This window comes from Schistocerca gregaria, chromosome 1 (assembly GCF_023897955.1).
Source record: "Schistocerca gregaria isolate iqSchGreg1 chromosome 1, iqSchGreg1.2, whole genome shotgun sequence".
NCBI lineage: Eukaryota > Metazoa > Arthropoda > Insecta > Orthoptera > Acrididae > Schistocerca > Schistocerca gregaria.
This window is the reverse complement of record NC_064920.1, coordinates 507,949,604-508,093,782: the sequence shown is the minus strand read 5'-3', so window position 1 is coordinate 508,093,782 and position 144,179 is coordinate 507,949,604. Positions and strand designations below refer to the sequence as shown.

General features: G+C 41.6%; 1 protein-coding gene across 3 annotated transcripts; it reads left to right on the top strand.

The window, feature by feature from the left end:
* Positions 1-73,662: 73,662 nt before the first annotated feature.
* Positions 73,663-139,518, top strand: LOC126354467 (E3 ubiquitin-protein ligase RNF185-like). 3 transcript variants are annotated; one of them, XM_050004177.1, is made up of 7 exons: positions 73,663-73,764; positions 73,891-73,990; positions 74,174-74,386; positions 75,914-76,045; positions 96,918-96,972; positions 122,097-122,211; positions 138,763-139,518. In XM_050004177.1, exons 3-7 carry the CDS (start codon positions 74,208-74,210, stop codon positions 138,858-138,860), a joined length of 579 nt encoding a protein of 192 aa, XP_049860134.1. In that variant the 5' UTR covers positions 73,663-73,764; positions 73,891-73,990; positions 74,174-74,207; the 3' UTR covers positions 138,861-139,518. The 3 variants fall into 3 exon arrangements, with proteins under 3 accessions (XP_049860134.1, XP_049860126.1, XP_049860143.1); XM_050004186.1 differs by having other exon boundaries at positions 73,711-73,807; XM_050004169.1 differs by having other exon boundaries at positions 73,702-73,990.
* Positions 139,519-144,179: the final 4,661 nt, after the last annotated feature.

The window sequence follows — 144,179 nt, the reverse complement described above, 5'->3', positions numbered from 1 at the left end:
CCCTGTGGTAAAGCAGCACCTGTTTGGCAACGGTTTGTGGAGAATAATATTCCCGAAATTGAACAGAGTCCAGACCTGAACCAAATGGAACACCATCGGGACGAGTTAGAGCGTTGACTCGCTCCAGACTCCACCATCAAATACCACTACCTTCTCTGGTTACGACTCTCGAGGAAGAATGCGCTGCCATTCCTCCACAAGCATTCAGAAAGCTCCTTGAAAGTGTCCCTAGCAGAGTTCAAGCCGTCATAAAGGCGCTAAATGCTGCGTATTGCGGTAGGACAACTTTTTCAGTATTTTTCAAATAAAATTTTATGTTGCGAAAATAACGGTCAGCTCAGTCAATACTTGCCTTATGAAGAAACTACAAACTGTAGTTTAAGAGGACGAGCTGAAACCATATTAATCGTGGTGACGAACACATTTCTCCCAACAAGAGACCATTTTGTTGATAACCTAACTACAGAATGTTTGACTTTGTTGACGGAGCGATAACTTCATCTTCGCTTGCACCACTTCTTTGCTGTCAAAGTGAAGTCCTCGAAGGTGTTCTTTAAGTTTAGGAACCAGATAAAAATCGGATGGAGCGACGTCGGCATTGTATGGAGGATTATCGATGACAGTTAACACAAGGCGTCGATTTGTTACCCCCTGCCGTGCACCTCACGGTCGTTTGCAGGGTGTAGATGGAGAGGGATGGAATACCCCACAATAATGTCCACTAACAGATGTCCGGGTACTTATGATCAGAGTCTTGGTGCTGGCCGGCGTAGACCTTGCGAGACAACTAACGCCTGCAAGTGAGAGTGCTTAAACTCCGGAATACATCTGATTTATATTATCATAATAAACCTTTCAGTGAACATAGCAGCAATGGCGTCTGACACATTAGCCTATAAAAGTATCAGAACGCTTACTTCTTAGAATTATGTGCATTTACTGTGATGATGATGAGGTCCCATACTCCGAGGAGCGTAGGAGACGATGCGGGAGACCCGCACCGCCGACTAGGAAAGGTCATTGCCTTCCTCTGGCATTTACTGTATTTGTCGTAAAATGTACGCTTCTGACAAGGATATGTTACAATTATTAAATTTGTTTGAGCTATTGTGACGTAGTCGAATGGATTTTCTTGATAAAAAGTTTTCATACCCATCTGTAGATTAAATTTGTCACGGTTGAGCAACCTCCCGGGGATTTCTTTTCAGCTCGCTGGAACAAGCCGTCTTCAGAGATTTAAAACAGCACACTTGTATTAAATCGCAACGTAATATCACGTATAGTCTGTCCCCATAAAAGTGTTATATGAGGTGTGGAGAAAAGGAGGCAGATCGTGGCAGCCGCGGGGTAAGGAGGGGGAGAGGGGAGGAATGTTTTTCTCTTTGTCTCGTGTTGTTACCAACTCAGGCGCCAAGCACCGATCAGCTCCTACAGTACAAATGGCACACGGAATTAACGTTCCGCTAAGACGTATTATAAGGACGTTGCAGTTCAAATGTGTTGCTTATTTGCACAAGGGCGTGCTGAAAAGTAATGCCTCCAGAATTTTTATTTTCTTCCCAATATCAGTTCAAGTATTAAAAGTTAAACTTACTTATCGGTCAACTTTCCCGCTTCGTCGAAGCAAGTGATAACCCTTTGTCGCTAGAGCAAACTTAGCGGTGTGCAATATGACTATGGTGATGCGTGAGAAATAGAGTGCTGTAATCGGATTTCTGACCACAGAAAACTTCTTCCACACATGAAGTGGCCTCTCCGTCAGCATTAAAATGCCAAACCACCCACTAGAGTTGCGACACCTGCAACAATCCGACGCCTTGGGTTCACTGTCAGTGACCATCATCCTCCATGCAGTCCCGACCTGGCCTCATCCAATATTCATCTGTTTAAAACTAAAAGAACACCTTCGAGGACTTCACTTTGATAGTGATGAATCAGTGCGAGCAGAGGTGCTGTTGTGTCTCCGTCAATAAAGTCAGGCATTCTAACGTGACTGTGTCAACAAACTGGTCCCTCGTTGGGGAAATACGCTCGTCGCTAGGGTGAGAATGATGAGAAATAAAAGTGTAGACTTGAAGGCTAAAGGTGTAGAATGTTAATAAAGTTTGTTTCAGCTAAAAAGTTTTAAGAACTTGCACATGAAAAATTCGAAGACGTTACTTTTCAGCATATCCTCGCAGTAAGCAACATGTACTTAAATCAATGTAGCTGTAATACAGTCCAATGAGTAGAAGGCAAAAGGCTTTTAAAACATTTACTAAACATCTAACTCCGTGTCTCACGTCACATCGTCTTATCCTGTTATGCTTCTCCTAACTTTTCGGGAATCGGAATTGTAGCTCACCCCAATGGGCCAATCAATACTGAACACACATTCACCGAGCAGCTACGATGCAACTGCTTGAACCTTGCGGCTGGCAGCAGTTGAAAACATGACGTCATAGTTACGAATACAACCGATTTGTACCGATATGTATCGAGCATAACTGCGGAGCAAAGCGACACTGCTTCGGGGACAGACGATAGTACCTGTTATTTATATTAAATATCGTGTTATTTTGTTTTGATTATAAGAAATTATGTTTTAGAAACCTGAATTTCAGGCCAGTATTTTGTAAAAAATGATTTCTCATTGCTTGTTTTATCATAAGTTTCCAAAAATTGAACTTGTGCTTTTTGCAGTTGAGGGGAGGGTGAGGGCACGAGGGGTTTGTATGATTGAAGAGGTGCGTTGTGCCACCTAAAATTTTATAAATTAAGAAGCAATGTTGTTAGATAACAACGACAGCCTTCGATATTTGAATTTCAAAAAGAGGTGACGTCATTCTCGGCGCAGTTGCGTCTCGTTACAACGATACAAAATTTTACTTCAATCAGCAACGAACCAACGTATGCAGAGGCTCAAAGCCGTGGCCCCCCGCCCCCATCCCTGTCACCCGTCTCTGAAGATATCCTCCACCAGGTAGGAGAAAATTCGGGTTTTTCATGATTACCCATTCGACAACTGCGTAAAAGTCGGAAATTTTTAATAATTGTTGCTTTTTTGTACTTAACATCAGAAAGTATCACAACACAATCTGTAATTTCGTGCTCACGTTCTTCTTAGAAGAATGATTTCTCTGTGGATAAGCTTCACAGTTACAATATCTGTCTCTAGAATTGTTTTGTGGGTCTGTCGCAGTTACCTCAGCACAAACCGGGTTTGTGTCGCCATTGCGTCCTGAAACCAATGTTTCACATAAGACCTATATAGAAGCGTGTTTCAACGATGAAGTTTTCTATTCGTGTACTGCCTTTGGCGTTGAGAGTAAAATAGGATAAGGATGACCTCTATCTAAAACACCACTGGAGGACAAGCAAAGAATGACAAATGTTGTTGCTGCCGACTTCTTCCCAATGAAATCAGTGTTCCTTTTTTAGAATTTAATTTGCGAACTAAAGTTTGCAATCCTACTGGATTAGCTGTTGAGATAGCCACATCACTTCTCTAATTAAAGCTTACGTTCATATTCAATCTCCATATTATCCTGCAATGGCTGTAATAAACTGCTTGATCTACTTTTTATCTGCTAACGATGGCATCAGTGTCCTCATTTGTTATCAGACCAGCTGATCATAAGGCAATCTCTGGGCAGAATGAAGATTTTCATTACATGTTGATACATTAAAAATATTACCTTAATACACGTTCAAAATATATCCCATTGGATTTATATTCACTGCTGGTAACATATTGACAAGATATGTAAAAATGTGCAACAAAACAACTTCCCAATATGGAAACGGCAATTTCATAAAAAAGGATCCAATATGAAAAGAATGCATTTATAATTAAACTGAAATTGTATTTAACAAATACTTAGTTTTTGTCCCATGCATGCGCAAAAATGCTTCAAAGAGCCATGATGCACTGACACGAGTTCCACAGTCAGCCCCATAATAATTACATAAAAACCATGAATATATTATTACTAAAAGCTCCCTTTAAAGACTTGGTATTAACAGAACATCTTCAGTCTTCCAAATACGTATGAGAACTTTTAAATTAAAAGTAGTTTAGTGCTATGGGCGTGGTAGCACATTACAAACAAAAATGCCAAACACACCAAAGTTTTAGCAACAGATTTTTGTTAATTTGACTGTATTTGTACCCGAAGTGCTTGTTATACAAAACAGCAATAAACTGCAAAATATGTTATGAAATAATAATAGATTACCACCTTCAGTACAAATATAACGCATGAGATCGAGCAGCAGATGTCACTGAGGAATCTGTCTAGCAGGACAGCTGACACGATTTATCGACTGACAACATAGAAATGGTTTAGTAGATTCATAGCTTCGATAACCCATGCACCCAAAGCTGGTCTGCTTACCTTGCGTTCTTACTGCCGCCAACTCGCATTCATTTGTCCTCCAACCAAATGTTGATCTTCCCTTCGTTTCTGGTATGAATCCGTCTTTGGCTTTATATGTTCTTTATATCAGATGAATGGAATGGACAGTGTCTTCAAAGGATGACAATTATTGAACTATATGAAATAAAATCGTCGTAACTTCTGAACGGTTTGCGTTACGACGTTCAAACTCACGATTGGCCGCGGGGCATGATAGGAATTGGTATGTGCAAGCTCCCTTGTGGTTGTAAGCCATTTGTACTTGTAAAAGTCACGACTGAGCGTATAGCGCCTGTGAAGGCCAACTATGCGAGCAATGACAGCCCAAATGACGGCTCAAATGAAGTTTACGACCGAGTTCAAGCTGAAGACAACAGATCCAAGTGTGCTAACAGTCAAATATTTGATTCGCAAGTTTGAGAGAACGGGTAGTGTTCGTGATGACACAGTTGGCAATGGCGGTCGCCCAAAAAGTGAAAACACCTGAAAACATAGGGAAGACACTAGATGTGTTTCAAACCAGCCCTAGGAAATCGATCAGACGAGCTGCGCAACAGGGAATCAACTGGGAGACACAGAGACAAAGTATTGCTGAACGCCTGCATCTCTTCCCATAAAAAAATCAAACCCAAAAGCAATTAAGCCCCTGGGCCATGGAATAGCAGTTCAGCATCGCCAACACAGAACTCATGAACAGGACTTTGATGTCAATGTGGATTGGTTTAGCAACAAAGCCCACATTCCTTTCGATTGGTTTGTCTATAAGCAAAACTGGCGCATTTGGGGCACTGTGAATCCGCATTTCGAGATCGAGAAGTCTATTCGCCCTCAACGGGTGAACGAGTGGTGTGCAATGTCCAGTCACGGAATAATCGGTGCGATATTCCTCGATGGTACAGTGGATCCTGAACGGTACGTAGGTTCATGCAAGACGGATATCGACCCAATCGAAGCAGGAGATTGATGTCTTGGAGGAGCAGTTTGGGGAGCATTCTGGCTCTTGGTTATCCAGAGGCCACTGGCGTGGCCCTCGATGGGCCGGCATATTCTCCAGATCTGAAACCATAGACTCCTTTTTGTCGGGTTATGTTAAAGACAAGGTGTACAGCAATAACACGGAAACCATTACTGAGCTGAAAACAGCCATTCAGTGGGTCATTGACAGCAACGATGTTTCGACACTTCAGCGGGTCATCTAGAATTTCGCTACTCGTCTGCGCCACATCATCGTCAATGATGGCAGGCATACCGAACATGTCATAACCTAAATCCGAATCTCTGTAGTGACGTTCACATGATTAATAAAGTGTAAGCACGCCTTAGTTTGTAACTAATGTATGTTTTTCTTCATGTAGTTCAATAATTGTCATCCTGGAAGATGAACATCAACAAAAGCAAAACAAGGTTAATGGAATGCACTCGAATTAAATCATGTGATGCTGAGGGAATTAGATTAGGAAATGAAACATTTGAAGTTGTAAAAGAGTCCGTCATTTGGGCAGCAAAATAACTGTTGATGACCGAAGGAGAGAGGATATAAGATGTAAACTGGCAATGGGAAGAAAAGCGTCTCTGAAGAAGACAGATTTGTTAGCAGCCAATATAAATATGTTAGGAAGTCTTTTCTGGAAGTACTGTATTTGTATGGAGCGTAGCCATGTATGACAGTGAAACATGGACGATAAACCCCAAGACAAGAAGAGAACAGAAGCTTTTGAAGTGTGGTGCTACAGAAGAATGCTGAAGATTAGGTGGGTAGATCACGTAATTAACAAGGAGGTTCTAAATGTAACTGGAGAGAAAAGAATCTGACTAGAAGAAGAGATCGGTTAATAGGACACATTCTAAGACAGGAAGAAATCTCCAATTTACTATTTGAGGAAAGTGGCCGGGAGGGGGGAGGGGGGGGGGCAAAAATTGTGGAGGTAGACCAAGAGATGAATACAGTAAGCAGATTCAGAGGGATGTACGTTGCAGTAGTTATTTGTGGATTGACAGGCGTGCACAAGACAGTGCAGCATGGATAGCTGCATCAAACCAGTCATCGGACTGAAGACCACAACAACAACATTCTTTATACTCCAACGCACTAATAATTCTTTGTATACCTAAACTACTAGACACATTTCTTTCGCCTGTGCTCCATACGCTGAGTTCAGTCATACAAAATCACTCCAGGAAAGCCATTTTGTTCGTTTTTTTTTGTTTCCTGCATGTAAAATTACTTCTTCTATTATGTGTTTATAATTGGTTTCACACTCAGATAGGGTAAAATCTTGGTCTTATTCTAAATGACGAAACACGTTTTAATTCTTCTCGAGTAATGGTTTCTCTTAAGACTCAAGCCTATAGACCATTTTAAACTCAGTTGTAAAATTATTGTTAGATCTTTAATCTTGTAGCAATGTTTCATAAGCTGTTGCATTAATTGCACGTTGTTAACATTATAATCACAACTTCGGTTACTATATGTTTCCTTCTGTACATACCAGAGTGCTGCAAGCAGTCTTTGGTTGTGATGCTATAGTACTAGAAAATGAGCGAACACCCCGAATATTACGTAGTATAAAATACGTTTTTGTGGAACAATATCCAGAAAACGTATGCGTTGCTATGATAATTCCATTGTTTCACCAAGATAAGTAATGTGTATGAAAATAGTGTATGAATAGTTTAAACTGAAACGATCACATAGATAATATTGTGGGGACAGAAAAACAAAGACTACGATTTATTGGCAGTACCCCTAGAAAGTGCAACAGGTCTACTGAAGGCATTACTTAAGCCACGCTCGTCCGTCCTCGTCTTGAGTATCGCTGCGCGGTGTCGGATCCGAATCAGATGGGACTGACGAGGGACTCAAAAAAGTACAAAGAAGGTTACCTCGTTTTGTATTATTGTGGAACAGGGGAGACATTGTCACGGACTGATACGTGAATTTGGGTAGCTATCATTAAAAATAATTGAGGTTTGCTGGTGACATTGTACTTCTGTCAGAGACAGCAAAGGATCTGGAAGGGCAGCTGAACAGAATGAACAGTATCTTCAAAGGAGGATATAAGATGAACATCAACAAAAGTAAAACGAGGATAATGGAGTGTAGTCTAATTAATTCAGGCGATGCTGAGGGAATCAGATTCGGAAACGAGACGCTTAATGTAGTAGATGAGTTTTGATAGTTGAGGAGCAAAATAACTGATGATCGTCGAAGCAGAGAGGATATAAAATGTAGACTGGCAATCGCAACAGAAGCATTTCTGAAGAAGACAAATTTGTTAACATCGAGTATAGATTTAAATTTCACGAAGTCTTTTCTGAAAGTATATGTATGGAGCGTAGCCGTGTATGGAAGTGAAACATGAGCGATAAATAGTTTAGACAAGAAGAGAATAGAAGCTTTCGAAATGTGGTGCTACAGAAGAATCCTGAAGATTAGATGGGCAGATCATGTAACTAATGAGGAGGTACTGAATAGAATTGATGAGAAGAGAAATTTGTGGCACAACTTGACTAGAAGACGGGCTTGGTTGGTAGGACACGTTCTGAGGCATCAAAAGATCAACAGTTTAGTACTGGAGAGCAGTGTGGAGGGTAAAAGTCGTAGAGGGAGACCAAGAGATGAATACACAAAGCAGATTCAGAAGGATGTAGCCTGCAGTAGTTATTCGGAGATGAAGAAGCTTGCGCAGGATAGAGTAGCATGGAGAGTTGCATCAAACAAGCTTCTGGACTGAAGACAATATCAACAACAACATTTTTAAAAGAAGGAGGGGGGAGGGGGCGTTTTTCGTGCGGTAGTATCTCCTCGTGAAATTTCAGTCACCAATTTTCTCCTCCGATTGCGAAAATATTTAGTTGGAGGGAAGTGATCACCATAACAAAATCAAATAAATCGGAGCTCGCATAGAAAGATTTATTTGTTCGCTTTCCCCGAGTGCCGTTCGAGAGTGGAGGCACGTGTGGATTGTGGCATTCACTTTGCAAACATTTATAAAGCATATGTTGCCGCTTTGATGTTTATTATTAAGATCAGGCACTGCAATGCAGTCTCAGGACGCCATACTTGAAAATGAACCTGTAAGGCTCGAAACTAGTCACCTAAAATAAATACTGCAACTATCGATAGAAACGTTAATAAACGGTTTAAGAAATAGCTTGATACTGGTTCGATGAACCCTCTGCCAGGAACTTAATTGTAAATTGCAGAGTAATCACATAGATGTGGATGAAATACGCTAAATTGCTACAGAAAATGAAAGGCAACAAATACATCGGGTACGAATAAAGAAATGTCCTCTGCGTCGTTTCAATGTTACTTATTATGCGCAGTGACTATGAAGTGCATGTCAGTCCAGGTAGCTATCGGCCAGTTTGTGAGACACGGGACGCTCTGCACTGCATGGAGTGCCGTATGCATTTCCCGCTGCGCAAATTCATGCTGACTGCACAATCGCTAGACACCTGTCGGTTTCGCGTAGCGCAGCTGACAGTACATTAGATAAGCGGACGACGTCAGCACTTGGCGTCACGCTATGTCAGCTGCAGTGTTGAGATCGGTCGTGTATCAAAGCTGCGTGCTGCGTAACTCGAACAGCGAAGCTCTCGATTCGCCACAAACTGTCTCAAAAAACAAATTGTCAATTCTGAATCACGGTTTACGGGATTTCACTACTAGTATCGATTAACATAATTCAAGACAACAATAATAAACTAACAAAAAGAACTAAAAGCGGAAGCTGTGTAAACACACTTGATTCGGTTATCCAGTCTGCGACTTAGTTTCTAAGTTATCAATACTTCCTACCTGCTGAGCCGCGTCCCTTTTCAAATTGTCACCACAAATTTGATTGAATCTAGTCCAAAGTTTCTAAGAATTTTTTTAATGATTCCATCCCACGTACACTGTCAGTATTTGGTTTGCTTTCTCGGCCATCGCACAATTATGGCCTTAGGCCATTTTCAAATACCTCAATACATTTGTTGACTCTAAGATCATCAGTATCTGCGCTGCCAAAAGATGCTCGACTGGTCTGTTGCGCATCATGTATATGTTTCCTCTGTGCGCTGTTTAAAGTGATGTACAGTTAGACAGAATATGTCCTTACACTGCAGTATACAAGGCACGTCGGAAAGCTCAAATAAACGAGGTGCGGTCTGCCACAGATATCGACATGGAATAAACAAACCCCTGATGACTTATAACAGTACATCAAGGAAGATTGTCGTTCCATAACGCCACCTGTTTTGTGTCTCTTCTGCAAGTCATTCAGAAGGCACTTTGCATTGTGCATTCAGGAAAATGGACACTCGTTGAAGACCTCACTTAAATAAGCACTTTGCAACTACAGCTTTCATCTGAATACAGACAAGTAAGTATGGCATGTTGCATCCATCTCTAAACTTTGAACTTTTCTAGCTACCTAATTAAAATTGATAGAAATTTGACTTCAACTAGTTTGTACACAGTTGATTTCAGTGCATTAGCTGGTGAGAGAAAAAAGAATGTTCTCTTTAAAAAATATAACTCCTTGTTTTAAATGTTTGAAAATAACTAAACAAATGAAACTAAACAAATTATGTTCCTAACTCCACAGAAAGAGTAGCTGACATCCTAGCTTGTTTGCAGATGATGCTGTCGTTTATCGACTAATAAAATCATCAAAGATCAAAAAATTGCAAAACGATTTAGACAAAATATCTAAATGGTAAAAATAATCAGTTGATCCTAAATAACGAAAAGTGTGAGGTCATCCACATGAGCGCTAAAAGGAATCCGTTAAACTTCGGTTACACGATAAATCAGTCAAATCTAAAGGCCGTAAATTCAGCTAAATACCTGGAATTACAACTACGAACAACTTAAATTGGAAGGAACACATAGAAAATGCTGTGGGCAAGGCAAACAAAGGACTGCGTTTTATTGCCTGGACGCTTAGAAAACGTAACAGATCTGCTAAGGATACTGCCTACACTACGCCTGTCCGTCCTCTTTAAGAATACTGCTGCGCGGTGTGGGATCCTTACCAGATAGAATTGATGGAGTACATCGAAAATGTTCAAATAAGAGCAGCACGTTTTGTATTATCGCGAAATGTGGGAGGGAGTGTCACTGAAATGATACAGGATTTGGGATGGACATCATTAAAACAAAGGCGTTTTTCGTTTCGATGGAATCTTCTCACGAAATTCCAGTCACCAACTTTCCCCTCCGAATCTGAAAATATTTTGTTGACACCGACCTACATAGGGAGAAACGGTCACGACGATAAAATAAGGGAAATCAGAGCTCGTACGCAAAGATAGAGGTGTTCGTTCTTTCAGAGATTGGAATAAAAGAGAATTGTGAAGGTGTTACGACGAACCCTCTGCCAGGCACTTAAACGTGATTTGCAGAGTATCCATGTACATGTACATGTAGCCATATTAATAAATATTCTTTTCGATCATTGTTTCATCTGTTACAGAGAATGACACGTTATCTGAAACACCATGTATACAGTTGTACGATATTTGATGTGTTCACTGCGATTGAAATTTAATAATTTCAGTCGTTAGCGAAGCTAACCAACCGACTTTTGAGGTTGTTGTTGTTGTTGTTTGATAATGGTGGTCGTCAGTCTGAAGGTTGTCTTGATGCAGTTCTCCACGCTACTGTGCCCTACGCAAGCCTCTTATTTTCTAAATAACTGCTGCAACCTAAATCCATTTGAACCTACATACTGTTTTCACCGTTAACTATTTTTACCCCTCACTCTTTTCTCCAATATTAAAGCCGTGATTTCTTGACGTCTCAGAATTTTTCCTATCAACCGAACCCTTCTTTTAGTCAAGCTGAGTCACAATTTTCGGTCCTGCCCCATTCTGTTCAGTACCTCTTCATTATTTACGCGCTCTGCCCATGTAACCTTCAGCATTATTCTGTACCACCACGTTTCAACAGCTTCTATTCTCTTCTTGTCTGAACTGTTAATCATTCAAGTTTCACTCACGTAAAAGGGTATACTCCACACAAATACCTTCAGAAAAGTCCTCCTAACGCATAAAATTATATTTTATGTTAATAAATTCCTCACTTTCAGACATGCTTTCCTTGCCATAAACAAGTCTACATTTTATACCCTTTCTGCTTCGACTATCATCAATTATTTTGTTTCCCAAATAGTAAAACTCATGTATTACATTTATTGCTTCATTTTCTAAATTTACATCTACATCTACATTCATACTCCGCAATCCACCCAAACAGAACGAGGGAAAAATGACTGTCTATATGCCTCTGTACGAGCCCTAATCTCTCTTATCTTATCTTTGTGGTATTTCCGCGAAATGTCAGTTGGCGGCAGTAAAATTGTAATGCAGTCAGCCTCAAATTCTGGTTCTCTAAATTTCCTCAGTAGCGATTCACGAAAAGAACGCCTCCTTTCCTCTAGAGACTCCCACCCGAGTTCCTGAAGCATTTCCGTAACTCTCACGTGATGATCAAATCTACCACCAACAAATCTAGCAGCCCGCCTCTGAATTGCTTCTATGTACTCCCTCAGTCAGACCTGATAGGGATCCCAAACGCTCGAGCAGTACTCAAGAATAGGTCGTATTAGTGTTTTATAAGCGGTCTCCTTTACAGATGAACCACATCTTCCCAAAATTCTACCAATGAACCGAACACGACTATCCGCCTTCCCCACAACTGCCATTACATGCTTGTCCAACTTCATATCGCTCTGCAATGTTACGCCCAAATATTTAATCGACATGACTGTGTCAAGCGCTACACTACTAACGGAGTATTCAAACATTACAGGATTCTTTTTTCTATTCATCTGCATTAATTTACATTTATCTATACTTAGAGTTAGCTGCCATTCTTTACACCAATCACAAATCCTGTCCAAGTCATCTTGTATCCTCTTACAGTCACTCAACGACGACACCTTCCCGTACACCACAGCATCATCAGCAAACAGCCGCAGATTGCTATCTATCGTATCCAAAAGATCATTTATGGAGATAGAAAACAACAGCGGACTTACCACACTTCCCTGGGGCACTCCAGATGATACCCTCACCTCCGATGAACACTTACCATCGAGGACAACGTACTGTGTTCTATTACTTAAGAGTTCGGACTACATTACACTATTCTTCTTTCGCTTTTGTTGATATTCATCTTGTATGCTTCTTTTAAGACAGTGTCCATTCCGTTCAACTGCTCTTCCAAGTCTTTTGCTGTCCCAGATGGAATGAGAATGTCATCGGCAAACCTCAAAGTTTTTATTTCTTCTTCCTGAACTTTAATTCATTTCCAAAATTTTTCTTTGTTTCCCTTTAGTGCCTACACACTGTACAGACTGAATAACATTGTAGGTAGGCACAGCCCTATGTCACTCACTTCTCAGCCACGGCTTTCCTTTAATGCCCTTCGACTGTTATAAGTGAAGTCTGGTTTCTGTACAGGTCATAAATAACTTTTTCGATCCTATATTTTACTCCTGCTACCTTCGCTACCTTCAGAATTGCAGAGAGTTTAGTCCAGTCAACATTGTCAAAAGCTTTCTATAAGTCTATAAGTGCTATCAACGTAGGTTTTCCTTTTTTAGCCTATCGTCTAAATTAAGTCGTAGGATCAGTATAGCCACGAGTGTTCCTACATTTCTTATGAACACAAGCTAATCTTCCCCGAGGTCGGCTTGTACCACTTTTTCCTTTCGTCTGTGAATAATTCGTGTTATACAACTCTGTAACCATGACTTATGAAGCTGATAGTTGGGCAATATTTACACCTGTCAGCATCTGTTAACTTTGGAATTTAATTATTACATTCTTCTTGAAGTCTGAGGGTATTTCACCTGTCTCATGCAACTAGCACACCATGCGAAATATTGTCATGGCTGACCCTCGTAAGAATATCAATAGTTCTGAGGAAATGTCGTCTACTCCCTGGGTATTGTTTCGACTTTGGTCTTTCTTTGCTTAATCAAACTCTTTTCGTAGTATCGTATCTCCCATCTCATCTTTATCTGCTTCCTTTCTCTTTCTATAATACTGCCTCCGAATTCGTTCCTCTTGTATTGCTCTCTATATATTCCTTCCACCTATCACCTTTCCCTTCTTTGCTTATAACTGTTGTCCATCTGAGCTCTTAATATTCTTACACCTGCTTCTTTTTTTCTAAAAGAACAAGTTTCTATAGCCTTTCGTTTGTCCTCTAATCATTCCTACTTAGCAATTTTGCACTTTCTGTCAATCTCTTTCTTTAGACATCTGCAGTCCCTTTCTCTGATTTCATCTTCTGCAGTTTTATATTTTTCCTTTCATCAATTAAATCCAGTGTCTCATGTGATATCGAAGGATTTCTACTTGATCTCGTCTTCTCACCTATGCGATCCTCTGCTCTCCTCACTATTTGATATCTCGAAGCTACCTATTCGTCTTGTAACGTATAATTTTTCCTGTTTCAGTCAATCGTTAGCTAATGCACCCTTTGAAACTCTCAGCAACCTCTACTTATTTCAACCAATAGAGTCCGTCTCTCTTGAGTTTCCTATCTTTTTTGCAATTTCTGCAGCTTAATCTACAGTTCATAACCAATAAAATATGCTCATAAACCAAATCTACCCCTGGAAAGTCTCAGGGTTTAAAATTTGGTTCCGAAATCTCTGCCTTACCATTATTTAACCAATCTTAAAACCTACGAGCGCCTCCTGGTCTCTTCCACTACACATTCTTTTTTCATGATTCTTAAACCAAGTGTTAGCGATGGCTTCCTTGGATTCCTTACCCGCCCCATCTACATTCCCCTATTTTTTCTTCTCTTTCTTTTCCTGCTTTTCTATTTCAGTTCTTCAATTCTACATCACAATTAAATTGTCCTCCCCTTAACCGTCTAAGTAATTTCTTTTATCCCATTACACATTCTTTCAATCTCTTCATTATCTACGGAGTTGACTGACATATAAACCTGTGCTGCTGTGATGGGTGTTGGCTTGGTGTGTATATTGGCTGCGATAATGCGCTCAATATGTTTATCATTGTAGTTTATCCACACTCCTACTTTCTTATTCATTATTAGACCTAATCATGCGTTATCACTATTGGATTTTGTATTTATAACGTCCCACTCACCTAACCAGAAGTCCTACTGACTCTGCCACCGAACTTCACTAATATCAACTATATTAGCTTCAACCTGTCCATTCCCGTTTTAAAATTCTCGTATCTACCTACCCTATTAAGAGAGCTGGTGACGATATTCGCCTGAATAGCCCCCCCTCCCGCGTAGTTTACCTCCAGAATATTTTTCCCAACAGAGTGCCATCATCATAAGAACTGTGTGAGAAAAGTAGCCAGACTGACAACAGTGTGAGAAGCCTGGAAATGCTGTGTTACTGTGTTATTCTACTTGTGCAGACCTGTGCGTTCATTCCTTCAGGATGCTCAGCCCGAGATTCAGCTCCGTACAGCCATCACGTGGTTTTTGAGAACGCTGTATTTTTGTTGTGTGTTAGGAAAAATGTGTAATTTAGAACATTATGTCACCAAGTTTTGATAGCACTGACACGTCTACACAAACGCCACTGTTTTCGGTCATTAAATGAATACCGTCGGCCGCTGCGTTGTCCGTGGTGAGAGGTAATGCCTGAAATTTGGTATTGTCGGCACACTCATGACACTTAGGGTATCGAAATATTGAATCCTCTAACGATTTCCGAAAAGGAAAGGCCCATGCGTCTAGCTCCAACTACCATTATTTCGCCTCAAAGTCTGTTAATTCCCGTCTGCGAACATAATCACATCGGAAACCTTTTCAAGTAAGTCACCTGAGTACAAATGACGGCTCCTCCAATGCACTGCCCTTTTACACTTGTGCACGAGATTCTACCGCCATTTGTATATGTTCTTATAGCTATCCCATGACTTGTCACCTCATTATAAGTAAATGCTAAGTAGAAAGCGTTGGATGCTCTTTAAGTCTCTTCGCAAAAGACGTGGTTGTGTGTAAGTAAGTAGCATCGCCAGAAGGTAGTATCGATTTGCAGAACGACCTGCAGAGGACTGATGAATGGCTCAGGCTCTGCCAGTTGACCGTAAACGGTAATAAATGTAACACATTGCACGTACATAGGGAAATAAATCAATACTGTACAGCTACCACATATGGTGACATACTGCTGGAAACAATATCTACAGTAAAACATCCAGAGCGACCTTAATAAAAAGAGAACATAAAACAAAAAGTGAGAAAATCAGATGTCAGACTGAGATTTAGGAATAATCTTAAGGATATGTAACTCATCCACAAAGGAAGTGACTTATAAGGCACTTACTCGACCGGTTCTTAAGTATTGTGTATGACTGAGACAACAGATAAAGAAGACACAACGAAGAGCGGCGCATTTCATCACGGGATCGTTTAGTCGGCGCGAGAGCGTTACCGCCGATGCTCAACAAACCCCGTTGACAGACGTTGCAAGAGAGGAATTTGGCGTCACAAAGTGGTTTACTACTGAATTTTCGAGCAGGTCTCTGTGGCCGAGCGGTTCTAGGCGCTGGATCCTCGCGACCGCTACGGTCTCAGGTTCGAATCCTGGCTCGGACATGGATGTGTTTGATTTCCTTAGGTTACTTCGGTTTAAGCAGTTCTGAGTTCTAGGGGACTGATGACCTCAAATGTCAAGTCCTATAGTACTCAAATCCATTTGAAATTTCGAAAGAGCACTTTCCGGGAAGAATCGAATAACATATGACTTTCCCCCACATACATCTCGCGTAATGGCCACGAGGAGAAAATTCGGAAACTTAGAACCAATACAGAGGATTCCCGGCAATCATTCTTGCCATGCGTCATTCGCGAGTGGAACAGTGCAGCAGGGACCAGTTATGAGTAACAGATGTACCGTCCGCCACACACCATTAGGTGGCTTGCGGACTTTGATGTAAATGTGGAACGATGTATAAAACAAACATACAGGCGTCAACATAGCAACGTCATCAAAATACAAAGCTACCTGTATTACAGACTATAAGATTAAATACCCTTTTTTAGCACGCTGCACTGTAAACCTCCACAAAATAGTGCTACCGTTGTTGGAATGATTAAATAGCTACATTATGCATTCCTCACAGATATTCTAAATCTGTGTCAAAACTGCATGTGAATGAACATTCTGATTGCTTCACTTGAAATCTGCACCTAAAAACTACACCAGAAAACTAGCCACCTTTAAGAAAAAATTGCATTGTGAGCCAGTGTTGTTTGTCCGGTGAGGTTATTTTTACAATATACGGCTCTGAGATCACGCCTCTATAGGAAGAACTTTCAGAATGCGTATTTCACGCTGAAACGGGATCCTGCAGCGAAGGTTTCGTTCGCACTCACGCCGTCAATCGCGCAACAGGGAAGCAGTAGCGGGTGGAACTCGCGAGCAGACCGGGTTCCGTGATTAAGGCGACCCCGAGGGTGCCATCGGAAAGCCGGCCGAGTGCTCCTTTCTGCGCTAATGTGATGGCGCCGCGAGCAGGGGCAGCGCAGCCCACCCGCCGGGCGCTCCATTAGCAGGCTGCCAGAACGAGGGCAGCTCACAGTATGTGGCTGGGGCGCAGCCACGGATCAGAAGCTACAGAGAAGGAGCCTCGTTTTCCGCATTTATCACAACAGGAGTGTCACACTAACGATTCACTAACGTCTCTGAATACACCTTATGCTTTTGCGAGTACGAACCATGTTCGCCAGACAAGAAGTTAGTTACGGACAGAGAAATCATTACAAGCATCATTTAATACCGTGTAATTCCGCCACTGAGAAAATATAAAAATGCAGAAAATGCACCAGAAGACAGGGAATACAAAAGTCTAAGAAATGTGATTGAAAGGCAGAGTAAATTGGCTAAGCAGGAATGGTTAGAGGAGAAATGTAAGAATTTCGAAGCATACGTCACTAGGGGAAAAACAGATACCGTCTACACGAAAATTAAAGAGAGTTTTAGAGAAAAGAGAAGCAGCTGTAGGAAAACCAAGAGCTCAGCTGGAAAATCAGTACTGAGACAACAAAGGGTAAGATGAAAGGTGGAAGCAGTAGATAGAGAGTCTGTACAAGGCAGATATTCCTGAAAGCACTGTCATAAAAATGGAAGGGGACATAGATGAAAATAATATGGGAGACATAGTGCTGCGAGAATAATTTGACAGAGCAGTGAAAGACATAAGTCGAAACAATGCCCCAGAGAGCAGACATCATGCCGTCAGAACTACTGATAGCCTTGGGAGCCAGCCATGACAAAACTTTTACACGTGGTGTGCAAGATGCATCAGACTAGTGAAATATCCTCAGACTTCAAGAAGAATGCAATAATTAAATTCCAAAAAAAAGCAGGTACTGACAGGTGTGAATATTACAGGACTATCAGTTTAATAACTCATGACTGCAAAATACTAACACGAATTCTTTAAAGAAGAATGGAAATACTGGTAGAAGCCGACCACGGAGGAGATCAGTTTGGTTCCCACGGAAATGTAGAAATACGCGAGGCAATACTAGTCCTACACTTTAGAAGAAAGATTAAGGAAAGCCAAACCAACGTTTATGGCATTTGTAGACATTAAATTTTTGACAATGTTGGATGCAATATTCTTTTTGAAATTCTGATGCCAGCAATGGTAAAATACAGGGAGCAAAAAGCGATTTACAACTTGAACAGAAACAAGATGCCAGTTATAAGACTCGATGTGTGTGAAAGGGAAACAGTGGTTGAAAAGGGAGTGAGACAGGGTTGCAGCCTATTCCTGATGTTACTCAACCTGTACAATGGGTAAGTTGTGAAAAAAAGCAAAGATAAATTTGGGTAGGAATTAATGGTCAGGGAGAAAAAATAAAAGCCTTGAGGTTTACCGATGACACCGTAATTCTGTCAAAGACAGCAAAAGACTTGGAAGAGCAGTTGAAAGAAATGGACAATGTTTTGAAAGGAGGATATAAGATGAACATGAAAAGAAGAAAAACAAGGATAATGGATGTAGTCGAATTATATCATGTGATGCTGAGGGAAGTAGCTTAGGAAACGAGACACTTAAAATAGCAGCTAAGTTTTGATATATGGGCACGATATAAAATTTAGACTGCGAATGGCACGGAAAGCGTTTCTGAAAACAAAAAATTATTTACTTCGAATATAGACTTCAGTGTTATGATGTCTTTTATGAAAGCAATTTGATGGAGTGTAGACATATATGAAAGTGAAACATGAACGATGAAAAATTTAGACAAGAAGAGAACAGTAGCTTTTGAAATCTGGTGCTACACAAAAATGCTGAAGATTAGATGGGTAGAACGAGCAAGTAATGAGGTACTGAAAGATACACTCCTGGAAATGGAAAAAAGAACACATTGACACCGGTGTGTTAGACCCACCATACTTGCTCCGGACACTGCGAGAGGGCTGTACAAGCAACGATCACACGCACGGCACAGCGGACACACCAGGAACCGCGGTGTTGGCCGTCGAATGGCGCTAGCTGCGCAGCATTTGTGCACCGTCGCCGTCAGTGTCAGCCAGTTTGCCGTGGCATACGGAGCTCCATCGCAGTCTTTAACACTGGTAGCATGCCGCGACAGCGTGGACGTGAACCGTATGTGCAGTTGACGGACTTTGAGCGAGGGCGTATAGTGGGCATGCGGGAGGCCGGGTGGACGTACCGCCGAATTGCTCAACACGTGGGGCGTGAGGTCTCCACAGTACATCGATGTTGTCGCCAGTGGTCGGCGGAAGGTGCACGTGCCCGTCGACCTGGGACCGGACCGCAGCGACGCCAAGACTGTAGGATCCTACGCAGTGCCGTAGGGGACCGCACCGCCACTTCCCAGCAAATTAGGGACACTGTTGCTCCTGGGGTATCGGCGAGGATCATTCGCAACCGTCTCCATGAAGCTGGGCTACGGTCCCGCACACCGTTAGGCCGTCTTCCGCTCACGCCCCAACATCGTGCCGCCCGCCTCCAGTGGTGTCGCGACAGGCGTGAATGGAGGGACGAATGGAGACGTGTCGTCTTCAGCGATGAGAGTCGCTTCTGCCTTGGTGCCAATGATGGTCGTATGCGTGTTTGGCGCCGTGCAGGTGAGCGCCACAATCAGGACTGCATACGACCGAGGCACACAGGGCCAACACCTGGCATCATGGTGTGGGGAGCGATCTCCTACACTGGCCGTACACCTCTGGTGATCGTCGAGGGGACACTGAATAGTGCACGGTACATCCAAACCATCATCGAACCCATCGTTCTACCATTCCTAGACCGGCAAGGGAACTTGCTGTTCCAACAGGACAATGCACGTCCGCATGTATCCCGTGCCACCCAACGTGCTCTAGAAGGTGTAAGTTAACTACCCTGGCCAGCAAGATCTCCGGATCTGTCCCCCATTGAGCATGTTTGGGACTGGATGGAGCGTCGTCTCACGCGGTCTGCACGTCCAGCACGAACGCTGGTCCAACTGAGGCGCCAGGTGGAAATGGCATGGCAAGCCGTTCCACAGGACTACATCCAGCATCTCTACGATCGTCTCCATGGGAGAATAGCAGCCTGCATTGCTGCGAAAGGTGGATATACACTGTAGTAGTGCCGACATTGTGCATGCTCTGTTGCCTGTGTCTATGTGCCTGTGGTTCTGTCAGTGTGATCATGTGATGTATCTGACCCCAGGAATGTGTCAATAAAGTTTCCCCTTCCTGGGACAATGAATTCACGGTGTTCTTATTTCAATTTCCAGGAGTATATTTGGAGAAACAAGAAATTTATTGCACAACTTGTATAAAAGAAGGGCAGATTCTGGGACATCAAGGGATCACCAATGTAGTACTGGAGGAAAGTACGTGTGCGGGAGGAGGGGCGAGTATAAACTGTAGAGGGAGACTAAGAGATGAATACGGTAAGCAGATTCAGAACGAAGTTGTTCGCAGTAGTTATTCGGAGATGAAGAGGCTGGCACGGGATAGAGTAGCTTAGATAGCTGCATCAAACCAGTCTTTGGACTGAAGGACGACAATATCAACAACAATACCGCCCCCTGGACTTGATAATCTCCTGGATTTGGCTTGGAAGTGTGTGCACAAGATTATGCAGGTACGTCGCATGCAGGTTAAGCCAGTCGCTGAAGATCTGATCTCGCAATTCAGCCAAATTGTGGCGTTTTACCTACTGTTCCAATAAGTCCCAGATATTTTCTGTGGGATTCAGGTCAGGTGGTTTTGCAGGTCAATCGATGTGCAATAGGATATAGGCGGTGCTCAGGAAACCAGTCACATATTCTCCCAGCCCGACGAACTCTGCTGTTGTCGTCTTGAAAAATTGGGGTATCAATAGCACGCTCATCATGCGAAAGTTGACTGAATGGCAACACTCGGTCTTTTGGAATCTTCAGATAAACAGCCCCCCCCCCCATGAACCATGGACCTTGCCGTTGGTGGGGAGGCTTGCATGCCTCAGCGATACAGATGACCGTACCGTAGGTACAACCACAACGGAGGGTACCTGTTGAGAGGCCAGACAAACGTGTGGTTCCTGAAGAGGGGCCTTTTCAGTAGTTTCAGGGGCAACAGTCTGGATGATTGACTGATCTGGCCTTGTAACACTAATCAAAACGGCCTTGCTGTTTTGGTACTGCGAACGGCTGAAAGCAAGGGGAAACTACAGCCGTAATTTTTCCCGAGGGCATGTAGCTTTACTGTATGATTAAATGATGATGACGTCCTCTTGGGTAAAATATTCCGGAGGTAAAATAGTCCCCCATTCGGATCTCCGGGCGGGGACTACTCAAGAGGACGTCGCTATCAGGAGAAAGAAAACTGGCGTTCTACGGATCGGAGCGTGGAATGTCAGATCCCTTAATCGGGCAGGTAGGTTAGAAAATTTAAAAAGGGAAATGGGTAGGTTAAAGTTAGATATAGTGGGAATTAGTGAATTTCGGTGGCAGGAGGAACGAGACTTTTGGTCAGGTGAATACAGGGTTATAAATACAAAATCAAATAGGGGTAATGCAGGAGTAGGTTTAATAATGAATTAAAAAATAGGAGTGCGGGTAAGCTACTACAAACAGCATGGTGAACGCATTATTGTGGCCAAGATAGATACGAAGCCCCGCCTACTACAGTAGTACACGTTTATATGCCAACTAGCTCTGCAGATGACGAAGAACTTGAAGAAATGATGATGAAGAAATAGATGTAATGTATGATGAGATAAAAGAAATTATTCAGGTAGTGAAGGGAGACGAAAATTTAATAGTCATGGGTGACTGGAATTAGTCAGTAGGTAAAGGGAGAGAAGGAAACATAGTAGGTGAATATGGATTGGGGGAAAGAAATGAAAGAGGAAGCCGTCTGGTAGAATTTTGAACAGAGCATAACTTAATCATAGGTAACACTTGGTTCAAGAATCAATAAAAAAAAAAGGTTGTATACATGGAAGAATCCTGGAGATATTAAAAGGTATCAGATAGATTATATAATGGTAAGACAGAGATTTAGGAACCAGGTCTTAAATTGTAAGACATTTCCAGGGGCAGATGTTGACTCTGACCACAATCTATTGGTTATGAACTGTAGATTAAAACTGAAGAAACTACAAAAAGGTGCTAATTTAAGGAGATGGGACCTGGATAAACTGTCTAAACCAGAGGTTGTAGAGAGTTTCAGGGAGAGCATAAGGGAACAATTGACAAGAATGGGGGAAAGAAATGCAGTAGAAGAAGAATGGGTAGCTTTGAGGGATGAAGTAGTGAAGGCAGCAGACCATAAAGTAAGTAAAAAGAGGAGGGCTAATAGAAATCCTTGGGTAACAGAAAAAATATTGAATTTAATTGATGAAAGGAGAAAATATAAAAATGCAGTAAATGCAGGCAAAAAGGAATACAAACGTCTCAAAAATGAGATCGACAGGAAGTGCAAAATGGCTAAGCAGGGATGGTTAGAAGACAAATGTAAGGATGTAGAGGCTTATCTCACTAGGGGTAAGATAGATACTGCTTACAGGAAAATTAAAGAGACCTTTGGAGAGAAGAGAACCACTTGTATGAATATCAAGAGCTCAGATGGAAACCCAGTTCTAAGCAAAGAAGAGAAGGCAGAAAGGTGGAAGGAGTATATAGAGGGTTTATACAAGGGCTATGTACTTGAGGACAATATTATGGAAATGGAAGAGGATGTAGATGAAGACGAAATGGGAGATAAGATACTGCGTGAAAAGTTTGACAGAGCACTGAAAGACCTGAGTCAAAACAAGGCCCCAGGAGTAGACAACATTCCTTTAGAACTACTGACAGCCTTGGGAGAGCCAGTCATGACAAAACTCTACCATCTGGTGAGCAAGATGTATGAGACAGGCGAAATACCCTCAGACTTCAAGAAGAATATAATAATTCCAATCCCAAAGAAAGCAGGTGTTGACAGATGTGAAAATTACCGAACTATCAGTCTAATAAGTCACAGCTGCAAAATACTAACGCGAATTCTTTACAGACGAATGGAAAAACTGGTAGGAGCGGACGTCGGGGTAGACCAGTTTGGATTCCGTAGAATTGTTGGAACACGTGAGGCAATAATGACCCTACGACTTATCCTAGAAGAAAGATTAAGGAAAGGCAAACCTATATTTCTAGCATTTGTAGACTTAGAGAAAGCATTTGACAATGTTGATTGGAATACCCTCTTTCAAATTCTGAAGGTGGCAGGGGCAAAATACAGGGAGCGAAAGGCTATTTACAATTTATACAGAAACCAGATGGCAGTTATAAGAGTCGAGGGGCATGAAAGGGAAGCAGTGGTTGGAAAGGGAGTGAGACAAGGTTGTAGCCTCTCCCCGATGTTATTCAATCTGTATATTGAGCAAGCAGTAAAGGAAACAAAAGAAAAATTCGGAGTAGGTATTAAAATTCATGGAGAAGGAATAAAAACTTTGAGGTTCGCCGATGACATTGTAATTCTGTCAGAGACAGCAAAGGACTTGGAAGGGCAGTTGAACGGAATGGACAGTGTCTTGAAAGGAGGATATAAGATGAAACTTCCTGGCAGATTAAAACTGGAAACATCCCCCAGGCTGTGGCTAAGCCATGTCTCCGCAGTATCCTTTCTTTCAGGAGTGCTAGTTCTGCAAGGTTCGCAGAAGAGCTTCTGTAAAGTTTGGAAGGTAGGAGACGGATACTGGCAGAAGTAAGGCTGTGAGTACCGGGCGTGAGTCGTGCTTCGGTAGCTCAGTTGGTAGAGCACTTGCCCGCGAAAGGCAAAGGTCCCGAGTTCGAGTCTCGGTCGGGCACACAGTTTTAATCTGCCAGGAAGTTTCATATCAGCGCACACTCCGCTGCAGAATGAAAATCTCATTCAGGATATAAGATGAATATCAACAAAAGCAAAACGAGGATAATGGAATGTAGTCGAATTAAGTCGGGTGATGCTGAGGGAATTAGATTAGGAAATGAGACACTTAAAGTAGTAAAGGAGTTTCGCTATTTGGGGAGTAAAATAACTGATGATGGTCGAAGTAGAGAGGATATAAAATGTAGACTGGCAATGGCAAGGAAAGCGTTTCTGAAGAAGAGAAATTTGTTAACATCGAGTATAGATTTAAGTGTCAGGAAGTCGTTTATGAAAGTATTTGTATGGAGTGTAGCCATGTATGGAAGTGAAACATGGACGATAAATAGTTTGGACAAGAAGAGAATAGAAGCTTTAGAAATGTGGTGCTACAGAAGAATGCTTAACATTAGATGGGTAGATCACATAACTAATGAGGAGGTATTGAATAGAATTGGGCAGAAGAGGAGTTTGTGGCACAACTTGACAAAAAGAAGGGACCGGTTGGTAGGACATGTTCTGAGGCATCAAGAGATCACATATTTAGCATTGGAGGGCAGCGTATAGGGTAAAAATTGTAGAGGGAGACCAAGAGATGAATACACTAAGCAGATTCAGAAAGATGTAGGTTGTAGTAAGTACTGGGAGATGAACAAGCTTGCACAGGATAGAGTAGCATGGAGAGCTGTATCAAACCAGTCTCAGGACTGAAGACCACAACAACAACAGATAAACGTGTTCATTCATGCTAGTCGCCACACCAGTGGATGGGCTCGATTCATGATAAGAAAAACACTCCAAAACATCCCAGGTCGACCCTCGGCCTTAACCTGACATTGCACACATTCAAAATGAAATGCTTCATTTGGCCTTCGGTGCCATAGGCGACGTCCGTATTTGAGTATAGGAAAAACCATGATTCGTCAGACCACATTACGTTCTGCCAGCCAGCGGCTGTCCACGTTCGAAAATTTCTAGACCATTGAAGAGGCGCAGTTTTATGTTTCTGTGTGAGCAATGGCCTCTTGCGAAGTGATCGACTCCAAATGTTCATCGCATGAAGTTCCCGTCACAATGTTCTCTCGATAACGGACGGGATCGGACCCTCCTTCACTGCATGCAGCAATTCCCGTGAGTTTGATGCACAATCCGTGAAACGCACGTCCAAACCCCTCCCCGATGGCATCTTTTTCCGGACCACAATTCTGACGTCTTTTTTCGAGACCGCGTGTGTTACAACATAGCTCATAGACACATTGAACAGTACGCCGCAAAACACCAATCAATCCAACAACTTCACACACCGTGTGGTCCTGGACTTGGGCAAACACGATTGCCTGTTTTTGCCACTCTGTCACATCCTTACATTTACCCATGTTTGCATAGAATGTCCACTTGAAACCTAAATGTCCCAGTGATCGCTAGTACCTTACGCTCACGTAGAGGCAGAGCTCGCAGGATTGAGCACGTGGCTCTATCACTGTGCGATCTGTAAAGACATAACGATTCATCTGCGCGTGCGCACTGGAATGTCTAATATTTTGTCAAGTGAGCTTACTTCTCTGAGTTATCAGTGTGCCCGAATCGTTTTTGTGCGCACTGTTTATTTATTTATCGTGTGATGACAGGATAAAATACTAGACAAGTACTTACAATTACGAATTTCATTTCTACACACAATCTCTAGGTCATAATGGGCTGATAGCGCTAAGTCCAGATCTGAAATACAGTCAGAAGCCACTGCAGACAAATTAGGGATGTCTTCCATTGTCCCTGAATACTATGAGGGTACATTGAAATTTCATGTGATGTACTATTTGCTGGTCTTCGCCGCTGTCATATTTAAGGGAGGACTTCCATCCCCATTGGCGCTGCAAAGCTCTCCATCAGTCCCAGTCAGTTCTGATCGGCTTCAGAGTGCGCCACTGTCGTCGAGGTGGGTGAAAACATACTGGTCGCTACAATGAGTTTTAATTAGTTGCTGATGCTTCAAGAAAGTTATTCCTGCCATTGGTTGTTCTAGGCATCTTGCTTGTTCAAATGGCTGTCATGCAGGCTGATTGCCGTGCGCCAAAATGGTTTTCCAACCCTCAGTCGCTGGGGTTTTCATAATGAAGCTTGAAAATGAGCCGGCAATTCTGGGCTGTTTTTTATTCTTGTCCATACGTTCAGCAATGAGTGCGATCTTCTTATGAATGGTGGCGAAATGTTACTAAGAACCCATAACCAATGCACCCTGTGTCACCCTGATGCGCATTGCTTGATAGAGCTGCGTGCCAATTATTGTTGTGTGATGGTTGTTTCGGCAAATGTAGCAGCAGTATTCTGCGACTGAGTATGTAAGAGCTGAGAGCTGCTGCTGTGGCACCCCGGGCATTTCTGTTAACTTCTACAGTGTAATTTTCCATCACATTCCTGAGATGGACTTTATATGTCAAAGACATGTATAGGGTCGCATCTAGATATTTTGAGCGCGTGGGAGAGTCTGATCTGTAAATGTGATACTAGGTTTGTAGTTTCCTTGTTTATTCCAGTGGTGTAAAGTTGATACAACGGTCTTTTGAGGATTCAGCTTACCTAAAGCTTTGATCCTGAGCGATAAGCCTAAATAAATTTCCTGGACTTTGTTTATAAAAGATCGAATGTACACAAAATAAAAAGGAGTGGGGTCGAAATAGTCGATTAGGGGCTACGCAGGAAAGATACAAAAAGATGTACTTTTCAAGTCCGTAAGACCGGACCATCAGTGTCAGTTTACCAACTGAACATGGAAGGAATAAGGAGAGTGGAGTCTATTATATGCACATGACTCTGTGTAAAAAGAAATTGCTTATATCACTTTAACAACACTTTCTGAATAAATTGACTTTCCGAACATGAGAACGACCATCGTTTTGTCCAAATGACAATTACTTTTTTAAAATACCTATGATATCCTTATTTTTGAAAGACCCAGCATAAAAAGCTTTTCATGGATTTACTTCAATAAACTCTCATCAGATACATCCTAGTGTCGTGTTATTTAATAGTTTTATCTCCACTTCCTTTGCTATTACCGTAGTTTATCATAGATAATTTCAGTTCAAAATTTGTTCCACTGTTTTCTAGACTGTTCGAAACTGATTGTAAGTTTTTTGTCGTGTTTTCTTTACTGATCATATAGAAGAATGGCTACTGGAAGTAATAAATTATCAATTGACTCCTTTTGTTATGTCTGTGGGTATTAAATTGGTCTTAAACAAGATAAACAGAAGATTCTGTTACGTACAAACTTTTGTGATGCATATGAAGCTTACTTTGCAATGCCAGTTGGAGATCTGGGTGTTTCTTTGGCTCCTCATGTATTATGTGGAAACTGTAGATTTACTTATTGACCGGAGACTCCATAAAGTCCATAGAGTTAGGATAATAACTTGACACCAGTGCCTATGAATTAAATTGTACACCACAGCATAGAAGATGATCACTATGTGATTGAAAATCGATTTTGCTGTCAATAAACCATCAATATTGCGGCCAACGCTGACCTTCCTTCTAATTTCTGTAGATCTACATTCGAAGGATGGGTCTGTGGGACTTTAAAGAGTCCTTAGAGTTTTGAAGGAGCCCACAAACCATCATGATGTTTGCTGATTTTGTACTGTGGACATACCAGACTACAGAAGAACAAAGAAAAGGACAAATTTCGTTTACCCTACTATAGCTCATATATTGCTCCGGGGCCGTAGTGCGGGAGTTGCCTGTTCCATTACCACCAAGCCACTTACCACATGAACAGTAACCAGATACTGATAGTGACTCTGATTTCAGCGACTGTGACGAAGACTCAGCACTGGAACCATATTTTCCGAAAAAGGAAATTTTGGATGACTTCATAAGCGATTTGCAACTAACGAAAGCAAAGGTGAACTTTCATTTCTTTTAAAAGATACTTCGTGTAGGACATGTGGTAAACACTGATAAGGAGAAGCGATAGGATGATTGGACATCTGTTACGACATCTGGGAATGACTTCCATGGTATTAGACGGAGCTGTAGAGAAAGACAGAGATTGGAATACATCCAGCAAATAGTTGCAAGTGCTACCTAAATGAAGAGGTTGGCACAGGACTGGGAATCACGGTGAGCAACATCAAACCAGTCAGAAGACTGATAACGGAAGAAAAAACTCCACAGCATTGGCCCCTTACTTAGCTTATATTTATCCTGAATTTCTCGCACAGCGTAGAGTTCCAAGCCACTTGAAAACAGCACAGGTGACTCCTGTATATAACAGGGGTAGAAGAATGGACCCACAAAATTACAGACCAATATCTCTAATGTCGGTTTGCTGCAGAATTCTTGACCATATTCTCATTCCAATATAACAAGTTTCCTAGAGACGGAAAAGCTTATATCCACGAATCATCACGTTTTTAGAAAGCATCGCTCATGCGAAACGCAATTTGCCCGTTTCTCACGTGATACAATGCGAACTATGGACGAAGGGCAAGAGGCAGATTTGATATTTCTAAATTTCTGAAAAGCCTTTGCAGTGATGCCTCACTGTAAGCTATTACCGATTATATTGGCATACGGAATAGGTTTCCAAATATGCGAGTGGTTCTACGACTTCTTAAGTAATAGAACCCATACGTTGTCCTCGATGCTGAGAGTTCATCAGAGACAGGGGCATTGCCAGGAATGATGTAGGGAAGGACCCTTTTATTCTCTCTACAGAGCGATTCTTATTAACGTTAAAAAAAAAAAAAGCATCGTAGATGGCGCTGAATCGAGTAATTTAGTATGAGACACACGGCACCGCAAATATCGAGAAACACCTCAAAAGTGGATGACAAATGCTGAACATGTGACTTTACCAGATGACAGACCTCGCCGCAAGTGCAGCTATCGGTATTGTCGATACTACTTTCGCCGATAGGGAACAGTGCTACACATCGCTGGGCTAGGCTACTCCGTTTTCGAAAATGTAAACCGATTCATCGCAAGCTTGTATTACCACTGCCGCAAGCGCTACTGCATCACATCTGACAGCGCAACAATGAAAACAGAGTGCCCAAGCGGATCTATGGGCAGCACTGCCCCTACCGTCGAGAGTGGGATCGACAAGCCCAGCAGCTGCACCTGCGGCGAGGGACATCGTACAGTAATGTCACACGTTCAGTATTTCTCATCCACTTTTATGCTGATTCCCGACATTTGCGACCGCTTGCGTCTTGTATTACATTATACATTATATACTACGGCTGTGGCTGCCCGGGGTACTGCCCACATTGAGGCTTACCACTCAGGTCGAATGGTTCAAATGGCTCTGAGCACTATGGGACTCAACTGCTGAGGTCATAAGTCCCCTAGAACTTAGAACTACTTAAACCTAACTAACCTAAGGACAACACATACGTCCATGCTCGAGGCAGGATTCGAACCTGCGACCGTAGCGGTCGCGCGGTTCCAGACTGTAGCGCCAGAACCGCGCGGCCACGAGCGGCCGGCCCTCAGGTCGTCTCGAGGTGTGGCAGGGGGCGAAAGGCATTCCGGCGGGCTGAACGGGAGGCCTCTCCAGTTTGTCTGACGAACCGGTTTCAGGCTCTGCCTCCGGCTGATACTGATCTTCGGCCGGACATGTCTGCTTGTCCTGTTACAGAGGTTGCCCCTCGGCCTGCAAGATCTGGGTGCTCGCAGAGGGTGGGCTTACTGGTAGTTAGGAGCTCCAACGTCAGGCGCATAATGGGGCCCCTTAGGGATATGGCAGCAAGTGAGGGTAAGAAAATCAATGTGCACTCCGTGTGCATACCGGGGGGACTCATTCCAGATGTGGAAAGGGTCCTTCCGGTTGCCATGAAGGTACAGGGTGCTCCCATGGTCGCTCCTGTCGGCACCAATGATGTGTGTCGCTATGGACCGGAGGAAATCCTCTCTGGCTTCCGGCGGCTATCTGATTTGGTGAAGACTGCCAGTTTCTCTAGTGGGATGAAAGCAGAGCTCACCATCTGCAGCATCATCGACAGGACTGTCTGCGGACCTTTGGTACAGAGCCGAGTGGAGTGTCTGAATCAGAGGCTGAGACGGTTCTGCGACTGTGTTGGCTACAGATTCCTCGACTTGCGCCATAGGGTGGTGGGGTTTCGGGTTCCGCTGGATAAGTCAGGAGTCCACTACACACAGCAGGCGGCTACACGGGTAGCAGGGGTTGTGTGGCGTGGACTGCGCGGTTTTTTAGGTTAGATGGCCTTGGGCAAGAACAGAAAGGGCAACAGCCTCAAAGGGTACGGGGCAAAGTCAGGACATGCGGGGACCAAGCAGCAATCGGTATTGTAATTGTAAACTGTCGAAGCTGAAATTGTTATAGGTACAGAAAGCTGGCTGAAGCCAGAGATAAATTCTGCCGAAATTTTTACAAAGGCACAGGCGGTGTTATAAAAGGATAGATTGCATGCAACCGGTGGTGGCGTGTTTGTCGCTGTTAGTAGTAGTTTATCCTGTAGTGAAGTAGAAGTGGACAGTTCCTGTGAATTATTATGCGTGGAAGTTACACTCAACAACCGAGCTAGGTTAATAATAGGCTCCTTTTACCGACCTCCCGACTCAGCAGCATTAGTGACAGAACAACTGAGAGAAAATCTGGAATATATTTCACATAAATTTTCTTAGCATATTATAGTTTTAGGTGCAGATTTAAATTTACCAGATACAGGCTGGGACACTCAGATGTTTAGGACGGGTGGTAGGGACAGAGCATTGTGTGACATTATACTGAGTGCACTATCCGAAAATTACCTCGAGCAATTAAACAGAGAACCGACTCGTGGAGATAACATCTTGGACCTATTGATAACAAACAGACCCGAACTTTTCGACTCTGTAAGCGCAGAACAAGGAATCAGTGATCATAAAGCCGTTGCAGCATCCCTGAATGTGGAAGTAAATAGGGATATAAAAAAGGGAGGAAGGTTTATCTGTTCAGCAACAGTAATAGACTACCTAACAGATTAAAATGAAAATTTCTGTTCCGACACTGGTAATGTTGAGTGATTATGGAAAAAGTTCAAGGCAATCGTAAAATGCGTTTAGACAGGTACATGCCGAGTAAAACTGTGAGGGACGTGAAAAACCCACCGTGGTTCAACAACAAAGTCAGGAAACTACTGCGAAAGCAAAGAGAGCTTCACTGCAAGTTTTAAACACAGCCAAAACCTCTCAGACAAACAGAAGCTAAACGATGTCAAAGTTAGCGTAAGGAGGGCTATGCGTGAAGCGTTCAGTGAATTCGAAAGTAAAATTCTATGTACCGACTTGACAGAAAATCCTAGGAAGTTCTGGTCTTACATTAAATCAGTAATTGGCTCGAAACAGCATATACAGACACTCTGGGATGATGATGGAATTGAAACAGAGGATGACACGCGTAAAGCTGAAATACTAAACACCTTTTTCCAAAGCTGTTTCACAGAGGAAGACCGCACTGCAGTTCCTTCTCTACATCCTCGCGCAAACGAAAAAATGGCTGACATCGAAATAAGTGTCCAAGGAATAGAAAAGCAACTGAAATCACTCAACAGAGGAAAGCCCACTGGACCTGACGGGATACCAAATCGATTCTACACAGAGTACGCGAAAGAACTAGCCCACCTTCTAACAGGCGTGTACCGCAAGTCTATAGAGGAACGGAAGGTTCCAAATGATTGGAAAAGAGCACAGGTAGTCCCAGTCTTCAAGAAGGGTTGTCGAGCAGATGCGCAAAACTATAGACCTATATCTCTGACGTCGATCTGTTGTAGAATTTTAGAACAAGTTTTTCGCTCGCGTATCATGATATTTCTGGAAACCCAGAATCTACTCTGTAGGAATCAACATGGATTCCGGAAACAACAATCGTGTGAGACCCAACTCGCTTTATTTGTTCATGAGACTCAGAAAATATTAGATACAGGCTCCCAGGTAGATGCCACTTTCCTTGACTTCCGGAAGGCGTTCGATACAGTTCCGCACTGTCGCCTGATAAACAAAGTAAGAGCCTGCGGAATATCAGACCAGCTGTGTGGCTGGATTGAAGAGTTTTTAGCAAACAGAACACAGCACGTTATTATCAATGGAGAGACGTCTACAGACTTTGAAGTAACCACTGGCGTGCCACAGAGGAGTGTTATGGGACCATTGCCCTTCACAATATATATAAATGCGCTAGTAGACAGTGTCGGAAGTTCCATGCGGCTTTTAGCGAATGATGCTGTAGTATACAGAGAAGTTGCACCATTAGAAAATTGCAGCGAAATGCAGGAAGGTCTGCAGCGGATAGGCACTTGGTGCAGCGAGTGGCAACTGACCCTTAACATAGACAAATGTAATGTATTGTGAATACATAGAAAGAGGGATCCTTTATTGTCTGATTATATGATAGTGGAACAAACACTGGTAGCAGTTACTTCTGTAAGTAACTGTCTGGGAGTATGCGTGCGGAACGATTTGAAGTGGAATTATCATATAAAATTAATTGTTGGTAAGGCGGGTGCCAGGTTCAGATTCATTGGGAGAGTCCTTAGAAAATGTTGTCCATCAACAAAGAAAGTGGCTTACAAAACACTCGTTCCACCTATACTTGAGTATTGATCATCAGTGTGGTATCCGTACCAGGTCGGGTCGACAGAGGAGATAGAAAAACTCCAAAGAAGATTGGCGTGTTTCGTCACAGGATTATTTGGTAAGCGTGATAGCGTTACGGAGATGTTTAGCAAACTCAAGTGGCAGGCTCTGCAAGAGAGGCGCTCTACATCACGGTGTAGCTTGCTGTCCAGGTTTCGAGAGGGTGCGTTTCTGGATGAAGTATCGAATATATTGCTTCCCCCTAATTATACCTCCCGAGGAGATCACGAATGCAAAATTAGAGAGATTCGAGTGCGAACGGAGGCTTTCTGGCAGTCGTTCTTCCCCCGAACCATACGCGACTGGAACAGGAAAAGGAGGTAATGACAGTGGCACGTAAAGTGCCCTCCGCCACACACCGTTGGGTGGCTTGCGGAGTATAAATGTATGTAGATGTAGATTTGTCTCAGCGTCATCTACACTACCGTCCATTAAAATTGCTACAGCAGAAGAAATGCAGATGATAAACGGATATTCATTGGACATATATATATTAAACTAGAACTGATATGTTATTACATTTTCACGCAATTTGGGTGCATAGATCCAGAGAAATCAGTACGCAGAACAACCACCTCTGGCCGTAATAACGGCCTTGATACGCCTGGGCAATGAGTCAAACAGAGCTTGGGTGGCGTGTACAGGTACAGCTACCCATGCAGCTTCAACACGATACCACAGTTCATCAAGAGTACTGACTGGCGTACTGTGACGAGCCAGTTGCTCGTCCACCATTTACCAATTGGTGAGAGATTTGGAGAATGTGCTTGCCAGGGCAGCAGTCGAACATTTTCTGTATCCAGAAAGGCCCGTACATGACCAGCAATGCTGAAAAGTAGGTTTTCGCAGGGATCGATTGAAGGGTAGAGCCACAGGTCGTAACACATCTGAAATGTAACGTCCACTGTTCAAAGAGCCGTCAATGCGAACAAGAGGTGGCCGAAAAGTGTAACCAATGGCACCCCATACCATCACGCCGGGTGATACGCCAGTATGGCGATGACGAATAGACGCTTCCAATGTGCGTTCACCGCGATGTCGCCAAACACGGATGCGACCATCATGATGCTGCAAACAGAACCTGGATTCATCCGAAAAAATGACGTTCGTCGTTGAGCACACCATCGTAGGCGCTCCTGTCTGCGATGGAGCGTCAAGGATAACCGCAGCCATGGTCTCCGAGCTGATAGTCCATGTTGCTGCAAACGTCGTCGAACTGTTCGTGCAAGTGGTTGTTGTCTTGCAAATGTCCCCATCTGTTGACTCAGGGATCGAGACGTGGCTGCACGATCCGTTACAGCCGTGCGGATAAGATGCCTGTCATCTCGACTGCTAGTTATACTAGGCCGCTGGGATCCAGCACGGCGTTCCGTATTACCCTCCTGAACCCACCGATTCCATATTCTGCTAACAGTCATTGGATCTCGACCAACGGGAGCAGCAATGTCGCTATACGATAAACCGTAATCGCGGTAGGCTTCCTCCCGACCTTCATCAAAGTCGGAAACGTGATGGTACGCATTTCTCCTCCTTACACGAGGCATCACGACAACGTTTCACCAGGCAACGCCGGTCAACTGCTGCTTGTCTATGAGAAATCGGTTGGAAACTTTCCTCATGTCAGTACGCTGTAGGTGTCGCCACCGTTGCCAACCTTTTGTGAATGCTCTCAAAAGCTAATCATTTGCATATCACAGCATCTTCTTCCTGTCGGTTAAATTTCGCGTCTGTAGCACGTCATCTTCGTGGTGTAGCAATTTTAATGGCCATTAGTGTACATCGCTTAGGCGATTTTAAATGTTAATAAGAATCACCCTGTACACATAATACACGAAAATGATCTGTCGGACGTGTGAGTAGACTGTTTTTTGATGATGTCGTAGTATACAGACAGGTGTGATTGAAAAGTGACTGTAGGAGGATACAAGACGACTTAGATAGAATTTCCGTTGGGTGTGATGAACGTCAGCCAGCTCTACATGTAGAAAAATGTAAGACAAAGCAGGTGAGTATAGGAACAACAATCCGGTAAAGTTCAAATAATGTATTAATAATGTGCTGTTTGACACAGCCAAGTCGATTAAACATCCAAACGTAAAGTTGTGTAGGGACGCCGAATGGTCGACTTCGGTATATTGGAAGACTTTAAGGAAAATAGGGTCACTTGTAAAGGAGACCGGTTATAGACTTCCAGTGTGGCACATTCTTGAGTACTGCTCTATTGTTTTGATGCACAGCAAGTCGAATAAAAGGAAAAATCATAACAATTCAGAAACAGGCTGTTAGGTTTGTTACCGTTAGGTTCGATAACACGTAAATATTAGGGAGACGCTTATTGAATTCAAATGGAAATGCCTGAAGGGAAGACGACGTTCTTTTCGCGAAACACTACTGAGAAAATTTAGACAAGCGGCATTTGATGGTGACTGAAAAATAATTGTTGTACCGCCAACATACATTTCGCATAAGGACCACGAAGATAAAGTAAGAGAAAGCAAGGCTCGTACGGTGGCATATGGACAATCGTTTATCCCTACCCTATTTGTCTGTGGAACAGGAAAGGAAATGACTAGTCGTGGTATTAGGTATCCTCTGCCACTCAGCATATGGTGGCTTGCGGAGTACGTATGTAGATGTAGATTTAGGAATACAGTCACACTAACGTTGACTGGCGAGTTTACTAGCTTCAATGATTTAGAGATCAGTAGGGCCAGACAACATTATGCCTCCCCACACTGTAAGACCTGGACAACTAAACCGACACTGCTCGATTTGCTGGGCGTACCCTCATATGGTGAGAGGTGGAAACACATATTGAACGCAGTGCCACAGAAAAGTGAGAACAACATACATACTGCACCAGGTATTTTCAGCGAACAAATTACTCGTATATCCTCTTGCAAGTAGACACAGACCCACTATAGGTTTATGATGAAATGCCAGTAGTACGATTACAGAACAAAACTGTACTCACTTGACGTGTCGAAGCTGATAGTATATACAGATGGCTGTATGCGCCATGTGGGTCTTGCAACAGGTGACAAATGTTTGGGAAGTGTAGGCCAGTGCTTAGAGTGTCCATGAAGATGATGTACCGAAGTACCTGACCCATTCGTCGTATATAGCATCGGACGATTGTTTGGGTCCCAAAAACTGATTCCGGTAGCTGATTCACTATGCATGCAACCAGCAAGTTGCTTTAAAGCCGTGTGTTTGGGGAATTTACGACGGTGTATTTGTTTTTATAGTGTTCAAGTGTTTAATCCGATTAAGCAATGTTTTGTGAGATTTCTCTGTATGTTCAGTCATGTCTTATCTGCAACGCACATAACTCTCAAGGCCATGAGTGACGCAAACAATGGAGTGCCACGGTTCTCCGACTAGAACGCTACCCAGAGGCTCGCTTTCCCGGGCTCGCTTTTCCCCGTAACGAACGCCATACCTCGAAAGAACTGAGATATTCAAGATCTGGATGATTCAAAATTAGTGTTGTAACCATACAAGGGCGATGTAAAAAAGAAAATGAGTAATAAAATATGCCGTTCGACATCATCTGGACTTAAATAAAGCTAATTATGAACACTAATTACTCAGCCACTTCCAAGTCTTCTCTCCTTAACCAAACAGTAGAAAGGTGTGACTTCTACACATTATCCGCTCCCTTTTACCCATACTTTAACCTAAAGTAATATTCAAGTCTTTACCCGCAATGAAACATTTTTATGGCACCCTTATAATACTTACTATCAGCCACTTCCAAGTCTTCTCTCCTTAACCAAACAGTAGAAAGGTGTGACTTCTACACATTATCCGCTCCCTTTTACCCATACTTTAACCTAAAGTAATATTCAAGTCTTTACCCGCAATGAAACATTTTTTATGGCACCCTTATAATACTTACTATCACTTTACACTCTCCGCCGAATTAACAATTCCCTTCCAAGGCCTGAGGCAATTTCATCATTGACCACCTTACATATATCCCTGTCTGGGGGCAACCTTCTGCTACCTTCCTGTCGAACGTTTTACCTCACCTATCTAACTAAAAGCATTATAATTTACATCTGCCTTAATCATCCTACACATGTCCTCACCCGTACTGACTATATTTCCGTCTATTTTATTATTTAGAACTCTTGACAGATATAACTGTTACTGTGCTAAACTTGCATGGTGGCCTCTATTTACTCGTATGTTACAAGGTAATCTTGTTCTGTTGTGTAATCGTGAATCGCTGATGTGAATACAGGTCCATTCCACACATCACACCTACTTTAGAAAAGCCCCTTCCACAGACCACTGCATATGTCTTCATCCCAACTGATCACAGCTCCTTCATCCTTCTTACCATCTCCTACCACATTCCCCGCAGGTAAGCACCTGCAGCATCCCCCCTGAACTCGTGCGGTACTGTACAGAGTTATTCGTAAGTACTTCTGGGATTGTAGAAGACGACTGCACAAAAACTCCAACAAAAATGAAGTATATCAGAGGCTAGAGCATAGCTCCAACTTTCGGTTCGTAATAAGCGCCGTGGAGTAGTTTTACCAGTAGACCGGTGTGAGAGAATATGTGGAAAAATCATCTACGCACTCTCGCATCAAATTAGCTCTCGCCTGCAGATAGGCAACGAAATGAATAAATTCCAAAAGCGGGCTGCCCTCGTGCCATCCCCGACAATTCAATGCATTGCAGGCACTTATTAGCATTTGCTGCATCACAAACGGAGCCCAGTTGAGGTTTTGTAATGTGAGTTAAAAACTTGGAGAGATGCCCTGTCCACTGATGTGAGTCTTTCTCCGTATGATTTGTACTTTTCTTGCAGTCGACTTCTGAAACCCTGGAGGTACTAATAAATAACCCCCCACCCCAATTACAGAGCAGCGGAATTGACTACTGGAAGCAGTACATCACTGTACCAACGCTTCAGCTTCCCTTTATTTGTAATTTTATTTGGCCCTAAATTATGTTTTTCGGGGACTGGGCTTCGACCTAGTGCGGTTTGGTCCTTGTGTGTATGTGCACACTGTTGCCACAGTATCATTTCTGCCACAAGTGCTGTTCTGGTACCATTGTAAGAAGCAACAACTGTCAAACAAGCACATGTCGCGAATAGGGTTTATATGGCAACATTACGTTTCATTCACACTCACCATGGCTTTGCAACGTTGTTGCTACGCATCACCAGCATTATGCTTTCGATACATTAAAGTGTTGGACGTTGGCGAAAAGAGCTGTGATTTTCATCATATTTGTACTGTGAATATGCTATTCGCGGCACATCTTGTTTTATACCCCCCTGCTCCTGCCAACCAGCCACAGTGGAGCTTGGATAGGAGTGCGGTCGGCGGACCAGTGTTCCTGGCACCGTTCCGAGCCTGAATGGAGCAGTGTAATATGAGACAGGGAACCTCGGGCTGGCCAACGTCAGAGCACTGGACTGACCAGTGAGCGAACCAGAGGGAGAAGTCGGGCCTTGGACTGCGAGCGACGGTGCATTCTGAGTGTCGAACGGAACTGCCACGTTGAGTTGTCTAGTGGACGGCGGGAACTACACTCCTGGAAATGGAAAAAAGAACACATTGACACCGGTGTGTCAGACCCACCATACTTGCTCCGGACACTGCGAGAGGGCTGTACAAGCAATGATCACACGCACGGCACAGCGGACACACCAGGAACCGCGGTGTTGGCCGTCGAATGGCGCTACCTGCGCAGCATTTGTGCACCGTCGCCATCAGTGTCAGCCAGTTTGCCGTGGCATACGGAGCTCCATCGCAGTCTTTAACACTGGTAGCATGCCGCGACAGCGTGGACGTGAACCGTATGTGCAGTTGACGGACTTTGAGCGAGGGCGTATAGTGGGAATGCGGGAGGCCGGGTGGACGTACCGCCGAATTGCTCAACACGTGGGGCGTGAGGTCTCCACAGTACATCGATGTTGTCGCCAGTGGTCGGCGGAAGGTGCACGTGCCCGTCGACCTGGGACCGGGCCGCAGCGACGCACGGATGCACGCCAAGACCGTAGGATCCTACGCAGTGCCGCAGGGGACCGCACCGCCACTTCCCAGCAAATTTGGGACACTGTTGCTCCTGGGGTATCGGCGAGGACCATTCGCAACCGTCTCCATGAAGCTGGGCTACGGTCCCGCACACCGTTAGGCCGTCTTCCGCTCACGCCCCAACATCGTGCCGCCCGCCTCCAGTGGTGTCGCGACAGGCGTGAATGGAGGGACGAATGGAGACGTGTCGTCTTCAGCGATGAGAGTCGCTTCTGCCTTGGTGCCAATGATGGTCGTATGAGTGTTTGGCGCCGTGCAGATGAGCGCCACAATCAGGACTGCATACGACCGAGGCACACAGAGCCAACACCCAGCATCATGGTGTGGGGAGCGATCTCCTACACTGGCCGTACACCTCTGGTGATCGTCGAGGGGACACTGAATAGTGTACGGTACATCCAAACCGTCATCGAACCCATCGTTGTACCATTCCTAGACCGGCAAGGGAACTTGCTGTTCCAACAGGACAATGCACGTCGGCATGTATCCCGTGCCACCCAACGTGCTCTAGAAGGTGTAAGTCAACTACCCTGGCCAGCAAGATCTCCGGATCTGTCCCCCATTGAGCATGTTTGGGACTGGATGAAGCGTCGTCTCACGCGGTCTGCACGTCCAGCACGAACGCTGGTCCAACTGAGGCGCCAGGTGGAAATGGCATGGCAAGCCGTTCCACAGGACTACATCCAGCATCTCTATGATCGTCTCCATGGGAGAATAGCCGCCTGCATTGCTGCGAAAGGTGGATATTAACTGTACTAGTGCCGACATTGTGCATGCTCTGTTGCCTGTGACTATGTGCCTGTGGTTCTGTCAGTGTGATCATGTGATGTATCTGACCCCCGGAATGTTCAATAAAGTTTCCCCTTCCTGGGACAATGAATTCACGGTGTTCTTATTTCAATTTCCAGGAGTGTATTCCTGTTACCATACGTACCTTAAACAGGGCTGACTATGTGGTTCACAAGTTGCGCAGTAAGCTGATGGAGGCAGTCAGTTAGTGGAGAGCCATGAAAAGGAAGTCCTCTCCAAGCTGGTACGCCAAGGAGACCATTGTGTACACAAGAAACCTAGTGGGATGCTTGCTGTCTATCCTTGGCGAGAGGAGAGCGATTCCAGGGAAGATGCAGACAGGGTCTTCAAGATTACAAGAGGAGCACTGGCTGGGTGCGTTAGTGACTGACGTCACTATTTCAGTCGGTTGATTGACGTAATTTTGTTATGGTGAAGAGTACACACTGTGTGTGTCAAGTGATCAGTAATAGTTCATACAGGAGATACGTGGCTACACACAGCATTTTGTGGTTGTTGTGTGGTGGTATGCTGGGCATCCAGATGTTTCTCTAAAACTGAGAATCATATTGATTTGTGTGTGTGTGTGTGTGTGTGTGTGTGTGTGTGTGTGTGTGTGCGTGCGTGTGTGCCTGTGTGCTGTGAGCATAATTGATTTGGTATGTACCGATGAAAAGGTTGTGGTCTTGTGATTATTACACTGAGAGCATGACTGATTGTTTTACGCCAATATATTGAAAATTAACTTGTTATTTTATCCTGTCTCAGTGATCTATTTTGTATGTCAAATTGTACAGGAGAGTGTGTTAAAATTTTGCACAGTTAGTCCTAGAGGTGACTGATAGCAGCTTTGCTTTAACGAATAATTGGTGATGGGAGTGGGTATAGATCTATACCAAATTGAGTGCTAATGTAAACAGCCTTAATTAAACCAGAAAGTTATCTACTAGTTGGTTTTCCTGTTGTTAATTGCAGTAGTTAAATTGTATTTTTTTCTGCTTGTGACCAGGGGCCATATACTGTAAAAAGTTATTGTAAAGTATTCTTGGCCAAATTCTATATTCTGGGGTGAAGTTTGTTTGACTTGTTTCCATCTATATCTACATGGATACTACCAATCACACTTAAGTGCCTGGCGGAAGGTCCATCGAACCACTTTCGCAATAATTCTCTGTTATTCCGATCTCAAACAGTGCGCGGAAAAAACTAACACCTATATCTTTCTGTGTGAGCTCTGGTTTCCCTTATTTTATTATGATGATCGTTTCTTTCTTTGTAGGTCGACGTCAACAAAATATTTTCGCATTCAGAGGAGAAAGTTTGTAATTGAAATCTCGTGAGAATATCTTGTGCATCATATATTTTATGTTGCTATTCTCATGTTGAGCCCTGCCTCCAACAACTACATTGCACTATAAATTTTGTTATCATTTCTCTGCTGTCAAGAAGAATACTTTACGCTGAATAAAAAATGTTCAAATCAGTTGGAATTCCTAAGGGACTAAACTGCTGAGGTCATCGGTCCCTAGATTTACATACTACTTAAACTAACTTATGCTAAGAACAACACACAAACCTATGCCCGAGGGAGGACTCGAACCTCCGGCGGAAGGGGCGGCGCAAACCATGACATGGCGCCTGGAACATCGCGGCCACTCCGTGCGGCTATGCTCAATAGATTCTTTGTAAAAGGAGACCTCAGCTGCACAACCCACAGCCCAAGCCGCAGTCTACCAAAATCTTACACAGCAGTTGGTAACAGAGTGTGGTTGTGCGTTGAGCCAGAATGGGGTGCGCAGCAAGGTAGCATTAGGGTCTGTGTCTTGCCTTCCCCCGTGCTGTCACAGATATGGCTACCACGGATGTGCGGAACGTGAGTTGGCCGTGCAAGAAGGAGCTCTCGTATAAGATGGCGGTATGGGGAGAGCCCCTGCGAGCACAGTGGCACAGCTATCCCAGCACCTTCAGCAGGTCTTGGGTGAGCCTGTGGAGTTGACAGCTGGAGAGCACAAGAACATGATTAGTGAGAGTAACAGTACTTCACTGGTCATCCTTGATGACCCATCCAGACAGTCACGTGATAGCTTGCTGATTCCGGGATTTTGGACGGCATGCCAGCCCCACATCCTCAATCTGTCTGGCAGATTAACAATGGCGGCCAGCGTGCCAGCTAGCCTTGACGTGGTATTTAGGCGGTTTCCCACATCTAGCTTTATAGGACCATTACTTTTCACAGTAAATATAAAATGACGAACCAGATTACGTCAGGAGCTCCATGAGGCTTTACTTGGGTGATGCTGTAGTATACAGAGAAGCTGCGACACTAGAAAACTGTAACGAAATGCAGGAAGACGTGCAGAGAGGGATACCGACGTCCTGCCTCAGTTACACGATTTACAAACAATTAACAAATGTTTTCACAATTTCACATGGATAACACTAGTTGCAGATAGTTGCAGTACACAAATTCCACTGAGGGGTAATGGCGTGGTGACAGAAAGGGCATCTGGCCAGCCTCTTCATCAACAATGCCAATTCCAATAATTAACATTCTGACCTTGTGTACGTATGGCATAAAGACCAAAGGAAAAATTGTCAAATATCCCTGAGTTTCAGTTACTACACCTGTTCCAGGAGGTGAGTCACTTCCGTGAGACAAATGTATGGGTTTTTAGACAGGACCACACATTATGTGGACGATATTGTTGATGTATTGACAGTTGATGACAGGGAAACTGGGTTTGTGTTGCTTGTGTTACTGGAGGTGAACTAGAATAGCAGTTTTAATTAGTGATATGTTAACTGTTCTTCCAGGTAGCGCACTGAGAGCTACTTTACTAGATTGCCAGTTTTGTTAGGGTTTGTTCCACACTTCGTGGTGCTGTTTTTCTGAGCCATTTTGCCTGGTTTCAGGTCACGTGCTTCCTTACGATTTTGCGTGGCGTAATGTGTTGCCAAATCATAAGAAAGGGAAAGCAGGACCATCTTTGGTGATGTACTTCGTGAAGTGGCTATTTTTTGGCATGGCATGTTCTGATCTAGCAGTATATTTTTTGTTGTACTTGGTATTTTCATGTGGGTTTAAACTGCAATATAAGTCTGTGTGTCACCCATGTCGCTGGGGGACTGGAGACACGTTGTGTGAGTCACTTTATGAAACGTCCTCTTTGAAAAATTAAGCATGACAGTGCTGGAAAAACTCTTACGGTATCTGATCCAGAAACAGCTGAGTAAAACTCAACGTGCTCAGACAGTTTTCTCTTTACTTATTCTGATCATCACTAAACTGACCCACAATATTTTTAGCGCAACGCAATCTGACTTTCAATAATCCCTACTAAAGAATGGTCCTGACTAACAATAACCTATACCTTTCGTGAATCACTTATCTGCCGGCCGCGGTTGTCTCGCGGTTCTAGGTGCGCAGTCCGAAACCGCGCGACTGCTACGGTCGCAGGTTCGAATCCTGCCTCGGGCGTGGATGTGTGTGATGTCCTTAGGTTAGTTAGGTTTAAGTAGTTCTAAGTTCTAGGGGACTGATGACCATAGATGTTAAGTCCCATAGTGCTCAGAGCCATTTGAACCATTTGATTCACTTACCTCAAAAAAACCTTCGTTCCTCGAACTACTGCAATACAGCGAGCGCCAATACTGCCAGCTAAATAAAAGTTTCTAACTACTGAAGGCACCAACTACTGACAGGCATAATTAGCAGATGAAAGATTTTGATAGAGAACAAACAATGTATTCACCTTAATAGCGCTCAAAAGTCTTAATATACACTCCTGGAAATGGAAAAAAGAACACATTGACACCGGTGTGTCAGACCCACCATACTTGCTCCGGACACTGCGAGAGGGCTGTACAAGCAATGATCACACGCACGGCACAGCGGACACACCAGGAACCGCGGTGTTGGCCGTCGAATGGCGCTACCTGCGCAGCATTTGTGCACCGTCGCCATCAGTGTCAGCCAGTTTGCCGTGGCATACGGAGCTCCATCGCAGTCTTTAACACTGGTAGCATGCCGCGACAGCGTGGACGTGAACCGTATGTGCAGTTGACGGACTTTGAGCGAGGGCGTATAGTGGGAATGCGGGAGGCCGGGTGGACGTACCGCCGAATTGCTCAACACGTGGGGCGTGAGGTCTCCACAGTACATCGATGTTGTCGCCAGTGGTCGGCAGAAGGTGCACGTGCCCGTCGACCTGGGATCGGACCGCAGCGACGCACGGATGCACGCCAAGACCGTAGGATCCTACGCAGTGCCGCAGGGGACCGCACCGCCACTTCCCAGCAAATTTGGGACACTGTTGCTCCTGGGGTATCGGCGAGGACCATTCGCAACCGTCTCCATGAAGCTGGGCTACGGTCCCGCACACCGTTAGGCCGTCTTCCGCTCACGCCCCAACATCGTGTAGCCCGCCTCCAGTGATGTCGCGACAGGCGTGAATGGGGGGACGAATGGAGACGTGTCGTCTTCAGCGATGAGAGTCGCTTCTGCCTTGGTGCCAATGATGGTCGTATGAGTGTTTGGCGCCGTGCAGGTGAGCGCCACAATCAGGACTGCATACGACCGAGGCACACAGGGCCAACACCTGGCATCATGGTGTGGGGAGCGATCTCCTACACTGGCCGTACACCTCTGGTGATCGTCGAGGGGACACTGAATAGTGCACGGTACATCCAAACCGTCATCGAACCCATCGTTCTACCATTCCTAGACCGGCAAGGGAACTTGCTGTTCCAACAGGACAATGCACGTCCGCATGTATCCCGTGCCACCCAACGTGCTCTAGAAGGTGTAAGTCAACTACCCTGGCCAGCAAGATCTCCGGATCTGTCCCCCATTGAGCATGTTTGGGACTGGATGAAGCGTCGTCTCACGCGGTCTGCACGTCCAGCACGAACGCTGGTCCAACTGAGGCGCCAGGTGGAAATGGCATGGCAAGCCGTTCCACAGGACTACATCCAGCATCTCTACAATCGTCTCCATGGGAGAATAGCAGCCTGCATTGCTGCGAAAGGTGGATATACACTGTACTAGTGCCGACATTGTGCATGCTCTGTTGCCTGTGTCTATGTGCCTGTGGTTCTGTCAGTGTGATCATGTGATGTATCTGACCCCAGGAATGTGTCAATAAAGTTTCCCCTTCCTGGGACAATGAATTCACGGTGTTCTTATTTCAATTTCCAGGAGTGTATATACAAATAATTTTCTGACATCCAATTAAACAAATTTTCTTTTTCTGACGGACACACCTCCAGATCGTCCGCTCTCAAAACTCTGGCATCTCTCTCCCCACATCCACCACTGTTGACGGCTCACCTCTCCAACTGCACAACGCTACGCGCTGTTCACATCTAACTGCCCCGCTTCAGGCAAATGCCGGGATGGTTCCTTTGAAAGGGCACCTCCGATTTCTTTCCCCATCCTTCCCTCACCCGAGCTTGCGCTCCGTCTCTAATGACCTCGTTGTCGACGGGACGTTAAACACTAATCTCCTCCTCCATCTAACTGCCCAACACTACACAAGCGAATATTCCAGCAATGAGTTCAACCAGCCACAGACTGCACACAGCGCAGTCAGCGATTTTCATACTCAGCTCTACATGGCATTACCAACATAAAAAGCTAACCAGCCTAATTACAAGTTGTATTATTGCAACTCTCTTGCTAGTGCTTGGATAGGGAGGATGGTCGGCAGCGTTTGTGGCGCCGCTCTGAGACTGAATGGGGCAGTAAGAGACAGGAGAGAGGTTCTGAGCTGACCAGCACTCAAGCTGAAGTAATGGATTGGCTAGTGGGTTAGCTTGAGAGAGAGGTTAGGCCCTGGACTGCGAGCAGCAGCCCATGGGGCTCTTTCTGGTGCCACGCGTGCTGTCCAACGATTTCCTTCAGAGCAGTTGAAGGCAGTCACCTGGTGTAAAGACAATAACAGGAAGCACTCTCCAAGATGGTATACCAAGGAGCTGTCTACAGGACGCCACTGAAGGTCATCGAGTGGTAGCGAAAGGACAACGATTCCAGTGGAGATGCAGACAGGGGCTTCCATATAACAAGAGGAGCACTATCTGTTTGCTTTAGCGACTGACAACAATATTTTGGTCGGTCGAGTGATGCAACATGGTGTACAGTGAAGAGTGTAGGCTGTGCATTGAGTGTATCAGATGATAAGTAATATTACATGCAGAAGGTTCATGAGTAAAGTTTGGCGTGTTGAGGTTGTGTGGTGGCAAGCTGAACGTGTGTATAATTCTCTAAAAGGAAGGGCCATATTGATTTTGTTACTTATACGCCGTGAGCGTGATTGATGTTGTACAGAAGGTCATCTTGTCATTATTACGCTGTGAGCTTAAACGATTTTGTTTAAGCCGTTTTATCGAAAATTATCTTGCTATTTTACCCTGTGTGACTGACCTTTTGTGTGTCATATTGTACAGCAAATTCTATTAAGAAATTGGCTTAGGTTGTCCTCTAGGTGGTTGATAGTAGCTTTGCGTTAGTGACCAGTTGAGGATGGGGGTGGTAGTACATCTATATTTAGTTACGTGCTAATGTAAATAACTTTAATTCAATCAGAGAGTTGTATTCTAGTTGGTTGTCCTGCGGTTAATTGAGGAAGTTAAACTGATTGTTATTTTTCTCCCTGTGGCTAGGGGTCACATATTGTAAATTATGATGGTCTGATTCTACGTGCTGTGGCGAAGTCTATTCGAATTTTGTTTTCATGGAATTAAAGGCATTCTATGTCTTTATTCTCTCGTTGAACCCAGCCTCCATGAACTGAACTGGGTGAAAAGTATTATTATCATTTTTCTGTTATCAAGAAGAATATTATACGTTTAGTAAATTCTTTGTAAAACTGTCTCCCTGCCTGCACGAACCCCACTCCACCCAGGTCCTACGCTACGACGTGTTATGGCTGTTCCATCGTGTACTTCTGTTATTCTTGCTAGCGAGTTAAGATTACTAAGTTAAAAGACACACTGAGACAAACAGAGGGACTCATGTACAAAGTATAGGAATTTCTTCACGACCTTAAAGACAATGTTAAAAGAGACGAAATTTTATCATCGACGTAGACTGCAAGAGCAAAGGCGTTTGGTATTTTACTCCGAACATTACACAACCACAGGGAATGGAAACCTGTCGCCAAGAAAGAAGTTCCAATCTCCGAGGAAAGGTATTATTTACGATTTCCATTTTCACGTTGTTCAGGCAACTTTTCTGAGAAAAATGCACAACATCACAAAAGAAAATCATCGTCGCTTTGTTACTCTTTATCTTGATGAGGCCTAGCACATTTACAATCTCGTCAGGGCGCACATCTGACAAGATTCGAGGAACAATAGCTGTTTAAAAGTGCCCACTGGCAAAAGAAAGAGCCTTTGTTCTGTTATACAGCATCACCTGAATATGTATTTATGAAAGGTATAAGGTTAATATTTAGATCAGTTACTAACACTGAGGAATGAATCGGAATGTATTTAAACAATAGTTTATTATATTCGTGTCCATTTTCACAGCTGTGTAATCAGCATGGCCGCCTGGCATGCGGAGGACTCGGGTTCAATTCCTGGTAACACCAGGGATTTTCCCATGGTGGGAACACTTGAGTGCCGTCCACTTAACCTCGTGATGCCAGCTGAGAACTAACTTAAATGAGAAGTAGCGGCTCCAAGGTCTACAAACGCAGCAAGACCCGAGCCCCTCTGTGCTGTATTCGAGTGACGCAATTGGCTGAACTCGACACGGAGGCCTTATCACTGCCACTTAAACCTGACAGGAAATGTACAGGCGTAACTGAAGAGAAATTTTTCACCATAGCACATTCGTAATGAAACATGTGTGGAATTTATAAGATGAAGACATTGCTGATGTGGTAGAATACTGGACTAGGTATCTTCGTTGATCCATTATGGACCGTGGGACAGGGGCTGGCATGTATTTCTTGATGCAATAATTTACCAACAGTCGTATGTATTCTAGAAATTTATTTTTTAAACTTCTTATGTGCTACCAGTTTCGGCATTACATTGATGCCATCTTCAGACCCCACACGTCATAATCGTAAAATCGCTGTTCACGGAAGGAGCCATATAACTGGATCCGTGAATCAAATCAAAAATACCAAACAGTGGGGTAAATGATAGAGTTTCAAGAAGACATCAACACACTACGTTTTACGGTCGGCATACCGTTATCAAGCTGGCAACAATGTAATGCCGAAACTGGTAGCACATAAGAAGTTTATAAAATAAATTTCTACAACACATACGGCTGTTGGTAAATTATTGCATCAAGAAATGGACTAGGTATGTACGAGAAAACTGCTTACTAAATAAAGGCACCTGAGTAAATTTAGATGAAAACATTGTCATTGCTTCAAATGACTTATTGGATAGTGAGTTTTTGAATGCTCTTCGTTCTTAAGGACAGAACAATTAAATAACAATACATTCCATTAAATTTTAATTCCTATTTCTGCCCCCCGCCACCCCCCCCCCCTTCCTTCCTTTCCCTGCCTCCTCCTCCAATACTGTAAACGCTGTTCCTTCTCTCCGCTCCCTTTCCAGTCGTCTTCCCTTTTACTCATTTACTCTCTTCTGATTAATACTATGCAGTGCAGCCGCCCGGCTCACGCAGCCTGTCGCGGTAGTATGTTGGTGATAGATATGTGGAACAAAAGACATGTGTCTCTACTTTCTTACCGTGTTTAAAACTAACATTCCGCAGCTCGTGGTTGTGCGATAGCGTTCTCACTTCCCGCGCCTGGGTTCCCGGGTTCGATTCCCGGCGGGGTCAGGGATTTTCTCTGCCTTGTGATGACTGGGTGTTGTGTGATGTCCTTAGGTTAGTTAGATTTAAGTAGTTCTAAGTTCTAGGGGACAGATGACCATAGATGTTAAGTCACATAGTTCTCAGAGCCATAAAACTAACACGTAAAGCTAGGAAATACTTAAATGTTCAAATAATCGAAACTAGCGTTATAATTCAACAGATGAGCAGCAATAGTGTAGTTTACTACAATATCCCTCATAAATCTTGCGAGAAAAATTAATATGGAGAGGCTGCTATTTCACTACTTTATTTTTTAAACATTTTCTTGGAGTACCTTGACGTCCGGAAGGCATTCGATAGAGTTCCGACCTGCCACCTAATGGCAAAAATACGACAGTAAGGAATATCAGATGAACTGTGTGTTTGGACTGAAGAGTTTCGAGCAAACAGAATAAAAAAGCCTGTCATTCTAAATGGAGAGAAGTCTTCGGGTGTAAAATTAACTGTGGGCATGCTCCAGCAGAGTGTTATAGGACCATTACTTTTCACAGTAAATATAAAATGACGAAGCAGATTACGTCGGAAGTTCCAAGAGGCTTTACGCGGATGATGCTGTTGTATACAAAGAAGTTGCGACGCTAGAAATCTGTACCGAAATGCAGGGAGACGTGCAGAGGGCCGATGCTTCGTGCAGGGATTGGTAATAGATCCTCAATATTAACAAATGTATTGCTAATACAAAGACAGGAAGACCCTTCATTGTATGATTACAAAATTGCAGAACAAACACTGGAAGCAATTACATTCGTAACATATCTATCAGTATGCGTACGGAGTGATTTGATGTGGAACGACCACAGAAAATTAATCACGATTAAGGTAGATGCTGGAATGAGATCCATTGGAGGAATCCTCAGGAACTTTTGTCCATCAACAAAGCAAGTAGCTTACAAAATTCTCTTTCGAGCAATACTTGAATATGGCTCATCAGTATGGGGTCCGTACAAAATGGCACTGACAGAGGAAATAGAAAAGATGCAGAGAAGAACAGCACGTTTCGTTGCAGGTTCATTTAGTAAGCGAGAGAGCGTGTCAAAGATGCTCAGCTAACTCCAGTGGCAGACGCTACAAGAGAGGCGTTCTGCATCACATGATGGTCTGCTGTCAAAGTTTCAAGAGCGTACGTTCGTAGAAGACTCAACCAATATAATGCTTTACGTGAAAAGACCATCGAGATAACTTAGAGAAATTCGAGCCCACATGGAGGCTTACCAGCTCTCGTTCTTCCCACGAATCGCACTTCACAAGACACTGGACACTGGTATACAAAGTCTCTCCGCCACACACCTATCATAGATGTAGGAGCAGGTGTATGGTTTCGCAGCTATAAAAAATTCTTTAAAATAATTCATTATCCGATTCTGGTTAAAAAATCTTTCTTGCAATCTGCTATCTGCCGATTTCGGTTTTCGTATAGTGTCAGGTGAACGTCTTGTGTATACGTGTGCCAGACGGCATTGATTGATGGCACTGTTGCCGGGTCTGTCTCGACATGCACAAGTACTCAGGCAGAAAGATTCCGATTCGTTAAGACAGGCGTTCGACGAGAACACTAGTAACGGAAGCATGTAGAAAAGGAAGAAGAGATATGTTTCATACTTCTCCTTCCTAAAGCCCATTTCGCTACTCCGCGGCATAGTCCCACATCAACAACGATGCCTATCAAGACTGTATCCATGTCGAGATCGATAATGACTTGATCACCAGTCAATACCCTGCTGACATTCTACCCACGAAAAGCTTCAGGCAAGAAACTTTGCTTGAACTTGTAATGACGCAAATTCCTACCGGCCGAATTTACTATCAACGGTCCATGGCCCCCTCCTCCCACCACCACCCTCCACCCCTACTTAAAACTGGTTTATAACCCCTGTTTTGCCATCGTCTTAACAACATTTGTACATTTGTAACATTAGCACATCTGCATTCAGTGTTCAAGTCCAACAGTTTATACGATCAAGAGTTAGTGTACGTTTTTACTGACCCTCAAATTCCCCACATTTGAATACTTACAGATAACGGCGATTGGGGGGGGGGGGGGGGGGGGGGGAGCACGTGGAACATGAGGCCAAATGCCAAGGGTGATTATCAGTCAGTCTACCTGACCTGCATAAATCGTTATCTATGTCTGCTAGATCTGGAAACCAGAGTCGTCTTCCCATTCTGAATAAAAGCTGCTATGAACACTTATGGAGGTGACACGCTTTGCAGGAGGAAACAATATCTTTTTTTGTGTACTGTATGGTCACATGATGAGTGAGATCATTACAGATGTTGCATTAACTCAGTTTGATGAAAGTGAAAAAGTTAAGATTTTATCACCAATTTGACGCACAGCATAGGTACATTTGCATCTATACCTAGTACACACTGCACAAGCCACCGTACGGTGACTCTACGCCTGCGCATGTATCTTATCTTCAAGGTCCTTAGGCGAAGTTTATTTTTTCTGCATCAGCTTCCATTGCAGGTTCCCTGTATTTTCTCAGTAGTATGCCTCGAAAACAATGTCGCCTTTCCTCCAGGGATTCCCACTGATTAATTTCAGACCACATTAGTGCAAACATTTTTATAGGTCATACTTTTCAGTGAGGCTAAATAATTAATACAGCCAGAGTGGAAACACTAGAAATATTAATTTATATAATTCAGCATAAGAAAATAAAAATGGGCAGAATGGTGCCATTGTTGCCTATACCACTGTTCATTAATCATCAGCCTCCTGGCAAGTGAGATGCAGTCCACCATGAATTCCTGTCCAGTGCCAACCACCTCATATCAGAGTAGCACTTACATCACACGTCCTCAATTATTTGTTAAATACATTAAAATGTCTCTTACGTTCACAATTATTTTTAGATGCATTCCAATCTTCCCCTAGCGTTTTTATCCTCTACAGCTCGACCCATTACCGCTGAAGTTATTCCCTGATATCTTAACACCTGTCTTACTACCATGCCCCTTCTTCTTGTACCTGTTTTCCATATGTTCCATTCTTCGACGATTTGGCCGATAACCTCCTCATTTCTTATCTTATCAGTCCACCTAATTTTGAAACATCCTCCTGGTGCACCATATCTCAAATGCTTCGATTCTCTTCTTTTTCTATTTTCCCAAAGTCCGTGATTCACTACCATAGTAAACTGTGCTCTGAATGTACGATCTCAGGAATTTCTTCCTCAAATTAGACCTGAGTTTCGTATTAGTGGATTTTTTTTACTCAGTACTGGCCTACTATTTATGCCCTCCTGACTTCGTCTGTTGTGTCTTAACTACGTCTATTGTGTGGTCACCAGTTTTGATGTTAGGCTTATAGCTAATCTCATTTCTGCTACTCCTCATTACTTTCGCTTTTCTTTGCTTTATTTTCAATCCATATTCTATAGTCATTAGACCGTTCGTTCGTTTCCACAGGTCATTCAGTTCTTCGTCACTTTCACTGAATATAGCAATGTCATCTGTGTATCATATAACTGATATCTTTTCAATCTGAATTTTAACCGCACTTTTGAAGCTTCCTTTTATTTCCATCATTGCTTCTTCGATGTTTAGACTGACAGTACGGCTGAAATACTGCATATCTGCCTTACGTTCTTTTTAATCCGAGCACTTCGTTCTTGGTTTTCCATTCTTAATTCCCCCCTCTCTTATTTATATTGTATATTATCCGTCTTTTTCTAGAGCTTATTCCTACATTTCTAGGAATTTCGAACATTTGCACCATTTTACGCTGTCGAACCCTTTTTCCTGGTCGGGAAGTCATATGAACGTTTCTTGATCTTTCTTAATTCTTGCTTTCATTATCAGTCGCAATGTTAACACTATTGTGAATTAACTGACAGAGTTAATAAAATCAAAATTGTCGAAAATTCTTAGGGGTATCTTCCTCCTCCCCAAATCTCTCTCCCTCTCTGTTTCAGAATTACCACAACTGTCGACATTTCTTACCGGTATATTCCTCCTTACTTCCTCCCACCTCTCCCTGTGGCTCTGTCCCTCTCTTCCTCCCTCTCCCTCTCTCTCTCTCTCTCTCTCTCTCTCTCTCAAAATGGTTCAAATGGCTCTGAGCACTATGGGAGTTAACATCTATGGACATCAGTCCCCTAGAACTTAGAACTACTTAAATCTAACTACACCACACAACACAACACAACACAACACCCAGCCATCACGAGGCAGAGAAAATCCCTGACCCCGCCGGGAATCGAACCCGGGAACTCGGGCGTGGGAAGCGAGAACGCTACCGCACGACCACGAGCTGCGGGCTCTCTATTTTTCTTTTAATTTTCCCTTTATGTGATTAACAATATACAACTGAGAAGGCCGTGTAATTTCTTATGAAAAATTATGTACTGTCTCTGAGCTAGTTCTTGTCTATATTTTCACTTATTTTGTATTACGTTATACAGAGTTTGGAAACAACAGAGTAATTTAGTCATAAACTGAGATAAACTCGTATTAATAAACTGCCAGACAAAAAAGTGGAGTACCCAGAATTGGAGGAAGAAACGAAATGAAACTTCACGGTTTGAGATGGTATATGACATTATTTCGGTCATGAGAAAATCGAATCAAATGTAAAAAGAACTTAGCAATATCAACATTTATATCCGTATGATGTTGCACTCCTCTGGCCTGAATATATGAGCTGATTCAGTTGCAAAGAGTGTCATAATGCTGTTGTATCCTGTCTTCAAGCAATCTCGCCCAAAAGTGTCAGAACTGGTCCTTGATATCGCTGATACTGGCACTGAGACAGAGTTGACGTCCGAGCTGGTCCCACAGACCTGGGATCTTGCTGGTCGCAGGAGCACCTCAGCATCATGCAGACAGTTCACAGAAACACATCCCGTTTGCACATCCTGTCTAAAAGTAGCACCATGATAACGTAATAGTTAGCACATGACCATGCAGTATGTTCATGATCTATCGTTGTGCCATCAGAGTTCCATTCATGCCCTGAAATCATACTCAATGGCTCCCCACACCATGCTACCAAGAGTAACATCGTTGTACCTCTCCGAACGTTGGAAGAATGTGTCCTCTCTCCAACTTACTGCCATAGTCGCCGACGATGGTCGTCTGGTAGTGCAGAACCGTGGTACAACGCAGGACATAATGTGGCATCATTCATGAGCTGTCTACGCTCCCTGGTCACGGCACAACTCATAACACAGCCGTTTGTGTTGTGGTTTTGACGGCAGCCTACGCGCGGGATGTTAATTTCCTGTTCTGGCTGCTGCTACTCTCCGGTCAATAATGCAAGACGGCAAAAATGTGGTAGGGAGTCTACTACTTGTTCTTGCGCTGCAGAACTGATGTGAAGTGGTTACAATGTGATTGGTGCATAATATGGAGATCCTTTCTTTTGGCGGTCAGATCTGATGACAAATATGTGTGCTCACACGTTTCCATGAAGTCCAAGATCGGGGCATTCTCGCATCCAAATGCCCCACAAATTTCGATTCGACCATCTGCTCAAATGAGGAACGACAATGAGGCTCCTTTCAAGCTCCATCAGGTGCTGATAACGCTGTCTCATACCGGTACGCGACATATCCATCTCCTTCACTGTGATCACTCCATATCTGACACTGTTCAATCCCCATGTGTACCCTACCAGGCCTGGTAATATCACCAAACGTGAACAACATTAATTCATTGTGTTAGCTGTTTTACCTGTCACAGAAGTTGTAGCTCTAGTCATTTACATACCACCAATGGTATATATATATATATATATACACGACGTTACATTGATATGCAATCGTGTCTTCTGGATGATTCACATTCTGGTCAGGCAGTGTATATTACAAAAATATATAGCATTCTTCACAAATTACTCAATTTATTTAAATCAGATCTTTCGCAAACTTTATCCAGTGCTGTGAAATGCATATAGTGCCTTATGCTTTATGGTAGAAAATATGTTTGAACTTCACTCAACATAATCTGTTACTAATTGTAGTAACCTCTTTTTTAGAGTTTCATAATATTTTACAAACAGTTTTATGGTGCATTTAAAATAAGCTTAGACTTTTGACAGTTCAGTATTGAGCAGTTGTAGGGAAGCATAGTCGCTAGCGTGTGCTGAACATGCCAACAGACAGCAATAACACTACACCTACCTTAGATCATGGCTGCCAGCCAGCCGCCAGGTAAACATTCCCTGGCGGCAAAGAAACGACATTACTTAACAAAGCAGTTGCACCAGTGAATCTTTTATATATACTCACAGAATTAGTGTAAGTGGAGTCATCCCAATAGAAGATTCGTCACTGTCCTCTTTCTTGGAACTGGTACTGGAACCAACTGAAATGACCATCTCTTCAACCTGTTCTTCCAGCAGCCCTTCACGAATCCATGACTTTTCAACCAAGAGGGGCAATTAAATGAAAACCAAATACCCACTATAGCAGGACCATTGTGTGCTTCCATTCAAATGTAATCACCACATACTTAAAGACATTTATCCCCCTATCAGATGAGATGATCGATTCCTGTTTCATATAGCCTGGTCGGCTGTTGACGGATCCACAACTGCACACACTCTGGCACTTCTCCATTTGACTGAAAGGGACGTCTACCCATGTCTACCTTCAGGTCTCCAAAGATGTGAAAATTACACAGGGAAAGAACCGGGCTGTGTGAAGGATACTGCTATGTTTCCCAACCAACCACCAAAGCATAGGCTTCAGCCAGTTGGTAGTATGGGTGTGGGCATTATTTGAAAAAGTATATTGCACCTGACAGCTCTCCGACTGCCCTCTGGCAACAGTACCAAATAAATCCGAAGCTCTGGATACAAGTTCTTCTTCGATTGCAGGGGCCCTCTGTTCTTCCAATTCCTTGAGCATGGAACTACAATCAATGCATACTGCTATTAAGACGCTTTAGAGAAACTGTGACATGCCTTAAAGTCAGAACATCCAGAAATGCTGTCAGGCAGAATAATCCTGTTGCACTATAACGGCCACCCGCATGCTGTTAATCAGATGAAGGCTACACTTCAGCATCTTGGGTGGGAATCACTGCAACATCCTCCACACAACCTGGATCTTTCACCATGTGATTTTCACGTCTTTGGCGACCTGAAGGAAGACTTGTGGACATCAGTTTCAGTCAGAGGAGGAAGTGCTATAGTGTATATGGTTATGGAGCCATCAGCAGCCGACTGTGTTCTACAAAACAGGAAATGTCTTAATTCCATTCCATGGTCCCATTGTGGTATGTGCTCGAGTTTCATTTGATTGTCCTTACACCATCTTATTATGGTTGTCAATTCGAGACCAGTCCTGTGGGGTGTCACTTGCAATGGCTTCTGTTGTTAGCATTTCAAACTCACTGGGCTTATACTTCTTGTTGTTTTTTATCATATTAACCTTTCACCTGAAATTGATTTAAATGAATATGACATTGAAGATGCCAAATGACACTATGCCCTCTAACATTCACCAGTTCGGCTGTGGTAGCATGGAGGTTTTGTTTTGTACAGTGCCACAAGTTCTATTAACTCCACCTTATTCATCCCAGTTTCAACTTCATCTGATTGAACATTTTTTGTGCCCAGGGAAAAATGTCTGTTTTCCTCCACTGGATTATTGGAGCTTCATCCATCACAAACAAGTAATGTGGCGCATTGACCATTACGATTGTCGATCGGGAGGAATATTTTGCAGCAGAACATTAGAAAAACACTACGTGAAAATGTTGATGTTCATTTCCTCTTGATAGTCTCCCTGCTCCCTGAAATGGGGCAGCAATAAACGGTCTGGAATGAAGCTGCAAGCAGAGGCAGCGTGAAGGACGATTGTCCTGCTACTGCTGTCTAACGGTGCTTGTGCTGTGTAATGCGTCCACCCATTTGTCCATGTATGACACAGATTAACCCACGTTTCTTCCAGCCACACAATGTCTTCGAACGAAACGCTCCTCAAGGCATTCAGATATTAGTTTCTCCAAACCACTATGTTGCTTCTCTTGATGATACATGTCCACTACGAAAACTTTACGTGCTGGAAACCAAGCTTGTGGGAACAATTTCGAAGTGACGACCTATCCCAACTGAACAGATCTGCTTGTTTGAGGCTAAAAAGATGTTTATTTAAAGTAGGATATTTCTGGCATTGATAATAAATATACACATGTCTGTGCACTGTGATCAACTGGAATGCATCCATCTTGATTACCATGTTTTCTTTTCTTGCCCGGAGTCTGTAGTAAAGAAAAAGCAGGTGTTGCTTCTTCGTTCACACCTTGCTCTCTTTCCTTCTCCTTCCCAATTCTCAGCACCATACATTGCTGAATTCCACCACTTTTGTTACATCTAAAATCGTATCGCTACTATTACATTCGAGTTCAAAATAACGGCACACTGAGCACACCAATTCACAGCCTTTCCTACAGGTCGGAATTCCCATTCCAACATTCGATATCTACACGGCCGGTGAACGTGTCCTTGGATGACCTCTTTTTATTGTGAATCTCATGTTCATAAAACAGTCGTTCTCAACAGTTGATGACTGCAGAGCACTTCAACACCAAAAAATACCACTTCACAACGAGAGTTCAAGAACATAATGCATCTAATGCACGATACCATTTGTTACTGTTCATCCATGGTGTAGTAACAGAGGTGGTTTGCCAACAAAACTGCTGATTACGCGGTGGGGGAAGACGGCTTGTCACTGGTGTTACGCGGACAATGGCATCACGTCTGCTCTAGAGAGCCAAACTCAAAAGTCGAAACTAATTTTAAACGCACTATAATGCACAATGTTGTCTTGGAGGACCAACACTGAATGTATGATTATTTTTGAATCATCAGTCTTATGACTGATTTCATGTGGCCCACAACGAATTCCTATCCTGTGCCAACCTCTTCATCCCCGAGCAGTATTTTCAACCTATGTCCTCAATTATTTGCTGGAAATATTACCATATCTGTCTTCTACACGGCTTTTACCCTCTACATCTCCCTCTAGTACCATGAAAGTTACTCCCTGATGTCTTAACAGATGTCCTACCTTCCTGTTCCTTCTTCTTGTCAATGCTTCCCTCACCGATTCTCTAGAGAACCTCCTCATTCCATATCTCATCAGTCCACCGAATTTTCAACATTCTTCTGTAACATCACGTCTCAAATTTTTAGATTCTCTTCTTTTCCACTTTTCCAACAGTCCTTGTTTCACTTCCATACAATGCTGTGCTCGAAACGCACATTCTTTGCAATTCCTTCCTCAGATTAAGGCCTATGTTTTACACTAGTAGACTTATCTTGGCCAGGAATCCCCTTTTTGCCAGTGCTAGTCTGCTTTTGATGTCACCCTTGCTCCATCCATCAGTGGGTTATTTTGTTGTGTAAGTAGCAGAATTCCTTAACTTCTTCTGCTTTGTGAACAACCCCAATGTTAAGTTTCTTTCTGTTCTCATTTAAGCTAGTTCTCAGTATTTTCATCTTTCTTCGATTTAGTCACAAGCTGTATTCTGTACTCATTAGACTGTTCATTCCATTATGCAGAGACTGTAATTCTTCTCCACTGTCACTGAGGATAGCAACTTAATCAGCAGATCTTATCACTGATATCCTTTTACTATGAATTATAATTCCGCTCTTGAATCTTTCTTTCATGTACTTCCTCAATGGATAGATTGAACAGTAGGGGCAAATGACTACATTCCTCTCTTGCAGCTGTTTTAATCCAAACACTTAGTTCTTGGTCTTCCACTCTTCTTGTTACTTCTTAGTTCTTGTACATATTGTGTATTAGCAGTCTTTCCGTACAGCTTACACCTGCCTTTCTCAGAATTTCGAACGTCTATCACGTATGAAGTAGCAATTGATAAAAGCTTCAGAATATGGTAGCCAGGATGGGTGATTGCAGTGGTGGGTGGTGAGGCTGGCAGTCATACTTCAAGATGTCCACAAATTACCTCCTTGGGCAAGGCTGCAGTAGCGCATTGGTAGGTGTGAGGTGGCTGTCCAACGGTGATGAAAATAGGGTTTCAGCTAATCTCTTTACTTCATAACAAACTACAGAGTGACGAGGATACTTGAAGTTGATGAAAGATGGACTCGGCTCGCAAAAGTGTACTGTTTGCCAGTAATGGACAGTGCGATGGCTGCAGTTGGTGAAGGCATGCTGCTGTCAGCATGGTAGCCATAGTGCTAATGTAGGTCAGGATGGTACATGAAGGACAATGCACAGAGCCTGCGGCAACTGGGCTCCTTCCTGCTGTTCAGCATGAAGTGTGCTGGGGCAGGCAGAACCAAACTGAGGTCCAGAGCGTGGATGAAGACAGCCCACAACGGTAAAATATGCCTGCATAGGGTGATGAACAGCAATAGTTTTTGCCCATTCAGGGTGAGGATGGCTCGGTATTTAAAGGAGAAAGGCTCATACCACGTCTTATGAGGGTGGACTGTCAATGACAAATGAGTCACCCAACAGGTGACCTACTGTTTGGAAGTTACTAAATCAGCAGCATTCCTGCAGCACAGAGGGTGGTGACCTGCAGCTAGTGAAGAAAGATTTTGGTAGTGTCAGCTTCTTGATTCATCTCAGTTCTAGCATGGATCTCCCCTTGTGGCTAGTGTCTGTTGATGCCTGAAAGTGAGTGTGTAAATTTGACAGCGTACATGCAAACATGGTCAACAAATATTTCTGAAATGGTAGCACTTTCGTCCTTTAAATCATAACAGGATTGAGACACTAGGCCCAAACATTTAGTAACCATGACATCATTGCTCCAGCTTTCTCATCACATCAGCAAATTCACAGCCCTGGCAGTGTGGTAATGGTATCACAACTTCTCCTTTCACAAGCCCCAGCTGATGACTTCCACAGTGTCAATGTACAGAGCACATCTTCTTGCACAATAATACCTACTATGGATTTTTTGCACAATCCTTTCTATGGTGTCTTTTGATATGAAAGTCACAGCTGCTGCTTCACTAGACTGAGTCATGGTGCAACACAAATATCAATTTCATATTTTGCTTTCCTATTTTACTGGAAATTCTGTTTTTCATTTGTTCTCTCCTGTTAAGTAGAAACAGTCCAGTCCATTGTGAAAGTTCTTTGATCACTATTAGTGGCTGTTATGTATTACATAATTTCCTTCAAGGCTTCATTTTAAATCTGTGGTAGATTCTTTTATGAATTTATCTATTTTTTGTTTGTCTGTTGTCGATGTATTATGCTCGCAGTGAAAAGGTCATAACAATGTGATGAAATTGTCTCTGATAGTGCTGTTAAAAGAATTACTGTTTCTTGTGCATGTGAAGAGTCTTAGGAGAGACAGCTGGATATTTTTAGCAACTATTCGTACATGACATTGCATGTTCAAGTGCTGTTGTCCACGTGTTTCCCGTACACATTGCATTCAATCCGAAACAATTCTGCTATTTCAATACTTCCACAAATACTAATTAAGGTCGTGATGCTCACCTTTGTTCTCATGAAGTAATAACGGTTTATTGTGTCTCTTGTACAATTCTCCACATAACATCAAAAGAAACGAACAGAAAACTCTAGTTACCCTTAGTTACAAGTAAACCACAGACAGAGTAATATTTCGAGTCAGCGATATGATTATCATAGACTCTCTCAGATAACGTCTTTGCCACTTAGCTTTCTCACAGTTTATTCAGTACATTACATATTTATTGCACTACAAAGCCAGCGAATCTCACTACTAGTTAAACAGAATTTGATTAGGGTTTGGCAGATTCCACATACTGGCTCTTGTATACAATTTGTGATTAAATGTTGATCTTGTTACATCTTTCTCTTAAATGTGTTGTTTTTTCCTTGTTATGCAATACTGGTTGTAGCAGTACTCAAATATACATAATGATCAATATTGTAGACATATGTCTTAATTTTGAGGATATTGACACATTTGATGTTTGTGATAGCATATAAAATGTTCCCTGTATTGAAAGCAAAAATTTTCCTTGCTGTACACAAATACAATAAATTTTGAAGACTAAATTACAAACCATATTTCAATTTTAATTCATAGTAACAAAGAAAAATTTATTTCCCTATAATTTGATTACCTGTGATTTTTGTGAGTTCTGATGGAATGCAGCGATTACTGTTGAAATATAAGTTAATTCATGGCATTAACAATGATTTTATCTCGACTTTAATAACATAACTACTTTTTCACATTGAGCAGGAATTCCAAAGCATAGAAGTCAGACTCAAGTGACCGAAATAGAGTAAAAACAAGTAATCAATATTATCAGTGCTATCGAAATATAATCCTCCAATTCTATAGACATGTTTTGCAACTTAAAATTCTGACAGTTAACAATTATTTCTTAATACAGAAAACATACAAATTCTCAGCTTATAATGTTACACAAAGTAAGAGAATTTTAAAAAATTGTATGATAATTTAAATCATTGTCTTTGAGGTCTCCCACTTAGCATATTTTTTAAAAAATTATATATATATATATATATATATATATATATATATATATTTTCAAGCACATCACATTTAATCGCCAGAAGCTATTGAATGAATAATACTGCATTTGCTATTAGCTTCAATGAACACGATTATCGTCAGCTTATGTAAACTTCTGTACATAATTACTGTCTCCTTCAGATACATACAAGCTGAGGAACAAAACATGCATAAAATATTCTGGTTTGCATATTGTTGAAGTGTGCTTACCATTTATACAGTAGGGCAAAATTCCAGATATATCAATATTATTTGCAAATCCTATTCTCAGGTTTCAAATACGTAACATTGATATCCTTTACTGCCTATCTCTCATATAATGCAAAGGTACACTTTTTATGTACATATCACCAGAGCACAAGAAAGTTTTGACAGCCTTCAAATTATGAAATATTGTTAGCAGTCTTACATCCACAACCAATTTCACCTGGTGCACACCTTACCTTTATGGATGGTGCCAAGTGCAGGATTATTCTCTTAGTGCCTATGCTATATCTATGGAGCAAGAAACAACTCGCCTTGACAACTTTTTTATTAAGGAAACTACAATAAACTACCAACAGTAAAACTCTCTTCAAAACCAACAAAACAATAAGGATCCCTTCTGCAGATCAAGCAAATAACAACTAATTCCTATAATCAGAGATCCCTTCGACTCTATACCCATACAACCGTTTTATGTCGAAGTTGGCTGTTAGCAGCTGGTAGATAGCCTAACACAATGGAAGTGACGACTCATAATCGTTACAGAAGAGAGGATTGTCGAGATGGCATACCACTGGACTGGCCAATCGTCTCTGCACTCGGCAAGTCAGGAACTGCCTGCTCAATGCCTAGTTGCCACTTATCTAGCCCCAGGTGGAGGGATATTTCTGGGACTATTTGCATACACGTGATCTCCAGGAAATATCGTCGCGCCCCTTTCTCTGCTGCTGGCTGATGCCCTCTGAAAGACATTGGCCATACCTATGTGTTTCTTGTCAACTGTGGTAATTGCTTGTTAAAACTCCTGTGTTGTCCAGACTTCACAGTGGAGTCAGCAACCTGCATCGCTGGTCTGTCTGCAGAGTTGCCGCTGCAGTAGGCGTCTGTGGGGGATGCAGCAACCCACATTTTTACAGATATGAAACCCAGTCCCTACATCTACTCTCACAACTGATGATAGACAAATATATATGCTATTTTGTACAAATAATTTGCAACAGCAAAAATCTATAGTCTGAGAGAGCCACACCTCTTTTCCAAATCACTTATCCAAGGAAACATGATCCAATAAAGTCATGGAGTAGTTGAAGGTATGAGCCATAGCAGTTTCCCACTCATATTCACATGTAATGCTCACAAACTGTTCTAGCACCTGTATGTAGTGTTTGCTGTGCACTGTGCCATGACTGCAAGCAATATAGTCACGTAAACGATTGTGCACTTGGAAATCATACTTTTTGTGTATACAGAACGGACTTGAGAAGCTGGCATGAGTTTTTCATAGCCCAAATGCAATAATTCTGTGCACTGACATATCAATCCAAGTGGAACCAAGCCTTGTCAGATCAAAACCAGTCACCGGGGTCCTCTGCTTCTGACATTGAAGATAACATGAATCCCTGACAGACAGTTGTACAAACCGTAGGTTATCAGTTGCTAGAGATAAATGATATTATACATTTCTAAAACTTTTCACTTTATAAAAATTTTTAGTTGTCTTCATCACAAAACTACATTGCATTACAATTAATTACTAATTTCACTTGCTAAACAACCACCTTCAGTTCACTAATGGTAAACACTGTGTCTACATACAATGCAAGCCAGAGCACCAGCTTCTGAGAGTATATCTTGGAACATGCTCATTAATAGCCAGATTTCAGTACACTGTTGGTTTTACCAAGGAATTTTCAGAGTATAGTTCTGAACTACGTTTATAAAGAAGCGTAACTGAGTATAAAATTTACATATCCTTAGTACAAAATGTAGCCTACAGTATAAGCAACCACAGCGCCTTTACCACAAATGTTCCAAAGATGGTTAGCTAGCAATCGAAACTAGTAATCAATTGTAATGTAATGCATGTTTGTGATCAAGAAAATTCAAGGATTACATAATTTTTTAAAAGTTTTAGAGACAGTTGCAACATTTTATTCCCCTCAGGAGACCACTCATGAAATGCATGAATTCAGCATATTTGTATCATCAACCACTTGTAAAATGCCATCTGGACACTAGCAGTGGAAAGACAAGAATGGATAGAGAGTCTCACACGAACTTCATGGAAAGCAAAGAAATGCAGCTTGTACATCGATCAGTGTTTATAGTGTTAGAACTTTTAGTCATTCGCTTTTGTTGCAGTGGTTTCTGTAATTTCTATGGTGGATCTGTTTTCTCCATCCATAGATACTGTACTATGAAGGCATTCAGAGTTTCTACGTAATATCATTGAACAGGTAATTAATTAACATACTGTCAGCTGTACCAAAGTATTTTGGTACTCACAATTTGCTAATTAAATATTTTGCAAAAGGTAGTCTCACTTCACTTTATGTCCACTCGCTAGGGAATGGTTCAATAATACATTCGAAAACCACCTGAAATTTTTTACACAGGAAGAAGACTACTAAAGAAATGCACTGTCAAAACTTTAGCTGCTAAAAGGCAGTGCAAGTATTAAAACAAAAAGCTGAAAGTTGCCAAATTCGTAGCGTGCCAGGCTGCGGTAGAAATGTACAACCCTACTGGCGCTGTGCAACTGTGCATGCACAGCTAGGCGTGCACACACACACACACACACACACACACACACACACACACACACACACACACACACACAAGAAGTCAGGAGGACATATGTAAACAGGAAACACGACACAGCCCGATCGTAATTTGTAAAGGACGTTTCTGGTTACCATTTGTTGATAATTCCTCTGACACTACAGTACATAGTTACTATTCTCTCGAATTAGCCACTAAAGTAACATCTGTTTCAAGTTATGAGTTGATTTTTGCAGTATTGATAATTACTGACAATGCAGATAAAGCTGAATTAATATTTATTGTGCTTTTGTAAGGCATGCCTGTTAATAGTACGATACCCTTTGTTTTTTTCCTTCCTGTTTCAGAGCAATGTGAAATCCAGTTAACATTCTTACTTTAGCAATGATGGAATATGAAGAATGTGCTTTCCAGCGACATCACGTACTACTCTTGAGGACATACATATGTGTCATTTCCAGTTGATTTCCTTCACATTTATTCGAATGATATCGCCATTTCGTTTGAAACTGTGGATACATTAGAAGGAATAGGGAATAGCTGTGACAGTTCCATGAACTGTGATTCCGACGACTTCAGTTGTGCCAGTAACAGTTCTGAAGAAAAATACTTTCCAAGCCTAAAAGGGAAATATGTGCTACAACAACTTTCAGCGACAAAGAAAAGGCAGTGAAATATTGGTTAAATGAAGGAGCAGAAAAACTTTTCAGTTGTGACATTACATTAATAAGTTATTTGTTAAAAAGTATTGTATACCAGGAGTAAATCTAATGATTGTCTCTAACTAGAAGTCTGTAAATGTAAGTGTATATGAATTAGCTTATTTTAAATAGGTCTAAACTTTTAAATACTTTGAGATGTCCTATATCCTTGTAAAAAGAGATCTACGGATAAATAAAGCTACTGCTACTACTACCAAAAAGCTATACATTGTACAAAGGCGTTTTTCGTTTCGTAAAATTGGAATGTGAACTGTACAAATTGAAGAATGAATTACATGCAGTAAGAAATATGCGACAAACGGAAACCCGAATCCTTCCGAATGAAAAAGTGTTCGAAAAATTCAAAACTGCTCGTGAGAAGATATGCACCGTCACCGACGGAGATTTACAAGAGTGGGTCTCCAAATGGCACCTGACATGAACATCGCTAATTTTGGGTTTGGCTAAGCAGGGTCAAGAAATCGTACATAATTGGAAGTCGCAAAATTACCAAATTTACGTCACATAAACGTGTAGAGCAGCTGCAAGTGAAAGTCACTGCTATAGAGAAATTCATAGCTGATGTAAATATGAAACTTGCTGTTATCCTCGCAACTGCTGTATAAAATGCTGATCAGCCAGGTTCTGTGGAAGAACTGCGTGCACACCGCACTTTATCATTTCAGGGTGAAAAAAAGTTCACGATCTCCACGCATGTCACGCTTCCGTACCATCTGAGACACTAAATGCTTCCTTCCTTGCGCCATTTTGCATACTCTGACAACAACAATGCTCTCGCTATGCAAAATAATCCTCACTGAATAACAACGTTTCGTATTGTGGCTCTAACAAGATGGAGTTGTGTCCTGTATGCCGAACATTAGCTCCAAAAACTAAAAGCTAGTAACCCAGCATTCTTAGGCAATGTTACCTACCTCGTGTTCTTTTCCGTTCCATCTAGTATAAACAATTCTACCCATACACAAGCAAATGGTAGTGAATTTTCTGTAAATGTTCATTCGCACATGTTCGCATCCATTCACTCCATTGTAAATCAGGTTTTAGGTACTTAAAATTGGTGTCTGTGAATTCCAGATAATTCCACTAAATGGCACTGCTTGAGTGATTCGCCGAGTCGCATGCTAGGCGGGCAAAGCTGCACAAACCGCTGTTATAAGCTGTTCTTCAAGTGGCAAAAATGTGTGGTTTCAACATTTTTTATGAAATACTTGCAGAACCTCTTAGCCGCTAAAATTTTTGTAGTGCATTTCTTTTATTGTCTTCTTCCTGCATGAAAAAATTCAGAGTAGGTTTCGACATGTCCTATTGAGCCATTCCCTCGTCAGCTCATCTTCCACCAGCAGAAAACAAAATTACATCTGCATTTTTCATGTTTCAAGACAATTTTAGACAACTGAAATCCAGACAGGCATAGTGACATTATTGCTCAAATGAGCCATAAGTGATAGTAAAGGACACTTGATGAGATAAACAGAGATAAAACTGCTACATAGAACTAAATGGAACGAGTTATGTTGCTGCCAGGGTAGGAAAAATATATTACAATGACTACTTTTTGTGAGTTCTTTTCTTTTGTCTGCCATATGCTGCTGGTTTGACAACTTAGTGGCATGCCTTTGTGCATGTCAACTACCACCTGAAAATAGCGCAACATCTGAAATTGGCCAGTAGTGAAATGTAAACAATAATTACAGTTGATAGCAGAAATGTTGTCCTTTCATAAATTTTGTACGGGTTTGGTGCTTGCCTGAACAAAAATATTTTTTCCTCACTTCATTGCGGATCATATCTCCTCCAAAAGAGAAAGACTCTTCCATAAGGCTGTGTCAAATTTTGAACACTTCATAGTACTGACTTATGGAGTCAGGTCAGTTATGGGAGAGTAAGTAATGGAGATTGTAATAGGCAGAAGGAAACTGTTTAACATCACAGAGGAAGTAGTTGGAGTTCAATTACTCACATATGGTGCATATTCATTTTATGATTGCATTTCATCCGTGGAAACTTCACAGTCAAAGTATTTATTGTCCCTAGTACATGTCTATCTAAGCGTTTTTCGATTAAATATTCTTTTCATATGATATACACATACTGAGAAGATCCTCAAGGACACAGAACATGGCATCAACCAAGAATCATCTGGCGTGAACCAGGAGCCAGATACCAACCCCTTAATGTCCTTGAAAGGGATCCGTATGGAGGCCATTGTTTGATGGTGTTTGATTGGTGCATGTACACCCCTGCATGTCTTTGACAGAAGAACTGTAACAGATCAGGTGTATTGGGATGTCATTTTGCCTCTTCAGGGATGCTGTGGGTCGCACCTTACTCCTAACGGATGATAATGCACGGCCTCACCGAGCTGCCACCATAGAGGAGTGCCTTGAAACAGAAGGTATCAGGCGAATGTAGTGCCCTGCCTGTTCTCCAGACCTAAGCCCCATCGAGCCCATCTCGGATGTTCTCGTTCGACTTATTGCTGCACATCTTCAAACCCCTACAACACTTTAGGAGCTCCGACAGGCATGGTGCAAGAATGGGAGGCTATACCCCAGCAGCTGCTCGACCACCTGATCCAGAGTATGCCAACCTGTTGAACAGCCTGTGTATGTGTGTATGCCGATCATATCCCATATTGATGTCAGGGTACATGCGCAGGAAACAGTGTTGTTTTGTAGCACATGTGTTTACAGACGGTTTTCTCAACTTATCACCAATACCAGGGACTTACAGATATGTGTCATGTGTGTTCCTTATGTGCCTATGCTATTAGTTTTGTTTAGTGCCACATTGTGTGGCACCACTTCTGCAATTATCCTTAATTTATGAGCATGAGTGTAGATAAAGCGAAACAACATCAGGAAAGGTTAAGGGGGGAGAAGGGAAAAGAGAGGTTGGAAGATACAACAGGTTATAGAAGAAATAGGAATAGGACATTCTCAGACAGTGTGGTTGTGAATGTGGAAAACAGGTTTGATCTGTTGTCACAGTTGGGAACTGATGAGCCACAAATAGATGTAGGAGTAGGCAGAACACAACAAACTATCAAAAAGTGTTTTTGAAAAGTAAGCAGTCAGAAAAAGCTGTGAAGAAGAAGAAGAAGAAGAAAGTTCTGTTGTTAGGTATTTCGCATGATAGAGGTGTCGGACAATTGTTGCAGGATGAACTAGGGTCAGGTTATCAGCTCACAAGTGTTTTTAAATTTAGTGCAAGTCTAGATAGTGTGATAGAGGATGCGTGTTCACTTTGCAGAGACTTCACAAAGGAAAACACCATGGTAATAGTGGGTGGGGTGGACAACAACACAGATAAGAACTCTAATTATTCAACTGAGAGTGACCTGGTAAAGATAGCTTCAGCAACAAGACATACTGGTGTTGGACTGTTCTGGGGCGCCATGACTGGTCTCATTTAAACTCTTCTGTTAGGAGAGTTAATTTAGAGCTGGATTGGCTGCTGGGATCAGATGTGGGATCTCATATCAGTGTGGTTCCTATTGACTCTATCAGCAGGTGGGACTAATACTAGCCATGGCCTTCACCTTAACAGGAAAGGGATGGGAAACTGTCTCGGTTAATAGCAAATAACTTAAGAAGGGGGGGCACTGTCACAAGTGGTAATGTACCAGTGGTTACAAGTGAGAGATCAGAGTTTTTTAAGGATAGTAAGGGCACAAAAAAAGGTTCATAGACAGGCTGAAAAAGACATTCACATTGATAAAAAAAAGGCAGCCAGAAAGCAAATGTTAATGCACGCAATTGATGCAGACAGCCTCTGATTGAAACTAGAGTCAATAAAAGAAATGGCAGGAAATTTAGTTTCATCCAGTTATAATTCAACCAGTGCATAAAAAACAGATTAGAGGCTATTGGCATTTTCTGTGACCTGTTAAAAGCTTTTGCGTGAGCCACAGCATTCTCTTAAGTAAATTATAATATTATAGTGTCACCAGCAAAGCTGTGAAATGGTTTGAGTCTTATCCATCTAACAGGAAACAAAGGAATTCGTTGCAAAATGTCTGTTCAGTAAGTAATCAGACTTCATCTCACTGGGAATTAATTACATTTGGTGTTCCTCAAGGTTCCATCTCGGGTCCATTGCTTGTTCTTGTGTACATTAATGAACTCTCATCTGTTACATTGCCAGATGCCAAGTTTGTTTTGTTTGCAAATGATAGAAACATTGCAATAAGTAGCAAGACAAGTACAGATTTAGAAATAGCTGCTAACCAAATTTTCACTGCCATTAAGAAGTGGTTTAAAGTTAATTCACTGTCATTAAACTTTGAGAAGACCCACTATATGCAGTTCAGAACCTTTAGGGGATTTCCTTCCAGCCTGTGTATAACATATGAAGACATGCAGATCAAAAGGTCAACGGTGTTAAATTTCTGGGATTACAATTCGATAATAAACCCAGTTGGTAAGGGCATACAACAGAATTGCTGAAGTGCCTAATCAAGTCTGTATTTACATTGAGCATGATGCCAGATGTAGGAGATATAAATTTAAAAAAAACTTGCCTACTTTACTTACTTTCATCCTATTATGTCACATGGAATGATATTCTGGGGTAACTCATCAAACCAAGCAAAAGTTTTCAGTATGCAAAAGTGTGTGATAAGAATCATTTGTGATGTAGGTTCAAGAACATCATCTAGAGACCTGTTCAAGGAACTTCATATTCTAACCACTGCTTCTCAGTATATTTATTCCTTAATGAAATTTGTTGCAAGTAATATATCTCTATGTTCAACCAACAGCTCAATACATAGTATCAATACTAGGAATAAGAACAATCTACATAAAAACCTAAAATCACTTAGCTTGGTCCAAAAATGAGTCCAATATTCAGGAACACACATTTTTAATAAATTTCAAGCAACCATTTAAAACTTGGTTTCAGATAAAGCACAGTTTAAACAGGGAAACTCATTCTACTCTATATATGAATATGTTGACAGAGACTGTTAAGCCAGCTTAAGTAAAAATATTTCCATTCTGACAGGAAATTCTGTAAATATTAGCTGTTCCAGTTTACCACATTGTATTCACCTATTTAGACAATTTCCTGAGAAATGATCAGGGCAGTAAGTATTATATTCAAATGTTTTATGTTTTTATATCATGCTTTCTGACACATTGCACACCCATGAGAATTATCCCAGTTTTTTGGGTCTATGAAGCGAAAACTGGATCTAATCTAAATTAACAATGATTCTTGGTGTGCCAGCCAGTCTGAATGTGGTTTCCTGGTGGCTTCTAACATACAGCTAGATGAATTAGTTACATTATTTGTAAACATTTAGAAAACTTTCACACACCTGCATATACTCATACTACATACAGACAGTTGGGGTACATCCCAAGGGGGTAACAGAGTGGAAAATGGAAGTGCATCAAGCCACCCCTCACATTAACCATTAATAACCATGAAGACCCTGCACAGATGCAGGACAAAGTCACAAGAAAAGGAGAGTGGAGGCATAACCTTCCCAGACGCATAGTGGGTAGTGTAATATAATAAGCTGCACTGTCAGAGTCTTGTTAATCTTATGGTCAGACATGTGTACAATTCTTTCTATTGGCTTATTTGTGACTGAAAACACTTTGTTTGTCATTGACAACTTGCCAACAAGATATGTTTTGCCACTACGGTTAAAAGTTGGGTTTATATATTTAATGTGAAAGTATTGCTAAAGTGCGCCAGTTTTTATCCTCACATCGAAACTAAATTACAGATCAATGAGGCTGGGAATGTAACTTATAGACATATATATATTGTCTCACATAGTGACCTTTAGAGCCAACGGCCTTGTCGCAATTGTAACACCGATTCCTGTCAGATCACTGACGTTAAAAGCTGCCAGGCGGTCTGCTGAGCGCTGTTGGCAAGCAGTGTGCACTCAGCCCTTCTGAGTCAAACTGAGGAGCTACTTGATTCACAAGAAGCGGCTCCGACCTCGGAAATTGACATACAGCTGGCAAAGCAGTGTAGTGACCACATGCCCCTCCATATCGATATCCAGAGATGCCAGTGGGCTGGTCGGTACCACCGGGCCTTCACGGCCTGTTTGGGAGGAGTTTAGTTTTCCTTTAGTGGCCTTTACAAGTTTCTTGTCATGTAGACCATACTGATAGAACACTGAATATCTATATCATAATTTATGTTAACTTTTACTTTCCACCGATTTCACCTTATGTGTGTTTCACTCTTCAGTCCACAAGTTTCATCAGAGTAACCACTCGTTCTTTGTGTGTATTGTTCAGACCAATACAAAACACAAATTTCACCATCTTGAATAAGTTTGGAGTTGCAATTTTACTATAGAAATGAATCTGCTATTGTCTGCTGATAAACCTGAAGTTTTAAAAGTTTCAATGACACTTCTCAACATTGCTAATTTATTAGGCAGTTAGTCGTAGTTAACTTTAAAGTGATGATCATTTACAATATCTGTAAGACTATCAAAGTGGCCTCATCTTTCATCCTCAGGACAGTGAATTTCTTAAAAGGCAAAGTTTCGAAATTGAAGTTCTTTCTTGGATAATTTAGGCTTTTCTGATATATGTTAACAACATCTTTTTTTCTAAATAACTAATGGTCTGACTAGCTCAAACTCTTCAAATTTGGTTCACTTTAACACAAAAAACGCATTTTAATCTAGATTCAGCGTTTTATTTCAGTAATTCTAAAATGACATAATGATCTGTAGGTTGTGTTTTTGGGTGTTCAACTTGCAAAACTATTAGTGTATCAAAACTCATACAGTTGTATATGAACTGTATACAAAAAGGAAAGAAACCATTCACCTTATTCATCCATGGCTTTCACAAAAGTCCTTATTAAAGTATTGATCTTGTCTACATCTACATCTACATGACTACTCTGAAATTCACATTTAAGTGCTTGGCAGAGGGTTCATCGAACCACAATCATACTATCTTTCTACCATTCCACTCCCTAACAGCACGCTGGAAAAACGAACACCTAAACCCTTCTGTTCGAGCTCTGATTTCTCGTATTTTATTTTGATGATCATTCCTACCTATGTAGGTTGGGCTCAACAAAATATTTTCGCATTCGGAAGAGAAAGTTGGTGACTGAAATTTCGTAAAAAGATCTCGCCGCGACGAAAAACGTCTTTGCTGTAATGACTTCCATCCCAATTCGCGTATCATATCTGCCACACTCTCTCCCCTATTACGAGATAATACAAAACGAGCTGCCATTTTTTGCACCCTTTCGATGCCATCCGTCAATCCCACCTGGTAAGGATCCCACACCGCACAGCAATATTCTAACAGAAGACGAACGAGTGTAGTGTAAGCTGTCTATTTAGTGGACTTGTTGCATCTTCTAAGTATCCTGCCAATGAAACGCAACCTTTGGCTCGCCTTCCCCACAATAATATCTATGTGGTCTCTCCAACTGAAGTTGTTCGTAATTTTAACACCGAGGTACTTAGTTGGATTGACAGCCTTGAGTAATCGAATTCCAACAGATTTCTTTTGGAACTCATGTGGATCACCTCACACTTTTCGTTATTTAGCGTCAACTGCCACCTGCCACACCATACAGCAATTTTTTCTACATCGCTTCTCTTCCCCTTGAGAGTGAATGTGCGATCGAATAGCTTCCATTGTCTTAGTAAACACACAAGATGCAACAACAAGGACCACCATTGTACAGGAATATGCCATAAAACTGTTGAATATTCTTGTTCAACAAATATAACTTTTTTGGATACATGAGTTTCCGTACCAGAAGATGAGAACTCTTTGTTGACTTCAGACACTTGACTTTTGACGTAGAAGTTCGTCGTTTTACATGCATTTTTCGCCATATTATCTGCAGTAAAACAGTTATAACTAGCGTATCATATTACTATTTAAATATTTAAATTTTTAATGTTCTCAAAGGTTTACTGCTGCATTGTCTGCACAGAAACTTAGTATATTAGAAACTTCCAAAATGTGTACATCTGAAATAAACTTAAGTTTTCCGAAAATAGCATCAACTGTTTTATTACTGCCATCATAGAAGCTTAATTATTTCTCCTTCAACCCAGATACACCAGGATAATATCGTATCGATACAGGAAAGCATTTAATGTTGCTTTTATTGGAAGCATCTGTAAAAACAGGTAAAAATATATCACCTTTTAATTAATTTTCTACCAGTTCTACCAAATGCAAGATCCAGCTCATTTTGTACCGAGATTGCACATGTTGTGCACCCACAATGAAATTTTTGATGTAGCTGGCGTCTTTGAAAACTGTGCTTATAACTTAATGCTACGGTCAGTAGAAACATAACTGTGGCTGTACACAGCTCTACTCTACATAAATTATGTTCGCTGCCGAGACTTTGTCGACATGTTTATTTTATAGACATGTTTATTTTATAAGAAATATTGTACAAACATTTGACGACATCCAAGCAATGTATTTTGTTCTATGGATGAATAAATCAATCAACCAACACAGAATGTTTTATACTAGAAAAATTTGCAATCCATTTACTTTTGGAAATTGATGCAAGAGAAAGATTATGGCTATGTCTTGATAAAAACATTCTCATCGCCCAGTTCCCTCGTTTTTTGTTGAAAAGGAAGCAATACACACTGTACACTTTGCCATCGCCCCCCCCCCCCTCCCCCACCACCTTTAGCTAACCGACTTTTGAACTGATTATCGCCTAACCATTCATTACGAAATGTGCACTCATATTTCGCTTTTTTCCTTTAGGGTTTCATTGTGTCATTATGTTGTCACCACTGCATACACAGTCACTGGTTTTTGTAATCTATTGAGCATTTCACACATGAATCAGACTTCGAAAAACCCTAAAATTACAAAAATATGAATAACGTTAGCCTCTTACGAAACAGCGATAATACGGAACATGCAAACACTCTTGACTCGCTCACTCCGTAAATTCACCTACCTCCTCTGCATCATTATGGCAACGATGAGGCGAAATAATTGCCTTTTCTAAGCCATTGTTTTGTCGCTCTCTGGTGTATTTTATACTGCTGGATTTGGCTAGGAAGCGAAAGATGATGAACTTAAAAATATGGAATTAAAAATTATGCAATATGATACCAAAAAAATAAAACTGTAAAACTAACCAAAAATTAGGGACTTGTGTGTCGCCTTATAGAGTCACGGGACAGTTATGGAAAGGTAGAGATGATCCCTACAAAATCGAGGCATCCTTATCTGTCAATTACGTGGTTTATAAAAATAATGTATGTACGAACAGCATAGGAAACTCCTTAAATATTCCGAAATTATTAAAACACACTGTCACCATTGCAAAAGTACCTTGATAAGACAGCAGACACCTACATTAGGTGAAATAATAACATTTCTAATTCTGTAGTTTGCGTACAACTGCCAAAATTAAAAATTGGGTAGTTATCAAAATACTGGAAACTTTTTAAAAGGTAATATATCCATCTAGAATATTAAACACTGTTAATCATTAGTAACCAGTATTATGAACCATTATTTCCTAGTTCTATAAAAATACGTTTTTATATAAGCTTATGACTGTATATCAAGGAGGTTGCTTTCAAATCTCCCTGATTAGTACACGTCGGCTCTACATAAAGTTGTGTTTATTGTTCATCTGTGACAACCTTGTACTCACCAATCAGAAACGTTTGGCTGGTGTTGTTTGTAACACGAAGGTCAAAGATAATAACGTGATCAGATGAATGTAATTTGATAGACACTAGACAGTGTTTTTGTTAAAATTTGGGGTTGGACTGTTCAGTGTCATTTTTATTAAAGTTTTTTGCTGCTGACGGTGGTATATGTTTGATCTTTGCTTATTACTTTTCAGAGAAAATGAGCTAAGCTTTTACGTTTGTAGAAGTATGGTGCAGTAGTTTGAAAGTGTTTGAAGAATTTTATGATGTTAATGTCTAGCTGTTACTTGGCCGGTAAGCACAGTATCGTGATTTGTCAGATTGTGTTACGAACAAAAGTTTATTTTCAGTGATAGCGTTGTCATGATTATTATTCGCTGATTACCCATAAACAGCTTGCTGTGCATCGTAATTGCTCCACACCCATCTTCGAAAACAGTGTCACTGATACCGTGATATTTGTTTTTAAATTTTCAGTAATATTGCCCGTATTCATTACCAAATTCGAGAAATGACAATCACAAGTGAAGCAGGGCCTTCCCGTAGTGGCAGTGAACCAGGACCTTCCAGAAGTAACAATGGCGAGGAAAAAGAAAAAGACAAGGAAAAAGACGAACGAATGTTCGAATGTAACATTTGTTTAGATACTGCAAGAGATGCTGTAGTGAGCTTGTGTGGTCATCTGTTTTGGTATGTTGCTACGGTTTTGTGGCGTTTCCTACTTTGTTATAACTACACACACACACACACACACACAGGAATAGCATAGAAGCAGATTCTCCTTCCAGTGTACCGGTATTCTTAGTTATGTTACCATCTGTCATCTGCTGGTTAATATCAAATAGTTTATCGTGTCTTCGTAACTACTATTCCGCATATTCAGTGATTTAGTGTTTCCAATTCACATTGTTGTGAAACACTTCCCCTTTGGTTCTTATTCAGATATACAAGAACCCAGATCTGATTAGCAGGATGGTTGTAAAACTGCTGCTATTAAATTTTTTTATGTTGGATAGACTGATATATTTGAGGAGGTAGTTCTTAGGAAGCTTCACTACTGATAATTCTTTTCTTTAGTGCCTCCCACTATTGTTTTAGTAGTATTATTCCATTGACAGAATTGTTACTGGTTTTATTGACCATACCCATAACACCAATGAAGCAGAGTGGCACAGTGGTTAGCACACTGGACTGGCATTTGGGAGGACAATGGTTCAAACCTTCATCCGGCCATCCTGATTTAGGTTTTCTGTGATTTCCCTAAATTGCTTCAGGCAAATGCGGGGATGATTCCTTTGAAAGGGCATGGCCGATTTCCTGCCACCAACCTTCCCTAATCCGATGGGACCAAATTACCTCAAAAAATTTTCATTAGCATATTGTACTGTAATGTTCACTATAACAAAATTTTTGAACCTGTGAAACTATCTGTATAAAAACTACCATTTAGATCCAACTGTCACTTTAACACATTGGTCAAGTAATTCAAAACTGTGGAGCAGAGATACCTAACAAGAAAACCGATAACTATTACACTAGAGCCTACCGTAAAACCACTCACTTTTGTATAGCACTTGTATATAAAACAATTGCTAGACAGATGTCTGTGAAAAATTCAGGATGGTCGGATAGATATTTGAGATTATTGTGTAGTCTTGATGTAATGATGTGGCAAATGTGCACAATTAGGGGTAGAACATTGAGAATAATGATAAGACTTAGTACAGTAAAAGTTTTCACATAATAGATTTCATGTTAATTTGTTTGTGTCAGGAGGTTTAGGAGATAGTTTCGGTAGGTTCAATGTTTCCATTAAAAACTTAATTCACTGTTCAGATTTAACTGTGGATAGTAGATTTATATGGGACTCAAAAATTAGTATTTGGTTGTGTTATTTTGCTACTGGTATGAAATTAGCGGCAGGCATTTAGTATATTGAACAGATGTCAACAAATTAAAGGACATGTTATTGGCAAGCTATTACAAATTGAAATTTATCTTGTTATTTCATACCACCATCAGCATTAAACAGTGGAGATTCCACCTTTTTGTAGTTTCTGTGTAGGAATTCTCTTTGTGATCTTAATTTATTATTAGCATTGATCTTTATGCTGGAAATATAACTTTCCTATATGCTTAAATATAATTTCTGATATTAAATGTGTATACTGCTTTGTGTTTTGAAACATGATTCTCTTAAGGCTTACATTATTTCAGTTGGCCATGTTTACACCAATGGCTTGAAACAAGGCCAAACCGTCAGATGTGCCCTGTATGTAAGGCTGCAATCAGCAAGGAGAAAGTAGTTCCATTGTATGGAAGAGGGAGCACTAAACAAGAGGATCCTAGGTAAGTTTGTTGCTGCGTAGTTCATGATTACTTCATGCAGTTGTATATGACTGTGTCTACTTGTTGCTGGCTTATCTGACCTGTTTCCTTTGCTTGGAAGATGGTAGAGATTACGTTGGGAAATACGGAAGCGTCCGATCCCGCCCATCTGCTTTGACCCATGACGTCACAAATATGGCTGAAACGACCATAAACCATGATACCAATATGGCGCATATAAGCTCATTATGTACACATTATAAAGACGAAAATACATCGAAAAACAAACACCCACACGTTCCACAAAAAGCCTAATGACACTAACGGGACAAGCGCGGGAGATTGGGGGATTTTGGGTGGGGACAAACTAAATATAAACAAATATATTAAAACAAAGATTCCAAGACTTACCAAGCGGGAAAGCGCCGGAAGACAGGCCCAATAAAATAACACACAAACACACACACACAATTTCTAGCTTTCACAACCAACGGTTGCTTCTTCAGGAAAGAGGGAAGGAGAGGGAAAGACGAAAAGATGTGGGTTTTAAGGGAGAGGGTAAGGAGTCTTTGCACTCGCGTGCGCACACACACACACACACACACACACACACACACACACACACACACACACACACACACACACACACACATACACATGTATATATACAGACACAAGCAGGCCGAGTTGCCGTGCTCTATGCAGCATGCACGTCCTACGCTGCGTAGCTAAATCCTCATCCGCCCTCTTTTAAGCAAAGTGTGAATCACAATAGCAACATGCATTACATCACTATACGCATCTTTCCCAGTGCGTTTGAATGATTGTAAAAAATGTATAGCGTTCCATTTAAAAAACATGTACTTGCCACATTATCTTCGTCAGTATAAATGTTGTTGCCCCATAGTCCACTATGATTCGCCGAAAACCACATGCCGATATGTGCAATCACCCATGGAATAAAGGGGGTGTTATGTCTTACGCGACTCACCCTGTGTAGCACAGTAGCAGCTCCCAATCCCGTAAATTGGGGTCAAACACTTCCCTTATAGCTCAAAAACATCTCCAGATACCAATACCAACATTCATGGCTGTGAATGGGATCGAACACTTCCCTTGACCTATATAGCTCAAGAGCAGCTCCCGATCCCATAAATTAGGATCAACAGGGTGTATACGACCCGGGCGATCTGGGAAAAACCCGGGAATTTTTTCGTCCTAGAGAAAACGTGGAAAAACCCAGAAATTGTTTAGAATTCCGGGAATTTTTCATTCTTGTAGTTTTCAGTAAAATTTTTGTGATTTTGGCTGGTAAGAACTGATACTCTACTGCAGAATAATTCTGCAGCAACAAAACATGGACAACAGAAAAATAGAAAATGGAAATGAAATTTAAGTTGCAAAGGAAATGAGTCAAAGGCTTTAGAAAGACTGCAATGCTTCCTAACAACAAATAGCCTCTGATGAGTGTGACATGACAACTGTTTAAATTACATTCATTTGAGCAGTTACGGGCAGGCTCCTGGGCTTGCGCAGTTGCTTCTGGTTACAGAGGTGCTACTATCTAGTATTGTCCTGGTTCGGAAATATCGTAGATCCGGAGCTGATGCACAGAGCAGTCAGAGTTGTGGTGGGGAAGTCGGTCGTCTTCACGTGACCTGTGTTTATGTTCAGTGATTTTGTTGTTTCCTCTTCGTTTATTGCTCTCACGTTAAATGAAAACAAAACAGATTTTTGTGGCCTGGAGCTAGCAAATAAATAAAAATACGCTCGCATAATCACGGAAGGCTGAAATATGTTATTAGTTTCAGATTTTATTTCCACCTTTCTGACAGTTGAGCATTTTGTCAGTTTCCTAAAGAGATTTGGCTTTTTTAAATCTTTTCCGCTGAGGCAGTCAGTTTATTTGAAACAAAGTGTTTAATTTCAGTATTGGCGAGTTTCAACAGTTTGCTGCATTTCAAGTGCACGCATGGCATTATGCCATAATAAAGAACGAAACATAAAATAATACAGTACTGGTACTCCAAGAAAATTTGCATCCGAACCTGGACATGTGAATGTGCACATTAAGCCGAATTATGCATTTTAGTATGGTTCACGAAATTCCGATGCTCTTGAAGTATCCTCTGATATCTTGTTTCTTTTATGTCATAGTGTAAGATCTTTTAATGTTTTACAAGTAGGAATATCGGGTTTCCTGCGTCGTCATAACTGTGCAAGTGTCGTGATGCCTGTTATCTGATGCTCTCTGGCAACTGCTGAAACAAACCAATTTCTAACATGTCGCAGGAAATGTTGGGATTGGTGTTTTGTAAAGCTTTACATTCAAAATAAATTTCTGTTTATGCATGGTGAACTATGTGCGAGAATGTACAATGAATTTCTTAAATTACGAAGTGTTTGACACTCATTTAAAAATCAACTCTTTGAGGACGACCATTTAGAAGAATTTCGAGCCAGATCATCAGACATTTACATCATTATTAAAAATTTACTGGCTTATTTGTGTGATGTATCTTAAAGCGTAACATGCACAAAAAAGATCAACATTATATGTGGCAGCTTAGCTTCTCTTCTAGCTTATTAATCTTCTTATGTGAATTCTATGTATATTAATTTAAACCTTTAACTTTTTCTTATTTGTGTGTTTGAGCTGCTTAAGTGATCTTGCCATTGACATGACTGCATCATGTGTCTTACACTGTCATTAGCTGGCGAGATCACGTTACATGAGCTATGACTGGCTTACAAAAGCGCATCGAAAACTCGATTTCAATGCTTCGGAAAGTGACATGCGGTGTTTGTTGAAATTCAGATTTATACCTTCGTAACACAAAAATATGCAGCGTACATGTTGCTGCACATCAAGGGTCTTTCAAAACGTTTTCCCCCCCTCCTGAGTTTCATTTTCTAATGTACCGGGAAATGCTACATCGGTATATAAAACCATAAACACTCAAGGGATTGATGAGTTTTCCAGTGCTAAAGAAGAGTATACTGTTACTGAACACAGTTACTGAACACAGTTACTGAACACAGAAAAAGTTATTTTCACCCAGGACCTATATAGCTGAAAAACACCTCCCAATACCAATATCAACAATCACAGCCACAAATTTCAATAAAACACTTCCCTCGACCCCAACACACAACACATACACTAAAAACAAAAAAATAAAATCTTACCACAAAAAAGTTCCGGCACCACAAACTGGGTTGGCCACTACAATCATATACGGGCATGCGCGCGCGCGCCCACACACACACACACACACACACACACACACACACACACACACACACACACACACACACACACACACACACACAAACCAACAAAAAAATACTCAACGAAAAGAAAATCACCCACCCCACCCTGAGCTGTAGCCACCCACCCAGACCACCCTAACCAACCACTTTCAGCCTATACATTTTACTAACAGCCCTTAAAAACCCGAAAAACACAATAGCAGGGACACCCTTCTGCCAACAGTACTCATCTAAATGAGACTGAAGGTTGGAAGAGTGCCTCTTCCCCCTCCCAAAAACTGACTTAACAGCCCCTCTCGTTGATGCTGTAGAATGCTTTCGTTGTAAACACACCAGGATCTATACCAGCTCTCTCAAACACTTCTGCCATTATTTCCATTATTGTAACATAAAACACCAATACATCACATAGCAAAATCTTATGTTGGCTTCATACACCCAATTCTTAGCAGCTGATGTTTTGAATTGAATGTCAGTTTGACAGCTGTCACAAAAAAGTGTATATTACACACAATACCATCTCTGTCATTGTTGTCATATAATCTTTAAAGATTTATTGCCACAGTTACCACATGCACACGAATTACTAATAATATAACACAAAATTTCTAAATCAATTATCCTAAAACCACTATTCACTTTGTCTTTAGTGGGCTGAAACTCTTCACCAGTTCTAAGTTTCTTCTGTGAACTGCTCATAATCTTAGCTTCACAATTATTTTCTAGTGAATTATGTTGACTCACTTGTAGAAACTGTTGATTCACACATAAATGGTGAGCTGTAGCCACTTTCTTAAACATTTTATCACTATACCTTGGTATTTTAAATGGTAAATCACACCAAAAAACAATCTTGAACACATTCGTAATCCTCATACTAACAGCAGAACTGAAATGTTTATATTTCTGCACCACAGACAGTAACAGCTGCCAAAGATAGCTAGCGAAAGGCAAAGATAACACAACTTACACGGGTCCACAGCATTCTATAATCTTCCGATGCTTTTATGACAGCAGGAAGTAATAAAACGTCACAAAGAGGAGGCTTTCTTGAAGACCCAACAGCTGCTTCCCCTGGCCTGGTATAGGTTTATAGATGACATCTTTGTGGTCTGGACTCATGGTGAAGAAACACTCCTTAATTTCCTCCATAACCCCAACTCCTTTTCGAATCTGAATTTCACCTGGTCCTTCTCCAAAACCCAAGCCACCTTCCTGGATGTTGACCTTCATCTTGTTGAAGCTCACATCCACACCTCTGTCCATATCAAACCCACCAACAAACAACAGTACCTTCACTTTGATAGCTGCCATCCATTCCACATCAAACGCTCCCTTCCCTACAGCCTAGGTATTCGTGGCAAATGTATCTGCTCCAGTGACGAATCCCTCAACAATTACACCAATAACCTGACCAGTGCTATCCTCTCCCGCAACTATCCTGCAGACCTTGTACACAAACAGATCTCCCGAGCAATACATTCCTCTCCGTCCAACAACAATATTCCTGCCCTCAGACCACACAGAAGCATCCCCCTTGTCACCCAATATTATCCTGGCCTCGAATACATCAATAAATTACTCCTCCAGGGATATGACTTTCTCAAGTCAACCGCTGAAATGAGATCATCCCTTGACAAAATTCTCCCCACACCACCCAGAGTTGCCTTTCGTCGTCCCCCTAACCTCCGTAACATCCTTGTTAAACCCTACAATATTCCCAGACTACCTTCTCTACCCAGCGGTTCCTACCCCTGTAACCGACCCCGCTGCAAAACCTGCCCCATGCATCCCCCCAGAACCACCTACTCCAGCCCCGGTACTGGTAAAACACACACAATTCAAGGCAGGGCCACATGTGAAACTACACATGTCATTTATCAGCTGACATGCCTGCACTGCACAGCCTTTTACATTGGTATGACAACTAGACTGGATGAGCGCATGAACAGACACATACGAACTGTCCGCCTAGGAGATGTCCAATACCCAGTAGCGGAGCATGCCCTCCAGCATAATTCTAGGGACCTGCTACACCGTATGTGCCATTTGGCTTCTCCCATCCAACACCAGTCCCTCTGAACTGCGGAGATGGGAACTTGCACTCCAGCACATCCTTTCATCCCGCCATCCCCCTGGACTGAACCTACGTTAAACAACCTCACTCCTATTTACTTTTCAGTCTTCTCCTCTTTCCCTTTCCTCTTTAGCCATTCATGCATCTTTTCATCCTACATCTTTATACTATACACCTCTTTACTTCTGTATGCATCCTCTGGTTTGAAGCTGGCATAGTACCTACAGTAGAATATCTTTGACTTCCCTCTGACAACCATGCCTCCATCCTTGCTACCTTCCCTGTTTTCCTTTCCCTGTTGCTTCATAACCTGGGTTGTGAGTAACTAAATCCACTTTCCATTCTTCCCTTTCTTTCCCCCTCTCTCCTCCCTGATGAAGGAACATTTATTCCGAAAGCTAGGAACTTAAATTTTCGGTTGTTTTTTGTGTTTCAATCGGCTGTACTGAGCTGAGGTAAGTACTGGCCAGCCCCTCTATCTCTTTGTTAGTAATTGTTTCACATCTTTATATGAGATTTTCCATTAATTAGTTAGATCACCTATATGGTCCACATTCTTCATTGTTTTGTCCCTTTTGTTAGCTCTCTTCTCCAGTGATTTTTTATATATATAAAGTAAATATTTTCGTCACCAACTGTGCTAGTTTCATTTGCCTCCTATTGTCTTGTTCCGTTTATAGTCCACTTCTCTTTTTCTATTTATTGATTTATTTATTTAACATTCCATTATTTAACGTTCGTTATTCGCTGTTTTCCAGCCAACAATCACTGCCAACAATCTCTTCCACACCTATCAGTATCATCCAATTCCGTTGATTTCGTGTTGCTGGTGATATTTTTGTGCCATTGCCTATATTTCTCTGCCACAGGAAACATTTTTTGGAACATTTCTGTGCCACGCGCGAACTTTTTTGCGGCACGCGCGATCTCTTTTTTTCGCGACTCGCTGTCTCTGTTTTTGAGCAGCGTGTGTTCTTTTTCCCCTGATCTTGACATATTGCTTGGTCTGGTCAACTTTTTTCTTATTTGGTGGTCTTTCTTTGGTATTTAACATTACCGACACAATTTCTTTCTTTCTCGCCCTTCCTTCCGTGTTTTATTCCTTCTTATGATTACTATTTTAACTTTAGTTATTTAATTTCCCTACCCACCAGTTCCCACTATGTACCCTGATCCTATACCACATTATTTACATTCTGATATTCTTTAGAACTACCTGGAGGTAGAATTTTTTTTTGAATCGTTTTTGACAAATTTTGCCTACATCTCCTTTAATGATATGCGGTTACGATAGCTAATAATTATCATATACACTTCATTGTGTTGAATATTTACATATTTTCTGACAGATTTATTAGTACCTTTTGAATGAAAATATGCTTAAGACTTTTTTTTTCCCTCTGCTTACTTGTGAAGACCATTTCACTTGGAATTTGTGGAAGATCCATTAGTAAATCTGATTTTGTTTGTAAATATGTATTGTATATTATTGTTTTCTGTCATGTTCATCATGCTGGAGAATCATCTTGTTATATATCTATAGAATGAAAAGTACATCATATCTCATCTAATCCCAACCTGTTCTGCAGCTTGTTGTATCTACCCTCATTCCTTTTCTCTTTAATTCCATCTCGGCTACTTCCCAGGAGACATGACCTTACTGTAGGCACCTGCTTACCAGGCAGGAGAATTCCCATAACCATTGTGGCTAGGGGCTATGCCAGTAGTTACAAAGCTAATTGTAGGGTCACCCAAGTCAGACATTTCTCAGTGGAGGGACCGGAAAATTAATGTCACATAACCTACTTAAGGAAGGGCTGTGTTTTTTTCCAGGAAGCTCTAGCAACAGTGGTTGGATAAAGGCACAGCGACCCTGGGTTTCCGAAGATGGGGCTGGCCAGCACCACCTAACCTCTTCTTCCATAAATTCTGGACCTACTTCAGGGATCATCATTAGGCTCACCAGTGGATTGTTGTATTTTAGGAGTGCAGGACTACTGCCCGTACAGGAAGGGTGATGTTACTAGAGACAAGGCTAAAGGTGGAATGGCTGTTTTTCTCAGTGATAGATGACACTCTTCACCTTTTCCTCTTACCATGGCGTTATAAGCAGTTGCAGTGGAAGTTTTCATATCAGTTAAGATCACAGTGTGTTCTTTACGTCTTTCGCCACCTTCACGTACTGGGCAGTGAGGAAGGTTACACCCTGATACCGTTCAGAAGGCATTAACAACGGACTTAGTACATACCACTTCACACCATCAGGAGCCCACTAAGCTGTCCTCTCTACCCATGCAACCAACTCTTCTCATAAGTAAGGACAACTATTAAAAAGTCATTCAAAATCGAAGAAAGTGGCAGCAGATTCATTGGATCGGTAAGCACTCTCACTTTCTGATTGTGGATACTAATTTCCACGTGGAGGAACTAAAGTGCTTGGCACCATCTGTGTAGTGTTTACTCTGACCTCTTCTCTAAATCACCATCACCAAGGGAGAAGGACAAGAACAGCTGATGCTAATCAATGACTCACACAGGTCTTTCTGTATTGGAGTGAAACTTAGATGAGTACTGATTGCATTTGGAGGAATTATAGATCCTGGTCCAGAAAAGATTGTTCTTCATCTACTTACAAGAAACTCATTTTAAATTCTTCATCATATCTGCATTAAAGGACTACCACCTGCAGAGGTAGGATGATGATACTGGAGACAGGGCAAAGGGTGGAATGGCTGCTTTCATCAAAGACAGATGACACTCCTCACCAATACAGCCAGTTGCTGTGGAAGTTCTCACACCAGTCAAGATCAGAGTGTATTCTTTACATTTCCCACCTCGTGATCTGTTGGATGCAGATGCACTGACAGAACTCTTCCAGGCACTCTACGCCCATTCCTATTCATGGATGACCTCAGTGTACACAATGTGCTATGGGGCTTAGCTACCACTTGCTGCAGGGGTCAAATTATCGAGCACCTCATCCGGTTAGAGTGTATTTGCTGTTTGACTTCTGCTTAGATGACATAATTTTCTACATTTATAGGGTCATCTTCACTCAGTGACATCTGTATTTGCTCCCCAGTTTCTACAGACTCAGTTCAGTGGGAAGTGGCCACAAATTTCCAGTCCAGTGACCACTTTCTGGTCTAGATCCAACTGCTGACTTCGATGGAGGTAGTCAGGAGACCACAAAGAAGGATGCTTCAAAGGATAGATTGGTCACAGTACAATCAACATGCCACCTTCAAACTGCAGGAATGTGCTCAGGAGATGATAAAGCCTGTTACCTGTACAATCCATTGAAATGCCACCATTTGCATTCCCCAGTCTGGCAATCACCTCAGGTGACAGCATGCTTTTTGGTGGATTGAAGAATGATGCTCAGCCATCAAAATCAGACCCACAACTATACAGGTATTTGAACACCATCCTACTACAGAAAACGTGTGCCTTCGGATCAGTAAGAGCACGAGTGAGATTAGTGATAAGAGAATGGAAGGGGAACTCTGAGAAGGAATTCTTGATGTCCATTAATTATTTCGCTTCCACTACACAAGTTTGGGACTCGGATTGATTTCAGACAAGGGCAGTACACCTCATCTTAGAGTCGTGCTGAGAAATAGAATCTTGGTGGACATGTCCAAAGACATGGCTCAGGTTTTAGTTGAAATTGTTTTTACCATCAATGCATCACTTGAACTGTTTCCTTAGTTTCAGATGTTCTGTAAGATATGTGTAGATGAGGAGGTTCTGCTGTTTCAGGTGTAATGAGATGGTCTACAATTTTGCATGTTTCGCGATTGGAACCATCTCTGCACCTGGCCAGAGACACTGCCCCAGGAACAGATCAGATTCATTATGCCATGCTTTCGGAGCCAAAGACGAAGTCCTATCTTATTTCAATCAAACATGTTTTGGTGGACAGTGCCCTGTCACTTGGAAGGAAGCACTATTAATTCCCTTATGGAAACCAGGCAAGAAATGTGCCAACCCTAATAGTTGTCGGACTGTATCCCTTATCAGCTGAATAAGACAGACATTAGAGCGCAAGTTCAGTATCTGCCTCATGTGGCTCCTCTGATGCTGAGATCACCTTTGCTTCTACTAGTGTGGTTTCATGTGTTGCTGTTCTGCCTTTAACAACTTAATTCTTCTGGAGACTGAGATACAGAAGTCTTCCTTACACTGCAGTCATTTAGTCACTATGTTTTTCAATCTTGAAAAAGCATAAGAAACCACATACATAAATAAAACATCCTTCACCAACTTCATGAATGGGGACCTTGTGGATGTGTGCCACTCCTTAGTCAATCAGTTATCAAAGAAAGCCACCTTTACTTTCCCATTGATGATTATTGCTTTGTTCAAGAGAAATGAGTCCCTGAGGTAGTGTACTAAGTGCCACACTGTTCGCAGTTGCTATCAATGGCATCTCCTCTGCAGTGAGGAGCCCAGTTAGAAGGTCTTTGTTTGTGGATAACTTCATGACCTTCTACTCCTACAATTGTACAGTGTCCGTGAGGCAACTTCAGCTGACCATAAGAAGGTGGAAACGAGGCCCAGTAAAACTAGTTTTAGGTTCTCTCTTGAGAAGACTACTTGTGTCAACTTTAACCATGCTCATCGTACTTTTCACCCACTGTAACTCACAACTGGGGACACTGTTTTAAATTTTAAGGGCAGTATCTGCCTTTTGGGCCTACTATTTGACTTGAAATGAACCTGGCTCCAACAGCTGACACATCTGTGAACAAAGGGCTTCAAATCACTGAATATTTTGAAATGCCTCTACAGAAAGCAGGTCCTACCTCCTGTGTGTGTGTGTGTTTTTTTTTTCCTACATATCAAGTTATGTAGGGCCAAATTGAGGAGCAAATCTCCGAGGTCATGGAAAGTGTCAGTACATGAAATTACAACAGATAAAAATAAAATGTTTATGAACCCAAAAAAAGTCAAGCCATAAGTTTACTTAAATCCAATCAACAATACAACAAGAATCCGCTTATGTTTCAAGGATCTCCTCGACAGAATAGAAGAAGTGACCAATGAGGAAACTCTTCATTTTCTATCTGAAAGCACGTGCATTACTGCTAGGATTTTTTAATTTTTGTTTTAGCTTATTGAAAATGGATGAAGCAGTATATTGGGGTTGGGTTGTTTTGGGGAAGGAGACCAGACAGCGAGGTCATCGGTCTCATCAGATTAGGGAAGGACGGGGAAGGAAGTCGGCTGTGCCCTTTAAAAGGAACCATCCCGGCATTTGCCTGGAGCGATTTAGGGAAATCACGGAAAACCCAAATCAGGATGGCCGGACGCGGGATTGAACCGGCGTCCTCCCGAATGCGAGTCCAGTGTCTAACCACTGGCGCTACCTCGCTGGGTGAAGCAGTATATTGCACACCTTTCTGCACAAGAGTTAAAGAAGTCCGATCCAATTGCAGGTTTGATTTCTGCCAAGTATTAACTGAGTGAAAGTGTCTTATTCTTGGGAATAAGCTAATATTGTTAGTAAAAAATGACAGTGTACGGGGTTTGTCCAGCTGCAGATTACAAAACGTTTCAAGCAAATGTTCTTTAGCTGTCTGGGGAACATCAATCAGCTTGGTTGCCTTCGTTGTAGCTTTTTTTACAAAGATATGAACATTGGTATGACTTTTTTAAATGGCACCCTGTATTTTTTATTCATTAATTCATTTCCTCTCCTAAAGACCCATTAAAAATGTATCACAATGTACCATTCACTGAAACACAACATTAATTAATTACATAACACAACATTGATTTTGAGCCCAAGGTCACAAACTCGACCACTTCCTGGAGTTTTCAGAAAGCAAATGAAAAGTAAGTAAAAACATAACACAAAATTGTCTTTGACTCTTCTGTACCGTTGCCCAGGAGTAGAACATTCAAAAGTGCTCAAAGTGGTGACCCTGGACACCAATAAACTGGTGCACATGTTGAATGAAAGAATTATATACTGCTTCCTGTGTTGCCTGTTGAAAAGAATTACAAGCAACCACGATACATTCCTGCATGTCCTCTGGAGTTGGAATATCACAATATACAACGTCTTTAATGCATCCCCAAAGAAAAAAGGTCCAAATGATTTAAATCAGGAGACCTAGCAGGCCAAGTAACTGTTCCTCCTCGACCAATCCACTTAGCAGGATACCTTCAGTTCAGAACACGACATGTGCGCAAGGCATTATGTGCTGGACATCCATTGTGTTGACACCACATAAGGATTCTGGTTCTTAGCGGCACTTCATAAAGAAGAGGCGGAACAATTTGTCTGAGGAAGTTGGCATATGCAGTGCCTTTTAGACTGCCATTAATGAAATAAGGGCCAATAATTGTAGTACCAAGCACCCCTCACCAGACTTTAACTCTCCATTTACGCTGATGGTCCACCTGTTGAAGCCATCGTGGGTTGTCACTGGATCAGTAATGCATGTTTGTTATATTTACCTGTGCTTTGTTTGAGAAGGAACAGTCATCAGTAAATAGAACATTGGAGAAGTAGTTCGGGTTGGTGAGGATTTGCTGCTGTGCCCACTCACAGAACTGTACACAATTCTGGAAATCATTCCCATGCAATTCTTGATGTAGTTGTACATGCTAAGGATGGAACCAGTGACATGTAAGAATACCATGTACACTGGTTTTAGGAATGCTAATCTTGTGTTAAAGTTGCCGTGTGCTCACATGTGGATTCATAGCAACAGAAGCGAGAACAGTAACTTTAGGAGCTTCGTCTGTGTAAGTGCTATGACGATTGCATTGTCGTGGGTTGAAACTTCCTGTTTCCTGAAGCGTTGCAACAAGACGAGAAAACATCCGTTAGGAAGGTGGGCTATTTTCAGGATATCACTCTCTGAACAGTTCCACTGCCTGTGTAGCATTTCGCCTACCTTCAACGACAACAATAAAAGAAACGTTATGTTGATGCAGTTTGTAAGAAGAACAGCCTTTACTATATCCCAACTCTACACAACAGTATTTAAAAGGACTAAATTACTGTACCAAATGTACCCGTACATAAGAAATTAGTATTGCAATTACTGTTCTGCTAACTTATATTCCCCGTAGATGAGTAGCAGTTCTACTTTCTCTTCATTGGTGTGCATTCTACTCACACAACTGTTCAACTGACGGTGGTTGATGGAATGATGGGTGTGCATTCTCCTTATGTTTACATTTGTCCTCTGTCAATGTCAGCATGTGGATGTGTTCCAATTACTCAGAGTACCTGCACTAAGCGCTGGGAGAGTCAACGTCAATGTTGTGTTATGTAATTAATAACGTTGTTTTTCAGTGAATGGTACACTGTGATACATTTTTGAATAGGCTTTTAGGAGAAGAAATGAATTACTGAATGAAAAATACAGGGTGCCATTTAAAAAAAGTCATACCGCTCTTCATATCTTTGTAAAAAAACAAAGCCACAATGAAGGCAATCGTGCTGATTGATGTCCCCCTGATGGCTAAAGAGCATTTGCTTGAAAAATCTGCACCAACAATTGTTTAGGGTGCTCAAGATAAATGACACATCCTGTATATTGAGAGGCCAATGTCAAAGTACCCAGACTCATGAACAGGGGTCGACAAGAGGTTCGTGAACTTAACATTACTTATTGACCAAACCACCCGTTTCTGAGCCAAAAATACCCTTTTAGAATGTGAAGAATTACCCCAAAACATAATACCATATGACATAAGCAAATGAAAATAAGCAAAGTAGACTAATTTTCGTGTGGAACGATCACTTACTTCAGGTACTGTTCGAATAGTAAAAATGGCGGCATTAAGCCTTTGAACAAGATCCTGAACATGGGCTTTCCACGACAGTTTACTATCTATCTGCATCAGATCATATGGATTTAGGAGATCTACCAACATCCTTTTTCTTGCAACATCATATTCAGAATTAATATTGAAGCCACCACATATAACTAATTTCTGCGACTTCCTATAAAGTGAATCAAGAACCCTCACTAGCTTGAGCAGAAATGCCCTGAAGTCAGAGTTAAGGGACCTACAAACAACAACAACTAGAAGTTTAGTTTCACTATGTTCAACTGTCTGTGCAGAACATTCAAATATCTGTTCAGTGCCGTGCCATGATATGTCTATGGACTCAAATGGAATTCTGTTTTGTACATACATGGCCACTCCCCCACCCCTCAAGGAACTCCTTGGAAAACAGCCAGTTAAAGTGCATCCTGGTAAAGGAAGTCTCCGAATCGCCAAATTATTTAAATGGTGCTCCGATATACCAATAATTTCAGTCAGCATCTATAAGCAGTTCACTAACTTCATCTGTAATAATGCTTATATTTTGATTAAATATGCCAATTCCTTCTCTACTTGGAAACATGGCGTCCTCTGAAAGTGAGCCCTTAGGTAGAGGGACTTCCTCTAAGCAGCTATACCTATCAGCTGACTTCAGTCTAAAAAAGGTGCAGCTCTAACACCAACTACTACTGCAATGTGAGAGAAATTCTGCCGGAATTTGTACAGAGGCACAAACTGTGTTCAGAAAGGATAGATTAAAGTATATGGTGGTGTGTTTGTGCCTGTTAGTAGTAGTTTATCTTGCAGTGAAGTTGAAATAGATAGTTCCTGCTAATTACTATGGGTGAGGTTATACTCGACAACCGTACCAAAATAATAGTTGGCTCCTTCTACCAATCCCCCAACTCAGATGATATAATAGCTGAACGGTTCAAAGAAAACTTAAATCTCATTACAAATAAGTACCCCACTCATACAGCTATAATTGGTGGAGACTTCAATCTACCCTTGATTTGTTGGCAAAAATACATGTTCAAAGCCGGTGGTAGACAGAAAACATCTTTCGAAATTGTACTAAATGCTTTCTCTGAGAATTACTTTGACGAATTAGTTCATGAGCCCACACAAATTGTAAATGGTTGCAAAAACACACTTGACCTCGTAGCCCCAAATAATCCTGATCTAATAGAGAGTGTCATGACGGATACAGGGATTAGTGAACACAAGATCATTGTATCAGGCTCGAAACCTTATCAACCAAAACCACTAAAAATAAATGCAAAATATATCTGTTTAAAACAGCAGATAAAAATTCGCCTGATGCCTTCCTAAGAGAATGTCTCCATTCCCTCCAAGCTAATTATAGAAGTGTAGACCAGATATGGCTCAACTTCAAAGATACAGTATCGACAGCAATAGGTAGATTCATTCTGCGTAAGTTAATGAGAGACGGGACTGATCCACCATGGTACACAAAATATGTTGGAACACTGTTGCAGAAGCAACGAAAAAAGCATGCCAAATTCAGAAGAATGCAAAATCCCCAAGACTGGCTAAGTTTCATGGAAGCTCAAAATTTAGTGTGTATGTCAATGGCACATGCTTTTAATGGTTTTCACAATGGAACATTGCCTCAAAATATGGTAGAAAACCCAAAGAGGTTCTGGTCATGTGTAAAGTACACCAGTGGCAAGAAACAGTCAATACTGTCTTATATGAGAATGCAGGCTTTCTTGGCGAATCTTAAAGATAAATTCTTCTCGGGTTGACAATGTCTTTTATCGGTACGTGGATGATACCTTCGCGGTCTGGCCGCACGGCGAAGACACACTAACGGAATTTCTGAACCATCTGGACAGCTTACACGAGAACATCAGGTTCACAATGGAAATGGAAGAAAATGGGTGCCTACCCTTCCTCGATATCCTTATAAAGAAGAAAACTGACGGCACACTGGGACACTCGGTCTACCAAAAGAAAACGCACACAGACCTGTACCTCAACGCCAACAGCTGCCATCACCCAGCACAACGGAAATCCGTGCTCACTACCCTGGTCCGCAGAGCTCATGACATATGCGACAAGGACAGTTTATCTGCTGAGATTCAGCACCTGAAGAAAACCTTCCAGATGAATGGATACTCCGACACGCAGATTAGACGCGCTCTCCATATGAGCAAGAAGAAGAAGGAGAAGAACCTTCAGGAAGATGAGAACAACAAAAGTCTGGCGTTCCTCCTGTACACAGGACCACCCACGGCCAAGATTGCCAGGATACTGGAGAAAAACAAGATTAAAACCATCTTCCATCCTCCAACAAAAATCAGAAATATGCTGGGCTCAATGAAGGACAACTTGGGTCTAAGAACTCCGGGTGTCTACAGTATTTCCTGTGAATGTGGGAAACAATATATTGGGCAGATGCAGCGTTGCATAACGCAACGCATCTCTGAACATTTGAGAAGCGTCCGCCTCGGACAAAAAGAAAAATCCGCGGTAGCGGAGCATAGCCTCAGTGAAGAACACACATTTCAGTTTGAAGAAACCAAGAGACTGTGTAGAGCGAAAGGTTTCTGGGACTCAGTTATTAAAGAGGCAGTGGAGATACGGGTTAGTGACAACCTAGTCAATCGGGACAGTGGCTTCCACCTCAGCAGCACGTGGAATACAACATTATCAAGAATGAGACGAGAGCGCTCCGATGGAGGTAGGTCGGTGGCGGCATATGGAATAAACAGGCCGCACCGAGACGAGACGCCAGGACCCGGCGCCCGCAGCTCCCCCCCACCACGCGCCGCCACGCCGATTCCGCTCGCGCCTGATTGGCCCGACCCGCGCCAAGGATGCAGAGATGCCCGTGGTCCAGCGGCTATAAAGACCCGGACGAGACGTGAACCCGACACTTCGCCTGAAGGTGGCAAGTAAGAAACTTGCTGAAACGTTGCTGGAGAACAACGCATTGACCCGGCTGTCAACCCGAGAAGAATTTATCTTTAGTCAATACTGTCGCTTTGCGATAGTGATAGAAATGTTACCAATGATGGTGCCACTAAAGTGGAGTTACTAAATACAGTTTTCCGTAATTCCTTGACGAAAGAAGATGAAGTAAATATTCCAGAATTCAAAACCAGAACAGCTGTTAGCATGAGTGACATAAAAGTAGATATCTTAGGTGTAAGTAGATATCTTAGGTGTTGCGAAACAACTCAAATCACTTAAGAAAGGCAAGTCTTCCGGTCCAAATGATGTACCAATCAGGTTCCTTTCAGAGTATGCAGACACAATAGCGCCTTTCTTAGCAATCATATACAACCACTCACTCGACAAAAGGTCTGTTCCTAAAGACTGGAAGGTAGCACAGGTCACACCAATATTTGAGAAAGGAAACAGAAGTAACCCATTGAATTGCAGACCCATATCACTGACCTTGCTTTGCAGTAGAATTTTGGAGCATATACTGTACTCGAACATTATGAATCACCTTTAAGAAAATGGTTCATTGATGCATAACCAACAGGGATTCAGAAAATATTGTTCTTGTGCAACACAGCTAGCTCTTTATTCCCATGAAGTAACGAGTGCCGTCGACAAGGGATCTCAGATTGATTCCATATTCATAGATTTACAGAAGGCTTTTGATACCGTTCCTACCAAGCGACTATTAATCAAAATGCATGCATATGGAGTGTCGTCTCCGTTGTGTAACTGGATTTGTGATTTCCTCTCAGAGAGGTCACAGTTTGTAGTGATAGACAGTAAATCATTACGTAGAAAGAAGTGATATCTGGCATTTCGCAAGGTAGTGTCATAGGCCGTCTGCTGTTCCTGATTAACATAAATGATCTAGGTGATAATCTGAGCAACCCCCTTAGATTGTTTGCAGATGACGTTGTAATTTACCGTCTAGTAAAATCATCACAAAATGATCTAGACAGAATTTTTGTATGGTGCGAAAAATGGCAGTTGGCACTAAACAAAGAAAAGTGCGAGGTCACTCACATGGGTACTAAAAGATATCCGATAAATCGTGGGTATATGTTAAATCGCACAAATCTAAGGGCTGTCAATTCAGCTAAATACCTAGGAATTACAATTACGAGCAATTTAAATTGGAAATACCACATAGATAATGTTGTGGGGAAGGCAAAACAAAGACTGCACTTTGTTGGCAGAACACTTAGAAGATGCGACCAACCCCCTAAAGAGACAGCCTACATTACACTTGTCTGTCCTCTGCTGGAATATTGCTGCGTGGTGTGGGATCCTTACCAGGTAGGATTGATGGAAGACATCGAAAAAGTGCAAAGAAGGGCAGCTCGTTTCGTGTTATCGCACAATAGGGATGAGTGTCACTAATATGATAACGCAAGTTGGGGCGGCAATCACTGAAACAAAGGCAGTTTTCTTTGAGGCGAGATCTATTCACAATGACACCCACCTACATAGGGAGAAATGATCATCATAATAAAATAACAGAAATCAGCTCGAATGGAAAGATTTAGGTTTTCCATTTTCCCCATGCGCCACGGTAGAGAAGTATTATGAAAATGGTTCGATGAACCCTCTGCCAGGCACTAAGTGTGAATTGCAGAGTAACCATGTTGATGTAGAATTTTTCCATGAGTGATCCCACCACCACTCACCACACTGTCACCTTTAAGCTTTGCCAGCCTCTCCTTCCCATACCTACTGTGGTGCAGGCCATTCCTACTGAAACCCGATCTACTGATAGCGTAATGGGCACCACTGCAATGTGACCCAAGCCCTCTGCCATCAGTACCTTCTCCAGCCCCATATTAACGTACCTAACAGTCGCATTAAAATGAGGCCGATCATGATGCTGAATCAGTTTCACGAAGTGCACATTAGTGCCACCAGTTTGAGTAGCTATGTGTACCAGGTCACTGCCTACATCATATTCCCCATCCCTATCAAGACTATTCCCTGCTACACCCACTATCACTACCTGATCCTCCTTCGTAAAATTCCTACATAATGTTTGTCAGATTAAGGTTAGAGTACAGCAGTATGGCATATGGCTCAGTCTGTATTTCCTATCTGAAGATGGTAGATGCTGTCCATCATGAGGGCATTCAGATATCAGCTGGAGCCTTTCGAACTAGCTCAGTTCAGAGACTCTGTGCAGAGGCTGGTGAACAACCACTCCACATTCGGTGGCACCTCCATCTAGTTCCACAGACCCAGAAAATAACAGGTTGGTGTCAGTCATTGGTATTTAGTCCATCAGTCCACCTCAAATTTGATTGCCTGGTTAGGAATCAGCTCAAACCAAGCGAGCCGTTTGGGATAAGTGCTACTGACTGTCTTACAGATCTGGTTATGTTGTACCTCAGAATACACAACCAGGGACAGAACAAATTGCCAACTTGGCATCTTCATAGGCCCTAAGTGCTTGTAAGCTTCAAGCAGTGCAAGAAATGTGCCTTCCAGAACAGTTTACAAATAAATTATGATGAGTGATGAGTAGTGGTATAACACTATGATGGCCCTAGAGTGGTTTCACGGGCATCACAGTACATAGTTACTCATATGTTTTGACTTGCTCAGTATGCTACAAGGGACTCACCAAATGTAAGTCATTGACCAGAGATTCAGCTCATCCATGACACCTTAGTGCCACTCCAACACCATAGTAAGGAGGTGGTATTTTGCTGGATATCTGAACACACGGGGATACAGAGAATGACATAGGCAACAAAGCAGCCAAAGAAGCATGTTGGGATGGTATTGTAGGCCAATGTGTAGTCCTCTTGCACGCAATCAAGTCCTCTTGCACGCAATCATCTCTCATTGTGTGGTGGATGAATCATGCATTGGTAGGGGACTGAATGGGTGGAGGTGGCAGACACACAACTGAGGTCGCTCAGATTGATGACACAGGCAGGGCAGACTTCATGCCGGCCGCACCTATGATAAGAGGTGCTGCTCACCAAACTGCACAAATAACATAGCCCTTCAACATAGTTTCCTCTTCCAACAGGAACCATGACCACTCTGTGAAATTTGTGGGTGCCACTTCCGGTATTTTGGCTGTGTGTGCCTTATATATATTGGCATCAGGGCAGGCCTCAGTTAGGCTGGAAATCAGCCAACTGCCCTCCAGTATCACACATTTTGTTTTTGAGATGTTGTGAACTTTCGGGCCTCCTCCCTGAAAAGCTGGGGAGGAAGGACTTCAGTGTATTATAAACAACGCCACCTATGGAGACAACCTTCATCCGCATCCTCCCCTCTCCCACAAGAGAATGACATGGTAAACTCTTTGTAAGGGCACTGATGATGATGATGATGATGAGTGCTCCACATCCAAAAGCACCACCATCATCCATCCATCACAGCTCCCTGGTTGAATCATTTCTTTATCTCAGATCTTTCAATCTTACTGTGTTTTTCTACCTGTTACTGTTCCACCTCCCAGCACATCTATGCTAAAACATGTGCGGCAACTCACTGCTTGCTCCATTCCAGCATGATAGTTCTTAATGCTAACTTGTCCTGTTCTTCCCTCTACCCACTTTCTAACCCACTGCTCCCCTCTGTTCCACCACCAAACCACCCCCTCTGTGATCACTACTTACAAGCATTAGCTGAAAGCATCAGAATATGAAAGTGGGGTGTGTGTGTGTGTGTGTGTGTGTGTGTGTGTGTGTGTGTGTGTGTGTGTGTGTGTGTGCGTGTGCGTGCGTGCGTGCGTGCGTTTTAGCCTTCATGGTTGTGATTCATTGTCTGTTTACTGTCAGCTCATTGTAAATGATCCGAGATCATTTTCTGTTTCTCATGCTTGTTACCAAGTTTTTATTATATTGCTTTCATTTCTGTCTGACTATTTGATACCCAGCACGTTGTGCAGATAGTATCAGGAGGCATTTCATAGGGTATACACGCAAATAGGCATGGCTGAAGAGGGGGGAGGTTGGCGGACAGAGAAAGGTAGTGAGAGGGAGGGGGGTGAAATGGATGGTGGTGGTGGGGGGGGGGGGGATGTGGATGTGTTATATATGTATGTGAGGGCAAAGCGGCAGGTATTAAGTTAGTATGGAAACAAATTTTTTTTAATTCATATAAAATTATTTTGTGTGTTTTATTGTTCTATTTTGAAGGATAATAACAATTAAACAGATATTACCAGGTGAAAAAACACTGAAATAAACCTGAAATTATAATGTTTCTCTCTTATAATCTTGTCAACATTTTTAAAATCCATCGGAATATTTCAGACTAGAGACAAAAAATGCAGAAAAGTTATTAAATATAAGTATATTTTGAATATACCAAGTTTTTAAACTGAACTAAAAATATTTAATAATTTCTCCTAGCCTCATATAGATTCATAACCCCATACAGAAGTCCTGATAATTTATTATTGTGAAATTTTAGTAGCTGTGAAAATCTTTGTAACATAACTGATACAAGAATAGTTCATTTCCGTACTATTGTATGTGCCCCATGCTTTTCATTTCAGATCTTAGAAGTGTTTTCATAGTTATCCAAAAAAAAAAAAAATCTCAGAACTATCTGTAATGAGTTAGGAAGTGGAATGGGGCTAGGAGAAATTATTTTATACTTTGTTTTTACCTTTATTTAAATAATTATTAATACAATACATTGAAGATGTTCTACAGATACATAGAATAATTCATCTGTGTTACGCTGGTACTTTACAAGCACTATAAATGATAAACACACATAAGTCAGTAATTTTGTGAATGTTCCAATTAATGCTTTCAGGTACAAGATTCCGCCACGCCCTCCTGGACAGCGTACTGAACCTGAAAATAATGGGGTATGTACTTGTTAGTCACAATAATTCCACATTTCATGATGTGTAGCACTAATTTGTAGAAGGTATTGCCTTTCTGTACACATTTTACACAGCATTAATTGTTTGAGTATTACAATTCGTTTATATTGTCATTTCTTTCTGTCTTCTTTGTCAGAACTTTGTAAGGCTTTTTTTTTTTTTAATGAACTTTTGAACTGACAAATAATAGGTTCTACAACATATAGAACTGACATTAAACCTTACATCTCAATGACCACTAGATGTTCCCAATGCTTACATTTTGAATACGTCATTGCGCTGCATGGCAGATCGAAAATGAGGAAACTGTGGATGACCATTTCACAAAGGTTATCATTGTGAACAACCACACTTGTGTGTAAATAGTATGGAACCCCATGCTCCAATTCATTGGTGTGCCCAGAATTTAAAAAGAAAAGAAAGTACAAGAATATAAAATGATTGAACACCTGACGTATACTGAGGCAAGGAAAAAATATGAAAAAATGCACCTAGTGGACATGATGACACAGCTATCACTCAGCCTTCCTCAACGTTTTTGAAAGCAAATCTAGCATGTGCTACAAGCCAAAGAAGAAGCAGACAGAAAAAAAAAATCATCAGGAGGAGAGATCTCCATCCTTCTTGACGACCAATGTTACAGAACCAGCAGGAGCCTCGAAGCAGATACAGCAGGAGACACTTCATATACCTCAAACAGCACAATAGAGAAAGCTCCAATCCACCCATCCGTCCTCCCAAAATGTAACGGATGTACAATCAGATATTCAACAGTGGTGAAGACAGAGTAAGACGTTGGAACAAGAAACTGCCCAGTCAGCTTCTTACTCGGACCTGCTAACTTGAAAATCTACGAAAAAGAAACAGGTGCAGGAGAAAACAAAAGAAAAAGATGAAACCAGAGAACTAACTCATCGGTCGTGTCAAAATCAGAACTCTCCTTGACAACAGATGAACCTATAGACACTACCCCAACCACACAGGGTGCATTAGAAAACTTAGCAGATCATCATATTATCACTTTCATCTTCACTCACCCCACTGATCCTTTATCAGGGGTTTTACAATGGAATATGATCGTCATTTCTGAACACCTACTTCTTGATTCATGTTCAGATTAGATTAGATTGTTCCATAGACCCAAAAATGAGATGGGTGTGGAACATGTCAGAAAGTATAACATAAAAAACCTAAATCATTTGAATATAATACTTACTATCCTGATCATTTGTCAGGAAATTTTCAAAACAGGTGAATACATTACAGTGAACGGGAACTACTAATATTTACAGAATTAATACACTGTCAGAATGAAACATTGTTACACACTTTCAATAACTTTACCATACACAAAATACCTGATCTTTGACTGTTGGGACCAAGTGCTGTCAGAACTGAAATCTAAAATATTTTTACTTAAGCCGGTTTAACAGTCCCTGTTAAGATATTCATCTGTGGAGTACAAGGAGATGCCTATCAAAAAGTCTTTCAAACTCTGTTTAAACCATGCTTTAGCTGAAACCAAGTTTTTAATGGTTGCTGGAAATGTATTGAAAAATTGTGTTTCTGAATATTGAACCCCATTTTGGAACAAGGTGAGTGAGTTTAGATCTGTATGTAGATTTTTCATATTCCTAGTATTGATACTATGTATTGAGCTATTGGTTGGAAACAGAGATATATTACTTGCAACAAATTTCATTAAGGAATAAGTATACAGAGAAGCAGTGGTTAGAATACAGTTCCTTGAACAGCTTTCTACAAGATGTTTTCTTGAATATACACGACAAATGATTATTATTACTCGCTTTTGCACTCTAAAAACTTTTGTTCGGTTCGATGAGTTACTCCAGAATATGATTCCGTGTGACATAATAGAATGAAAGTAAGCAAAGTATGCAAACTTCTGTGAATGTAGATCTCTTATATCTGACATCATTATCACTGCAAAAACAGACTTGTTTAGGCGCTTCGAGAGTTCTGTGGTATGCCCTTTCCAACTGAATTTATTATAGAGTTGTAATCCCAGAAATTTAACACTGTCGACCTTTTGATGTGAATGTCTTCATATGTTATACATATGCTGGAAGGAGATATCTTACAGACTCTAAACTGCATGTAGTGCATCTTTTCAATGTTTAATAATAGTGAATTAGATTTAAACCATTTATTAATATCAGTGTAAATTTGAATAGCAGCTATTTCTAAATCTTTGACTTGTTACTTATTGCAGTGTTTGTATCATGTAGACAGGATAAAACAACGTACCCAAGATGCAACCTTGAGGAACACCACATGTAATTAATTTCCAGTGAGATGAAGTCTGATTACTTACTGAACGGGTATTCTGCAATGACACCCTTTGTTTGCTATTAGTTAGGTGAGACTCAAACCATTTCGCAGAATTGCCAGTGACACCATAGTATTCTATTTTCCTTAAGAGAATGCTGTGATTCACACGGTCAAAGGGTTTTGAAAGGTTACAGAAAATGCAAGTAGCCTTTAATTTGTCCAATGAGTTATGTATCAGGGTTGGAACTTACATAGTGGCAACTATTTATTCACAACCGATACAAAAGATTTACTTGTTGGCACCTGTTACTGTCTTTCAAAGCAGTCACCAGCTTTGTGTAGAAGCCGTTGCCAGCAATGTGGAAGGTGTAGTATACCGTTAGCAGAGCCTGTTCTGTTCATGGTGCGAATGGAACAGTCCACTGCCTGTCAAATCTGGAACAGTTCTGAAGCGAATGCCACAAAGTGGTTCCTTCATCTACGGAATAAAATCAAAGTCACAAGGACTTAAAGTCCGATGAGTATGGTGGATTTTACAGCACTTCCCAGTCCCATCGACCAAACAGAGCAACCACAGTTTGCGCTGCATGCGCCTGTGCATTGTTGTGCAAAATGATGGGTGGGTTGTGCAGAAAGTGTTGCCGCTTCTTTTGCAAAGTTGGTCGCAAGTGATGCTCCAAAAACGAACAGCAATACTGTGCATTGACGGTCTACGTTGGAGGAATGTAACACGTTACGATAACGCCATCACAGTCGTACACGAGAATCACCATAACTTTAGACCGCTCCATTCCCACCATCAACAGAACAGGCTCTGCTAATGGTATACTACATCTTCCACATCGCTGGCAACGGGTTCTACACAAAGCTGGTGGCCACTTTGGAGGACAGTAACAGGTGCAAACCTGTAACTCTTTTGTGTTGGTTGTGTATGAGTAGTTGCCAATACTTTAATTTACAACCCTCGTACATTCTCACTGTAAGTGTAAATAGCTTTCTCTGTGTCGGAACCCTTAAGAAACAGAAAGTGTGACTTGGACAGTACATTATTTGCTGTCAGATGCTTAAGGAGAAGCTTGAACACAGCCTTTCCAAATATTTTTGAAAAAGCCGGCAAAAGTGAAATTGGCGATAGTTTGATGGTATCTCTTTATCCCCCTTCTTGTGGAGAGGCTTAACCACAGCATATTTTAGTCAGTCCAGAAATGCTATGCTGATAAGAGATTGATTACACAAATAACTTTAGACAGAACTCAACTATCATGAGCACTCTTTAATTAACTACATTTTAAGGATTTTTTGATGAATGCAGGCTAACCATTGAGTTTTCCTTATCGAGGACTTCTCCATTGCAACTATATCTGTGCTGGAAATCATAAGATTCTCATCTATTTTTAACTTTCTAGCAATTAATGGAAAGCTCTTCATATTCAATATGATTACATTGCTCTGCAAAATACAGTGAGGTAACACTTCATAAGAAAGTGAATTCGTGCATGGACAATGACATTAATAAGCTCTATAAACTGATTAATAGAAGAATACCTTCACTGTGAGACCATCATTCGTCAGTTCGGTAGACTGAGATGATGTCATCACAGCTATAGAACATACAAAAATAAATAGTAGTGGTAGTTACGAACACATTTTTGCCTTCACAAATTAAAATTATTTTAAACTTTGGAAGCTAAAAATAGTCTGTTCATAGTGTTTGTGCTAAGTAATATTTCATATTATTCCATTTTGAAATGTCTTTAACCATGACATAATCCTAATGTTACTTACCCATTACCTTTCAATTACCCACAAAACACTGATTGTTGCAGTGTACCTGATCTTAGAGTATTTCGATCAAAGTTATATGAACATTGCCAAAATGTAGCCATCTCTTCAATATGAATTTAAGTTTGTGAAGTATGTTATAGTCTCAATGTTTCCTCTACAATGTGCGGGTCAAAATGATCCGAAAGTGTCAAAACACACGTGCGTCAGTGGCAAGTGGTAGGAGAGGCTTGTGGCCTTGAGTAGCATTCCGCCCACTCTCTCTGCAGCTGTGGACGCAGTTGGATCTTAGTCAGAGGTGAGTGAGTGTTTATTATTAACAAATAGTGAAATAAATTGTGAGCTGGGTCAATATGATTGCGTGTTGTATCATATGTTGTACTAGTTTTTTTATAGCCAATTTCGTTTTTATAAAATTGTGTGAGTGAATCTGTGGTTTTCCTTATTTTACATTTTTAAGCCCATCTGAATTGTTTCAGCCATGGCGAACAACACACATTTCCTACCCGATGAAGAAATTCGACAAGAATTCAAAACATTGACCAGTGCTAATTTTGATGATGTGGAACACATTCCTGAAGAATTATATAGCACTGACGATAAAAATAATGTGACACAAAAAGACGTCAATGAACAAGGATGCCTTTGAAGTCCTTACCATTATATTGAAGCATCATGTTTACTCCACAAGATTCTTCAACCTTAACATCAGAAACTGATGAACAGAGCTGAACCTTGATGCTGGGGAGCCACTGTGCTGTTTATTCCCTGGTCATGTTGGTCTGATGGGAAATGAAGCCGCTGACACTGCTGCCAAGGCTGCAGTCCTCTCGTACCCCGGCCCACTATTTCTTCCATTTCCTCCAGTGACCTCTGTGTTGCTTTCTGTCAGCAGGTGGTGACACTTCGGCATCACCACTGGTCTTCCCTTCATGGGGAAAAAGCTCCAGGGAACTAAATCTCTCCCAGTGGCTTGGATGACCTCCTCTAAGCCCTCTCACTGTGAGATCATTTAGTTAGGTTGCATATTGGGCACTCTTTTTTAATGATCACCATTTGTTAAGTGGTGATCCCCCACCATGTTGTGTTCATTGCTGTCAACCTTTGAAGATTCGCCATTTCATTATGGAACCTCCCCCCTCCCCTTAAATAAAAAAAAAAAAAAAAACACTTTCTTTCTCATTTATGTTTTCCATCTAAGTTATCGACTGTTTCAGCAAATAAAGTTCGGGCTGTTGACCGCATGTTACTTTTTTATCTGTTGTAGCAATATGGCGAAGGACATTTAATCTTTAGTTCAGAACCTCCATTGTCTCTTTCTCCAAGTCCTATTTTTAGCTATATTTCCTTCTGTCGATTGGGCTTAACATGTAACCGTTTTTAACTCCTTTTTTGTTTTTGTGTTCTATGTGTCTCACATGGACGCATATGACAATAGTTGTTTTTGCACCCTAAAACAAAAGAAAACTTTATGTTGGGTAAAGAAGAAAAACTATCTGTACTGATGTCACTTATTTACCACCCAGAGAAGTCAGATCCCATCAAGGAACATCATTACTCTCTTACCTAGTGCCAAAGGAGGTGCTCAGAACCTGGTAGTTGAGTTAAAATTGTTATCCTTATTCATAAACCAAGCCAAGAGTGTTCAGTTTGCTAATGGACAAATTGAATGCAGTAAAACTTAATACAAATCTGACCAGTGGTATATGGGACCCACAGGTGCCACTGAATTGAAATCTTTGCTTGGCCTTCTATTTTTTAATGGTGTTACGAGGAATTCAATCCAGTGTGTGCCGATTTTGTGATCATTTCTGTTGAAAAACAGATTTGTGTTTCTAATTTGCGGCCTAAGATTTGACTCAAAAGCATCCCAAGCAAAATGAAAAATGTGCAGCATTTCTGGAATTTGGGGAGTTGTTCAACCAAAATTGTTCTGTTTCTTATAATGCTGCAGAATATGTGACAGCAGATGAAATAATTCTCAGTCTCAGGGTTAAATGCCCCTTCAAGATGTACATTCCAGAAAACCTGAACGGGATGAAAAATTGTATCACTCTGTGATGAAAGAACCACCACCATCTGTTCAGGTATCTCACAAATAAGGAAAGGAACAATAACTTGACAAAGTTTATCACCTACCCAATACGTTCTTCTGGTGAGACAACCTCTCCATCTTCCAAATCAAAGTGTCACTTGTGAAACTGGTTTTCATCTGTTCATCTGTAGAACTTTATGATGAGCTCTGTAAATGCAAGATCACCATGGTTGGTACACTGTGGGGGGGAGTATGAAATTCCTCCAGGACTCATTGCAACCAAAGGCATATCATTGGGAACTTGTAAGTTTTATTTAACAGCTTGTCAGGATGTTAGTTTCTTACCACCAGAAAAGAAAGTGATTCTACTGTCATTGATACACACTACTAGAACTGTGAACACGGACTCCAAAAATACAATATTGTTGAAATTTACAACTCCACAGAAGGTGGAGTTCATTTTTTCAACAAGTTGTGTCACAGATAACCAACAAAGAGTTGCTAGAAGATGGCCAGTGCACTATTTCTACGGGGTCACTGGATGTTGCAGAAATAAATGCCTTCATACTGCATTGGATAAATATTGCATGACACAAGTTAGCTGATCCGAGTGTATGAATTCGTTGACATTCACATTGCTTTACCCCTCATGAAACCTGAGGGTAGCCAGTGAAAGGCTACCCATAAATGTACAAGCTTAAATAAGAGGAGTTCTGGGGATACCAGAGCCTGCTGAAACTGCCCCTCCCCCCACCCATCGGAGCCACCAAGGAGCCAAAAGAGATGCTGTCAGTGCACAAACGACAGAAAAACACACAATTCCTGTGAGTCCTGTGGCTTGCCAGTTTGTAGTCTACATGAGAAAATTAATTGGCTATGCTTTCAATTTGAACCAGAGTAAGTGTTCGAAAGCCGAAGAATATATCACTTACCTACTCTAGTTGTACCGAGTCATTTACATATGTTGACATAGTTGTTAAGTAATGTTTGCTTTCTTTGTAAAGTAATTTTGCTTATGTCTTTATGTTACACAGTTGTTACTTTTTTCTTTGTGATTCATTGTAAATTGTGATTCATTTGTAAATTTACATTATTTATTTTGAATTTTATAAGATTGTATAATTTTAGACCAAGTTTTCATGTAGTTTCGAAAAACATTTCATAAGAGGTGGAAACTATACTATTTTTTTTTTTTTTTCAAAAAGGTTTTGGGTTTTCAACATTTTTTTAGACATGCATTTTATAGCATGTTTTTGGCATTTATTTCTTAACAATTGGACTTTGTTTCTCCAAAACATTTAATAAAATTGTATATTTAAAAAAGTGTACTTAATTCTTTCGTAAAATGTTGAAAACGACACATTACCTAAAAAGTGAGTTGTGTTAAAAATACGCAACATTGTCCTGGAGTTTAGAAGGTTAGAATGGTTTGATCATGCACTTTTTTACATTGCCACTGTTTCTCTCTGTACACTATGTGATCAAAAGTATCTGGACACCCCTAAAAACACTTTCTCGTATCAGATGCATTGTGATGCCACCTATTGCCAGATACTCCACATCAGCGACCTCAGTAGTCATTAGACATTATGAGAGAGCACAATGGGGCATTCCGCGGAACTCACTGACTTTGAAAGTGAGCAGGTAATTGGGTATTACTTGTGTCATATGTCTCTATGCGAGATTTCCACACTCCTAAGCTTCCCTAGGTCCACTGTTTCTGATGTAATAGTGAAGTGGAAACATGAAGGGACACATACAGCACAAATGTGTACAGGCTGATCTCGTCTGTTGGCTGACAGAGACTGCCGACAGTTGAAGAGGGTCGTAATGTGTAATAGGCAGACATGTATCCAGACCATCACACAGGAATTCCAAGATGCATCGGGATCCACTGCAAGTACTATGACAGTTAGGCGGCAGGTGAGAAAACTCCCCACCCCCTCTCTCTCTGAGGGTCCGGGGGTAAGAATAGGCTCGCGATATTCCTGTCTGTCATAAGAGGCGACAAAAAGGAGTCTCTAATGTTTCAACTTTTCTGTGGTGGTCCCCTCTCAGGTTTCACTTCCACCTTTTCCAAATTTCTGTTGATAGTGTGTGCTAGTTTGGGAAGGACACCTTACGTGGCGATTTTGTTTGTCCATCATGCACCAAGATCTTGCATGCTACTTATTGTCATGTAGGGGGCTTTGCACCCAATGTCTTACGCGTTGCCTACTTCTCGTTTCCTGCGATGTCCCACCCTTCAAGCCCACGACAATTCTGGTCCAGTTTGCCACCCAAAATCCAGCGCAGTAGTCAGTCCATCCTGGTGGGGTTGTCATGTACTTCATCCTGTTCCAATGACTACATCATATACTGTGACTGTGATTTCATTGCCGCTGTTGGGAAGGCTGTCCCTGCATTTGTTAAACCTCCAGTGGGCCCTCAGGATAAGAAGGAAGAGGTTCAGCTTGCCTCTGTGCCACCTGTTACTACCAGCTCTTTGTCTGAAGATGATTTGCAGATTTTGGCATCCCCCGATGACCTCGATCTCTCCTGTGCCTCAGACACAATGGTTCTCGGTTCAGGCTTTCCTGGGTGTCAGTAGATGACACAGCGGTGTAATCTGCCTCCTCGGTCCCTTCATGACTTTTTCAGTCGTTGACAATCTCTTTCTCCAGTGGAGTTGCAGCCGTTTTTTCCACCACCTTGCTGAGCTCCAACAACTTATCAGCCTTCACCCATTCTTCAGCATTGCTCTCCAGGAAACTTGGTGTCTGGCGATTCGACCCCACGCCCTCTGTGGCTAACGGGGTTATTATAAAAATCGGGCAGCTTGTGTGAGGATGTCTGGTGGAGTCTGCATCTACGTCCTTAACACTCTTTACAGTGAGTGTGTACCTCTTCAAACACCTTTAGAGGCTGTCGCTGTTAGGGTGTGGACGCCTCAGGCTGTTACTGTTTACAGTATCTATCTTCCACCAGATGGTGATGTCCCACGTCATGTATTGGCTGTGCTGATAGCCCAATTGCCACCACCTTTTCTGTTGCTCGGCGATGTTAATGCACATAACCCTTTGTGGCGTGGATTGGTGGCAACAGGCAGAGGCACTGTTGTTGAACAAGTGTTGGCACAGCTCAACCTTTCTCTCTTAAATAACGGTGCCTCGATACATTTCAATGTGGTGCGTGGCACGTACTCAGCCATCAACCTTTTGGTCTGCAGCCCTGGCCTTGCACCAACTGTCCAAAGGAATGTGCATGACGACTTGTGCGACAGTGACCACTTTCTGATCTTTCTGTCACTGCCACAGTGTCGCTCTTTTGGGCACCTCCCTAGATGGGCATTGAATAAGGCTGACTGGGACACGTTCGCCTCCGTTGCCACTATTGAGCCTCTCTTTCATGGCTCCATTGATGTAGTGGTTCACACAAAAACCATCGGTATCGTTTCTGCAGTGGAATCTGCAATTCCCTTTTCTTCCGGGTCACGTCGGCGGAGGATTGTGCCTTTTTAGTAACAACTGATCGCAGACGCGATTAGAGGTCGCAGGTGGCCCCTCAATCGTCATAAGTGGCACCCATCACTGGAACATCTCTTTGCCTTAAAGCAGCTCTGTGCCTGAGTCCAATGCTTTATTCGCCAACGGAAGCTGGAGTGCTGGGAAAGGTATGTCTCCACCATTTGCCTCTGTACCTCTCCATCTCAGGTTTGGACAAACATTAGGTGATTCTATGGATATCAGACCCCCATCAGCATACCTGGGCTTTCCCTGAATGGAGCAGTCTGTACTGAATCAGACACGATTGCAGAACTCTTAGCAGAGCATTATGCTCAGAGTTCCACTTCTATGAATTACCCGCTGGCCTTCCACTCCCAGAAAGAGCAGTTGGAACGTCGGAACCTTTCATTCCAAGTGTACCAACCCGAATCGCACAATGTTCCATTCAGTGTGTGGGAATTCCAAAGTGCGCTAGCTGCTTGCCCTGATACAGCTCCCAGGCCAGTTCACATCCACTATCAGATGCTCAAACACCTCTCTGTGGACTGCCAGTGACACCTCCTAGACCTTTTCAACTGAGTTCCCATCACAATGTCGGGAAAGCATCATCATACCAGTGTTGAAACCTGACAAGAACCTCCTGGAGGTGGACAGATACCGCCCCATTAGCATCACCAACGTTCTGTGCAAGTTGTTCGAACACGTGGTGAGCTGGAGGTTGAGTTGACTACTTGAATCTCGGGGCCTTCTGGCTCCGTCTCAGGGTGGGTTCCATAAGGGCCGCTCTGCCACTGATAATCTGGTCCGCCTGGAGTCTGCCATCCGTACAGCATTTGCCCACCATCAGCATCTGGTTGCCGTCTTTTTTGACATGCAGAAGGCATACAATACTACATGGCAACATAACATCCTCACCACGCTTCATGGGTGGGGTCTTAGGGGCCCGCTCCCGATTTTTATTCAAAATTTTCTGTCGCTTCATTCCTTCCGCATGCAAGTTGGCTCCTCCCATAGTTCCTCCCAAGTCCAGGAGAATGGGATTTTGCAAAGCTCTGTCTTGAGTGTCTGCCTCTTTTTACTTGCTATCAATGGGCTGGCTGCAGCTGTGGGAATATCTGTATCACCTCCTTAGTATGCTGATGACTTTTGTGTGTACTACAGCTCCACTGAAATTGCAGTTGCTGAACGGCAGCTGCAGGACGCTATCCCCAAGTCGCAGTCTTGGGCCGTAACGCGCGGCTTCTAGTATTCGTCCTCCAATACTTGCATCATGCATTTCTGCTGGCATCGCACTGTTCACCCTGAGCCATGGCTTTATCTTGACTGTGAACCTCTTGCTGAGGTGGAGACGTATCGGTTTTTGGGATTGCTTTTTTGTACCCAGTTGACTTGGCTCTCTCATATTCGGCAGCTTAAACAAACGTGCTGGCGGCATCTTAACGCTGTTTATTGCTTCAGTCACACCAGCTCGGGTGCCGATCGGTCTACCCTTCTAAAGACTGTATCAGCTGTTGATTCAGTCCCGTCTCGCTTATGGGAGCCTGGCTTACGGTTCAGCATTGCTTTCTGCGTTGTGCTCATTTGACCCCATACTTCACTGCGGGATCCAACTCACAACTGGAGCTTTCCGCACAATCCCTGTAAGCAGCCTACTTGTGGAGGCTGGTGTCCCTCCATTGCGGATCCGGCGCCAATGGCCACTTATGCTGCACGTGTTTGTAGCTTGCTCGGACATCCAAATTACCGTCTCCTATTCCTCAACTCAGTCATCCATCTTCCAGAATGGTGGCCTCGGTCAGGGTGTACAGTTGCTGTTAGCGTCCAGTCTCTTCTCTCTGAGCTTGCGCTTCTCCCTCTCCCACCTCTTTTCTGGGCCCATCTACGTGTACCCCCATGGCGTGTGCCCTGCCCGTGCCATCAGCTGGATTAGGCACAAGGCCCACAAGGCTCAGTCCCTCCTGCGGCCCTTTGCCGACACTTTCTTTCCATCCTTGCTGCGTTTCACGGGTCTGACGTAGTGTATACCCCTTGTTGTTCTGCATGGCATTAACAAAGCATAGACCGACATTGATGTTTTAAGCACCTTCTTGCTTACCACTGTTCGAGAGCAATTCAGGGATGGCGATTGCATCTTTCAACACCATCGAGAACCTGTTCCTAATGCACGACCTGTGGCGGAGTGTTTACACGACAATAACATCCGTGTAATGGATTGACCTGCACCGAGTCCTGACCTGAATACTATAGAACACCTTTGGGGTGTTTTGGAATGCCGAATTTGTGCCAGACCTCACCGAGTGACATGGATACCTCTCCTCAGTGCAGTCTGGTCCCTTTAACCCCCCACAAACCAACCAACCAACCTCTCCTCAGTGCAGCACTCCATGAAGAATGGGCTGTCATTCCTCAAGAAACCTTCCAGCACCTGATTGAACGTATGCCTGTGAGACTGGAAACTGTCATTAAGGCTAATGGTGAGCCAATATCTATTGAATTCCAACTTTACCGATGGAGGGCACACAAAATTGTAAATCATTTTCAGCCAGATGTCCGGATACTTTTGGTCACATACTGTAGGTGGACTAGCTGCAGTGGGGCTGCTAAATCAGTTGCACCTCTAGTTTAACTGTCAAATCCTCATTTAAACAGGATTACTATTAATCATGTAATAATGGTCATTGGACATGAAGTAATTAGCAGTTCTTGTTACATATTCATTGTTGTCATAACTTCGTCAAGAAGTCATCATGCATGCACTACATCTCGGGCAGTCCTTTGGAATTAGGTTCTAACAGACAGATAAGAGAAGGGTTTCCACAGTGGAAACTACTGAATATGGAAAGAAGGAGCATAGGCCTGGTAAGAAGAATGAAAGACTAGGAATGTCAAAACCGAAGAAAGAAAAATAGTAGATCCGAAAGAGAGATACCCATTTCATCCATTACCCCCTCAGGGTCCCTCCCTGGGAGGTACTTCACTAGTGAGCTGGGGATGAAGGTGTTTGCCAATCCTACAGAATGGTCACCACCATATTCACCTCCATAAGCCCCAAAAAATATATCTAACACCCTACTATTGACAGCTTGCAGAAAGCATAGCAACACAAACAGTAACCTCCTCCCATTAGCTGAACTTCTGAGAAATTCTGGCTTAGGAACAATAAGTATTACTTGCTCTACATTGGATTCAAACGAGACGAGGTAAGCAGGTAGCTAACCTACTTACTATAAGTTAAACTAACAGCTCCTAAAAAATATGTGTGAACTTGGCCATGCAACTTAACAAATCAAAAATGATATAAATTATCGTAGTACAAAAACTCTTCACGAACAAGGTTACTTCTAACCGTGAGAAAAGTATACAAAACTGTACAGAACATCTTAAGGTACAGTTGCGAAATAGATATACATCTCAAGTCATATGTATCCATTTGCTTCTAGTAGTAGATTACAATATTATGAGAAATCAAACACTGGAAACTATAGGTAAGAATATCAACAGTGTAGGAAAAGATAGATTGCTGCTTACGATAAAGGTAACATGCTAAGTTCCAGATAGGAACAATTGAAAGACACTTATGCATAAGCTTTGAGCCACAGCCTTCATCGGAAAAAGAGAAAACACGCAGTATTCATTCACACAAGCAAGCATCTCATACATATGATCGCCAACTCCAGCAGCTCGGGCCAGAATGCAAAATCACATGGGTTGGTAGAAGAAATCTGGAGGGGATGGGGAAGGGGAGTGGGAGCAGATAGCAGTGTATGGGTGGGGGAAGAGAGGAGCACTGTCTGGCAGAGTGTGCAGTGACTGGAATGGCAACAGTTGCTGTGTCAGGAGGTTGTGGGGCCGGGAGTTAGGGAAAATAGAGTGAAAAAGGAGAGGAACAGGGAAAGAGTAACGGGTGCATTGGCAGAGGGTGGCAAACAACGAATGTGGGATATGAGAATGGGGTAGTAGAACACAGGGATGGGAACTGTTGGGTGGAGGGTGTGGGGACAGTATGTTACTGTAGATTGAGGCCGGGATAACTACAGGGGTGAAGAATGTGTTGTAAGGAACACTCCCATCTGCACAGTTCAGTAAGGCTGTTGGTGGAGGGAGTGATCAGATGGCTCGAGTATTGAAGCGGCCATTTAAATCAAGGATGTTACGTTTAGCTGCATGTTGTGCCACAGTGTTGTCTACTTTGCTCTAGGCTGCCCATCTTTCTCCGCTCCTCTCCTTTTTTGCACAATTTTCCCCATCTCCCTGCCCCACAACCTCCTGAAGCTGTATCTGTTGTCATTCTAATTCCTGCAAACTACACCAGACAATGCTCCTCTCTTCTCTCACCTGTACACTGCTATCCGTTACCCTTCCCTGCCCCCTCCAGATTGCTCATTTCATCCCGCGTGATAGTTGCTTTCTGGCCCAAGCTAACAGAGTTGGTCATGTGTGTGTGGGGTGTGCTTGCTTGTGTGAGTGAATGTTGTGCATTTCTCTCTTTCCACCAGAGGCTGTGGACAAAAGCTTATGTGTAAGTGTCTTTTAATTGTGCCTGTATGCAACATAGTGCATTATCTTTATGGTAAGTAGTAATCCATCTCTTCCTTTGTTGTAAATACACTGTATCGTCCAAGAAACTGCTATAGGCATGCGTATTCAAATACAGAGATGCAGTCAGCAATGCCTATGTAAGACACCAAGTGTTTGGTGCATTTGTTAGATCAGTTACTGCTGCTACAGTATCAGGTTATCAAGATTTAAGTGAGTTTGAATGTGGTGTTATAGTCGGCACATGAGTGATGAGACACAGCAACTCCAAGGTAGCAATAAAGTGGGGATTTTCCAGTATGACTGTTTCACAAGTGTACTGTGAATATCAATGTGTTTGATAAAACATCAAATTTCTAACATCACTGCGGCCAGAATAAGATCCTGCAAGAACGGACCAACAATAACTGAAGAGAATCGTTCAACTTCAAAAAGTGCAACCCTTCCGCAAAGTGCTGCAGATTACAATGCTGGGCCATCAAAAAGTGTCTGCATGTGAACAGTCCAATGAAACATCATCGATAAGGGCTTTCGGAGCTGAAGGCCCATTCATGTACCCAGGATGAGTGTATAACGCAGAGCTTTACACCTCGCCTGGGTCCATCAGCACCAACATTGGGCTGTTGATGACTGGAATTATGTTGCCTGGTCAGACGAGTCTCATGTCAAATTGTATCGATCTGATGGACGTGTTTGGGTATGGAGACAACCTCGTGAATCCATGGACCCTGCTTGTCAGCAGAGGAATGTTGTAGACAGTGGAGGCTTTGTAGTGATGTGCATTCCAATGGACTTAGGCAATTCCAGCAGGACAGTGTGACACCCCACATGTCTATAATTGCTAGAGAGCAGCTCCAGGAACACACTTCTGAATTTAAACACTTCTGCTGGCCATCGAACTCCCACACATGAACAATATTGATCATTTATGGGATGCTTTGCAACTTACTGTTCATAAGAAATGTCCACCCTCACATACTCTTACAGACTTATGGACAGTCCCGCAGGATTCATGGTGTCAGTTCTCTCCAGCACTACTTCAGACGGTAGTCGAGCCCATGCCACCTCGTGTTGCTGCACTTATGTGTGGTCACCCGAGGCCTACACAGTATTAGGCAGGTGTACCAGTTTCTTTGGCTCTTCAGTATATTATGAGAAAGATAGATTGCTACTCACCATGTTGGAAGCATTACATCGCAGACAGGTACTGCTAAACATTTATGCTTTCAGATAGAAACGTACTTCTTTAGAAATATAAAATGTACACACATTCACACAAGCATAACTCGCACACACATGGCCTCTGTCTCCAGTCAATTTGAATTGAGCCACATCCGTCGGGGACAGTGGCCATGTATGCGGCAGTAGTGCTTGCTTGTGTGTGTGTATGCACTTCTGACACTCTGAAGGGCTTTTTGTATGAAAGTTTAAATGGTTAGCGGTTTGTTCATAGTGGCTGTATGTGACTCGATGCCTCCCACAAATGCCCCTTAAAATTGCCTCAACATGCTGCAGCGTATCATCAAATGTATTTTCGTTTGATTGATTGTCTATCTCGCAAATGAAGATTACAAATGTGCCTTGTAGCTTGAAGATAAATAATGTTGAGCACATACTCAAGTGAGAAATTACATCCCATTACAGAAAGTATCTGTGTTGTAGGTGACATGTTGTCTTTTCATTCTGAACAAACAATTTTGATTATTTAAAGTGTGTTCTGTTTTATAACAGTTCTGAGTTGTGTTTATAGACACATTTGTCCGACAACATGTGGCTTCCTTTAAGAAGCATTCAGGGATCTGCAGGTGTACACAGGTCATATTCCCCTTGAATAGCACCGTATTATATTTACGAAGCGGGAAAGTGCCGGTGGATAGGTACAATGAATAAAACACACAAACACACACACAGAATTTCTAGCTTTCGCAACCGATGGTTGCTTCTTCAGGAAAGAGGGAAGGAAAGGGAAAGACGAAAGGATGTGGGTTTTTTTTTACCCACATCCTTTCGTCTTTCCCTCTTTTTCCTGAAGAAGCAACCATCGGTTGCGAAAGCTAGAAATTCTGTGTGTGTGTTTGTGTGTTTTATTTATTGTACCTATCTACCGGCGCTTTCCCGCTTGGTAAGTCTTGGAATCTTTGTTTTTTATATATATATATCTGTTTTGTCTTTGAAAAGTAAGCAGCAACAGGGGTCTTTAAATGGGGAAACTTCCTGACAAAAGTTTTTTCCACAAGACCCTGGAAATGTATGCACACGTGAAATAATTTTCCTAAGCCCCACCCAAAGGCTAGCATATGCCATAGTTTCATATACAAAAATTATATCTGGCACCCTGTTTAACGTGTATAGGGAATGAGGTTTCAAGTTAGTTGTGTAGGCCTGTCTTGCTGCGTATAACAATGGAACCTTGCATGACAGCTTTGCTTGGTTTTCTGTAGACCGCAGTGGCTGACTCTGGCCACATTTTTCCAATTTCAATGCATTTCTCGGATTCTTTTGTGAAGAGTTTCAGCCTGAATGTTAATAAGCTTTATTTCACTATGCCGATCGTTTGAAGGACATTCAGATGCCTTCAAAGAAGGTATGCCATTGTATTAAAAAAAATCATACTTGCTTCGATATCTTGATCAATAAGAGTTAAGTCACTTTATCATATACCAAAGTAAATGCCTTTATCTTACTATCATTTGTTGAAAACATAATTTTGATACCTGGAACCATACCCAAAGTAAAAGGGCTGTAACATCTTATGGGACTCAACCTGTATATGTAGGCGGGATGTCCGTAATTAAAGCTCCAGTTTCAAAACACTGTACAAAGAAAACTACTGCTCAGGATTACGTCAGATTTGACCAGCACATTATTGATGCTGGGGGAAATGTCGGGGGGTGGGGGGGGGGGGGGGTGAATGAAATTTTGACCAATAGAAATAGATGGCACTGTGTCAGAATATGCACACCAACAGATACACGGCTGTTCCTCATTTTGCTTAACATGACAGTCCTCATGAAGGATCACCACGTGTTGCAGGTGAAACTCTTTCACAAGCCTGGTCACTGTGCCAGTACCCCTGCAGCAGTTTGGACACAGAAAGATATGAAGAAAGGCATTTGTCCAATGTCTGCTAAGGACCTGGAGAAAACGATTAAAAAAATTTGTAAAGACTGTTTCTTATGAAGCACAATGTGGCAGAGGAAGGAAACCAGTTGATCCAATGTCTATTGAAGATGTGTCCATAGCATTGCAGGAGGGGCAAGCAGTGTGTAAAAACATGCAGTGCACAAGGATTTGCCCAAACATTGGACATACCTGTGAACAAGGTGTATAAAATCCTCAAAACACCCTGCATTGCTGTACGTAGAAAATAACTCGTGTTCAGGAGTTCCTTCCTGCTGACCTGCCAGCAAGACAATCATTTGCTCTGTAATGTCTTGCTTGTATGGAACAGGGCAATGAATGGCCATTGAATGTTCTGTGATCAGAAGCAGCCCATTTCCATATCTCCAAGGACATGTCAATTACTAGAACTGCAAAACATGGGCAACAGAAAATCCACATGCACATCAACCCATATGACATCATTGTGCATAGGTGACTGTGGTGCTGGTTGATTGCGTTGTTTATTGTAGGGCCATGTTTTTTCAAGGAGATGAGTCCTACAGGTCTTGTTATTGGTACTCTAATTGGAAAATGGTGCAAGTGTCTTTTGCACACCAATATCATTTCAACTCTTCACCAACATGATTGTGTGAGTAGTATTGTTTTTATGCAGGAAGGTGCTCCTCTGCACATTGCACAGCCAGTCAAGTGACTGCTGCAAAGGCATTACAGAAATGCTAGAAATATCAACTGTCATTTCTTTAAAGCTTGACTGTCGACGTCACCTGATCTTAACCTTGCGACTTCTGGCAGTGAGGTTATCTGAATGACGTATTCAGTGCTCCAGTTACAACATAGCTGAATTAAGGGCACATGCTGCGAAACACATTCTGAATGTGTGTCCCGAGAAGCTCAGATCTGTTGTGGAACATGCTATTTCTCGGTTCCATCTTGTGGCATAAAATGGTGGACAGCAAATTGAACATGTTTGCACCAGTCTAACAACACTTAGAAACCAATGTCATTGTGCTTTTTATGCAGTTTTTAGCAGAGGAAAACTGATTTTTGCCATCTTATTTACAGCCTTGCCATGGTGGGTAGGCTTACCTTTTACAGCATTTTGAAACACTCTCTCTAAAAATGTAGGACCACAGTTGTTACCTGTGTTGATTATGGAAATATACAGGAAGTTTCTGAATAAGATAAATCACAATAAATATGGTGATGCTGTCGCCACTCTCCATTTTATCTTACTTCTATGTACAGTTATAGGAAATACTTGTGACATGAGAAGCCACAAAACTGCTTCACTGTCAGTGAAAGAGTAGCTAGCATTTCATCATCAAAATAATACAAATAGAATAGCAAAATGTAAATTTAAAGATTATTGTGTGTAAAAAGTAGAGACCATGATAAGGAAGTCTAAATAGCAAGAAGTATAATGGACGCCTAAATGCCTTGTCAGCATCACTCTACATAATTCATACAAGACATGAACCCTCTGAGGTCAGCAGCAGTTAACTGTCATTCCTATGTGTTGGTAGCTTGGAAAAGAGCACCCCAGATGGTATCCTGAATATCCCTAATAGACCCTCAATTTTCACTTAGCTTAATTATAGACTTGAGGCAATCGACCATCTGAAATTTACCTTTTCACCTTCTTTTAACAGTGTTTAAATATTTAAAATTAGTCTTTGACTTAATATAAAATTTACAAGTGAATGGTAGCTGAGCACGACTCTGTCCTTTTTGTAGGTAGGTAGTTTACAAAATGTTAACACACCATTGCTTGTACTTAATTTTTTTTTTAATATCAGTACATAATCTTTAATCTTAGTAAATATCAGAAATATAAGAGAAATTGATAGCAAATTGATGACAACCAAAATCAACAATATTGTCAACAGAGTCATGTTACATGTGGGTTCCACCAGTTTGATTTAAATGTACGAAAATACAACTCCTGTGTTATTCTTACAGTAGTAGAGTCTGATTTAGATCTTTGATTATTGATTTGTAAATTTTCTTTGAGTGAATCTATTTTATTTTTTCAAGAATGGCATTTGTTTCTTGTATTTCAGCCTTTGACCATTTAAATCAGTATTTAACTGTTTTAGATCTGCTTTCAGCCTTATTTGTGCATAACTTAGTACTGAATTTGTAACATTGTGGCTTGAAAAACTCCCTCTTAAATTTGCCATTAATTTTTCACCCAAATTCTTAAACAAATCTTGTAAGTGCACATCCATACCTCTCATCACTGTAAGTGAACAGTGACAACAGGATTAGGTTTTCCACTAATCTTTTCTTGTAAAGAGTTCTCCCACACTGACAAGGTTAATTCTTTTAAACAATATTCCACACACCAGTGCCCTGTAACTATTTACACAGCATACCATCACCATCACAACAACAAGCTGGAATCTGTGCTGGGCAAATTGCATTTCTGTGAGTTGATCCATGAGTGGTACTGCCATTGGTCGGTGCCTTGGCGTAAATGTGGGACTGAGGAAACAATTGTAGTCCTCATTGTCGATCACAACCACCACCGATTCGTCAACTTCACTTAGTTCTTCTGTGAAGTAATTATTGTTGATGAATTTGTAACAACTCCTGAACAAATACGTCCATATCCATACTTTTTAACTGCATTGTTGGTGATAGATTGTGCAATGCAGTGGAATTTTTGCTGTTGACTCCATTACCAAGAACAACAGTGCTATTAGTATTACATTCTTATTTCAAAAATTATTAATTCCTTGATGTTCTTTATTATTTTTATTCATATTACATTGACTTTTCAGCAAAGAAATATTCTGGGTCCTTTCGCTGGGGCACCAGAATGGATTGATGTCAAACTTCCTGGCAGATTAAAACTGTGTGCAGTACTGAGACTCGAACTCCAGACCTTTGCCTTTCCCAGGCAAGTGCTCTTTCATCTGAGCTACCCAAGCATGACTCACAGTCTGTCATCACAGCTTCAACTCTGCCACTACCTCTTCTCCTATCTTCCAAACTTCACAAAAGCTCTTCTACAAACCTTGCAGAACTAATGCACCTGGAAGAAATGATACTGCGGAGACGTAGCTTAGCAACAGCCTGGAGGATGTTCCCAGAATGAGACTTTTCACTCTACAGCGGAGTGTACGCTTGCCTTCAATATGACTCCGAGGTGCCACCCAGTTCCTCCTACACAACTGGAACTCGACAAAGACAACAAAATATCTCTATTACTAAACATAGTATACTAACTACGTATACTAGGCTGCAAATTAACTATTTATATAATCATCTTAGTCGTATTTTAACAGTTGAATTTTAGTAGCCTAATTATCCAGTCATGTATGTAGTGCAAATCAGATAAGTTTATTGCGATTATTAAAAAAGTAGAGAGGCTTGTAACTACATCTTGAGACACCATGAAAGGCTTGAGGAACTAATAACCATATAGTTGAGTCCCTTTATATTTCCAATCATTATTACATTGTGTCCACTTCAGATAAATTTCTGTTCAAATGAAACCACATAACACAACATGCTTTAAAAATGTGCAAAAACAACACTTTTTTACAGATCAGGTTTATTATTCATATGCATATAAAAACATTTATTGATATCATTACCACCTCTGTGCCAGGCCATTAAATCTTTTTGTGATTAGTGCTATGATTCTGAACTCTCTCGACAAATTGACACTTGCCACCACACCACACAGAGTCTCTCTCTCTCTCTCTCTCTCTCTCTCTCTCTCTCTCTCTCTCTCTCATTTCAGGGAAAGAGAACACAGGAATAGGAATACAGAAACATCTCCCAATAAAAGTAACTCTGTTTCTGTCCTATGCCATACATGTAAGACACCATCTTGTGAATGTTCTTCCACTACTGTCACCTAGTCATATGCTTGTACACAAATACATCTCCCATTCATGTGGTAGCAGTATCATTGGAAAGCATTACTACCAGTATACTAGTAACTCCAAATATATGAGGCCTTTATCTTCAAGAATACAATGAATTATATCCTTATAGAGAAAGGAGGAAGCTGCATCACCCTGACTACCTCCAAGACTTTCCATTTCATACAGTCTTAAATGACCCAGATATCACCCACTCCACTGCGGCATAATGGAAGGAACAAGAAGTTTGACTTGAAAGAAGGGTGGTGCAAGAGATGAAATGCGGCAACAATAAAACCTCAAGGTGTTGAAGATGCATCTGCCAGTCTACCAGGATTTGATCTGAAGAGAAGTGAGTGGACGCCATTGAACAGGATAACTGGTCACGCCAGGTGCAATGTTTTGATGCACAAGTGGGGACTCGCTCTCCAGCCTGTGAACAGACCAGTCAGTGTATTGCCAGCGACTGCCCTCTGAAAGAGTACCCAAGGCCTTTCACTGATTTTATTAATGCTGCTTATCTGCTATCAGTTGGCTTCATTCAGCAGATGGTGAACTCCAATTAAATGTATTTGTTTTAATTATCAGTCCTAATTTTATAGTGTCCTCCTTTCACTATTCTTGAATTATTAACTTTAATAATCTGAGTATATTAGCCCTGTGCCTAAAACCTTAAATGTGTAATTGTAAACTGTTTGTATTTCTCAATGTTTGCTGTTGTTGTCATACAATAAATAAATAATGTATCTGTAAAATCTGGTGTTCAAATAAATTTCCAGTATAATTAAGAAAGTGCATACGATTCACTCCCGGGATTGGAATGACTCCTTACCCTCTCCCTTAAAACCCACATCCTTTCGTCTTTCCCTCTCCTTCCCTCTTTCCTGAAGAAGCAGCCTTTGGTTGTGAAAGCTAGAAATTTTTTGTGTGTGTTTGTGTGTTATTTTATTGTGCCTGTCTACCGGCGCTTTCCCACTTGGTAAGTCTTGGATTCTTTGTTTTTAATATATTTTTTCCCATGTGGAAGTTTCTCTCTCTCTCTCTCTCTCTCTCTCTCTCTCTCTCTCTCTCTCTCTCGTGAAAAATAGCAATTTCTCCAGAGAAACTAATAAGTTACGTTCGTGATTCAGATTCAGATTCATTGAGGACATCCTCTTCACTCCGGTGGCTGAATATCCATCCACTGCCCTCCAGAACTTTTAACATCTTATTGTATCGGTCTCCACTTCTCATGGGTCTGTAAGAAGCTGTGATCATGTGTAGCCCGCCAGTCACCAATAGCATGTCAACTTTCACGATTGCCATCCCAGTTCATTAAAAAAAAAAAAAGCTATCCTTAGAATCAGATGTGTGTTTACATAAGCATTGACAGAAAGCTACATTCCAAAATGTTTGAGCTCTAGCGAAAGCTTCACTTGAAAACTAATAATTATTATGTATCCTGTAAACTGAATAATTTTGATAAAATATAAAAATTCAAATGATGTATGGAACATGTAACTACTTAGCATGAAGTATCATGCTCATGTGACCCAAAACCAGATCTTCCATTTGGTATGCTGCTGATTTTATGGTGCATCTTGCAGCTCTCCTCTTGTTAGTAATTACCATCCAGAATTTGAGTAGTTCATCTTAAACCTTTGCATAGGCTTTAATTCCTAACATCCTCTTCACATATCTCAAATTGATGCTCTATCATGTACATAGTCTGCACAATATCTTGGTTTAATTGCAATACCCCTCTGGCTCCCCAATCCCATGCCCTGCAGATCATACCATTTTCACGAGTCCTGTCTTATTTAGCCACCAGTGTCTTTTTACTAGTCTTCTTCTGCACACATAATCGTGGTTGGGATCTAGATTAAGAATGCAAATAAATACTTTTATCCAGTGCATTGCATATTGTGGATGCTGCCGTAAGACTTAGTAAGATTATGTCCGCACATTTTCACATGGTGCCATACAGTTGTGCGAGTAGCGTGTTCATGAATCATAGTACTGCTGCTCTAGTTTTGATGACTTTTTAAAAATTCTTCATAAATACACACTCATTTTGTTAATGTCAGAGAAGAGGAAAAATGTGACAAAAAAAAAAAACAAGTGAAATCAGGACTTGGTCATATATATTGAATTTACATTTGCTGTAATATTCCTGTAATATGCGTTTCAGAATACCCTCAGTCAATGGAACTAATAGCCACTCATATAAGTTAAGACTAATATAACTGCATCAGTTTTGGAAGCCATAGCATGACTAGAAAATTAATTTGGCAGCACTGAAACTTGTCAAGGCACAATTAAGCAGTCCAGCAGTAGCTCTTATATCAGTCTTCTCACAGCAAGTGAATGACTGTTAAGGTTTGCCCATTATTTGCTGTGAACTTTGTATTTTGCTAAGATTTACGATCCCTCCAAAGTAACCCTCTAACCAGTGTCAAGTACAGTATAAGTTGCGATGGGATGATTTAGCTATAAACACATCACTTGGAACATTGGACATTAAATTAAGCAAAGTGAGGCAATAGTGTGGCAACCTTTCTGCCAGGACAGCTGCTAAGGTCTTACAATGTCGGAGTTTCGTACTCTCATTTCGTGGCTTGACAAGTTATATGACTACCATACACTGTGTCTACTTCATTGCATCTTAAGTGTTCATACACCACAGTATATTGAATGAGACGTAAGAACCTATAATCTCATTATAATCAAAACACAAGGTCTGTCTTATCTAACATCCTGTGTCCCACCCCCAACCACACACACAGGCGAAACAAAAGCTTTCACAGGCTCCATCTGCGTTATTACTGTCTGCCTCTGGAACAAGGTACCCTGCACTCAGTGCACATGTCAGTGCCCTGTTACATTTGAGGAAGGTAATTAACATTTTACAATGCAACAAACGGCACTGATTACGTATTTGTTTATATATTCAGATGTGCTAACAAAACTAATGGGGTTCCATTTAAAAAAATGTAGGTTTGTGTTAAAAAACATACTTCCGTGCATTTTTTTATGGTTTGTATTAACCAATAACACTAGCCTCTCTCCTCACATTCGGTCTGTGGAATCGATTCGTCAGTATTTGATGTGGTTTACGAAATATATCCAGCACCCCCCCCCCCCCCCCCCCCCACCTAACCCTCCCCTCAGTTTTGGAATCATTCATGCCACTACCATTTTCCTGTCTTCATTGCTTGGGTTTTTATCAGATTCTTCTTTCTTTCCCTCTTCACCCCATCTCTCATATCCAGTGCTGTTATTGTTCGTAGTTTAAATCTACATCCCTGTTTTCTTTAATATTATACTAGCCAGCCTTTTTTTTCCCACCATGCACTCTTTATACCATAGTAATTTTTAAATGATGTATTCTGTATTAGGTGTAATTTACAATATGTGTCTTAATGAATCTAATGTATAGTACCTAGAGTGCCTGATTAGATATAAGAGATGACTTGAGGACTCTTATTTTGCAATGTTCAATAAATAAATAAGTGTACCACATTGCTAACTGGCATTTGGCAGTCGTGGAGTACGCACTGCAGTGCTGCTGTTGTAGTTATGTGGCTTCAGTCAGCTCCAGTATATTCAGGTAAATAGGGTCAGACATTATATATACATTTTCTACTCTTCCACTAGCAAATTTATATTGTAAGCTGCATAAAAGTTATATGGGTTTCACACATCTAGCAACAACAGTTTGCTCTTGGATACAGAAATTTAAATATTACTTTAATGCTAATACAGTGCAGTCAGACTGTGCACTGTAAATGTAAATATTTATATTTATTTCATGAAACTAATGTGTATGTCTTCTGATCTTACAGTTAACTACACACAATCAGTTTGCCATATTTCATCGCTACATTGTGATAACTCAGAAGGGTGATTCATTGGTGTGGCCATTGTATCCATCTCTTTACAGCAAGTATATGATTTTTTAGTTTTGTCCCTCAGTTGCTGATAAGTGTGTTTTTGCAGGGATTCCCGGGCTTTGGCTTTGGAGATGGCCTTCACATGTCATTTGGCATTGGTGCCTTTCCCTTTGGTATCTTCACATCTACCTTCAATTTTGGTGATCCTAGACCTAGTGCAGGTGAGTGATAGTGCATCTGCACACACTAATAACAACTCTTAAGTCAGAAACTGAAGTCCAGTTTTAGAAAAGTATGTAGGAACTGTAAAGACTGGCATACTAATGAATTTCAAACTGTTTTTTTGAGATCACATTTGATTCTGCAGTGTATTGCCAGACATATTGATTCTCTTTTACTCTTTTGTTGGTAATATATTGTACAACAACACATTCATTGAGGCTCATGTGCCATCTTTCATCAAGAGCCGCCTGCTTGCTTTTGTAGAGACTTTTCAATCTCAAACCATACAACCCAAATTTACTTACCCTGAACACACCAGAGAAAGAAACTAATGAGCTGAAGATGACAGTTGTGCCTGTCTTGAATAGTCAATGTACAAGAGCAAAGAAATTAATCTCAGGCACTATCCATAACCAGCTCCACCCGTGGATCCTAAGACAACTACCATGTGATTGATTATCTATACTTCAGCCATGGAACCCACAAGTACTTGTCGCACCACACTGCAAAACTCATTTTCAGTTAATCATCTCACCTCTGATGATTCTCTGGACTCTGTAGTAGATTATCTTGACTCTTGGGCCCTGGTGGTCTCTGGCTGCTTGAGACCACCATAATGTTTGGATATTTGGCTTCCGGAATCCCTCAGATATCTGGAGACATGGTTTAATCAGCAAGGCAAAGCTGCACTGAGAGGGGCTAAGGGTGAGGTTGTTGCTCATAGCACCACGGCACTTCATCATGCCTCGTGGATCTGTAAAAATAATTTCTGACATGACCGACAGCTCCACAGTATCAACAAGCAAAGGAATGTGTGAAAAATACCAATCAGAAGAAAGGACAGATTAATAGGACATATGGTAAGACACCAACAGATAACTGCCATAGGAATCTCACAGCATGAAAGTCATAATTACACAGTTAAAAGAACACACAGCTCACTTTAGAAAACTTTATACAGTGTAGAACTGGTGCCAGATGATCATGCCACCCTCTATTTCTGACAAAAATCACGACTGTAAAGTGACGTTAAATGACAATTGCTTGCATAGAACCAGTACAGTAAAATGACTCAATTTGGAGATGCGGAAGACTGACAGAAAGATCTATTGTGTTGTGATGTCCCCATAACACCGTGAAGTAAGTTGCTAAGTTGCTCGATTTGCCATTGTATCAACAGAGACAGTCCAACATGAGGAATGGCATACTATTCACTGCCAAGTAACATGTAGTAATAAGTGTGATCATAACAAGATTCTAAGTGACATGAGCCAGAGATGAGTATCACACCTTGTCAATGACGGTTTCAGACTCTACATGAACTGTTGCTGATGGTGAATGTAGATCCATCTCAACTAGTTTCTCCCTCCTGGAGGACATGACCTCATTGTACACACCTATAGTGCTCGTAGAAGTGTTTGCATGCTTCACTGATGCTGAGGACTATGCCAGCAGGCCTTAACAGATGCGTCTCATGAAGAATGTCTCTCAAGAACGAGATTTTCACTCTGCAGCAGAGTGTGTGCTGATATGAAACGTCCTGGCAGATTAAAACTGTATGCCAGACCGAGACTCGAACTTAGGACCTTTCCCTTTCGCGGGCAAGTGCTCTACCATCTGAGCTACCCAAGCACAACTCATGTCCCATCCTCACAGCTTTACTTCTGCCAGTACATCTCTCAAGTTAGGAAAGGGAAGGCTACGTTTTTCCCAGGGAGCTCCTCCAACAATGGTTGCATACAGGCATGCTTGATTTGTGACAGTACGCACTGGCACACCATACCAGTACCTCAACGCAAAAAATTAGAACCGTAGTTTTTGAGATGTGGTAAATAGACCTTTTGCTGTAGCTGAAGTGATGTAAAACAAATGTTGCATTCACACTTTTTTAATGTGTCAGTGGAGTGGTGTGAGATTCGGAGAGTGGGGACCTTCACTTTATGACCTGGTTCTCAAGGAAGGCATATACCTCTATAAAATAAACCTGTGCTACATTTTGATGAGGTGAATAGCTGTTAAGTTAAAACAGTCGATAGTGGGCACCCCAGGGGTACCTACTGCTTCCCCCCTCCCCTGCACCCCCTCCCAAGCTTTATAGGTTTGATCAGGCAGGTGGGGCTCTGTCTAAGTTAACATATGTTTCCCTAGCAGCTCTTCAGATTTCCATGGAGTGACATAAATTCACACCTACTTCTGGCAGCATGGGTGTAGCGTCAGGTAGTAGCTACACCCACCCAACAAAGAGGACTTGGTTGGACAGTCCACCTGAGTAGTAGTCTCAGATTTATAGTAACAGGGCACTAGTCTGCTATAACACTTTCATTGTAATCAAGAGAGTAGAGAGAACTTGCAGGAAGATTTCCCATTTTTATATTCACAAGGCTTTGAAGAGTATGAGCACTTAAAGTGTTAAACAACTTCTTAGTGGAACACTTCTAGTTGAAATTGCCTAGTCAAACCACATCCCTAACTTTCTGGGAAGCATGACTAACCTGTTGTGGCTGAGCTGCATAATATCCTTTACTTCTGTAAAGGCAGGGTTACCTGCTCTTATGTAATAGAGCTGGACCCTGAGGAGTTACTTGAAGAATAGAAAAGTATGAAATGACCAAAATGCAAAACTATCATATTTACTTGAATCTAAGCCACACCTAAAAAATGATACTCGAAATCAAGGGGAAAAAAAATTCCCAAATCTAAGCCGCACTTGAAATTTGAGACTCGAAATTCAAGGGCAGAGAAAAGCTTTAGGCCGCACCTCCAAATCAAAACAAAGTTGGTCCATTGTAATATGAGACACAATTTAGGTCGAATGAATGACGATACAGCTACAGTAGTTTGGTTCGAGTCATAAGCTTAGCAGTTAAGCTTTACCAGGTAGCCATTGCTATGCATCAGACACTCGGTCCATATTTATACGGGTACCCTTCCTTTTTCACGTCCTTCGTCCAGTTTCAATAGATTGCTTATTTTTATTTGATCTGATAAGTTCTGTTCTCTTTGTTATCGGTGTTTACATCACTCTAAGCTGAAAATGCATTATTGTACTGTGTCATGTATTGTTTGTCGCATTCTGATAATGTGTGTTTACGACCTGTCACTGCTCGCGGCATGGCTTGCTTTTGTGCGCACAACCGCCACTTACAATAAAAAAAAAAAGAGAGGAATCGTCTCATTAGCGAAACAGTGGCAAGAGACTGCTATTTGTTGTTACTCACACTGCTGCTTTCTTTGATAATGATCAACAAGAACCAAATAATAGACTGCGCATGATAGAAATGTTCTGAATGAGAGTTTAGCTAAAAATTTTCTCCGTTTGAAAATCTTTGCAGACTCCTCTTCTGTACATTACATTCTGCACAGAAATTGGAGTCCTCTTAGACTTAAAAATATAGTCAATTGCCATGCTTCATTTCTGACTGTATCACTATTACGCATAAGAATAATACGAATATAAACATGAGATGATATGTATATTCTTCCGCGTTTGCTGTTGTCTCACACTAGTTTCGTAGTTTATTAGGCTGACAGGATTTAAATGAGATAGCAGCAAACACGAAAGAATACATGGCAAAATGTTTATATTCGAGTTATTCTTATGGTGAAGAGAATACTGCATGTCAATTCATAAAAGTTCCTGTTAGCAACTATCACTTCTCACAGGTAGGAAAAAATTCAGAACGTAGAGTTGGCCATATTGACAAACATCCCAAATAGTCTTGCCAGTCGGACCATTGAAATGCTGATACATTTGAAGATGAACAATACAGAATTTGTATTTACTTCGTTGGATAATGAAAGAAAATGCAGTGGTCGAAACCCGGGGCGGAGAAAAAAGCTCGTCTTCCGCCTTTTTTAAAATTTATTTACTAACGCAGAGGTTTTGGCGTCAGTATTCATCTTTGTGCCTGCAAAGCATGCCTGTGTAGTGCTACATTATTCGATGGCTGAAGCTAGTTGTGGCTGCACCTACCAACATTTTTCAGAATTTCTGCTTAGTTTGCACTCGATTCTAAGCCACAGGCAGTTTTTGGATTACAAAAACCGGAAAAAAAGTGCGGCTTAGATTCGAGTAAATACAGTTCGTGAGGAGTGTCAATGGCACATTGAAAAAATATCTACAACATTTTTTCTAATGTTCAAGACTCCGGAATTACTTGAAGATATTCTAGCAGACCATATCTGTCTTGTTTCCAACTCAATTCTAAGTTTCAGGTGTCTAAGATTTAGTCATGCCACTATGGCCTTTAACAGGGGGACTGCATGTGGAAATTGCGGATGCTCAGCTCGTGAATCAGGCAGTCCTTTATCATCTTAATTAAACATGCCTGTTGTGGTTTAAGCCTTTGGTAGCTGTGCAATTTCACTGACCATCACCTGAAATTAATTTTGTAGAATCTGCCCTTAAAGTGAATAGCCAGAAGCTTTTCAAAATTGGAAGCTCACCCATCTTTAATCACATTATCCTGCTAGTGATAACCAGATTTCCTACAGTCTGTATTAAGGTTTACGAACAGTAGATAGTATGGATATATGCAGATCTTAATAAAAGTAAAAGTGCATGCAGTACAAATGAAAAGATCATAAGTTGCTTCACAAGAATTTAAGTTATAAAAAAATCACAAAACTGTTACCATAGTTACAAATACACTGAAGTGCCAGAGGAACTGGTACTCCTGCCTAAAAGTGTGTAAGGCCCCTATGAGTATGCAGAAGTGCTGCAGTACGACATGGCATGGACTTGACTAACGCTTGAAGTAGTGCTGGAGTGAATTGACACTATGAATCCTGCAGGGCCGTCCGTAAATCTGTAAGGGTACGGGAAGGGGGGATTTCTTGTGAACAGCACATTGCAAGGCATCCCAGAAGTGCTCAATAGTGCTCATGTTTGGGAGTTTGGTGGTTAGTGGAAGTGTTTAAACTCAGAAGAGTATTCCTGGAGCCACTCTGTAGCAATTCTGGATGTGTGGGGTGTCACATTGCAATGGACATGAATGGATGCAGGTGATCAGGCAGGATGTGTACGTACATGACAACTGTCAGAGTAGTATGTAGACATATCAGGGGTCCCATCTCACTCTAATTGCACACGCTCCGCACCATTGCAGAGCCTCCACCAGCTTGAACAGCTCCTGCTGACATGCAGGGTCCATGGACTCTTGAGGCTGTCTCCATACCCATACACGTCCATCTGCTCGATAAAATTTAAAATGAGACTTGTCCGACCAGCCAACATGTTTCCAGTCATTAAAAGTCCAATGTTGGTGTTGACAGGCCCAGGTGAGGCGTAAAGCTTTGTATCATGCAGTCATCAAGGGTACACGAATGGGCCTTCGGCTCCGAAAGCCCATATCGATGATGTTTCATTGAATCTTTGACATGCTGACACTTGTTGATGGCTCAGCATTGAAATCTGCAGCAGTTTGCAGAAGGATTGCACTTCTGTGAAGTTGAGCAATTCTCTTCAGTCATTGTTGGTCCCGTTCTTGTTTTACCGGATTCCTGATATTTGCGGTACACTCATGAAACGGTCGTATGGGAAAATCCCCACTCCGTCACTTCGGAGATGCTGTGTCCCATCGCTCATGTGCCAACTATAACACCACATTCAAACTCACTCAAATCTTGATAACCTGACACTGTAGCAGCAGCATCCGATCTAACAACTGCACTGGACACTTCTTGTCTTACATAGGCAATGCCTGCCGCAGATCTATATTCTGTGAGATTTACATCTCTTTGTATTTGAATATGCATGCCTATACCAGTTTATTTGGCACTTCAGTGTATTATTCAACTGAACCCAAACACACACACATTTTGATGTCTACTGCTCATAACTATAAAATATGTTCTCTCAGCGTAATTTAAATGAATGGATCGCAGACACAAACAATTCCAAAGGCTGGGCTATAAAGCTAGACTGGAGCTGTACTAAATGAAGATTAAGAGCAGCATGAGCAAAACAACAGATTGACTGAAATGGCACAAGAGTTGGCCTTACCTCCATAATATTATGCAATTTTTGTTAATTTAAAATAGTTTGTGAATTCAGTAAATCAGAACGTTCATATTTTATTGTTTATTGAGTTTGTCATTACATTTATTTGTATATAATGGTAATCCTGGGAATTTACGGTAGTTTGGCTGTAATTGGCTATGAATGTGTGGACCATGTGAAATCTTTAATTAATAATATATTTTGAAGTAGTTGAGTTTGGTCTAATGTAAATTCGTTGCTGAAAAGAGGAAAATAGCTCTTTAATTTGAAAGTTGTGTTTCCTTCATTACCCATTAGTGCATTAGTTGCTGTTATATAACCCATTCCCAAAATATCTCGGCGTGACCTTGGATCGTTCGCTAACGTATAGAAAACACCTAACTGAAACAGCTTTAAAAATGAGAACCAGAAACAATATATTACACAAACTCTCCGGAACAAGCTGGGGAGCTAAGGCATCAGTACTCAAAACAACTGCCCTCTCACTTGTAGACTCTGTCGGGGAATATTGCAGCCCAGTATGGCTGAACAGCGATCACACAGCCATGGTAGACACGCAGCTGAATGTAGCCATGAGAACCGTATCCGGGACAATAAAATCCACACCCACAGAGTGGCTACCTGTTCTGTCTAATATTGCACCACCAAAGCTACGACGTCAAGCAGTGTTGAAAAGGGAATGGGAGAAATGCTCCAAGAATCCCGAGTTACCGCTACACCAGGACTGTGATTCCACTCAAAGGCAACGTCTTAAGTCCAGGAAACCCTCCTGGAGATTTGGAAAAAGGCTTACTTCTGAAGGATTCCAACCAGAAACAGCATGGCGGGAAGAATGGTTCGCAGCCAATCCCGATTCTGCAGATCTCATTGCTGATCCTACACGAGTCCCTCCTGGATTCCACTTACCTAGGAGGTCGTGGACCACCCTAAATTGCATACGCACCAAGCACGGAAGATGCCAGGACTTGAAGCATAAGTGGGCAATCACTGAAAGCGCCAAGTGTGACTGCGGACACCAACGACAAGCAATACACCACAGTCACCGAGTGTCCCCTACGGAAATATGCTGGAACTCTGACCAGCATGCATGAGGTCTCTGAGGAAGCAATCTCCTGGTTGGATACTTTAGATATTAACCTATAGTTTTTATTACAACTTGAAACTCTGTTTGTCAATATTACTGTTTATAAAAACCACTTTTTCTCTTTTACATGTAACTCATCCTAGTGTTTTTATCCATATGAATATTATTGATTTATCGATCTAATCTAAGACTTTTATTACCATAAATGAATGTAATCTATTTTATTTGTAGTACATGCATATTGTGTTACCAGTAACATCATTGCTGTTCAATTCAAGTAATGTATCCTTGATGCCAAACGAAATAAAAAAGTGCATCAGATTGTTCTGTATGACTAGATGTATGAATTTTTTTTTAATTGCTGTATCTTTTGATTTTCATTATTTGTGACAAAACTAATTAGTTCATTTTGGCAGAGAAACAAGCTGAATAATCTGAAGAATAAAGTTTTGCAGGGGAAAATTTGTTTCTTCAGTTTTGAGAATTAGCATAGCATCAGAATTTTGAATCGATAATTTGTGTAAATTTTATTTGGACCATAACATATGATACAGGAGTGTGCTCAAAGTTTACAAATTGCTCCAAAGATTTACAGTGTAGAGCAGGTAGTATAGAGTTTTTAGTAAGGAAAGGAAAATTTAAGAGTTAAAAGTTTTGAGATGTATACCCCATGATGAAGATGAGAAAGCTTTCAAAGCTCTGCAACCTGCAGTGTTTGCTACTTCTTCTGCATCATTCCTTAAAATGTCAGGCACCAACATGGTGGCTTCATGCAAACCCAGACCAGTGATTCAAGTATGGTACATGCACTTACTAGGGCACCTAAGAGGGAGAAGCTACATTGGAACCCAAAATTATTAAGAATCTGTCAACGTTGGACTTGAAACCTCAGCCAGATACCGCTGCACACCATCAGAGGCCCACAAAGCAGCCAACTCCATCCATGCAAGCAACTCCAGCCATAAGCAAGGAAAACCTCACATAAAATGTTCAAAATTGAAAGCAATACTAGCAAAACCATAGGATTGACAAGCACTGTCCCTTTCTGTTGGTGATTTTACTGTTGAAGACACTGATATCCACATAGAATAACTGGAGAGCTACAACTAACGTTAATGAGTGGCTCCCACAGGGACTTTCAATTTAAAAGAATTAAGACAATTTTATATGTACTTGCAAGAAACACATGCATTAAGGTACCACACCCTACAGGGGGGAAGATGTTCCTGGAGACAGGGCTAACGGTGGAGTGGCTGTTTCCATCAGTGACAGATGAGACTCCTCTCCCTCTCTGCTCTTACCGTGGCCATACAAGCAGTTGCAGTATAATTTTTCACACCAGTGAAAATCACAGTGTGTTCTTTATGTCTTCTACATTATAATCCGTTTGATGTAGTTGCACTGACGATACTCTTCTGAGCAAATGAGGTCATACTGTGGTTAGCATACTGGACTCACATTCAGGACGACAACAGTTCAAAATTGTGTCCTGCCATCCAGATTTGGTTATTTCACAATTTCCCTAAATCGCTTAAGGCAAATGGCATGGCCAATTTCCTTCTCCGTCCTTCCCAGCTCCAAACTTGTGCTTCATCTCTAATGACCTCATTGCTGACAGGATGTTAACCACTAAACTCCTTCTCCACCTAGAACTCTTCTGGGCACTCCCTCATGCATTCTTCCTCATGGGTGGCTTCAGTGCACCAATGTGCTGTCAGCCTCAGTTACCATTTGCTCCAGTGGTTGAATTTATCAAGCATTTCATCTGTCCAGATAATATCTGCCTTTTGAACTCTGGTCAAATAACACTTTTCTACAACTAAAGGGTCATTTTCAGCCATTGACCTTTATTTTTGTTCCCCAGTTACTGCATGTTTTGGAAGGTGTGTTTTTTGTCCTTGAAAACGAGTATGACACCACTTGGAGCTACAACATGCTTTGCCAATTTCATAAACCAGTACTAAGTCAACATCTGCCATGTCTTACTCACACCTTCTTCAAGGACTATTGCTTTCAATATCTCATTGGTGATGCCTGGTCTGTGTTCAGGAGAATGGAGTCCCCCAAGGCAGTGTACCTAATGCCACACTATTTACAACGGCTATCAGTGGCATCTCCTGCACTGTCAGGAGCCCTCTACAATGATCGTGGATCTTTGTTTGTGGATGACTTAACAATCTTCTTCTGTTCTTTTGGTTTTACGATAACACTGAGGCAGTTACAGTTGACCATCTGGAGAATGGAAGTTTGGCCAGCCAGTAAAACTGGTTTTAGGTTCTCATGAGAGGAGACTACGTGTGTCAGTTTTAACCATGCTTGTTGAAGTTTTAGCCAACCAGAGCTCACAGTGGGGGCAGTATTTTACATTTTGAGGATAACATTCGGGGACCTACTATTTGACTCGAAATTAACCTGGCTCCTGAAAGACCTGCAGGTGAGGGTTTAAAATCGTTGAATAATTTGATATGCCAAAGTGAAAAGACTAGTGGAGCTAACAAATCATGCCTCCTGCAGTTTTAGAGGGTGTTTGTCAGATTACAGTAGTGTGGTTTATGGATTAGCCCATATTTTTTCCTTCAAGATGTTAGACGCGGTCCACCATGAGGAATTTGGATATCGACTGGAGCATTGTGGATCAGCCCAGTTCAGAGTTAGTGTGCAGAGGCTGGTGAACCAGCACTCTGGATTTGGTGGCACCTGTTTCTGGCCCAACAAGCCTTGAAAATTTCAGCATTGCCTCAGTTAATGACAATTAGTGCAGCAGCCCACCCCAACTTTGAGTGGCTGTTCGGGAATCAGACATTCGGGATAGGTGTTGCTGGCGGTCTCAAGGATCTGAATATATCAAACAATAGAATATCCAAGATGGAATGTAACAATATTAGAGAAGGAAAGTTGCTACTCACCATATAGGAGAGATGCTGAGTTGCGATAGGCACAACAAAAAGATTCACACAATTATAGCTTTCAGCCATTGAGGACTTCGTCAGCAATAGACACACATACACATACGTGCCACACACACACACTCAAGTAAATGCAACTTGCATACATATCTGCAGTCTGAGACAGCTGAAACCACAATATGAGCAGCAGCACCAGTGCATGAGGGGAGTGGCGACTTGGTGGGGGTAAGGAGAAGGCTAGGGCAAGGAGGGTGAGGGATGTATGGTGGTGGTGGCGGACAGTGAAGTGCTGCAGTTTAGACGGAGGGTAGGAGAGAAGGTTGGGAAGGGGTGGGGGGGGGGTAGCAGAAAGGAGAGAAATTAAAAGACTAGGTGTAGCGGTGAAATGATAGCTGTGTAGTGCTGGAATGGGAGCAGGGAGGGGGCTGGATGGGTGAGGACAGTGACCAACGAAGGTTGAGGCCGGGAGGGTTACGGGAACATAGGATGTATTGCAGGGAAAGTTCCCACCTGCGCAATTCAGAAAATCTGGTGGTGGTGGTGGGAAGGATCCATATGGCACAGGCTGTGAAGCACTCGTTGGGATGAGGGATATCATGTTTGGCAGCATGTTCAACAACAGGGTGGTCCACTTCTTTTTTGGCAACAATTTGTCGGTGGCCATTCATGTGGACAGACAGCTTTTTGATAGTCATGCCTATATAGAATGCAGCACAGTGGTTGTAGCTTTGCTTGTATATCACATGACTGGTTCCACATGTAACCTTGCCTTTGATGGGATAGATGATGATAGTGACTGGGCTGGAGTAGGTAGTGGTAGGAAGATGTGTGGGGCAGTGCACTAGGTCTATTACAGGAGTATGAGCCATGAGGCAAGGGTTTGGGAGCAGGGGTTGTGTAAGGATGGCCGAATATATTGTGTAGGTTCGGTGGACAGCCGAATACCACTGTAGAAGGGGTGGGAAGGATAGTGGGCAGGACATTTCTCATTTCAGGGCACGGCTAGAGGTAATCTAAACCCTGGCGGAGAAAGTAATTCAGTTGCTCCAGTCCCAGATGGTGCTGAGTTATGAGGGGAATGTTCTTCTGTGGCCCGACTGTGGGACTTTTGTAGGTGGTGGGGGTCTGGAAAGATAAGGCATGGGAGATTTGTTTTTTGTACAAGGTTGGGAGGATAATTACGGCCAGTGAAAGCTTCAGTGAGACCCTCGTTATATTTTGAGAGGGACTGCTCGTCACTGCAGATGCGATGACCAAAGTTGGCTAGGATGTATGAAAGGGACTTGTTGGTATAGAATGGGTGGCAGCTGTCAAAGTGGAGGTATTGCTGGTGAGTAGTAGGTTTAATATGGACGGAGGTACTGATGTGGAGGTCAGCATCTTGGAAGGTGGCTTGTTGGGTTGAGTAGGACCAGGTGAAACAAATGGGGAAGAAGTTGAGGTTCTTGAGGAATGTGAGTAAGGTGTCCTCACCTTCAGTCCTGATAGCAAAGACGTCATCAATAAATCTGAACCAGGTGAGGGTTTTAGGATTCTGAGATTTTAGGAAGAATTCCCCTAGGTGGCCCATGAATAGTTTGGCATAGGATGGTGCTATGCAGGTGCCCATATCCGTTTGTAGTTAATGCCTTGAATGGAGAAGTATTTGCGATTGAGGATATAGTTGGTCATGGCGACTAGGAGGTTGTTGGTTTGGATAAAGGAGTGCACTGTGTTATGCAAGGTTCAGTGTTGGTCTTTGGTTGAGTCTGGTTGGTCGGGTTGGTGGCGAAAAAGTTTTTCCACTGTAGGAACTGAGAGAAGGTCTTTGACTAGTCCTGCATGATTGAATTTGGGAGTGGGACAAAAAGTGAGGCCTTTGGAAAGGACTGATTTTTCTGTGAGACTAAGGCTTCTGGAGGTTCTGGGTTCTGTGTGATGGTGGGATGGAGTTTTGGAGGGTGGGGTAAGTGTAGTAGGTCTGCGAGACACGGTTTGTCAGCTGTGAGGGGACTTGGGGGAGGTTTGGCAGTTGTTATAGAGGTGGTGGGCAGTGATACTCTGAGGTTGGAATAGGAAGTGAGCAGGATGGAGAGCTTTTTGAGGTGGTGGTGTGCATGTTGCTCAAGTTCCTGCAGGTTGTGCATATTGCTCAAGTTCCTGCAGGGCAAGAGTTTCACTGTGTGTTATGGGTTCCAGGAATTTGGGATTACATAGCAGGAGAATTTTGGGGATGGAGAGAAGGTACTTCAAGGAGGATTGGGCTTGGTTGATATGGTTTAGCAGGACTATGTTGGTGAGGGCTTAGGATTGCTGGAATCTGAATAGGTGGAGGCCATTGTGGAAGGAGGGGTGACAATCAGAGATGGGTAATTCGATCGTAAGGCTGTTAGGAAGGATTTAATGAGCCAAGCAACAACGCAGGAACAGTGTGTGGGACTTGGATCGATACGACAGTTCAAGAAAATCACATTAATGCTTTTTATTACAATAAAGTGGATGGACAATGCTTAACTTTGCTTTAGAACAACATGAAACAAGCAATAGGCCAGATGCAAATAATCAATATCCTTTGCTATATACAATGTCCATGTAAGCGATTGATGTATGGCAGAAGTCTCAGTATAACAGTTGGGATGGCACTCTTCTGTGACTTCTTCTAATGCTGGGTCTTGTAGTGCCTGTCTACTACTGTCCCGCCAAGGTTTGCAGGAGCGGTACTTATATTCTCTTCGTCAGGAGGCTGCTCTTGTCATGGTGTGGTCCCAGTCAGCAGGCTATTGGCTGATGCCATCTTGCAGCCTTCTCTGCTCCTGTTTTCTTCATCTTTATGCCAGCACTTTCATTACACCAGAGCAGGTGGGGAACTTGTTCTCCATTTTCTCTGTGGAAGTTGTTTTTATGCTCAGATATAGCATTTGAAATTATTTTTGGTTCAGGGACAGGAGGATGGTTGGGGTTGGGGCATCTTTCAATACATGCTGTGTCTGGCAGACCATTGACGCTACTTCCTTTTCCAACTGCTCCTCTTTTTACTCTGTTTTAACTGTCTGGGGATGCATTGAGCCTATTTGTTCCTGCTATACCTTATTTTGTGTTTTAGGGGTAGCACTCTGATGAATAGTGGATGCTATTTCCCTCGTCATCACTTTCACTGTTAGAGGGGGGGGGGGGGGGGGGGGGACAAAACTGTGAGAAGGATGGCCCTCATCGTGTGTAAAGCCCTTGGGACAGTTGCCTTGCCCCATCTACCCACTGGCCTGATTACTTCTCTCACCTTATTTTATTGTTGTCAGTCCAACAGATATCAATTACATTTTTAACTTCTCACTTTTACTCTGAAGCACTGTTTACACCAAAGCACACACAAATGAATGCACATTCACTCTGGTGTGAACGCTATGTGCATGACATTGGATTGTGTGCAGGTTGCATTCGCATGTGTTCACTTGTGATTCAGTTGTTCTTGGTTTCCGGACAAACTATGAAAAGAAGTTCACGTCCTCACCGATTCGGCACAATCTTCGATAATAAACACTTGCTTTTCCACAGTGTAATGTTTTTTTCATGCAAACTGCTGTGATACAGTATTTTGTTGAGTGATTTCGGAACGAAGGAGTGGCTAGATGGTACTGTTCTCCTTTTAGTTGAAGAGTACAGACCCCACAGGTGTTTGTGGGATCCTAATCCTCATCATAAAAGTATTGCCAGTTGACATTGTCTATACATAATACCCCAGCACATCAACAGACATTACATTGTGAATATGGGATGCACATTGCAAGCGAATGCACGTTCACCTGTGCACACTCATGTTCGCTTTGGTATAAACAGGGCTTTACGAATCTCCCTGCCAGAAGGCAATCTTCACTCTGTAACTGTCTTCACCCAAAATTGGCTTTGCATGGGGGTCACTTGGGTAGGGCTTCTCTTGCTGCCTTGAACTATGTACTAGCCCAGATCATGAACTTTTACTTCTCTTCCAGTTATTTCTCAGCTGTAGCACCAATATTGCTTTTAGGACATCAATTTTACCACGCCTACATCACTTTTATAATTCATCCAAATTTCTGGCAGACCTCATTAACTGCAGAAGAATTTTCTTGAGTATGGAACTTAACGAACTCACCATTAACTTTTAAGCAACCAATCTCTCTCTCTCTCTCTCTCTCTCTCTCTCTCTCTCTCTCTCTCTCTCTCTCTCTCTCTCTCTCTCTCTGGAGCCCCCCCTCCCCCAAGTAGATTATTATTCCTTTTTTTAACTACAGATTGTGTTAAAAAAATAATTAAAGCCGTAAGCAGTGGAATTCGAGTGAAATTGGATTTATTGTGTCATTCTTTGTGTGAAGTTAAATATATTGATCATTTTTTACAGTGCAAAGGGCCTGGTAAAGTATTAAAAAATATTGAAAGTCTATATATATTTCCTATATAAAGTGAATAACTGATGAAGTGCATCCAAACAAAAACCTGGGAAAAGTAATGTGTCAGAAGAAACAAATCATGGCAGAAATACAGGTTTCAGAATTGTGGGCAGAGGCACTTAAAAAAACCTGCAAGTGCTCTTTTTGTGGATGGTGGAAAGAGAGAAAGTTTGGTATGCACATAGCACATTTTATATCAAAACTGTGATGCCGACACACCATTAAAGACATCAGAGGCCAGTAATAGAATGTATGAAGCCAATATGAGATTTACTTATGGGCGAAGATGTATAAGTATTGGAACAGATGGTATAAACCTTTTATGTGGTGTTATTAATGTGCCTGGTTGTCCCCCAAAATTTACTGCAATGTACACTACTCTCCTCATTGCAGTTGCAGAAGTAAGTGAAGAGAGCATGAAAATGGCAATCCAGGGAACAATTCAAGAAAACTGTGATGCAACTAATGTCATAGATATAGCTGTTTCCTGTGATGGTTCCGGAAGGGGAGCATACTTCACTGCATGGAGTTTAAACAGTCAACGCTAATTACACTGGAAAAGTGGTAGACTTACAGACTGTGTCTAAATATTGTTCAGCATGTTCCTTGCACAAGAAACGTAATGATGCAGGCAAAGAAACAGAATGCCAATAAGCTCACAAAGCATGATGAAGGTAGTATGTGCTATTTGATTTAATTACTTGTCAAGAGACACTATACCGCAACATGGCCTGTGTTCTAGTTAATGAAGCAAATTTCTGAAAAGCAAGGAAAATGGGGAAGCTTACAGCCATAAAAATAATTATCCCTTGGAGGTTGCAATCACTATTAAACCAACTTTACAAGGGCTGGCTTCACCAGAACTGCTAGAAAAACGTGTGCATGGCAAAATGGAGAACCAAAATGAAAGTTTCAATGCAAAGTTTATTTTGAAGAGATGTCCAAAGACTGTGTCTGTTTCCTATTTGGTAGTGAAGATTTCTGCTTTGGAAGCTGCAGCAGTGTTTAATGATGGGAATGTGGCAAGACTCACACCTTCAGCAAGTTAGGCTTTACACCTAGAGTCTTCACTGAGCAGATACTGCGGATCATCGATGAGCAATGGATGTGAAGCTGGAGATTTCAGTAGAGAATATAGAAAAAATTGTTAGGCAAAGGAGCAGAGGAGTTAAAAGAGCTACAGAGGATGATGATGATGATGATGAACTGGAATATGGACATGGGTAGTTTCAGCTAAGGTATGATTTTAAAAATTTTAAATACTTCGTCCAAACTTTAAAATGATCTTTCTGCAACTTAACTTTTTCGCCTTTCAAGAACACATACATCGGAAATTATTGGGAGGATTTTGTTTAAATTTGGTACACCTATTCTTTTACATGGAAGCAATATTTAAGAGGAAGAAAATTTTAATCTGGACATTATACTCAATTTTATGATTGATATTGTATGGAAAATGTGTCCTTTAAAAATTTTAAAATCCAAAATATCATAGAAAATAATAGAAATAATTTACCAAAATGTTACTGTACTTAATTGTACATTTATTATTTTAGATTACTTTACCATAAAAAAATTTGCCTGGAAATAACGAAAAAGTGTTACTTAAAATAATAATGTAACAAAAGATTCACAATTCTCTCACAGCATTAAAATTCTACTAACAATTCTGTAAAAATTATTTAAAGCATATTGGATACTTACATAATGTGCAAAATTTCAGTGAAATTGAACAAAATCTGACAGAGAGATGGATTTACGAAGATAATAGCATGAGAGTGCCACCATCTTCCCCCTAAAAAGGGGGGGGGGGGGATAACTTGGAAAAAAAGTATCAAAATTGTAACTCTTCATAGACCACTGTGCCTTGGAATGTGCACTTCATAAATTTTGTGACACATTAAAATTGCTTGACAGGCTGAGACCTGAACCTGAATCCTTGTCTGAGCACACACTTTTCATCTATCAGGAAGATGATACGTGTGAATTCTTTTTAGTAGGAATTACTGTGGCATTAGAAAACTCATTAGCATTTCATTCAGAGACATTAATAAAGTAAAGTAAAATTGGGTAAATATTTGTGTAGTTGTCTTAATGCATGTAGTAAAGCTGTAAATTTTTAGTTGTAATTGCATTTGTTCCTTTGTATTTTCTAGCTCCTCGTGGAACACCCCAGTTTGAAGAGGAGCAGTTTCTGTCGAAAGTATTCCTTTGGGTTGCAATCATTTTCATATGTTGGCTGTTGATGGCATAATATCAGCACTCATGATCACAGAAACCACTTCGCGAGAGCCTTCTGTAAAAGTTGTTTAAATTTTTTCAAATATTTATATATGTATAAAGAGAAATATGAAGCACTTTTATTGTTATCAATTGTCAAATGCTGAATGTATATGTGGTGGTATAACATTTTTCTTATTATGTATCTTATATATTATTATGTATATTGTCACGACATAGATAGATAAATATTCTTTGTAACTGAATTGCTTGATTTTTCATATCATCTTTTCAGGTGTATATAAATAAGGTGCATATAAATACAGTGTTTTATAATATTAGCATTAGCAATAAATGGCTGGGAATATGCAAAATTTTGTCTCAAGCAGCTTTTTGTTGAAAGAAGATACATCATTTAATAGTAGGTTACCATATATATATATGCAAGGCATAAAAAACAGAATGGCATTGTAAAGAAAATTGTTCTTTGTTTTCCATAGTAAGTGAAATAATTATTTTTACTAATAATGAAGTTGCAATCCATTGTGCTATTAGAATCCTAAGCTTCATTAAGGGCAGCCATTTATTTTGTTGATGTTGCGTTTATTATTTGTAGATTATCGAGTGGTGTTCAGTATTATATAATTTGTAACCCTTCATAAATTGTGAATATTATATATTTGAATTTTAAATTGGGCCTCCATTACCTTCATATTTTATGCCTTGCTACCAGACTAAGTCAATGGATTGGTTATGCAGAAAGATAAATCTGAAATATATTTGTGCCAAATATTTGCACTTGCATTGCAGACATCACATTCATGTAAAATATATACAGGGCTGTTCAGTTAGTATTCCGTAAATGTATGGAGTAGTTACTAATATTTTAACTGAGACCTTCTTTATTATTAGTGAAAAGCTCGTCCCCCAGCCCAGCTCTACTTACACAACCTTTTAAGATAATATTTTCAATTAATATTCTAGCTTGGATAGCTCTGTAGTTTGATGATACTGCTTATAGTAATCATAAATGTCAGATGCCATGCTTCATTGCACTAAGTTTCTTTATTCAAGTTAATGCATACACAACTTTCACAAAAAAGTCTTTATATTTTTCTTACTGTCACATAGTAAATCCAAGGGTATATAATGTATTGGCCAATTTTAGAAGATTTATTTCACAATTAGTCCTCCATCAAAAGTCATTGTAGCGTATGCTTTCTTATACACAATGAAAGTTAGACAATAACCTTTTTTGTGTCCTTACCAGAGCTACTTCCTCATTCCCTCAAACCCAAAACCTCCCACAGAAGAACCCCAAAAGTGCCCTATTTGTGACAGGATATTTTCCGGGACTGGATCAGACTCTGAATGTGGCTCTCCAGCAGGGTTACGACTTCCTCAAATCCTGCCCTGAAATGAGATCCATCCTTCATGAAATCCTCCCCACTCCACCAAGAGTGTCTTTCCGCTGTCCACCTAACCTTCGTAACCTCTTGGTTCATCCCCATGAAATCCCCAAACCACCTTCCCTACCCTCTGGCTCCTACCCTTGTAACCGCCCCCAGTGTAAAACCTGTCCCATGCATCCTCCCACTGCCACCTACTCCAGTCCTGTAACCCAGAAGGTGTACACGATCAAAGGCAGAGCCACGTGTGAAAGCACCCACGTGATTTACCAACTGACCTGCCTAAACTGTGAAGCTTTCTATGTGGGAATGACCAGCAACAAACTGTCCATCTGTATGAATGGACATAGGTAGACAGTGTTTGTTGGTAATGAGGATCACCCCGTGGCTAAACATGCCTTGGTGCACGGCCAACACATCTTGGCATAGTGTTACACTGTCCGGGGTATATGGATACTTCCCACTAACACCAACCTGTCAGAACTACGGAGATGGGAACTTGCCCTTCAGTACATCCTCTCTTCCCGTTACCCACCAGGACTCAACCTCCGCTAATTTCAAGTTGCTGCCCCCATACCTCACCTGTCTTTCAACAACTTCTTTGCCTCTGTACTTCCGCCTTGACTGACATCTCTGCCCAAACTCTTTGCCTTTACAAATGTCTGCTTGTGTCTGTGTATGTGCGGATGGATATGTGTGTGTGTGTGTCCGCTCCCGGGATTGGAAAGACTCCTTACCCTCTCCCTTAAAACCCACATCCTTTCATCTTTCCTGACGAAACAACCACCGGTTGCAAAAGCTTGAAATTTTGTGTGTCTGTTTGTGTGTTTAAGTTGTATAAAACTTGCTCAATCACCTGGGGCACTGCCTGATTCAACACCTGCACTAGTGCCTTTTCAGATTCTTATGGAGTGACCTCAGTTAACATATATTCCTGATTGAACAGGTGTAGCATCAGGTAGTACCTGCACCCACTCAACAAAGAGAGCTCACTTGTTCGGTCTGCGTTTGAAGTAATCTCAGAATTATTGTAACAGGCCTTACACTTCCATTATAATCAAGAGAGCAGAGGAAACCTTTCTATATTCACAATGCGTTGGAGAGTGTTGCTGGCTTAAAAAGTGTTAAACGACTTTGTAATTGAACACTTATAGTTCGAACTGCCATGTCAAACCAAGTCTCTGTGCTTCTGGGATTCAAGTTCTTAGGTGACAACACTGTTGTGGCTTAGTTACAAACACCCTTAACTTCTGTAAAGGCAAGATTACCTGCTCTGATATTGTGGAACTGGACCCTCAGGAGTTACATGAAGATTGGATGAATATGGGCATCACAGAATTAAAAAGCTGTATGAAGACTGTCACGGCACATTGGAATAAACTGCAATGTTTATTCTAACATTAAACACTCTGGAATTACTTGAACATATTCTTGCAGGCTACATCCGTCTTGAGAACCAACCATTTGTTCCCAACCCATTGCAGTACTTAAGATGTCTGAAGGTTTGGTTGCACCACTATGGCATGTAATGGGAGGGTTATATGTGAAAATTGTGGAGGCTTAACTAATGAATCGGACAACTCTTGTACACTTCCTCTGAAATGTATAAACTTTTCCAGGGATCATTCAGTATGGAGCAGTAAGTGTGTAGTTTATAATGAGGGAAGGGAAATCCTGGAGTAGAAAGTTACTAGATGCATAACATATGGTGAAGTTAAAAATGGTCTCAAAGCAATAAAACCTCTTATGCGTACTACTTCTTTTGCATTGGCCCTAAGAAAGCTAGTTGCCAAGAATAGTGGCTCCACACAAAAACAGACCACAAATTCAAGTATGAGAATGTGTATTTGTCAGTGTACCTGTGGGTGAAAAGTTTCACTTGAACCTGAAATCAGTTGGTAACTTTCAGTGACAGACTTGGAACCTCAGCCATGTACCACTGCACAGCACCAGAACCCACTGAACCATCCCCTCTGCCAATGAAAGCAACTATTATTATGAGCAAGAAAAAACTTCACACAAAAAGTCATTCAGAATCAAAGAAAGTGGAACAGAGTGCAGTCTCTCTTTCCAGTGGAGACTTTACTGTCGAGGACACTGATGCACGCGTGGAGGAACCAGAGACCTAGGCAATCACTGTGATCCCCTGACCTCTCAGGTAAATCTCCACTAACAAGGGAGATGGACAAGGACAACCATCACTAGTCAGTGGTTCGCAAAGGGACTTCCCTATTGCAGTGGAACGTAAATAGATACCAATCACATTTGGACCCATGGTCCAGCAAAGAAAGTTCTCCATACACTTACAATGAACTCATTTCAAAGTCACCTACACATGTGCATCAAGGGAGTACCACATTTTACTCATCTGTCCATCTTACCACAGCCATACAAGCAGCTGCAGTGAAAGTGCCCACACCAGATGAAATAATGGTATGCTCTTTTTATATTCCTCCTCAAGATCTGTTGGATGTAGATGCACTGAGAGGTCTCTTCTAGGCTCTTCCCTGCCCATTCCTTCAGATGGATGACTTCATTGCACAGAATGTGCTATGGTGATTATTGACCATATGTTTGACGTATGTTTTTGCGTCCCAGCTATTGTAGACTCAGTTTAGTAGAAACTGGCCATAGTTCAGTGCTCACTGTCTAGTGTGGATTTGTTTGCTGACTTTGACATTGGTTGACAGGAGACCATGAAGATGAATGGTTCAAAGTGTAAATTGGTAGCAATACAGTCAGCAGGCCATCTTCGAACAACAGGACCGTGCCCAGGAGATAGGGGACCATATCATCTTATGGTCCAACAAGTTGCCTCAGATTCCATTCCATAGTCTAGCAATCACCCCAGATGCCAAAATCTTTCATTGTCCATCTGCGAACTGGACTCAGCTGCATCCATGGCCAGACAAACTGCTCCAGGATCGGATCAGATTCATTAAGCCATGATCTGTCATCTGTGCCCTGGAGCCTAAGGCAAAAAGCTTCTATCTTGTTTCATTGATATTTGGTTTGATGAACAGTACCCCATGACTTGGAAGGAGGCAATATTAATTCATTTATGGAAACCAGGCAAGGATCATTCTGACCCTAACAGTTACTGTAGTGGAATGGGACCAGTTGTGTTGGTAACACACTCGAGCGCATGGTCAATCACATTCTCAACTGGCTCCTCGAATGCTGAGGTCCGCCTATACTACCACAATCTATACTATCCCGATTGTGGTTCCAGGCAGTACTGTTCCTCCCTTGACAACTTTATTCTACTGGAGACAGCGAAACAGGGTACCATATTACACCATAACCATTTGGTTGGTGTGTTTTGTGACAATGAAAAAGCGCACGACACCACTCGGAGGTACATCCTTTGCCAGCTTCGTGAGTGAGGACTATGTCGATGTCTTCCACTTCTTATCCAATCATTGCTCTCGGACCGGTGCTTTCAGTATCGCTTTGATAATGCCTTGTCTGACTGCTGTGTTCAGGAGAATGGGTTCCCCCAAGGCAGTATACTCAGTATCACACTGTTTGCAATCACTGTTAGTGACATGTCCTCCACTGTTAGGAGCCCTGTTAAATGCTCTGTGCATGAGTTTGGAATCTTCTGTTCTTCCTCCAATCTTCTTACACAACAGGGCAACTACAGCTGACATCTGAAGGTTGGAATCTTGGGCCAATAAAACTGGTTTTATGTCTCACTAGAGAGAACTACATATGTAAACTTTAACTGTGCTAATCGAAGTTTTAACCCACCAGAGCTGACAATGGAAAACAATATTTTACATTTTCAGGACAATTTGTGCTTTTTGGACCCACTGTTTGACTCAGAGACCTGCAAACCAAGGTCTCCAAATTGTTGAATATTTTGAAATAGCTCAGCAGAAAGGCTGGTGAAGCTGACTGGTCACGCCTCCTGCAGTTTTATGGGGCATTTGATGGATCAG

What these genes read in the sequence shown, in the direction of transcription:
- LOC126354467 (XM_050004177.1), top strand. Translation starts at nt 74,208, where the DNA reads ATGACAATCACAAGTGAAGCAGGGCCTTCCCGTAGTGGCAGTGAACCA. An exon ending in TTGTGTGGTCATCTGTTTTG is followed by an intron (nt 74,387 to 75,913) that starts GTATGTTGCTAC and finishes ACATTATTTCAG; the next exon opens with TTGGCCATGTTTACACCAAT. An exon ending in ACTAAACAAGAGGATCCTAG is followed by an intron (nt 76,046 to 96,917) that starts GTAAGTTTGTTG and finishes TAATGCTTTCAG; the next exon opens with GTACAAGATTCCGCCACGCC.